This window comes from Eleutherodactylus coqui, chromosome 4 (assembly GCF_035609145.1).
Source record: "Eleutherodactylus coqui strain aEleCoq1 chromosome 4, aEleCoq1.hap1, whole genome shotgun sequence".
Lineage (NCBI taxonomy): Eukaryota > Metazoa > Chordata > Amphibia > Anura > Eleutherodactylidae > Eleutherodactylus > Eleutherodactylus coqui.
In genome coordinates, this window is record NC_089840.1 from 55641903 (window position 1) to 55786081 (window position 144179).

General features: G+C 44.8%; 2 protein-coding genes across 2 annotated transcripts in view; one reads left to right on the forward strand and one right to left on the reverse strand.

Annotated features, from left to right (window-relative positions):
- The window catches only part of CTPS2 (CTP synthase 2), a 181704-nt gene extending 156973 nt beyond the window's left edge, over positions 1-24731 (reverse strand). The window contains exons 1-7 of the mRNA XM_066599475.1: positions 24673-24731; positions 23726-23809; positions 22481-22543; positions 19280-19485; positions 18377-18547; positions 14981-15081; positions 2222-2338 (exon numbers count right to left, since the gene is read on the reverse strand). Coding sequence (XP_066455572.1) covers positions 2222-2338; positions 14981-15081; positions 18377-18547; positions 19280-19485; positions 22481-22524 — 639 coding nt within the window. The 5' untranslated portion in view covers positions 22525-22543; positions 23726-23809; positions 24673-24731. The remainder of the gene's footprint in view (positions 1-2221; positions 2339-14980; positions 15082-18376; positions 18548-19279; positions 19486-22480; positions 22544-23725; positions 23810-24672) is intronic.
- A 33152-nt stretch (positions 24732-57883) lies between these two features.
- AKAP10 (A-kinase anchoring protein 10) lies at positions 57884-108145 on the forward strand. Its single transcript, XM_066599474.1, has 15 exons — positions 57884-58103; positions 73537-73581; positions 73974-74162; positions 76406-76957; positions 82133-82231; positions 83701-83785; positions 86392-86515; positions 87722-87858; positions 89677-89821; positions 91439-91615; positions 98629-98738; positions 100851-100933; positions 101053-101105; positions 101603-101698; positions 105208-108145. Exons 1-15 carry the CDS (start codon positions 58082-58084, stop codon positions 105211-105213), a joined length of 1923 nt encoding a protein of 640 aa, XP_066455571.1. The 5' UTR covers positions 57884-58081; the 3' UTR covers positions 105214-108145.
- The last annotated feature ends 36034 nt before the right edge of the window (positions 108146-144179 follow it).

Consider the following 144179-nt stretch of genomic DNA (forward strand, 5'->3'; position numbering starts at 1 on the left):
CAATTACTGCGATACCAAATTAATATGCTTTTTTTTTCCGCTGTACTACTTTTAAAAAATAAAATATCTTTGAAAAAACAAAATTATTTTCTGTCGCCATATTCTGACAGCCGTAACTCTATCTTTCCATCAATTTATTTGTAGAAGAGCAGCCAAAAAGTGTGTGGCGACACCTAGGGGGTGAGTGGGTCGGGGGATGGCATCATCTCTCCCCAATGAGAGCACCCAGAAGGGGTGTGAGAAGACACCTGAAAAGTGATCGAGGAGATTTATAAGGCCATGCACGCTCCACTGGGTAATTTATGCAAATAAGGAAGATGGAACAATACCTCTGCAGCGCCACCTATTGGATGGCAGCATTCCTTCAAATCAATGTACGACTTTTTTGGTTTCCTATTCCCTATCTGTGTTTCACAGACTGTTAAAAAGTTGTACATTGATTTGAAGGAATGGTGTCATCCAATAGGTGGTGAGTTTGAAAAGAAAAAGATGCAGCCTTCCCTATCTTTCCCACACGTAGTATTAAAGCGCGAGAATCCCGATAGTAAAAACGAAACCAATGAAATTAATGCTTTAGAGTCTCATGTGGTGCAGAGTGTTAAGGCAGCAGAAATTCAGTCCTAAGCTCTCGCTCACGACATGAAGGTTTTGAGTTCCATATCTGCTTGGTTCAGGTGGCCGGCTCAAGGTTGACTCAGCCTTCAATCCTTCCGAGGTTGGTAAAATGAGTACCCAGCATGGTGGGGGTAATAAATAAATTACATGAAAGCGCTGCAGAATAAGTTGGCGCTATACAAATAACATTTATATATTTATGGTTTTGTCTGGTTATGCGGCAGTGATTTTCAAGACTAAAACACGCCCATCTGTTTACGCCCTAACACAGTACCAGCACAGTAAATAGGATGCTAACAAATCTCATGTACACACTGCAGATATTTCCTGCTCACTATTTGACCCACAGGGTGGATATTGAAATCCGCAGCAAGTGAATTCTTTTTAAGAATTTTAACTGTGACTTTCACCCTTTGCAATGCATCGGGTAAAGGTGACAGCTAGAGATGAGCGAGCATACTTGCTAAGGACAATTGCTCGATCGAGCCTTGTCCTTAGCGAGTACCTGCCCGCTCGGCAGAGAAGGTTCGGCTGCCGGCGCGGGTGACAGGTGAGTTGCGGCCATGAGCAGGGGGTAGCTGGGGGGGGGGGGGGGAGAGGGATCTACCCTCCATTCCTCCCTGCTCTTTCCCGCCGCTCCCCACCCATCGCCAGAAGCCGAATCTTTGCTCCCGAGCGGGCAGGTACTCGCTAAGGGCAATGCTCAATCGAGCAATTGCCCTTAGCGAGTATGCTCGCTCATCTCTAGTGACAGCAAATCTGCAACAACAATTCCAATTTGGCTGTAGATACACCCCATGTGCAGGTACCCAAAAAGGAGCGGTCATCTTTCCTGACATGTCTATTTTAGCGAATGCATGCTGTGACAGAGCCAGTATGGCAGTGCAGCGCAGACTGCATGTGTGCGGAGATATCCTCCCCTAGAGGTAAAGCTCCGATCTGTATTGTGGACGGAGATCCTTTACAGATTCTATAGGAATACATGCCTCCACCATTGACGCTCAGTTGGCGGTTTCTCTACAGTGACTAATGTTATCCAACTTTGTCTTTTAAGTAAAAGCATAGGGCCTCATTCACATAGACATAAATATGCTCGGTATTTCAATAGGTTTAATCACATAAGCGTATTTTTTACGCAATTTTCAGTCACGTAAAAAAAAAAGCTGCATGTCCTATTTTGGTCTGAAATAGGCCATAGAAGTCAAAGCGACTTCAAAAATACACAGTGCAAAAAGAAAGAAAAATTCAAGAAGGGCTGAAATCTGTCCAGAATAGGCAAGTTTTGGCCTGTGAAAAGTAGCGTATTAACCCTTTCCAATCCACTGTCTGATGTCTGAAGACATTATGATTTAAGGCTGTTCAGCTCAGATGTTGGAAGACATCCATCGGGGTTCTCTTACTGTATATTGCCAGCCTCTCTGCTGTCGGAGCCTATCCAACGTGTCACCTCATGCAGTACTGGCTTTAGCCAGCAGATAGCGCCGTTGTATAACAGCAGAAAAAGAGTAAGCCACCTAGGAAAACCAGGATACAAATTGGATTGGAAAGGGTTAATGGACCAATATGCGGTTAATGGATGAATATGCGGGTGTGAATGTTCCCTTACCTGAGGCACGAGGCTGACATGTATGTTGCAGAAGTTCTCCCTCTTGGCTTTGAACTGGAACTGCCTGAAAGCTTCTATGAAAGCCATTCCCTCAATGTCTCCAATGGTTCCGCCAAGCTGAAGAGACAACAAAGGCATATTAATATATCATCTGTATGTTATTTGTGTGCATTAGGGTGGTTTCACACGGGCGACAAAATTGCGCGATTTTCTCATGATGCGACAGTGCTACAAATCGCATGTATGTAAAGTCCATGCTTTCCAACGGGTTCCTTCGCATTAGCGATGTTTTGTAGCCTGCTACACTGCGAGAAAAAAAAATTTAGATTTTGCTAAATATTGCCGCGATTTGTGAGGTTTTGGATGTTTCCTTATGGAGCCTTCCTATTCATTGAATGGCTGTGATCAGTTCATCGGGGGAAAGAAGTGCGGCAGAGCTGACAGCACTTCCTAAATACAAAGAGACAAGGGCTGACACACAACCAGAACAAAGGTAACATATGAGAAGATCCTAATATTAATAAATTAATAGGCATCTCTCAGTACGAAAACGAGTACAGAACAACAGCTGCTGGCAGGTCAGGTAGACAGAATGTGACAGATGGTATTCTGTAGTGTAAATAGAATGGATTAGAAGCAAACATCTCTATAATAAAAGTCTTAGAATACTACAGTGAATTACGATGCCCACATGTTGTCCCTTAAGGGGGTTCTGACATGAATAATTTTTTTATGCTTTAGCAGCCATTGTTCCCTGGTGTGCCTAATGGACCCAGGGAACCCATGGGTTAATGGCTGCTAAAGCATAAAAAGATAACACTTACCTGTTCTCCTGTTGTTGTTGACATCCGGGGTCATCTCCCGGCAGCATATTAGCACTTTCTGCTTAGGTTAAGCAGCCTGACTAGAGCCACCTGATTGGTGCACGCTGTGCAGTCACGTGGTGCCGAAGAGCCAATCAGGTGGCTCTAATCAGCAGCGCTGCTTAACCTAAGCAGAAAGTGCTAGTATGCCTCCCGGCAGGCAGTCTTCTTTCTCCAGCAGCCGCGCCGCTCCGGGATCGCGCGCATGCGCAGTGGAGAGGTGCCCTCTGACAGAAGTCAGGACGGGCCGCCCACAGCAAGCACTGCTTGTGACGTGCTTGCTGTGGCGGTCCGTCCGTTGACCTCGGAAGTGCCTGACGGACGGACCAGAGCAGGAAGCGGTCTTTTTGACCGCTCCTGCTCTGCTTTAAAGGCACAGAAGATGATGCCGGCTGGAGGGGACATGCCTGGCGATCGGGCCAGGCCAGGCAAGGTGAGTACAATTTTTTTTTTTTCATGTCAGAACCCCTTTAAGGTATCAGACCGAAAAAGGGGAACTGTCGCGTTAATAAGTAACTCAGTACTGTCCTAAAAAGCACTGGGCAGATTTACACAAGGCACATCACCTAGTGTCCTAAAGATAGCGGCTGGAGTATGACGATATCATATATAGCGCAATTCTTTACAGGGCAGCTTACTCTTAGAACTCTTAGGCTGGGTTCACACGGAACGCTTTCCCAGGTTTTCCGCAGCAAAAAAATGTGAAATGTTTTTCCATTGCGGCCGGCTCTCCAATCAAGAGGAGCGAGGCCGCAATGGGAAAAAAAAAAGAATTGACATGCTGCATCCCTGGAATCCGCGCCGCAGCGCCGGCTAATACTGGCTTTGCCACGATGGATTGGCCACCCCGTGTGGACGAGATTTTTGACATGGATTTGCCGCAGCGAACTTCCGCAGCAAATCCGCCCGGTGTGAACCCAGCCTAAGAACGGATCAACGCGTTTCCCTGCTCAGTTCCGAACAGTTCATCAGGAACCAGTGTTCTATTTTATTTACTTGAGGACAGCATCTACATCAGCTTGAGAGAACTCTGAGCCAATAGGTTTATATTGTGGAACGGCATCGGTATTCTTGTGTTTACATATAGATTTATAACAGAGAACTGAAAGTTTACTCGGTCCATCTATATATACAATAGTGGGAGCTTAGGACTAAGGTGTAGCCAGAAATCACCACGAGACAGCTAATCAGGCTGTTAGTCAATTAACCTTTTCCAATCCACTGTCTGACGTTTTCCAACATTCTGATGGAAGCTTGTACAGCTCCAATGTCGGAAGACGTCCGGCAAGGTATTCTTACTGTATATTACTGGCCACTCTGTAGCCGGGGGCCTCTCCAGCATGTCCCATACTGTAGTACTGGCTCTAGCCAGCAGAGGGCGCCATTGTAAAATGGCAGAAAAAGAAAGCCCCTTAGAAAACCCTTAATCCAAAATTAGATTGCAAAGAGTTAATATGCGACTGACTCTAGATAATACTAGGTTACTGGGTAAGAAAAAAGTCATCTACCTAGGAGATTCTACTAGATAGTTCTAAGTCTCTTATTGTTAAATACTGGGCTAAGTACGCTTTCTCACTAATTGCTCTGATGTCAAAATAAATAAATGGCTTCTCCGATAGAGCCTGCGGCCCTGGTAGTGAGCGACAGGTGTACGAGCTCTGTGCAGTCAGTACGGCTTGATATAGCTACCCAAGGTCCTTCCACCAGGTGGAACCTGGATATCCTGACCAATGACAGACGGGAGGAGTGTACTCCATTGAAGGGGATATCCCCCTTAATACCGAATATTACCTGATGGAGATCTACCGTAGTTCTCAATTTAAAATCTGCACAGACCTGGTGTCATGCGGATGAGTGTATAAACCACAGCGCCCGATTGTCGTCAGAGATCACGGATCTCACACGGTTAGCCGTAGTATTCGAGAGCGCAGAGGACCCAAGATGGTCCATCCTCCCTCTGTGACGTCTAGCGCATATCAGATCCCGGACCTACATCACGTGCCGCGTCATTCATAAATCCCAGATTGTAGGCCGGCTCAAATCCATGTGTTGAAAGGGGTGTATACTAAATACATTACACCGTGCCGTCTTTGAAGCCATGTGATCAATGTCACATGATCGGGACAATGACAGCACTTCTTAGGTGATGCATTTGGGGTTTTTTTGTCTTATTTGCATATTTTTAAAAGGTACGGCTTATATTTTAAGTTCCCCGAAAATCACAGCAAAAGAGCACTACAAAGCCGCTCAACTTTGTAGCGACGCAAAATCATGACATCGCTGTGAGAAAACGTAGCGATATCGCACAGCACACCGATGCGGTATCGCTGTGATTTTGATTTTTATAAAGCCTTTGCAATTGCCTGGATTTCTGCAAGGATTATTAACCCTTTCCAAACCACTGTCTAATGTCTGAAGACATTCTGATTGAAGGCTGTACAGCTTCGATGTTGGAAGATGTCCAGCAGGGTATTCTTACTGAATATTACTGGCCGCTCTGTTGTCGGGGGCCTCTCCAGCATGTCCCATACCGCAGTACTAGCTCTAGCCAGCAGATGGCACCATCATATGACAGAAAGAGAAAGCCCCCTAGGAAACCCTGAATCCAAAATTGGATTGCAAAGGGTTAATAAAAGTTTGGTCTGTTTGCTATTTAAAGGGGTTGTCCCGCGCCGAAACGTTTTTGTTTTTTTTCAATAGCCCCCCCGTTCGGCGCGAGACAAACCCGATGCAGGGGTTAAAAATAAAAACCGGACAGTGCTTACCTGAATCCCCGCGCTCCGGTGACTTCTTACTTACCTGGTGAAGATGGCCGCCGGGATCTTCTCCCTCGGTGGACCGCAGCTCTTCTGTGCGGTCCATTGCCGATTCCAGCCTCCTGATTGGCTGGAATCGGCACGTGACGAGGCGGAGCTACGAGGAGCCGCTCTCCGGCACGAGCGGCCCCATTGAGAAAAGATGAAGACCGGACTGCGCAAGCGCGTCTAATCGGGCGATTAGACGCTGAAAATTAGACGGCACCATGGAGACGGGGACGCTAGCAACGGAACAGGTAAGTGAATAACTTCTGTATGGCTCATATTTAATGCACGATGTACATTACAAAGTGCATTAATATGGCCATACAGAAGTGTATAGACCCACTTGCTTTCGCGGGACAACCCCTTTAAGAGTTTCAAACACTTTAGCCTGGAATTATATTTTTTTCTATAAATCAGTGTATTCTTGGATATAAAACATTTTTCTAATTGGTTTTCATTAAAAATTTTCTTTGCTATCATTTGACATACTGTAAACTGTAGGACCAAGATTCTTCTGAAGTCTCTCAGCACTGAATGTAATGACAGGAGGGGGGCTGGAGGAGAAGTGAAGGACCCAGTTTAATATAGAGGGGGAAGCGAGGGGAACATAACAGTTTATTTTACAGCTGGGTGAAGGAGGAAATGAATGATTACTTTATTGCCGGGGAAGAGGTTCAGGCTGCAGACATCTGCAGTGTGGTGTGTCAATCATACATTATATGGGCGGATTGACAAGGAAAGCTCTCTATACTGTCAATCTGTCCTGCATAATTGAGACTTTTCATGCCAAAATGCGCCTAAATTTTATAATTTGAACAAGCAAATGATGTCACAGTTAGCTCGTTCGCTTGCGCAGCCTGTTTAGACAGGCAGATACATTGTGGGCTCGTCCCAGCGAGAAATCGTTCAGTCCTTCATATTCGCTGTATAAGTTCATCAGAAGGACTGAACGATCGCTGTGTAAACTGAACAATAAGTGAATGAGCCGATGATGGTTTTTATGCCGGCATAAAATGAACGACGAATGAAAAGTGAACGATTATTGTTCGTCGTTTGGTCGGTGGCTCGCTTTTAGACTGGACGATTATCGTACACTTTCGCTCGCTTGAACGATTTTTTGAATGATAATCCGTGATCCATTCCGTCTCAGAGCACCCTTACGGATAACTCTGTGAATGTCCTTGAGTGGCCCAGCCAGAACCCTTACTTGAACCCAATCAAATATCTGGAAAGATCTGATAACGGCCGTCCACAGGCGGCCCCCATCCAACCTGACAGAACTTGAGACAGAGAATCTGCAGAGAAGAATGGCAGAAAAAAATCACCAAATCCAGATGTGTAAACCTTGTGGCATCATTCCCAAGAAGGCTGGAGGCTGAAATCGCTGCCAAAGGTGCTTCACCTAAGTACTGAGTACAGGGTATAAATATCAATGCAAATATTTGTTCTTCTTTTTTTTTTTTTAAACTTACAATGACTTCTAACATTCTGTTATCACTTCGTCATTAGGGAGTATTGAGTGCAGAATGATGGGGGAAAATGTGATTGTTCTCAGTAGGAGAAGTCAAGTAATCTTGTAGATATGATACCTTTTAATGGCTGACAAAAATACATGATGTTATAGCGAGCTTTCAGACCTCTCAGGACCCTTCCACAGGCATAATGAAACAGATCTGTACAAATGTACACACATGAAAAGGCAAAGACATAGCGAGATTAATTTGCACTTAAAACAATACCAGATAAGATGAGCAGAGAAGTAAATACTTAATCAGTCCACTGGTAAGGAATGTTACATTTTCATGATCTCTATATTAGTGTTAGGGGGTCACAGGCCTGTGTGTTATCTCTCCTTCAGACCTGCAAACAAGAAAGATGGAACAATACCTCTGCAGCGCCACCTACTGGATGGCAGCATTCCTTCAAATCAATGTAGGACTTTTTAACAGTCTGTAAAACAATGATTCGGAATAGTACACCTTCTGGGTGCTCTCCTTGAGGAGAGACGATGTCATCCCTCAACTCACTCACCCCCCAGGTGTCTCCACACCCCCCCCCTGGGTGCTCTCCTTAAGGCCCAATGTCCACGGGCAGATTTGATTTGCAGATGATCCACAAATCAGGGTTCCCATAGGGATGCATGGGCGTCCGCAGATGGAGTTAAAACATGCGAATTTAATTTACAGACCATCCCGTACGAGACCTGCATGGAAATAGAACGTGCTGCGATTTTTCCATCTTACATTATCGCTGCGAGAGAAAAATCGCCCGCGTGAATACACCCATTGCAAATAATGGTTTACATTTTCATGCAACTTTTATGCATCTCACAAAGCACAAAACCCGCACAATTCTCTCACCTGTTTGAATGCACCCTAAGGGGGCTTTTGCTGTCCTTATTAAAGCCACCTTCAGATTTTTGCGTTGTGAGATGGACAAATCTCATGCAAATATGAACCCATTCTTCTAAGTGGAGTCATACACACGAGCGATGAGGTACAGGCAAAATCGTGGCGTGCTCTATCTTTGCGCATTCCTCGGAACGTATCGCCCATTGATTTCAATGGGATCTTGAAAGCATCACATGGCTGAAAAACGTCTTGCATCCGCGGGCATATCGCAGGGTCACGGGCACGATATTGGGTCGACTTTCATGACCTGATATCACGCTCACCAGTGTGTAGGTAGGCTAAGGGAGAGAACTCTGCTAACACTACTTGGGGGGGGCACTCTGCACACATTATTGATACCCTCCCCATTCACTGATGGCACCATTGACTCTCTTTATTTCTTTTTCTTTTTCACCCAGATGTAAAATACCTTCATTTGGTTATGAATTTAAACTTGAAACCTTCAAAATCTCCTTGCATGGAAGAACATCCTGAGCGAGCTGCACTATATGTATGGGATTGATGGACAGATATAGAACGTTCTTCATTATCACTAAATCTATGATATTTAAACTCAAGATCAAACAATATGTATCAGAAGGGTAAACAAAAGAAACAAAATTGTTATTCATTGCCAAACCCATGTCTTATTACAATACTGAAGCGACTAGAAGTTAGTATGATAATGTTTTCTACGCTGCGCGGTGGGTAATGATCCAGAAAAAGTGATAGCTAAATTGCTGGGATCTATGATAAGCCAATTCACTCCTGAGAGAATTATTGAGATATATACTGTATTTAGGCAGCGAGAGCCGAAAAATCTATAAAACAAAGTATACTAAGTCTGCATGTCCCACATTATAAAGACATCTAGTGCCATCTAGTGGCTCCTGTAGGCACATCATGCAGAATAGCAACACCTGCCTCTAGCCGTCTCATAATGCGCTGTATAGTATTGATATAAAAACACTGAATGCCCGCATAATTAGCGACACTGGACCTTCCACGATTGGGGAAATGTTTTCTTGACACCCCCTGGTCCTTTGATAACTGTGGATAAAGGCCACAATGAATTGCTGTTGTTGGGAAGACCAAAGGAGGTGCAACGTGCTACTATGTCGTAGATGGGAGTCTCTAATAAAGAGGCTATCCGGTATATTTTTATTCATTTTCCTCATTCATATAGTGTATGCATAGTCTGCATTATCATTATATATATATATATAATATATATATATATATAATATATATATATATATATATATATAGTAGATTGTGTGCCTTTAGATGTGCACTGAGCTTGTAAAGATGCACACAGCTATATGGAGCTGTAGACCCTCTGTGTGCTGTCTCTATATGGCGCTTATTACAGCATTACAGAGAAGACTGGAGACGAGCGAGCACGCTCGGATAAGTCAGTTACTCGAGCGAGCCTCGCTCTTCTCGAGTAACTGCATTCTTGTCCGAGTGTGCTCGGGGGCGGCGGGGGTAAGCGGGGGGAGAGAGATCTCTCTCACTCTCTCCCCCGAGCACGCTCGGACAATAATGCAGTTACTCGAGAAGAGCGAGGCTCACTTGAGTAACTGACTTATCCGAGCGTGCTCGCTCACCTCTAGAGAAGACGTCTATGATATGGTGTCCAATGGAGTGCCACAATGCATTTCCTAGAAGATTCTTTATGAACTCAGAGGTATATGAAGAAACAGAAGAACCCTAAAAAACTTTTATGGGTATCATAGCTAGATGGAACTCAGAGGTTCAAGGTATATCTTTCCTGTTTGGAGTTCCAGCCTAATATAGAAAAGGCAATGAATGACCATGACACCCGGTAAAATATGTATAAAGCGGACTCTTAGGACTCCATATGACTATGAATTTTTCTCATGTTTATTTATGATTATGTATAAAGGTTTTTTTTAACGTTATTAAGTGGTAAATGGCTAGCTAGGTTCCCGTAACACATTTTTAAAACACAGACTGGGTGGGGGAATTTGGTCCAGCCCAGCGAACATTGCCCTTAGCGAGTTTCTGCCCGCTCAAGACAAAAGCTTAGGGTGCGGGCGCAGGGGAGCGGTGAGTAGCGGCAGTCAGCAGGAGGGAGCGGGGGGAAATCGGGAGAGAGATATCTCCCCCCCCCCCTCCCCCACACGCAGCTCCCTGCCGGCATTTGAACCTTTTGTCTCGCGTGGGCAGGTACTCGCTAAGGGCACTGCTCGCTCGAGCAATTGCACCTAGCGAGTATACTCGCTCATCTCTAGATATTCTAGAAGAGTTCAAAGTTTATTATCCCAAACTTTACAATATAGAGGGCGATGTTCGGACTAGACCCCAGAGTGTGGTGGGTGAAACAGAGGAGGATCTCTCAAAACAATGCCCAAAAAAAATTATATCCGTGGAGTCGGAGGAGTTGGAGCTGGACTTCTCCTTCCGAACTATCGGAGCTTATTAAAAATTTAAAGCTAGGCAAGAGCCCGGGACCTGACGGTTTCATGGCCAGGTTCTATAAACTGTTTAAAGAGGAGATTGCACCTCTGGTGTTGGGGTCCTTTAAAGGAGTTGTCTCGCGAAAGCAAGTGGGGTTATACACTTCTGTATGGCCATATTAATGCACTTTGTAATATACATCGTGCATTAAATATGAGCCATACAGAAGTTATTCACTTACCTGCTCCGTTGCTGGCGTCCCCGTCGCCATGGTGCCGTCTAACTTCGGTGTCTTCTTGCTTTTTTAGACGCGCTTGCGCAGATGGATCTTCTCCCTTCGGCTGGTCTCGGAAGCATCGGCGGTTTGGCTCCGCCCCCTTGTACGCGTCATCGCGTAGCTCCGCCCCATGACGGTGCCGGTTCCAGCCTCCTGATTGGCTGGAATCGGCACGTGACAGGGGCGGAGCTACGCGATGATGCGTACAAGGGGGCGGAGCCAAACCGCCGATGCTTCCGAGACCAGCCGAAGGGAGAAGATCCATCTGCGCAAGCGCGTCTAAAAAAGCAAGAAGACACCGAAGTTAGACGGCACCATGGCGACGGGGACGCCAGCAACGGAGCAGGTAAGTGAATAACTTCTGTATGGCTCATATTTAATGCACGATGTATATTACAAAGTGCATTAATATGGCCATACAGAAGTGTATAACCCCACTTGCTGCCGCGAGACAACCCCTTTAATGCGGTTGGCCACGAATGTCCATTCCCGGCCCAGGCTTTGCTGGCGTATATTACGGTCATTCCCAAGCCGGGCAAAGACGCTTTGGCGTGCGGCAACTATAGGCCAATTTCTCTTCGTAACATAGATACCAAACTTTTCGCGAAGCTGATAGCTATGCAACTCCAAGGCATCATCCCACGTTTGATTAAAAGGGAACAGATGGGTTTTGTCCTGGGCGGAGAGGCAAGGGTTAACACCATCAAATCCTTGTCCTTGATTGCTCGTGCCAGACAGTCGAATAGCCCTCTGTGTCTCCTGGCGGTTGACGCAGAGAAGGCATTTGATAGGGTTAGTTAGAACTTCCTCTGTGCTACCCTGGGCAAAATTGGTGTTGGACCGCGCATGCGGGACTGGATTTTGGCTCTTTATCATAATCCTTCTGCCAGGATTAGGGTCAATGGTGCCTTGTCAGACCCCTTCCAGATACGGAATGGGATCAGGCAAGGGTGTCCTCTGTCCCCATTCCTCTTATGTCTTGACCATGGAGGCTCTGGCCAACGCTATTCAACAGAATAAGTCAATCTCGGGCTTCCGTATGGGGGACATGGCACTCTTTGCAGACGACCTTCTGCTTTATCTATCTAATCCACATATAGGTTTACAGGTGCTTCTACAAGAATTTATATGGTTCAGCAGAGCTAGTAATTATAAAGTAAATGCTCAAAAGTCGGAGATCCTAAATGTGTCGTTGCCACAGACCGGGGCGTCACTTCTAGAGAGCCAGTTTCCCTTTCGTTGGAGACATTCTGCCATAAAATATCTAGGGATACAACTACCAGCGGATGTCTCCCGTGCGTTTAAATAAAATTGTTCCCCATTTGTCTCGGACCTAGAGAAGGATCTTAATAATTGTAAATCACTGTTCCTCTCTTGGAGTGGAAGAGTCAATGTTCTCAAAATGGATTCCCTGCCCAGGTTTCTCTATCTTTGCCAAACAGTCCTGGTGAGGCTCCCGAACTCCTATTTAAAGAGGTTGGGTACCCTGGTCACTGTGATTGTGTGGAGAGGGAGGAAGCCTCGTATGCGCTTCTCCCTCCTCACGAAGGTCAAAGAGAGGGGAGGCCTGGGCCTGCCCGACTTTGCCCTCTATTACATAGCTGGCATCGCCAATTGTATACTGGACTTGCTCAAGAACGAAAGCTCCAAAGTATGGGTGGAGGAAGAGCACGCTTTGGTCCCGGGGTCCCTACGAGGCGCCTTCTGGATACCTCCTAGGCATGCAGGTTCAGTGCCTAACATTTAGTCCTTCCTTGGCCAATTAGTTGAGACCTGGATGAGATTTGCGCCCTCTAATGGCCTGGTCTTGATCCCTGGGCCTCTTACCCCCCCCGGTCTCCAGCTCACAGTTGGAGGGGTCCATGCGGGGCCCCCCTATTCTGGGGCTTACTGCCACTCCGACACCTCGTTTACGAGATGTAATATCACAGGCAGGCTTAAGACCTCAGGGGGAGATCCCTCACACTGTTTGAGTAAATCTGTGAGTCCAACAACAGAGGCAATATGTCTCATATTTGGTGGGGGTGCCCTCCCATGACCGCCCTATGAAATGAATTAATTCATTAATTAATATGTGTCTCAGGAGTGAAGTTGAGCCTTGAGATAGCCCTGCTCTTAATCTTCCCAAGCTCTATTAGAAAGGCCAAGAGGGGCTTGCTGAGATTCCTTATTATGGCGACCAGAAGGATCATTCGCAGGTTGTGGCGGTCATCAAGGTCTCCGTCAAGGGTGATGTGAGTGGAGAAGCTAAATGTTCTTATGCGATTTGAAGAAATGAGGGCTGATGGAAGGGACGCCCATAAAGAGTTTTGCAGAACCTGGCAGGTCTGGATTTTTTTCCGTTCGTCAGATAGGTTCAAGGCCTGGATCATTTCCGGGCAGATCTAAGAGGAGAACCCATTGGGAGCTCTACCTGGGCGTCATTTGATCACGAGTCACAATCGGTACCCACTATATCCCTCGCTCCCCTTTTGTGTTCTTGTCTTGTGCAACTTCTATCTGTCTTAGTCTTTGTCTCCTATGCAGCTTTACTATTACTTTACTAGTTAATCCCGCGTGGCAGTTGCCAGTAAAGCTTCTTACTGATAGCGACAAGTATACCGCCACGCGCGTGGATTGTTATTAGTGTTATGTCTATACATTGCTTAATTGTAATGCCTTATAATAAAAATGCGAATAAAACCTTTTGAACCATAAATATGGTGGCCTTTATCCAAAATTCACGTCTGGTGTGTGTATTTACTTAAACTTGGCAACTGTGACTCCATGTGGCAATAAGAAAGCACAGAGGGCAAAATGAAGCGAGGGCATGCGATATGTCGGGTATAAAGACTGAATACAGAGCCTGAAGACATCTCAGTAAAAGAATAGAGAGCAAAACACCATCCTGGCACAGTGGCATGACGCTGGCAATACAACAGGCAGGATCCTATTTTTTCAGGGCATCAAACTGCAGAGATGTAGTCAATAATACGGGTATATATATATATATGACAAAAAGAAAAAGATATAGAAGTTAGGGTAGTTTTACATGGGCAGATTGCTGGCGTGCTGCAACTCCCTTCAGTGCGTGATTATCACTCTTGCGTAAACGCACAGAGGCAATGATCATTGGGACTGCTGTCGGGCGTTTAAGTACCCTAAGAGAGAGAGGACCACAAGGCTAAACGGATAATGTTTGGGCAGTGTTTCTCAACTCCAGTCCTCAGGGTCCCCCAACAGGTCATGTTTTTAGGATAACTTATAGTAAGAACACCTGTGGCAATATCTGAGGCGCCAACAATCATTATATCACCTGTGCAACAATGAGGAAATCCTGAAAACATGACCTGTGGGGGTCCCTGAGGACTGGAGTTAGAACACTGTGTTAGGGGGACATGGATGCAATAAAAGGGTGTCTAATACTAAACATGCAACAACTTTTCTTTTTTTTTTGTCCAAAATCCAAAAAAAATACCAAATTTTTTTACCTCCGGTAGAAATCAGACATGTGTAGGTAAAGTAAGGCTCCATGCAGCTCTACGGGTGCCCTATTATAGCTTCGTACAACTCGGAGCCGTAATACAGCCATGTGCATGAAGCCTGATGCTGTGATAGGGAGATCAGACTGCAACCTGCACTGGGACTGAAACCAATGTATTGTATAGAGTCCTAGCTCAGCGTTCCATCAGCTGGGGCAAATGTTCAGTTTGCCCCCTTGCCTGCTGGGCTTCCCCCTGGCACGCAGCAACCACAAACGCCTTCCCTCCCGTCCCAACTCCGGCCACGATTATATACCTAATACACATAAAGACTAATATTCATCTACAGAACTCTTATGGGTTTGTCCAGAGAATATGATCTGTCCCAGCAGTAAACTGACCAAAGCTGAAGATATAAAATGACTGAAGTGTCTAATAAGCAGTCAGTGAGGTGTCCAATTAGTAGTCAGTGGGGTGTCAGAATACAACTGCTGCCGGCGGGTGGTGATGGACCAGGTAAGATTAGATGGTGTCTGCACTTGCCTCAATGACACATATCTGAGGCTCCTGATGGTCCCTGTCCACTGGGACGGTCGCCTGATTCATCACCCATTCCTGAATGGCATCGGTAATATGCGGGACCACTAATAACAAAAAAGACAACATATATTAAAAGGGATATACTGCTTATGCAAATGAATGCTAATAAAAAGTTATTTAAGTTTTGCAATGTGCTTCTGCTTTGGATTTTGTTTCTGTAGCTCTAAACCATCACCTTCTTCTGGCACTTCAGAGGTATTTATTCTAAGGTTGCCCTGGATACGTCCTGTAGACATTCTATCGCTACCGGTCGGGCATGCTCAGTAGGAATGACCAGGGATGGCTTTTTTTTATATTTAGCTCTCGGGATCAGTTTGCTGACCAATAGCAGGGCAGCGCTAAGTGAGGAACAGCATAGAAAGGAAGAACAGAACAGCGGGAAATTGTGTGAAATGTAGTTCCAAGCTGCATATCAGCAGGTAAGGAGCAGCCCTCTTACAAAATAGTGAAGTGGGGAAACATCGAAAATGGTTAAGACGGTAATTGCTGCACAATTTATACCCGTATCAAGGTGCTACCAAATACAAGGCTATATATATACCTGGACTTGCAGGTTCAGTTTGCTAATTATCAGCAAAAATTATCATTATTCCCACAGAGAACAAGCTAATTTCTGATTTGGGACCCTATTACATGAGAACTAGGAGCTGCGGCAAGTGCTCACATATTTGCTGATAAGTAGCAAACTGAACCAGCAAGTCCAGGTATATATATATATATATAGAATAGAACATAGAGGGCTCAGGATTTCAGTGATATATAAAGGGGTCCTTGCTGGCAGACCCTTATATACAAGGGTCGTATCGAAAGTAATGCAAAAGTCGTCATAACTTCTTTATTAACTGATGTAGATCGTTCAAATTGCACATGTAGTCGGAGGGATTCTTCCTCTATACGGGCGTTTTAGAATCTTTTTCTTCCTTGCTGGTGAATAATGGATTCCAGGGGTGGAAGTCTGCTCGGATCTGCTTGAAGCATTCGAAGCCAATGAAGACACGTTTTTTTCCGATCTGGTGACAGGGGATGAAACATCGGCGTATCTTTATGATTCGGAAACAAAGAATCAGTCCATGAGTAGAGATGAGCGAGTATACTCGCTAAGGCACATTACTCGAGCGAGTAGTGCCTTAGCCGAGTATCTCCCCGCTCGTCTCTAAAGATTCGGGGGACGGCGGGGAGCGGCAAGGGAGCGCGGGGAGGAATGGAGGATAGATCTCTCTCTCCCTCTCTCCCCCCTGCTCCCTCCGCTCCCCGCCGCAACTCACCTGTCACCCGCGCCAGCCCCCGAATCTTTAGAGACGAGCGGGGAGATACTCGGCTAAGGCACTACTTGCTCGAGTAATGTGCCTTAGCGAGTATACTCGCTCATCTCTATCCATGAGTTCAAGAGCCAGCGACCAGCACAGAAAGTCATGGTGACTGTTTTTTTGGGACAACAAAGTCATCATTCTCCTTGATTTTCGGGAACAAAGCCGCACCATCAACAGCGAGCGGTACGTGGCGCAAATGCATCGCTTTTAATGGAGACTATATTGAGAAGCAAATTTGTATAGAGGAAGAGTCACTCCAACTACATGTGTTTGAATGATCTACATTAGTTAAAAAGAAGTTATGAGCACTTTTGCATTACTTTCTGTACGACTCTCATATATATAAGCATCTGGATTGTAGTGGTCAGTGGACTGTCGCAACTATAAAGACCGGCGACTTGACGCTCCTGCTGTTCTGTATTCTCAAATCTCATTAATAACATTTATATATTTGTTCTTGGTCTAGATGAAGACGAATCCAACAGCCCACAGGATTGGAGCAGGACTGGCATTTATTCTGAATGCCATTTACAACTTTTGCCAATCTATATGCCTGTACAAGAGGTCCTACAGCAGTCAGCAAATGTGCCGTATTAGACTGGCAACATCTATAGTGACTATTGTGGTATTGCTGATCTGTATCCTTTATAGTAGACTAGTAAAATAACATAAAAAAAATGACAACCCACACAAATATATATATCCCACAGTCCTCAGCCGCTCGTACATTACTTCCTGGTTACGGGATTCATAAATACCACCTCCAGGAAGCGATGGCTGTGATTGATTCTTCCACCACTGCTCGGCCAATCAATGCAGTGCTGGATAAACCAATCACAGCCATCGAATTGGTTAATCCATTGCTGCATTGTTTGTTTGAGCAGCGGTCGAGCCTGCTAGGTAAGTACAGACCTCCCCTGAAAATAAGCCAATCACAGCCGGCACTTGATAAACCAATCACAGCCATTCAGTTATGTCATTGACTGAATGGCTGTGAATAATCCAGCGCTGACTGTGATTGGCTGGTGCTAGATCCAATCACAGCGCTTACTTACACAGCACTGATGGCGGGGGATATCAAAGCCAAGCAGGGAGATAACAGCGGGGAGAAGTCTCAAGCAGCTTGCCGCACCACCGGAGAGACCATCGCGCCGGGGACACAGATGCCAGCTGAGTGGTGAGTAGTGCGGGGTTTTTTTGTTTATCTTTTTTTACCTCACTCGAGTATAAGCAGAGTGGGGATTTTTCAGCACAGAAAAATGTGCTGAAAAACTCGGCTTATACTCGAGTATAAACGGTATATAAATTTTGTATTGTCGTAATTGTACTGACCCAAAGATGAAAGTTATTATGTGATTTTTGCTGCAGTGGGTACAACGTAGAAACAAGACCCCCCCCCCCCCACTCCACAAAGAATTATTCAATGCTTTTCAGTCCATTATATGGTAAATTAAATAGTACCATTAAAAAATACAACTCGTCCTGCAAAGATCAAACCCACAGACATTTAAATTGATTAACAAATAAAGAGTTATGATTTTATAAAAGTAGGGAGGAAAAACCAAAAATGAAAAAAAACAAGGGGGCCATGTGCTTAAGGGTTTAAAGGGAACCTGTCACCTCCCTATAAGCATCATAAACTATGTTACAGTGCTGTTAAGGGGAGGTGACAGGGAGCCTGTTGACGTATTTTTTATCACCCACTTTGGGATTCCCGCCCTGTCACCCGCTGGAGATTGTACGCCGCATGAAAATCTGACTGTTTTCAGATTGCCATGCCTGTGCTCCACTATGCAAGTCAATGGGACAGCGGGTGCACAGCAATCTGAAAAGAGTCAGATTGTCATGCAGCGTGTGACCTTCAGTAGGTGGGCATGGGAATGCCAAAGCGGATGTGTATAAAAAATATTTATTTTCCTCAATCAGGAACAGTTTACAAGCAGTAATCCAAGAATAGGGATTAGAGTCAGAAATCCAGCGCTCGTCTCTGCTCCATTATAGAAGAAACCCCCGTGGTGGACTGACTAACCTTGTACGGTTTTCCCCAGGTAGTCTCCTCGTCGCTCCTTGTTAATCACATGCTGATAAATCTTGCCAGTGGTGATATTATTGTCTTTATACAGACTGATATCCAGGAATCTCTCATAATTCCCCAAATCCAGGTCTACCTCCCCTCCGTCATCCAACACAAACACTTCACCTGCGGATGAGAAGTAAATTATCAGAGAACACAGAAGAAGATTTAGTGACAGGTCAGGTGACACGTCATGGGTGTACGGGACCCCCAATTGGTCAAGGGATTTAAATGCTGCTGTTAGAATTGAGGGTGGCATTTAAAGGGTTAACAGCTCAGGTGACCCGCGCAGCTTATCGAAGCTGTTGCGAGTGGGTGCCGGCATCTGTGCTGTATGTAGGGAGATCACCCTGCGATCTCCCTCCATACATACCCCCAACTTGCAGGTTGTAACTGTACGTTCTGCAGCGTTAAGGGGTTAAAGGTGTTGTCTAGTTTAGAAAACCCATTTCATATAGGCTATTAGGTAATTGCCAATTAAAGGAGTGGGTCAGAATGGAGAGCGTTACAAAGACCATCTTTTACTCTGGAGGACCAGTCCCATCCTGCAATATACAAACAACCAGAGAATACCGAGCACCCAAATGCTCAGTTCCTCGTTATCCGAGTCGAGCTTTTCGTAATATTCGAGAGCTCTATTCAAGTAACGAAGCCCATTGACTTCAATGGGAGACTCGATCATTTTTGTATGGAACCTGCCGGGTGCCAAGCTTTTTTTTTTTCTTCTCTCTCTCTCTCTCCTCCGCCCAGCCAGCCACAAACTGACACGTGACAGCGAGGAGGGGCCAAAAGTGGGGCGGGGTCGAACACGGCATGGTGCTCGCTTGAATATAAAGAAACCCCTAAGTTATACCGTACCATGCTCATAAGGTGAAAACGTCCCAGCATCAATATTAATGTATGGGTCGATTTTGATAGCGGTCACTCGAAGCCCACATGACTTCAGGATGGTACCAATGCTGCTGGCAATGATTCCTTTCCCAATGCCAGAGATGACGCCACCCGTCACCAGTATGTACTTCATTGGTTCTCGACGTCCAGTACTCAGCTGCTGAGAGACACTTCTAGAATAGAAGAAATGGTATTATTATAACTGAATCCACAAAGAGGAACATGAACAGATAAACTGGTTTCTAAAATTAAAGGACTCTTCCATTTCTTTGTCCCCACCGATGCTCTAAAAAAATGGTTCCTGGCATTCGATAAATGGCAAAGCCCTTCAGAAGCGAATGCTGCTTTCGGGTGCAGCAAATGGTGCTGTAGCTAAGCCGCAGATTTCAATGGCTTACCTCAATATATACACAGGCATCCCACCACTGAAAGAAATGACATTTGTACGTGAAACAAGCAGATGAGGGTTGCAATTTCAGAGAAGGGACGCAACGCAATTTTGAATCAAAGAACGTTTCTGCCATGGAAAACGCATTTGGCAAGCTTGGCCCGATATGGCACTCACCCATGTGAACGTAGCCTTACAGTAAACGTTTTTTACCTGCGCGGCCGAGTTCACACTTCGCTTTGAGCAGCGTCTGACTAGCTGATGGTACAGAGCTGATGCGCTGTGAGCTATAAAGGGTTTTTTTTATAGACCATTCTCATTACAGTGTGGTTTTGGCCTACTTTTCCGTGGCCGAGCCTCTACACGTAGAGATAAAGAACTGTACAACATGGCTGCTGCCGATCTACTTTGCTTTTTCTTAGTGGTCAATTTAAGCTCCTAAATATAAGATCTGTAACAAGGCCTCCAATTCTGACGTGTCATACGTTCTAGTACTGGTCTCATCTTTTAGGCATCTTTGGGGCCCCCTCAAGCTCCAGGGCCAGGTGCAATAGCAAACTCTGCCTTCCCTACAGTTAGGCCCCTGGCTCTATGTATGAGGGCTTAAACAGACAGGTGCATGCACTAATACATTCGCTGCTACGGAGCGTATTACGGCCTGAACCAGTGTTCATTTTTTGTGTTTTGACAATTCAAATTCCACGCTACTGTGACGAGTTTTGTTTTGTTTTTTTAAAGCGAAAGGATGGCTCCTGCCGTGTCTTTCTCGCATGTAGGAAAACCATATTCTAGGATAGGGCAAGTCCTATCTTTTCTGGCATGTAACATTAATGCGCAAGAATTCCACTAGTGAAAATGAAGCCATTGAGAATCATGCCGCAAAACAGGACCAAATCATTGTCGTCTGAAGAAGCCCTTCTACCTGTTTCTTAGCGCTTATTTACAGGGGCCGATTGTGCACTGCGCCAAAGAAAAGTGAAAACAGATGACACAGGACATGCGGCAAGTATTTTCGTTTTAAATCATGGCTATGTGAATAGCCCAAATATACGTAAGTGTGAATAAGCCCTACCTGCCATATGGATCAGATATAACAACACAAGGACTTATCTCCCGCTGTTACTTGTATCATATCAGTAAACACCCTTCCAATAAGTGGCACTGTGGGGGTATTGTTCCATCTCCCTTATTTGTATATTACCCAGATGAGCATCAATGGCCCTTTAAAGGGGTTGTCTCACGAAATCAAGTGGGGTCATACACTTCTGTATGGCCATATTAATGCACTTTGTAATATACATCGTGCATTAAATATGAGCCATACAGAAGTTATTCACTTACCTGCTCCGTTGCTAGCGTCCCCGTTGCCATGGTTCCGTCTAATTTCGGTGTCTTCTTGCTTTTGTAGACGCGCTTGCGCTGTGCGGTCTTCTCCCTTCGGCTCCGCTCGGCAGCATCGGCGTTTTGGCTCCGCCCCTTGTACGCGTCATCGCGTAGTTCCGCCCCATGACGTGTGCCGGTTCCAGCCTCCTGATTGGCTGGAATCGGCACGTGACGGGGGCGGAGCTACGCGATGACGCGTACAAGGGGGCGGAGCCAAAACGCCGATGCTGCCGAGCGGAGCCGAAGGGAGAAGACCGCACAGCGCAAGCGCGTCTACAAAAGCAAGAAGACACCGAAATTAGACGGAACCATGGCAACGGGGACGCTAGCAACGGAGCAGGTAAGTGAATAACTTCTGTATGGCTCATATTTAATGCACGATGTATATTACAAAGTGCATTAATATGGCCATACAGAAGTGTATAACCCCACTTGCTGCTGCGAGACAACCCCTTTAAGTCTCCTCACTCACTGCTCTCCCTAAGAAGAATAGATAGTGTTTCTGACCCAGTAAACACCCATTAATTGGTTATTCATGGCTGTTTCCCTCAAAAAACAGCGCCACCCAGTTCACATATATAGAACTTCAACCCTATTCACTTCAATGGAGCCGATTGCCAATACCAGACACAACCAATGGTGAGGAGCCACCTTTTTGTAATCCTGTATGAGGCCGCTTTCATATCTGCGTCGGGGATTCCATTTTCCTGCTCCATTTGAGAAGCAGGAAAGGGGAATCACCTGGCGGAACAAAGCTGAATGGATCATATTGACTATAATGATTCCGTTCGGTTTCCGCTCAGCTGCCTGGCACTTTACCGGAAGAAAAAGCGCTATTTCTTCCAGTATTTTGTGCCGGATCTGCAAAGGAACCTCCAATACGGAGGTTCCAGCACAGATTAGAACCCGGCCTTACCCCTTTTAACCCCTTCCTGTTCCAGGACGTAAGGGTACGTCCTACAGCATCGGGGTATATATGAAGAGAGGTCGCAGGGCGACCTCTCTTCATACAGCGCGAGCGTCAGCTGTTTATTACAGCTGACACCTGCAGGCAATAGCCGCTATGGGCTGTTCGCGGCTATTAACCCTTTAAATGCCGCTGTCAGTTCTGACAGCGGCATTTAAATCCCGTACGACCCCCCCCCCGTGCGCGCGCGCGGTGAGAAGCCATGCAGGTATCATGGCAGCCGGGGGCTTTTAAAGGCTGCCTTAGCAGACTGCCTATCAAGCCATCCCCGTGGGGTGGCTTGATAGACTGCCTGTCAAATGGCAGTATGACGTAATGCTATAGCATTACGTCATACTGCACGAGCGATCAAAGCATCGCTGGTTGTAGTACCCCAGGGGGGCTTAAAAGTAAAGAAAAAAAAATCAAAGTGAAAAGTGCGTGATATTACCTTCCTCCACATGTAATGTATCGCACAGCGTTTCTCCAGATCATTACACAGATGCTCTCCACACTGAAAAACAATAAAGGCATGATTTCCAAAGAATGATTTCTACAGAATTTCAATGAAATTAATTTTGATGTAATTTTCATTTAGAACACACCCGAACAATGTCTGAAGTTTGCCCTCGGCACAGCCTCAGGGGGGCGCCAGGTCCGAGGACAGCATGTGGCCCATATCTACTCACTTCAAGTAGCTGGCGGAGAGCGGGGATTACCCCGTCTGTCACCTCTCTTCCATCTACCGTGAGTGGCTCTGGTTGGCCTTCAGTAGGGTGGCGGGCAGGGAATATACAGCACACAACACTCACCCCCTTGAGGGCAGCCAAGTTGTTAAAAGGCTGAGATCGGCGTTATACAGGTGCGTATCTGCTGTATAACAGAGACCACACCATTGCGTGCGGAGCGGGCTCAGCTCCTGGGCTCCAACCATATCGTCCTTGCGCACATCAGTCATACATGTACGGTAGACGTTGCTGAGGGGTTACAATGGCAGACGTGACACCTGGGACCTGACGAGGACCAAAGTTCCAAAGGAGGAAGATACCAGTATTACGAATGGCTCAGGGTATGTGGGGCTCTGACAGATTCTGCATTGGGCTCTTATACAGCGGATTCCTCCACCGCTCCCAAATTTTAAATACTCTTCAACTTTGGCCAGTAAGAGGGTTGTGCGTCCAAAGATCAACCAGGTTAGATTTTCTGCAATCATGACATCGCAGAAACCAGTGACTTGTACTGCGACTCCATTGTGTTCAATGGCAGCATGAGGTCACAGTGCTAGAAAGCGATCTTGGTATTATAACACAACCCCGTCATGGCCAAAGTCATCATGAAGGAATCAGGAGGCTTTCTTTCTGACAGTGAGGGTGATCAATGAGTGGAACAGGTTGCCATGGGAGGTGGCGAGTTCTCCTTCAATGGAAGTGTTCAAACAAAGGCTGGACAAATATCTGTCTGGGATGATTTAGTGAATCCTGCACTGAGCAGGGGGTTGGACCCGATGACCCTGGAGGTCCCTTCCAACTCTACCAGTCTATGAGGAGGGGAGATGAGGGGTACGGCCTGCTTTAAAGAGTTATTCCAGAGACTGGGCAAAATTTAAAGAAGTTCCTAATGCTTCCAGCTATTGCCATCATTCCAAACCCCCAAGTAAATCATCAAACTGAACTCTTGGGCCTGTTTTTTTGCTGACCTGCGCCACCTCTGCTTCCAGGCAGTTTCACATTACTGTCCGTATTTACGCAGGCACTGCCAGTTCACAGGCGCTGGAATCACCCTACGCAAAAAAAAAAAGAAAGGAAATGAACCCAATGAAATCAATGGGTACTGTTCTCCATGTTTTGCATGCAACATTTTCCCGTGCACAAGAATTCGTGCGCTAAAACACGGTCGTCTGAAGGGGCCCTCATGTGAAGGAGTTGAATCCATGGTGAAAATCCGCAGTTTGAATTGACATTTTGCGAATTTAACATGCATACAAAAGGTCATATGTCACCCCTAACGGCGCCACTAAAAACTACAGTCCGCACCACAAAAAACAAGCCGTCACATCGCTCCGCTGATAGACAAGTAAAAAAAGTCATGGAGGTCACAATGTGACGACTAGGAGCATTATGTTTAAACTTTCACATTTAAAAGAAAAAAATAGTAAAGCATAATTTAAAAAACTATATAAATTTTGTCTCGCCGCCAACGGACGGACCGCAGAATAAAGTGACGCGTCATTGTTACCGCACCGTAAAGCCACATTTCACCCCACTTTTACGGCACATTCATCACATAATATATTAAACAACTCATCCCAAAAAAACAACATGCCCCCGTATGGCGCGGTCCGCAGGGAGGGTAAAAAAGTAAGTTCCAACTCTTGGGACGCGGGGATGAGAAAATAAAAAGTGTCTGGTCATTGAGGAGTTAAACTGGGGTCTCTGAGAGTTTGGGGGGATGTCAGCTGGACCATTAGACCCTGATCACCCTGCTAGCTGCTCCCGAGGGGAAACAACACTCAGGAGAGTTACTATAAGGTGATGTAGTGCAGAGAGATGACTTAGAAGCCCCGCCTCCGGCCACTTAACCCTTCCTACGCCAGACATAAGGGAGAACTACAGACTCATTTCAGCCAAGTATTTCCTCATTTACATGTTAAGGAGCTCCAACTCAGCTGCTCTCCGCCGAAGTCCTCATTCCTTCACTGCGCGTGCGCGGAATCACGTCTCGCGATACTACGGCTCTGTCATCTCGCCCTGTCAGAAATCACCCTGGCAACGAGAGAAGCCGCGTCCTACGTCTAGCCCTATGTAAACACTCGTGTTACACTGAGCACATCACGTGACTATCTCTAGCATTCCCCCTGCATGCATTCACCATAAGCGCTGTCAGAGGGTCTGCACTCAGCCTACATCCGGCTGCTTGGACTATTGTTTCTATTAACCCTATCAGTACTCTCATTCACTTTAACCCCTGAAGGACATGGCCCTTTTTTTCTCTCAATTTTTGTTTGTTCCTGCCCCCTTTTAAAAAACTGTAACTCCTTTATAATCGACGTCGCTGCATGAAGGCGTGATCTTTGCGGGCTGAGTTGTATTTTTCAATGGGACTATTTAAAGTACTGAAAAACGTTTACAAAATTCTAAGTGCAGTAAAATGAAAAAATGACATTCCGCCATCTTTCGGTGCGTTTTGTTTCCACGGCGCACACACTGCAACAATAATGACATAACTTTGTTCTAGGGGTCAGTGCGATTACTACGATACCAAACTTAAAGGGGTTGTCCCGCGGCAGCAAGAGGGTCTATACACTTCTGTATGGCCATATTAATGCACTTTGTAATATACATCGTGCATTAATTATGAGCCATACAGAAGTTATTCACTTACCTGCTCCGTTGCTAGCGTCCCCGTCGCCATGGATCCGTCTAAATTCGCTGTCTTCTGGCGTTTTTAGACGCGCTTGCGCAGTCCGGTCATCTGCCTGGTGAATGGGGCCGCTCGTGCCGGAGAGCTGGTCCCGCGTCGTCATCGTAGCTCCGCCCCGTCACGTGTGCCGATTCCAGCCAATCAGGAGGCTGGAATCGGCAATGGACCGCACAGAGCCCACGGTGCACCATGGGAGAAGACCCGCGGTGCATCGTGGGTGAAGATCCCGGCGGCCATCTTGGAGAAGGAAGAAAGAAGACGTCGCAGAGCGGGGATTCGGGTAAGTAATATATATATATTTTTTTTTTAACCCATCCTTTGGGTTTGTCTCGCGCGGAACGGGGGGCCTATTGAAAAAAAAAAAAAAAACGTTTCGGCGCGGGACAACCCCTTTAAGTCGTTTTTCTTTTGCTGTACTACTTGTATATTTTTTTTAAAGATATTTTTATTTTTATTTTCTGCTGCCATCTTCTGCATGCAATAACTTTTTTATTTTTCCATCGACATAGTTGTGCAAGGGCTCATTTTTTGCAGGACGTCCCGTAGTTTGCGTTGGTACCATTTTGGTGTACATACAACTTTTTGACGACAGGGTGTACAGTACCTCTGAACATCATTCGGGTTAACCGGTTGCCAGGAGTGTCTGCTGTAAGAAACAACTGGCGCCCGCGTTGCAAGGAGAGAGATCGCTGGACGATCTCTCTTCATACATACCCTGACACTGCAGGATGTAAATGTACATCCTATAGCAGGAAGGGGTTAACAGTTGGAAGTTTCTCTCAAGCATGTCATCCCAGAATAAAACTGATCACCAACAGATCCCATCGCATAAATCTTATCATGATTAGGCCGCCTGCAGACGACCAGGTCGGATCCCGCTGTGAGAATTCTCGCAGCAGGACCCGACCAGAGCCCCTGCAGGGACCAGCATGGCACTTACCTGCTCCCCCCACCCCTGCTCTGTGATGTGCCAGCTGCCACCCAGCTGGCGCATGCACAGAGCAGAGCTGTCGGCCGGGGAGTGACATTTCTGTGCAGCCCTCTGCGAGCCCCGCACACAAATAGAACATGCCGCGATTTGTTTTCCGCGCGTGATTTCGTCTGCATAGGATTGCGTTTTCTAACGCAATCCTATGGCAGCTTCCACGGGCAGAAATTCTGCAGGAAATCCTGCCGCGGAATTTCCGCCCGTGTGCAGGGGGCCTTATATTTAAGATCCTCCAACTCTCCTAAGAATCAGATGTAGTAATATCCACTACAAGCCAAAAATTCCAAATAAAAGCGTCATTTTATTAATTCCAGTAAAACTTGACCAAACCTGGCCAAAAAATTGTAGCAGATTAACATAATTCGGAAAGAGGGGGGGGGGGGGCATATATAACAGCATATGCAGGAGAGGCCTGACTATATTTATAAAAGGATCTCCAGGGAATAGTTCCTGTATAGGTAGCTATTGGAGAACAACATAACATTAATTTATGTAGATGGCTGTGGCTTCATAGTCATCGTTAACGAAAGGCTGCAGTAAGATGTGGGTGGATCGCGAACATGAAGCATCTCTAAAAACCATAACAAATGGGAAGTAATATCATGTCCACACATAAGAACAGTATACGGTATATACAGATGCAGATCAAACCAACAGATAGACGGCTAGATATGTGCCGAGACTAAGGTGACCAGATGTCTTGATATAGTCGGGACAGTCCCACTTTGGGATCCTGTGTCTTGCTTTCCGCCGGAACCCCAGCGGGACAGCCATCTGTTTCACTATCAGAACAGCGGGTCACCATTACAGTGATTACTGTCCGGGATGCCGCAGCTGGCCAGTAATCACTCTGCAGCGCCGCGGGCAGTGTGTGCATACGGGATCTTCGTCCTCTCCTCCCCTCACCTCTCCTCTTTGGTTCCGCAAGAAAGGAGAGGAGAGGGGAGGAGGCACTGCTGTGGGCAGTCCACCAGTTGTTGATATATATATATATATATATATATATATATATATATATATATATATATATATATATATTTACATACTGTTTTATTTAATGCATAAAATTGGGATGCCTTATGCTTATTAGTTGAGGTGGTGCGCTTTTTATCTCCCACTTAACAACACCGCTTCTATTTGTTCTGTTGTGCACAGTTTTACCAATAGTTTTTTTTACACACCGTTCTCTTTTATGATGTTCGGTCACTGATATTATCTATAGGCCAGGGTAGCAGCCTATACACGGTTGCTGCATTAAACATGAGACCTTTGGAGTCCTTCTTATTTTTACATGTATATCTGTTTTTGATTCAATATGTTTCCCCCGTCAACGAATGATTAAATCACCCATGAGGAGGTTCCCACAACACAAGCAGCCAAGGCATGGGAAGTTGCCAATTCTTCTCGGAAGTAATGTTGTTTGCCTCGATCTATCACCTACTCCACAGTCAGAGCGTACCAAACTATCTTTCAGGTTGGAGCCCCTTCTATACGACATCAGAGGGGAAGATGTAAACTCTGCTATGTTTCCACAGCCTTTATTCAATAATGGCCAGTATCTCCTGATGACATTCGCTATTTCACCACTCATTGGATCGTATGTAGAAACAAATAGTATAATTCAGGTCTATCTTTCCTGGCCCTAGGTGTAAAGTGATCCTCACGTACAACCTGCTTAGCTTTCATAGATGACTCATAAATACACGCTTTCTATAATATGTGATTTCTATGCTTGTATTGTTTTCCAAGGCGCTGCAAACTGGAGGACTGAAAGCATAGAAAATTCTGCCAGCCAAAGTAAAAAAACAGCTCTGCCACTAGTCTTCTCCCCTTTTCTGAACCTACATTCACTGCCTCTCCATTGAGCTATTAGATGGCTGTAGTACAGTTTGGGGGAATGGTGGAGAAGATCAGGAGGACAGAGAGCTGAGAAAATTAATATTACAGAGGACTGGAATTCACTCCCGGTGAATTTTATGACCTTACCATCAGGTAGGGGGAACGGTACCAGCAGCTGCTCAGAGAGAGGTTGATGTAGCTGTGTAGTATTAATTGAATGTGGTTATGCTACTCAGCTTCTGAAAGAGGAGAGGGGAGGAGGGGCTGAGCTTGTGTGTATTCCTAAAAGAGACCAGATAATTAGTGCTTGGAATGTCCCCCAGCCAGAAAATTGAATGTAGAAGATCCTGCAAACTAAGTATGATACTTTCTAAATACATGAGAAGGAAAACTCAATACAAAAAAAAACAGATACAGTAAGGCCTCTCTTACACATACGCTTTTTACAGCGATTACCGCGGCATTTTGAACGGCGCGGTTAAATGCTCCCATTGAATTTCAATGGGGCCTCGCACACATAGACTTAATTTTGCCACGATTTTCAAGTGCTGTCTGGTCTATTTTGCCGCGTTTAGTGCACTGCATCACCCATCACAATGATGGGGTGTGATGAAATCTGCTGTCAGAGGCAGGAACCCTTCCAAAAAATAAGGTAAAATCTCAGCACTCTTTTACACGTGCGATCAAAATTGTTGTGTTTTGCTGAGCACATGTGTGCGAGTGGCCTTAGTGCATCATTTATTTAGTGGCCTTAGTGCATCAAGGATTTAGTAAGACATATGTGTATTTATTTTTCATGCACAAAGGGTTCCATAGCCTTTAAGGGTGCATTCACACGTTGCTGGTTTGCTGTAGGAGCAGATTTCACCCCTCCAATTTGAATTCATCTGAAACAGTGAAATTTTCTACAGATCTGCACTAAAATCTGCAACAAAATTCACAGCAAATCAACTATGTGTGAACACACCCTTAGGGCCTAAACGGATGGGTGTGTTGTAGCACCATTATGTGACAGTGAAAATCATGGACACATAATAGAACAAAACCATTTATTTCAAGCGTTTCGTTTCACTATCAGGATTGTAATAATGTGCGAAAAAAATAGGACTCGTGCCTATCTTCCTTAATACTACTGTGGTACCCGCAGCGTCCCATAGGGAGACCCCAGACACCTGAGATACGTGGGGAGCTGGGAGGGTAACTTGTTGACTTGCCACGGTGACACTTACCATGCTCCATCCTGAAGGAACACACGTAGCCAAGGCCAGAGTAGCACTGCAGCCCACCTCAGACACCCCTAGGATGGGGAATGCCCACCAAACTGGATAACAGGGGGGTAATTGTCACTCGTGACGCCACCGTTCCTGCATATGCCGTTATGACCCTCTGCAGATAAGAAATGCAGCCACAGACAGTTCTTTAGTACCATGGGTCTCTGGGAATGGTCAGAGCCCAGTAAAACTTGAATCAAGAGTAACAAAATACAAGGCAGTTCAATCAAAGACTTCACAGTGCAGGTAAATAAACAGACTTCAGAGATTATTAACTTGTAGTACGGCTCTTCCAGACTTAAAGACACACGTGTGTGAACAGAGAATAATGACTCGTAGTACCTTCACCCAGCCTTAGAGAGACATGGGTTTGACAGATAAAAAGGTTGTACCTTTACGCGGTGATCGAGACTTCAGACGTCCACGTAAGAAAATAATAAACCGGATAGTACCTCTGCACTGGGCCTTGTAGAAACAAGTTAGACTTACTGATGATCCCTCTCTTTCTTGGGGCTCACTTCATTAACATCTAATCACATGCAGAATGGGAAATCTTTCCTCCTCCTCCATGCTTAAGCACATAAGGGCTGAAGGTGCCCCCATGTACAAAGACCTCCTGTCCCACCAAACTCCTGAAGGCATGTACTTTCTAGCTAGCTGGCCATTTTCCCACTCTCCAACACTCACCTTTATAACCTCCTCTCATACCACATGACATGACACACTTGATACATTTACATGCAGACATTGGATTTTAATAGAAATTAACCTCTCAAGCACTGCAGCTGTGCAACACACATACTGGAAATGACAAGACAGCTTTGCACAGTGCATCAAAACAAGACATACATGTTTGACATTTACGGAGGGGACCAGGATGAAGTGCTGGGTCACTACACTACGTGTGAGAAAGATATGCGAGGACCTATCTTCCCGCTTCTTTTTTCAAACCCATGCACAATAGTGTGGATTTTAGAATACTTAGGTACAAGAAGGTCATGGAAGAGGTACATAGTACCAAAAACACTATACACAGACTTCTTTTATATATTACCAGACAGTGATGATGATTATTATCCGTTCAGTCACATCTGACCTTCGGTCACTCCATGGATCAACGTTCTCCATGCATTCCTGTCCTTCACCACTTCTTTCATTTCGGCGATTGACATGTTGGTGGTGGCCTTGATTGTATCCAGCCATCTTGTTCTTTGTCGTCCTGAACTTCTCTTTCCTCTGACCTTGCCAAGCATCAGTACTGTTTCCAGTGAGTTAGTACGCATCACGTGGCCAAAGAAAGAGAGCCGCTGTTTGATGATTTTGCCCTCTAGTGATATTTTTGGTTTGGCGCGATCTAACACTACCTTGTTCATTGTCATGGCAGTCAAAGGTAACCGTAGCATTTTCCTCCAGCACCAGAGTTCAAACGCATCAATTTTTTTTCCGTCTGTTTGCCTGAGCGCCCAACTTTCGCTACCATACGTCGTTATGGGAAAAACAATTGCATTGGTCTGGTTTTTGTTGCAATGCTAATATCCTTGCTTTTCCAAATCATTTCCATTCTTTGCATTGCATTCCTACCAAGTGTAATCCGTCTCTTAATCTCTGATCCAGTTTGCCCGTTGCGAGCAATTTTGGTTCCAAGGAAAATGAAATCTTGGACCGACTCATCTTCTTCGTTGTTAATCTTTATGTTCATTGTACCGTTGCCTACTGTGGTCATGATGACTTTCGTTTTCTTCCTGTTTAGATACAGTTCCATGCGTTCGCTTTCCTTTTGCACTCGTTGGATAAGGTATTCCCGGTCCCTTTCACTTTTGTGAAGGCTATGGGCCTAAACATATGCATATATTTTTCATCCTGTTTCCTATGAACATCTCTGATATACACTTATACATTCATATGTTGTTTGCACAGCAAGATTGCATTGTTACAGAAATAGAAATAAAGAATAGTACTCAGCAAAAGTATATATAACTTACATTATTTCCTTATCTTCTGTTACACAGTTCAAAGGTCAGTGTGCAACAGTGTCCAGTAAAGACAATGCTTTAATGATTAACTACTATCTATGTAAAAGCATATGACTGACTGAAATGTACACATATTGACAATAGACCACTCTCCTTCAAAATACTATATAAAGGAAGATGTTTTGTAATAAAGGGAGATTGCTTTTAGACACAGTCCTAAATCTCTGTGTCCATTGCTTTCTCACGGCGGCCACCATAACCACCTCTGATTTGGAGCCTCACAGCATATTGACGGAACAATTGAATTTCCCTAACACTTTACGCAAGCAGGGTGGTGTCATCTGCACATCGGAGGTTGTTGATATTTCTGCCACTGATTCTGGCATTGTGGGTTTTTTTTCTTATGACAGATGGGATAAATTTTGCGATATTTTAATAGCTCGGGCTTTAAAGAGGTTTTCCAGAGAAATAAAAAAGATAACCTATCTTCGGGATAAGCCAAAAATAGTTGATCGGCTGGGGTCAGCTGCTCGAGACCCTGGCTAATCAGCTGATCAGGAGCCTAAGGATAGGTCAACAAAAGTAATTCCCTGGAAAATTCCTTTAAGAATCGGCAATGCCGATTTTGTTTATTTATTTAATATCTAAGATGGGAAAAGCAGGGTTTTGACTTTTTTAAGTGTTATTAAAAATGCATTTTTTACTTTTTTCTTAACTTTCAACAGGGGATTCAAACTTACAATCACTTGATCACTTATACAATATAGAATAAAATTTAATATATTTCTGTATTGTGTAGGGGTGCGCTACAGAAGATGGCCTGTAGGGGGCAACAGACAATCAGTCTGATGCCTGAAGCGAGAGGGAAAACACCCACAGGTGGGGTCAGTGGTATAAAAAGGGTGGTTCCTGCTGAAGTGAGAGAGAGTGTCTAGCTGAGAAGGCCAGGAAGATAGCTCAGTGGAGCTGCAGGGCTGTTAGCCCAGAGTGTGTGGCTGAGAAGGCCAGAGGTGGACAGGGAGACGCCCCTCACCTCAACACCTAGGAGAGGTGTGTGTCTGGGAGGACCAGACTTCAGCTAAGGCTGTGTTGCGACCAGACTGGGAGCTACGTGGTTCTAGCAGGACCCCTGGAGTACGCTTGCCTTGGACTAGGGTCTGAAGAGACTGAAGGCTTAAAGACCAGCTGTGCCCTGGACACCCACAGGTCTGTGCGAACCTATGGACTTGTATTGCTGCCTCAGCTGAGGATGTACTTGCTTTGCCTACGGACTGTGAAGGGTTAAAGCTATCAGAGACTTTGTTGTTTCAAGTATTGATTATTGCCCTGGAGACCCAGTCATCTTTGTTTCGGTTAAAGATGGTGTGTGAATAAAGTGAACAAGAAGGAAAGTGACCGTTTGGTGTGATATTTAACCCCCGTGTTGTCACAATTGCTGTATGCTTAGTTGTTATAATCAGCATTGCACAATATACTGCAATTCTCTATTATTGTACCTTTTAAATGTTAGAAGACTACAATACATGGTTGCCCTAAGAGCTTTCACTAGGCTCTGGGCTGCCAAGTGAACACCCCATGATCATTGGGGAGGAATGGCAATAGGGTGCTGGAGAGCCTCCTCCAACTCTAGTTAGCTGCTTAGTTGCCACAATCAGCACACTATAGTATCCAAGTAAATGGTCAAGATTGGAGTTAGGTGGTATCAGCTGTTTCCGAGCCCACTCCATACTCCCACCATACATTTAAACCAGGCAGTCCCTAGCAGGTTGAAGGGTTTTTTCATCTCACATTTCCATATTTTTCAAAATATATATATTTATTTATTTATTTTTAATTTGGCAATGCCCCCCTCTGCTGCCCATAGCCCCTTTGTATACTCACCTGTCCAACAACAACCTGATTCTTCGTTACTGTGGAGCGTCTCATGATCTGTGACAACACTGCCAGTTCCTGGCGCACTGATGCCCTATATACAGGGCTAGGATCAGACTCATAGCCCCGTTTACAGGACATCATTGATGACATTCTGTGCTGGAAGGCCGCTGGTTGCAGCAGTCACATGTATAAACAGTCTTTGTCAAAAAAAACAAAACTGAAGCACATAAAAAAAGTTGTTTTGCTCCAAACCTCGACATGCAGTTACATCTCAGGCAAAGTGTGATTGTTTTCAGTAGGAGAAACCAAGTAATCTTGTAGATATGATACCTTTTAATGGCTAACAAAAATACATGATGTTAATGCGAGCTTTCGAACCTCTCAGGGTCCTTCATCAAGGTATAATGGAACAAATCTAAAGACCTATTTATATTAAAACATATACACATGATCACATGGGAGGGTACAGACATGGTAAACTTAATTTGCACTAGATAAATACCAGAGACAGGATAAGAAGCCACAGACATTGTGATTAATAGCACTTAGATAAATATTAGGGAGGGATGAGCATAACAGTAAATACCTAGTCAAGTGACAAGGATTGTAAAAGTTTATAGTCTCTACATTGCTGCAATGGGTCAACATCAGGCAAACCTGTTACCTCTACTCTAGGTTTGTCATATCTCATAATGCCCACTGGTGTAAAAAAGAAACCTCAAAGATGATTATAAACTTATATTCCAAAGTTCTTCTGTGACATTGAAGTAAAATGAAAAAAAAAAATTGCACTTTCCTTCAGCACTGTGGGAATTAATCCTTCCCAGTGCTCCTAACCCAGATGCAAACTACTGAGCCATGGCGCTCCTATTTCACTTGGCCAGAGATGCTGCGCCTTGCCTGAGCTTTGATGTTCATTTGTGTCTTGCTCCCAGTGAAGGTATCCTGTGCTAGATTCCCCTGCACCAACCCTTGGATTTGTTATTTGGATTTGCCTGAACTCTGCCTGCCCCGACTCTCAGACTTGTGACCTGGACTCCAGCCCCGACATTGGATCATATCCTGACTGTGCGCTTGGGCCTATCTCATTGCACCAGCATCGCTGACCCCCGTGGATCAGCCGCCAACTACACCAGGACTATTCCAGGTGGTAGCGGCCTATTCAGTTACCAGCAGCGAAAGCCAGGTCCCTGTACAGGGGTTAAAGGGTGCATACTGGGTAACCATCAAGATAACGCCCTCAGGTTTAGCCCAAAGTCAAACCGATTAGTTAGCACAGTGGGCCCACACACAGAAAAACAGCGAGATTTCCGAGGGATACTTAAAAACCTGTGGCCTTTCGCCGTGGGTTTTGGAGCGGTTCCGCTGTGGCTATTTCTCACCATAGAGAGGAAAAAGGCCACTGCGGAAACAAGGAAAGAATTGACATACCGCGGCTTTGAACTCCGCGCCGCATATCATTTTTCGTGTGGCTTGGCCACAACGTGTGGATGAGATTTTTGCAAATCTCATTCACTTTGCTGGCTTATCCCGGGTTAAAAAGCCAAGGGCGGAATTGCCATGCAGAAAGTCTGCACGAAAATCCCGGGCAATTCCGCCGCATGTGAACCCAGCCTTAATGTTTTGCGGGCAGGAAAGTCATTGGTTATATCTGCTTTTGTGCCGTTAATTTTTCTTTCCGATACCGCTGTGAGTTGGATATTTTATATGTTTTGACTATAGTGATAATAAATATTAATATATGTTTGAGGATAGTATAGGACTCTTTGACTCCATGTTTTTCTATATTTTATTAATACTGGGAGCTGGGTTGGCTTTACACAAGAATATTCCAAAATACGCTCTCGCTCATGCGCAACTTTTTTGCGCAGAGACCAAGGTGTTTTTGCACGCATGCCTGTGTAAATGTTGTGCGTATTTGCGCAGGCACTGCTAGTTCACATGGGCAGGGGAATCACCTCACTCTGATTGAAATGGCTACCAAGGGCTCCTTCACACGGATGATTTTCACGTGCACGAAATCACTCATGCAAACTGTCGACAATAGAACTCATTGATGTCAACATTCAGCATTCTTGCGCTTGCATTTCCGTCAAGCGAAAAAATACACAACATGCTCCATTTTTCTGTGCATTTGGCACGATAGGAGTCTACTCCCTATGTTTGGAACGCTGAGCCAAACGCTGTAAAACACCTTCATTTTAATGGGGCTTCTCAGATGAGTGCTAAAGCGCAGAGTTTCTAATCTTACATTTTTTGAGCGCTGTCTGTTCAATTTTTGGGTGTTTCAGCGTGTTTAAACGTGATGCTTCGCCCATTAGAATGAATGGGGAGCGTTTTTAACACTGTTAAAACATGGTAGAACGTTGTGTACAGTGAAAGCTGTACAAATCCACAGCTAGATGTTCTAAGGAAAACCACAAAGAAACTCCATCATACCCTACACAAGGATGACTGTCTGACCACCATATTCCCAGACCCTCCCTTTCTGTGTTACAGACAACCTCCAAATTTGAGGACCCTTATAATCAGGAGTGCATTACCCTCTGACACACAAAAAGGAACTTATCCCTGTAATGTAAGGAGCTGTAAGGCCTGCTCACATGTACTGACCGCGGACAGGATACAAATCCCCAACACACAGCAGGACTATAAGATCCCGGGGACAGTCACATGTTCCACCTCCAATGTTGTGCACCCGATCATGTGCAGTAAATGTCCTGTTGGGGGCCTTTATGTTGGAGAAACAGGGCAAAAACTGGAAGCAAGGATGAGATCTCATCGCCACACGATTAGAGAGAAAGTCGGAATTATCTGTGGCGGACCATTTGTCTAGCCACAGACACAATATAGAACATATGAAAGTTACTATATTAAAAAGCAACTTCAAGTCTCGGCATCATAGAAGAAGTTGGGAGTACAAAATTTGCCACTTTTAACAGAGGCCTAAATATTTCAAGATATTTCATACGTGACTATAGATGATGAGAAATCTATAGCACAGATAACACACAGTCCTGGTTAGAGGCGAAACTTGAAGCTCCTGGGCCCTAATGGAAAACCTATAACAGGGCCCCCAACTATAATGCTTTATTCATGGTACCAGGCTCCCTATATGGAGAGCAGAGGCCTTATGGGCCCCCTAAGGCTCCTGGGCCCAGGTGCAACGGCATCCCCTACATCCCCTATAGTTAGGCCAGTGGCCAATTTAGGGACCATAAAATATTCACATCCCTTATAAGTGGACTAATTAAGTATTTACTCCTCTGCTCATCTTGTTCTGGTATTGTTTTAATTGCAAATTAATCACACCCATGTCTGTGCCTTTTCATATGTATGCCGCGTCAGATCCATTCCCAATAAAGACCCGAGCACAGGGTCAATTCGTAGCTGCTTGCTTCCTCATGTTATTCTAATAAAGAAGAGGGTTTTTAATGAATGCTGACTGGTTCTTCTCCTTTTCTGCATTGATGACCAACGGTGGACCCGGGGAGTCGGGACCCTAACTAGGCTACTGCATAGTACCTTGCACCCACGGTGTGACTGAACTTTTGGAGTGCTGCTGTAACTCTTTTTCTTGTGGATCTATTCCAGAAGCCTGAGGAAGAACCCTGAGTAGGTTTGAAAGCTCGTTATAACATCATGTATTTTTGTTAGCCATTAAAAGGTATCATATCTACAAGATTTCTTGGTTTCTTTTGCTGAGAACAATCACATTTTAACATTCTAAAGACAACAGTTCCATCTAGTGGTTCTTATAGGCACATCATGCAGAATAGTAACACCTTCTTATGCCTATAGCTGTCTCATACTCTGTATAGTATTGATATGACTACACAGAACGGCTACTAAATTGACTGTATTGCATCGGCCCAGTGTGGTACTGCTGACACAGCTTCCATGGTATTCAATGAGAGCTGCGCCTGCAATACCAACCCAGTTAATAAAGGGCTTTAGTAATTTCCTAAAGTGATAGCATGTAGCTCAGCTCTGCCACCACTTCCTATGTGTTGGGGGTCTGCCACAACCACTGCCAATCCAGGAAATGAAGGGGCTGTATCGTGGCTTAGGACCACTAAAATCCAAGGTTGTGCCGGAGCCGAGTTCATCAGCTTGTTTTGCCTGTGTTGTTACTGTACAAAATATAAAAACGCAAGTAAACGCTCACTAAAACGCTGTTCTCCATGCTGTAAAACGTTGCGTTGACAAAATGCATTGTTTTTATAAAAGCTTTTTCAGGGTGGCCTCAGAGCTCCTTCACACGGGCATATGCCATTCTGGTCTGTGAAAACCGCACCATTTTCTGTGTGTGTGTATGCGCATTTTTGGTGTATTCGTGCTATGTCCGTGCGTCCTAAACAAGAAAAAAAAGATTGTTTGACTATTATATACCCCAAGATGTCAATTTGTTACCACCTACCGAAAGTTCAAAAGAGTCAAGAATCCTCCTGGTGGCCCGATAATTTCAGGCATTAATTGTTTGACGAGTAATTTGTCTGCATATGTTGATCATTATTTTCAAAAGTGTGTCATGAAGCTTCCTACTTCGTTACATGACTTTGGTGATTTGATTATTCATCTTAAAGGGGTTTTAATATTACAAGAAAAAAATTCCAAACACCCAGGCCTAGTGGAAAATAAAAAAATAAAGCATACCCACTAGAGATGATTGAGCACTAGAGATGAGCGAACGTACTCGTTTAGGGCTGTTTCTCACTCGAGCACCGCTTTTTTCGAGTAACTGACGACTTGGGCGAAAAGATTCGGGGGCGCTGGGCATGAGAGGGGGGTTGCAGAGGGGAGTGGGGAGGGAGAGAGAGCTCCCCCCTGTTCCCCACTGCTAGCCCCCGCTCCACCACGCCGCCCCCGCCCCCCGGCGCCACCGAATCTTTTCGCCCGAGTAGTCAGTTACTCGAAAAAAGCGGTGCTTGAGTGCGAAATCGCCCTAAACGAGTACGTTCGCTCATCTCTAGTGAGCACGCTTGGTTAAGGCAATTACTCGAGCGAGCATTGGTCTTTTCGAGTAACTGCATGCTCGTCCAAGAAAATTCGGGGGGCGACGGGGGGGAGCGGAGGGGAGGGTGAGAGAGAGAGAAAACGCTGCCCATCCATTTCAATGGGAGACACACAGCTGAAAACGGCCAAGAATAGAACATGCAGCCCCATTGAAATGAAAGGGAGCCTTGTACAGCGTTTAGCACAGCGCTGAAAACGCAGCGCTAAATGCTGTACAAAAACGCCTGTGTGAAGGAGGTTTAACTCTGCGGTCTCTAATTGCCCGCAGCTATACTTGACTTCTACTGAGCTGTCTGAACCAAGAAGCTGGCACCAGAGCCATGAAGATGTTCACCTACGTACCGGGGGGTCTGCAGAGGTGAGTATACTTTACTTTTTTCATTTGCCGCCAGGCCCAGGTGCTTGGAAATTATTTTTTTTGTAATGATTTAACCCCTTTAAGACTACAAAAGGGTCTCCATTCTATCTGTTCATTACCTAAGATGTCACATTCTTAGAGAGAGAGAATTCTATGCTTTCTTGGCAGAAGAATTTTCTACTGAACTGCATCAGCTTTACATTGACACATAATTATTTTTCAGTTGGGTGAAAAGTTTATTTACAAACTTGGGGCACCACAAAGGGCACATGGTTTGCCTCCAGTTTTGCCAATTTCTTTATGGGGCACTCTGAGGATTTTTTTTTTATTTACAGTCAGTCTCACTGGATGGAACATATTGTATTATAGATACACTTATGACCTGTTTATTATTTAGGATGGCCTCTTTGTGGATTATTTAAATTTTAGCGAGTGAGGTAAAATCGCAAGTTTTTGTTTTTTCGATTTTTGTGCGATGCGATTCTAACATTAGCAAGTCCCATTGAAAAAAGCGCAGCAATATCGTAGCGTTAAAAAAATAAAAGCTAGTGGGTAAAAGCCCTTACCTAAAAATCACATTCTGTAGGGCTAAAACTATTAGGAATTTTTTAGCCCCCAGTAGATTGCCCCATATATCAAATCTATGAAACCCCTGTATAAGGTCGCAGCTGGGTAACCTCCCTCACTGTAAATGTTGTGCCAGTATAACAAAGTTTTGGGAATAAGTAGTACTGTTACTGGTTTGAGTCATCCGATTGTTAATTTTGTAACCTGTTCCTCTCAGTATGTAGTATCTGTGCTTGAGTGGGATTGTAGACTCCAATATATAGGTCGGACCACCATGAATTTGCAAGTACAAACAAATCACAGAAAGAGGACAATCAATTCAAAAAATTCACTGCGAGCGGCCATGCTTGATGATACGTTCAAACAAAATACAAGGGCAGGTATAGAACCACATCCAGACAGCCAAATTGGAATATAGGGGAGCATTGCACAGGCGCAAAACACTGACAGACAACCACTCACACACCTACCGTATATTGAGGGGGGAGTGGTTGCTTAATATTATACTTGCCCATAGATAAGGCAAGTATAATGCCTTGCTGAGAGATGTGGCCTCTATACCTGCCCTTGTTTTAGGCTAGCCGTTACCCAAAATGGCGCCAAGATGCTGCCACAGTGTGGCAACTGAAAATCACTTTTCCTGTAAGTTGAGGATCTTACTGGACCTCAATAAATTTGCGATTGGACGATCCACTGGATTCCTTGCGGATGTCTTTACTGTATATCATGAGTGGAGCGCAATACTTGTTAACTTGTCTAAATCACAGAGGTCTAGTGACATCATAGAGTTCTGAGCCTGCTGACATCACCTCAGCCCTCTTATCTGTACATAAGGCCACGTTCAGATGAGCATGTTTTTTGCGCAGAATAGGCGCACAAAATGATCGCTTCTATAAGAACCAATGCTTTCCTGTAGAAGCGTTCACATGAACAAAATGTAGACGCGCAAAATACTTGTACTTGCCAAAGATAGGACATGCGAGTGCAACATGCACCCCTATAGGAGCTGGAAAACATGTACCACGCACCTCATGTGAACAGGCTACTTCGTGGAGCTTGAATTCACCAGTTCACGCGATCTTTAGAGCAGCATAGAAGCAATTTTTTTGTGCGCCTAATCTGGACAAAAAGAAGGCTCGTCTGAATGAGGTCTAAGGAGCACGAGTCAGAGACAGCGAGAGAGTTAGCGGACTTTCACTCAGCAAACCTTCCTACTCTGCGCCATGGAGATCTTAGGTTTGGCATTCTTGCCTATCCTATGAGTCACATGGATGCTATTGAGTCTCTGTGCCCTATTTGCCCTGGTTGTCATTCAAGGACAATACCCATACATCAGGTATGATGGAATAGGGGAATATTTCTGACTGTAGAATAGTTTTTATTGTATTAATATGTTTATTTGTTGGATCTTCTTATGACCTTATTATTATTGTTATTATTAGTGGATTATTAAAGGGGTTTTCCAGAAAAATAGTTATCAATATTTGATCAGTTGGAGCCCACCATTGGGAACCTGAGCCAATCAGCTGATCAGGCGACTACTGTCAGCTCTGTGATACACAGAGGTCAGAGTGGGCCATTCTGCTCCAACCCTTGTGTAGTGGCTGGCACTAGATGAGACAATTCCACCACTTCTGTCCTACTTACACCCAATATTTTGCTTCCTTTCACAGTGACACCGGAGTCAAGTTTTTAGAATCAGTGGTCTACACGGTCATCTTCATGGTCTCTTTCATTCTAGGTAAGTGGACGCAGGTTCCTATAGAAAGATAACATTCTGAAGAGCTCAGCGGCTTCAACACTCTGTGATCCCTATTCCTTAAGAGTCAGCTCAGACTGGCGGCCATCACTAGAGATTATCCTCATCACTAGGACCTGGAGCTCAATACGAGTGACTACAGAAATGACATATGGAAATCTCTAATATTTGTTTCTCTATTTCAGCAGCTACCATCTCTATCATCCAATACAAATTCATGATTATTTGTTCTGAACCATCTGAATAATGGTATATAATTGGCCAGAGAATTCTTGCAATTGTGTGCATAGGAACCACTGTGAATGCCATAGAGGTATTAAAGGGGTTCTGACTAGAGATGAGCGAACGTGATCGGCTCCGCCCCTTTTCGCCCGAACACCGAACTTTGCGAGCAATTCCGTGCTCGGGCGAAAAAAGTTCGGGGGTCGCCGTGGCAGCGCGGGGGGGTGCGGCGGGGAGTGGGGGGGAGAGGGAGAGAGAGAGGGCTCCCCCCTGTTCCCCGCTGCTGCCGCCCGCGCCGCCGCGCCTCTCCCCGCCCCCCGGCGCCCCCCGAAGCTTTACGCGCAGACACTGAAGTCCTCGGCAAAGCCGGTGTCCGGGAGCGTAAGTGTTCGTTAAGAACACGTTCGCTCATCTCTAGTTCTGACACAAATAATGTTTTTATGCTTTAACAGCCATTGTTCCCTGGTCTGCCTAATGGACACAGGGAACCCACGATTGTTGGCTGTTAAAGCATAAAAACATAATACTTACCTTGTGTTCTGTTGTTGTTGTCATCAGGGGGTCATCTCCCAGCAGGAAGTCTTCTTCCTCCGACGAGCCAAGGACGGGACGCCCCTCTCCGTGATTGCGCACAAGCGCAGTGGAGAGGTGCCCTCTGACAGGAGTCAGGACGGGCCGTGTCTCCACTGCGCACGCGCAGAATCTCGGACTTCAGCCAGGATGGGCGGGCCGCCCACAGCAAGCACTGTTTGTGACGTGCTTGCTTTGGGCGGCCCGTCCGTTCACCTCGGAAGTGGCTGACGGATGGAGCAGAGCAGGAAGCTGTCATTTTGACCGCTCCTGCTCTGCTTCTAGAAGCCACAGTAGAAGATGCCAGATGGAGGGGACATGCCTGGCGATCGGTCCTGGCCAGGCAAGGTGAGTAACATTTTTTTTTTTTCATGTCAGAACTCCTTTAAATATAGAATCCAATAATATGTAGAGGGCTCAGGATCTCAGGCTCAGTGATATATAGAATGGTCATTGCTGGGAGCCCGGTGACATATTAATAGTCCACGTATAAACATCTAGTATACAGTGGCCGATCGTGGATTACTGCCCCTGTATAATTATCGCCAACTTGTAGCTCCTGCTGTTAAGTAATCTCAAATCTCCAATACTGAGGAAAGGTTATTAATAGTAATGTCCCAGATGCCCAATATTTTACTTTCTTTTAAAGTTACACGGATGTAGCGTTCATGGAATCCGATGTATATCTTCATGGTCTCTTTCATTCCGGGTAAATGGATGCAGCTTGCAATAGGGAGATAACATCATGAAGAGCTCAGCGGCTCAAGCGCTCAGTGATCCCTATTCCCTAATAGTCAGCTCTGACCAGCAGCCATCATGGGAGGTTATCTTTATCACTGGAGCCTGGAGTTTAATACGAGGGTCTACAGAAATGACCTGGAAATCTCTAACTTATTTTGTACTGCCTATTCCAGGAGCTGCCATCACTTTCCTCCAGTACAAGATCATGATTCTGCAGTCTGAACCATTAGAGAAATGTTACATTATCCGCCAGAGAATTCTCCTTGCCGTAGGATGGATCGTGTGCACTGGATCACCGTGAACATCTGGTAGGCAATGGTCGATTGGTCTGTCATAATCCCCCTGTATAATTACCTGCAGCTCCTGCTGTTCTGTATTCTCAGATCTCCATTAATAATCTTTATATATCTATTCTCATTCTAGGTGAAGACCAATCTGACAGCCCACCCTATCGGTGCGGGATTGGTATTTATTCTCAATACTATTTACAACTAGATTACTCTGATTGGTTGAGTCGGCTGAGTAATTGGTGCATCCAGCGCTGGCTGTGATTGGCTGAGCCGGCCGTCACTCAGCCAGCTCAGCCAATCAGAGCAACTCTCACTGAGAGAAAATGCTAATTAAGGTCAGGACTACATCATGGCTATTCTTCACTCATGTGATTTGTAGCTGCGATCAGCCGAGTGTAAAAACGCATACGGCCGTGTGAAGGAGGCCTGATATCATATTGTGTTTTCCAGGAGCTGCCATCACTTTCCTCCAGTGCAAGATTATGATTCTGCAGTCTGAACCATCAGAGAAATGTTACATCATTGGCCAAAGAATTCTCCTTGCCGTAGGGTGGATCGTGTGCACTGGATCACCGTGAATGCTTCATTTCCAATAAATTATCAAGTTTTATATAAAGAATCCAGCAGTATATAGAGGGCTCAGGATCTGAGGCTTACTAGTATAGAGAGTGGTCATTACTGGCAGTCCACTGACATCTCAATAATATATATATAGTGTATGCAATGGTCGATTGGTCTGTCATACTGCCCCTGTATAATTACCTGCAGCTCCTGCTGTTCTGCATTCTCAGATCTCCATTAATAATATTTACATATCTGTTCTTGTTCTAGGTGAAGACCAATCTGACAGCCCACACTATCGGTGCGGGATTGGCATTTATTCTCCATGTTATTTATGATTTATATCAATGTGCATGCCTGTGTGCGAGGTCCTACAGCAGTCAGCAAATGTGCTATATTAGATTGGCAACATCCTTACGGACCATTGTGGCACTGCTGATATGTATCGTCTACAGCAGGCTGGCAAAGCAACATTCACAAAACCAACATAGGCAACCCTCACAGAAAATGTAAAAGACTTTATCAATAATCAAATTTCATGTTGCAAACATAATTATATGTATATATACACACACACCTATGAGGAGCGTTCATTAAAGATTTCCCCTGACCCACTTCTATTAAAACTACACGTGTGTAATGCTAAAAGTCTCTATAGGTTACGTGCCAATTTGCAACTCTGAACTGACAACGGTCTTTCTTTTCCAGGTGCTGAAGTTGTGCGAGGTCTGATAAGGGACCCAGTGGAACACAGGGCAGTCAAGTTCCTTTACTTGAAATGTCGTAGAATTCCTTTGCGGAATCACGGCTTACTCAATTTGGAATGTTTACAGCCCTCCATATTAATTCTGAATTGATAATGCGCATAAGAAGTTTTTCACACTGACACGAGGTTCAGCATGCATAGCTTCCTCAATTCTAACTTTAATGATCGGCGTGTAGCCTATTTTAAGAGTTTAACAAATCCGCCCATCTGGGCAGGTCAAAGATTACATGCATACAACGTATTGTTTAATTATTGGATAAGCATCTTGCAATTCTTCCATCCTCCGGTCATCTGTGATTGGCCATCAGGTGGTGGATGAAATGAGTGGGTTGTCTTGGAGCCACGTGGGGTTCCTTCGATATGATTGGATGTTACATCATGAACTATAAATTGCACAAACCTCCCATGTTATTTGCATACGTTTCCAGTAAAGTCGCTGGGGAAATTTTCGCGGTAACTTGAAAGCGGAAGCTTGTCTCAGATTCGGTTCATTGTCTACTTCCTAGTTCCTTTAATCACCCATGCAACCGGACAAACAGATATATTTATATCTTGGTTGCGTGCTAAATCCCATCCAGCAGAGTTTATAAAACAGATATTTCATATAAGCGGAAGTACCTATTGCATAACTTGTAGCAAGACATTATATTTGTAGCAAGACAGAAATATGTATACAGAATGTTAAATTGACAACTGTCTACTGCCAAAGCCCACCGATCCAAAATATAGAAATACTGGACTTCCACCACAGACCCCCCTTGAAACTATCTGTTTCACTAAACTCGCCCTGCTCCGTCCCACCCCAATTCCCCACCGCTGACCCTAGACTCGCATTGTGTTGTACACTGGAGCTATTGCTGTCATGCGGGTATAGGATGGTTCGACATCATCACATTCTGGATCCATGATGACGACGGTTGCGCTGACAGTGGGCTTTTTGTTGGACGTCGTAGTGGGACAGGTGGACCAGGCAGTCATCAGGGTCGGAATACACTGTATGCAACAACAAACAGAAATTAGGATGACTATAAAGGTGACAAATATAATCAGGTTAGGAGAGGTGCGACTTTCACTATTTCAGGTAAACACTGCATAACTTGTATAGAACCCCGCCTTCTTGACGTTACCTCGATTCATCAACAAGAGTGCAAAATCAGGACTATCTAATAACTGATCAACATGACTGAACCCCTGTCTTATTAGTAAGTGCATTATCATATATATTAGTCTGGAAGGAAAGAGCTACAAGCTGATTATTCCCACTTCCCTTTTCCAGAGGCGGCAAGGTAACAGGACCAGGGGCATTGTAACACCGGCATGTTGCGTGGACATAAGCAGAGTGCACTGCAGATAAAATAAAGCAAAATCTTAGCGAAAACCTATCACAGTGTTCTAAATACACAATGTTTCAAAACTTATTTTTCTATATTTTTCCCTTCTCCTGTTAGGTACCTAACTGAGGAAAACAGACTAAGGTTAGCTCTTTTTATTTAGTGCGGTCAGCTTCTTAATGACAACTGCGTTTTTACCTGTGGGTCACGTTTTGTCTGGAATGTAGGTACAAGTTTCCCCTATATCATCTTACAGACACTCCCTTTTTTGGCTAAAATCGTACCTAGTGCCATTCTATTTTGAAAAGTCATAGTCGAGGTAGGTCCTATTGGTCGACTAGTCCCTATAAGGCGTCTCTAGTATAATTTATAAACCGCTGTTAATTGTAATAAACATAATTAATCCAGTCAACATTTATTTACCCTAATGATCGGGAAAATGGACTCGAATGTAGCTTTAACTTGGTCTCTAATTTTTAAAACTTGTCAGGTACCCCCCTTGGCTATCCTATGATGTCAATGTATACGTGTAGATCAAAACTACCACCAGGGGTCTCTCTTCTCACTCTAATGTGTTGTACTAGAAGTACATACTAGTAGTGTGCACAGGTACGCACAGCGTGGGACTCCCTAATCTTCACCCACACCATTGTCCCTCCTGGAGATAGTCCTAATGGTGAACACGTCCAGGTCGCCTCACCCTTGCGTCAGGGTTTTCCCACTGCCCGTAAGTCCCTACTCCTAAAAGGGGAGGGATCCCTACCTCACCTCAGAAGGAGGCCATGGATTCCCTGGGCTTATTTCCGGGCATCCATACCCTCTATCTGTACAAGTTAACACCCCACAGGGTGTGCCCTCGCCGGAACCTAAGGTCTTCTGCACTTTCCCTCGGCAAATGGGAAGTCCACTGACAGTCCATCTTATGAGACTGAGGCAGGCGCAGTACTGGTACATTTCTCCATTCTTCTGGTAACGTACCTGGTTGGCATTATCGGAACTGGCTCTTCATCTTTTTCAAACAAGGGAAACATTGGTCACATTAAAGGGAGAATACACGTACAGGGAATTACATACCCCACCTCTTTCTGCGGAAATCATATCCACGGCCACTCTATTTTGGAACGCCATGGATGCAGTGGGCCCTAACTGGTTAGCTAACCCTTGCAAAGCATCTCTGGTGTAGTTTACAAACCTCTGCTCATTGTAAGAGATATAATTCATCCAATCTACATTATTATTAACAGTGACAATAGCAAATAAGGACTCAAAACCTGCTTTAACCTGATCTCTAGGATTAAATTAATCTCGCTCCCCCCTTGGCACTCCTATTACATCTATGTGTACATGTGGATCAAAGTTACCACCTGGAGCGTCAACGTCTCTCTTAGCACGATGCGGTGTTGGATTCTCACCCTCAGTGTAGGCTTCATATTGCACATTTGATTGTATTAATTTGTTCTGAAACAGGGGCCTAGTGTACAGTAGTCAAAGGTGTGTGTTAGAGGAATTGTACCACATTATAGCATGTAAAGGATATGCAGGATCATTAGTTTTTTTCAGTGCGAAGTGTGGATCCAAGTGGGTCCAAGTGGGTTTTCCTTTGAGCTTGACTGCAGTTGGGGTGGTGAACAACATCTGGTAGGGACATTCAAACAGGGTTTCTCTCGGGCAGAAACACCACTCTTAAACTTTTCCACATAGACCCTGTCACCTGGTTTTAGATTGTGACACTCATCTGTAGGACCTGGGGAAAAGCAGAGACTGCAGAATGCATTACTAACAATTCCTTGGAGAGACCTATGACAAAATTAACAAGAAAATCATTCCCCAAATTCAGCTACTGTGGCATGTACCCTCCTGGGAGAAAGAAAAACTAATGAAAGACACTCAATTCAAAATTTACCCATTTTCTCTATTGCCTTTTGTATCTACTTTCCCCCTACTCCGTGGATGGTAGGGTGTGTGAAAAGCCTGAAATATACCCAAAACAGACATGATGTGTTGCATTATTTCACCTGTGAAGTGTGTACCTTCGTTTACCTCAATCACTTCTGGTACCCCATATCTGCAGATTACCTCATTCATGAATTTCTGTGTGGTTATCTGCTCATTTACCTTAGTATCCGGGTGGGCCTCCAACCTGAAAAAGACTCGAGCAACAACAAGCACATGTTCATACTCCCCAACAGGTGTGAGCTGAATGTGGTCAAATTGGCAATCTCTGAAATGGGTAGAGTGGTCAAGGCAAGTGTTATATGGCCACCTTACTTCTGTCCGGACTCGCATATGGCAAAGATCATGCTAACTGGACAAATGATGCAGCAGCTACAGAGAACCCAGGTGTCACCCATTCTTGTTCAGTGTCACCGTCATCGCTGCTTTCGATTCTGTATACCAGCTGGGCCATCATGGGGAACAGGGACCTCTGTAGGCAAGTTCTGTTGATTGTTCGCCATACGCCGTCCTGTGCTGTCGCTCCCGTATTTTAGCCCATCTGCTTTCCTCGTTGACTTGTAACTGTAAAGTCCTTGACATATCAAAGTCCAAAGGTTTTATCAAAGTCCAAAGGTTTTATCAAAGTCCAAAGGTTTTATCAAAGTCCAAAGTCTTATCACTGACTCATGCTGTCAGTATCTATTCTTCTTTCTTCCACGGCCCTCAAGCCGCTGCCTTTGCTGTGTTGTCGGCGAGGGTGTCATCTCTCGCTTCTCCGTTGTAGAAATCGGTGTGGATTCTCCACTGCCAGGTAGTAGTAGTAGGGTTTCCATGAGACTCTGCACCGCTGCACCATTCTTAATTGGCTGTCCTACTGAGATAACAAGCTGTCTGGCCTTCCATATTGGGCCATAATCATGAGCTATGCCAAATGCATTCCAGGAGTCAGTGTAAAAAGTTGCCGACTTACCTTCTACCACTCCACACGCCTCAGTGAGGGCCTCCGGTTCCGCTTCTTGCCCTGAGACATGCGGAGGCAGAGCTTCTGCGTTTAGGACATCTTGTTGTGTGACCTCTGCATATCTGGTTCGGAATCATCAATCCTCACCCTGATACCATCTACAAAAGAAAACTCAAAATATGCATCATTAACAGTGTGTACATCACTACAATAATGCTATTTAAAAAATAGCTGATCTGCCATACTCAAATCACCTATGCCTCCCCTCCCCCCAGGAATACCTGATTAAAAGAAGAGTAGCCGGATTCAAGGTATTACAACATTGGGAAGCTCAGAGCAATATTGGGGGAGGCATGGAAAGAGCACATTGTAGCCGGATCTAATAGGCCAGAGATAAGTGCTTGGGTTGCACTTGCATGAGTATGTTCTGGGTGTCATTTGGGGTGTGGACCACTAGGGGGTAGTCCAATACCATCTTAGAAGATTTGTCAACCATTGCCTGTACTGCTGCCACCGCAAAAGCAGATGAGGGAGCTCCTCAAGTCACTGGATCCACCCTCATGGCTGTGGTTGTCCTTCGTGCTTTTGTGTCAATACTGTCATATAGGCGGCAGTATGAAACAAGGCCCAGAAAGGTGCGGAATTTGGCAACGGGTGTAAGTACAGGTATGGCCTGCAGAACTTGGTTAGTCTTTGGAGGCCTCCAGGCCTTACAGCCTTCTGCAAGAGAAATTAACAGTGAAATTGTGGCCGGTTGGCAGTTTTTTTTTTTTTTTCTTTCCAAAGCATCAGCACACAGCACCTAACATGTGTGGCTGACCCTTCACCCCTTTTTTTTTTTTTTTTTTTTTAACTAGGGGGATACTGTTTGACCCAGGGGTGTGTATCTGGGTCTCGTATATATTATCATGGTCGATACATTCAATTTTCCTATGTCTGTCTTGTGGGTGTCCCATAATTTGTCAGGAACCGTGGAAAGCTGAGTTTGAGACAGGAGGAAAAAAACAAAAACTTTTTCTTCTGGCTATCTATGATTCTTACCCCCTCCTTGGATAAGAGACGTGTTCTTGCATCATCTAGCTCCACCCCTCTGAGTGTGGCTAATCACTTACTTCCTTATTCCCTCATTCAATGTTTGGCAGTCCTTGGGTACACATCACAACTCAATAAAGATAAAGTCTTATGCACCACACAATTTACATTTTACAAATTACGGGTCAATCTGCCCCGTTCCTCCTGTGGATACCTGGCCTTATCCTTACCTCCTTGTTTCCTATTCCTTGGCTTCTCTACTGTAGTTTATTTATCTATTTTATATTGTCTGTGAATATACGTTACTTGTGCTGGGACTACAGGGCAAGTAACTTCCTCTTTTTAGGTCTCTTACTCATGTGACAGCCCAGCGACAGGATTATAAGGGAGATAACGGGAGTACGTGGCTAATTTTTACTTTTACAACAATTTTTGTCAGACTTCCGGCGACCGGGCAGATGCAGTCTTAGATGCTGGGCATCTCCATCTGATTGGTAATGTACTGCAATTCTCTCTATTCACTAAAATGGTGTCTTTGTGTATTAATACAGACGCCATTGCAGCCCACCTTCACTTCCTCTTTTTAAGTCTCTTAGGAAAATTCTAACGTCTAATGCATAAATCACATATATTATGTTGTAACTACTGTCATAGCGGTGACCACCTAACATTGTATGTGGTTACAATTGAATTGGGGACTGCTAACATAGATGTATTTTCTTGTGGGCATGGTGGGGCTACGCAGTCTGTATTCTTAAGAGCCCCCTCAGGATGTGAGTGGCATATAACTTTTTACATTTATGACGGGCGTATGACAAAGATTAGGTTACATAACAAGACATACTAGTAGTTTTAACATCCAATATTAGTTAAATAACTAACAAATGTTACAGCACAAGAATTGCTCCGCTTCTATTAAGAGTTCCACTTCCTCTTTTTAAATGAAGTTTGCAGCTTTTTTTTTTTTTCTCTAAACAATTACGGGCACAGTTGAGCAGGACTGATACTACTTCTATATGACAGACAAACAAACTATTCCTATATAACAACATGATTATAAAAGTCTCCTCAGACGCCGGACATAATATGCCCCGCCCTAGAGTCTCTAGCATTTCTGTCGCTACACAGTTTATCAATCTACCCTCAGACGGAGGGATCTACTCGTGGACATTTAAACCATAAACAAATATTTGTGGACCACCATCCTCAAACAGTGGACCGTAACCACAGCGGTGGGCAGGGTAGGAATTATTCTGACCCATCCGAGGGTACTTTTCGTCAATAACAATCCTTTTTTGCAATTTGGGCAAGACATGTGTGGTATTCTCATACCACAGACAAACAGACAAATAGACAGAGCGCCAGTACGGCTGGCTTAGTCTAAACTGCCCCTCGGGATACTGTCTGGCAGGCCCTCCTCCTAGGTCTATTACCAGACTCTAACGGAGCAGCGTTGCCTGTCCAGACGTTTGACCGTTTCCTGTCTCTAAGGCTTTAGACTCCAAACCTGACCAGAGCAGGACCACCTAGTCAAACTACTCCGTCAGGCCCCCCTGACTCTAAGGTTTTAGACTCCAAACCTGACCCGAGCAGGGGGCCCCTGCGGGGACTTCCTCTCCCTTAAAGCAATTCACTGACCTTGCCAACCGACCAGTACTCTCAAAACGACAGGCATGTAAACATTCCTTTATATCTTATGACAGGTTCTTATCATGTGATCGAGACTTAAAGAAGTACCTGTCGATCGGGTCCAAATCATTCGGCCTGGCACGGCACATGGGCGAGCCTGAACTTAGCCACACAGGTATAGATAATTAATTTATCTCACCGTGTTCTGATGATATTTTGGGCCCACCAAGTCCAAGGTCGCATATGTCCGTGTCTTCTGTCCGAATTCTATGGAACCTGTCGATCACAGTCCCATCTGGGGTGCCACTGTCGTAGAATTCCTTTGCGGAATCACGGCTTACTCAATTTGGAATGTTTACAGCCCTCCATATTAATTCTGAATTGATAATGCGCATAAGAAGTTTTTCACACTGACACGAGGTTCAGCATGCATAGCTTCCTCAATTCTAACTTTAATGATCGGCGTGTAGCCTATTTTAAGAGTTTAACAAATCCGCCCATCTGGGCAGGTCAAAGATTACATGCATACAACGTATTGTTTAATTATTGGATAAGCATCTTGCAATTCTTCCATCCTCCGGTCATCTGTGATTGGCCATCAGGTGGTGGATGAAATGAGTGGGTTGTCTTGGAGCCACGTGGGGTTCCTTCGATATGATTGGATGTTACATCATGAACTATAAATTGCACAAACCTCCCATGTTATTTGCATACGTTTCCAGTAAAGTCGCTGGGGAAATTTTCGCGGTAACTTGAAAGCGGAAGCTTGTCTCAGATTCGGTTCATTGTCTACTTCCTAGTTCCTTTAATCACCCATGCAACCGGACAAACAGATATATTTATATCTTGGTTGCGTGCTAAATCCCATCCAGCAGAGTTTATAAAACAGATATTTCATATAAGCGGAAGTACCTATTGCATAACTTGTAGCAAGACATTATATTTGTAGCAAGACAGAAATATGTATACAGAATGTTAAATTGACAACTGTCTACTGCCAAAGCCCACCGATCCAAAATATAGAAATACTGGACTTCCACCACAGAAAGACCACACAGCAATGGAGACATTTTATGAGATCAAAGAGGGAGGATTTCCCATCATATCATGTAGTCAAGAACTGGCATCGTCCATTCAAATGTGGTCAAACTTCGGTGGAAATGGCTCCAATTCCAGGGCGACCCCACTCTGCTATCAATGAACACACCATCCAGCAAGTGGAGGCAGCCATTTTTGGAAAATCCTTGTGTAACCTAGGCCAAATTTCAAGATTAGTGTGGGGTTCATGGAAACAATCATCCAAGACCATATTCATATAAGGTATCTACTCGCTGGGTTGCACGGCTGCTCACCTCTTTCCAAAAGCAGGACTGAGTCTAATGCTTCCAGGCTCTTTTGACAACATGCCATGAAAACCAGGAGGACTTTTTCATCAGACTGATCACACAGGATGAAAGCTGGTCCATCACTATGATCCGGAGACTTAGGTCCAGTCGATGCACTGGAAGCATCCGGACTCACCACCTCCAAAGGCGGCACGTGCCAAACCCTTGGCAGGCAAGGTCATGCTCACAGTCTTTTGGGACCAGCAAGGAGTAGTCTTGATGGATTTCTTAGACAAGGGTACCACGATTACTGGGGCATACTGTGCTTCACTGCTGCGGAAACCAAGAGATGTGGCATGCTCACCAAAGGTGTCCGCCTTCTCCCAGACAATGCCCCAGTTCACAACTCACATGTTTTATATTTTTCACACGTGTTTATTATATCGTGATATTTGTCTATTGTTACATCGATTCCTAAACAATATACACGTCTTTTATATTTAAATATCATTTTACTAGATTGGTGCAGATATAAATCCTTGTGGCATATAATCCCTTTATATTTATCGTGTGGGAGATTAGCTCGGTAGCGTGCGGGTTTAGCGATAGTCATAGACGGAACACCAGCGGATGCAGTCCAAAGCAGGCGTGTCCTGTGTTTATTTTTATAACAGTAACATAAAAAGGCCAGCCTTAGTTTCAGGCAAACAAATAATAGTTCACAATCCAGCGATCAGGCAAACAAATAATAGTTCACAATCCAGCGATCAGGCCGTCCCGGCCTAATCAGGTCGCACTTAGCCGTTGCGGCGCACAGCAGGGCTTCTATGTCCAGCCTGTCACACAGGCTGCCAGGGCCCAGCAGCCATCTTAGCCTCCCCTGTGTCCGTGCACCTTCTATTTATGTGCACACTAGCACTGGCTCAGCCTCAGCACCTGTGCTGATTGAGCTCGCCCACACCCTGGAGTGGAGGAGGTGGAATGGACAGCCCCACTACCAACCTGCCATCTATTCCAAAAAAATCAGGCCCGGATATTTTTAAAAGAGCAGATCTCCAGTCCCTTTATGCATAGTACCGATTCCTAGGGGCGACGTAGCGACCATCCACCACTACGCCCCACAGCACCTCACTATATATATATATATATATATATATATATATATATATATATATATATAAAGGCCTCACATCCACTGCACACGCGGATTCCACATTTCTGCAGCAGAAGACCTGCGAGTTAGTGCGGAAATGACTTTTAAATGCTTGCTTGCGATCACGGATGCGCTTTTTTTTCTGTGTGGATGCACTGCGGTCGTCCTTGCGTAAAAAAACAATCGCAAGCCCAGAGTGATTGCCTTCCTCCTCCTCCCCACCACGTCTGCCGTTGCGGTGGAGCGCACGATGCTCGGTGACGTTATGCCCTCGTACAGTCGTCCCTCTGGGGCGCGTGCCTCTGCTTCTGGTCAGTGGAGCACAAGCGCGTGTTTGGAGCGCAGTGCTGAACTTCTGGCTTTTTTCGCTTAGGCGCACGTTTTGACAATTGAATTCACTATTCCGATGTACACTATAAAAGATCGCTGACATGTTCTTTGTATGCTCGAGAAAGGTGTGTCACACCGAAACACGTTGCATCACTGTTTGTTTGTCTAATGTATATTATGGGCTAAATAAACTACCTCTGATTATATACCTTTGGAACCTTATCTACTATTGGATACACCTGCTACCTGGGCTCCTATCCAAAAAAGAGTCTATCATTATACATTAAGCCCCTTCCTTCTCAAGTAAGTGCCCTTATTTTATTTTAATCTATGCACTTCTAATGAGCACTTCTTGCTTTCTTTGTTTTGAAATTCCGTATTGGTCTTTTAGATACTCTGTGACGCTCTACTGGTTGTGGATGCCGCATTGGCATAGGAAGTGGTATATCTGAGTGGTCTATGGGGACTACAGGTGTGGCGGATGACCCGTGGTTGAGGTACAGGGTATTATTGTATCTTATCACCACCAGGAAGTACTGGTGGAGGCAAGAGTGACAGGCAGGTGATGCCCCCTTGTAGCTGATTGGCTGCACAGTTGCCTGGTGTTCAGGTCCTGCAAGGGCACTAAAGTTCTCCCACAGCTGCAGAATTGGGAGTGCTGGCGGGGCCAGGACATGCACAGCATCCAGAAGCAGCGTTGGCAGGGGAGGACAGCGGCTAACGTTGGAGTGGGGAGGACAGCGGCTAACCTGTCAGTGGTGGAGCGCTGGCGTTGGGAGCACATGAAGATGATGCAGAGCCAGCGTTGGCAGTGGAGGACATGGGGAAACCTCCGAGCGGTGGCACAGGATGCAGAGCCTACTCTCGCAGGAGAGAACAGCGGCAAGCTTGTGCATGTGGACGGCGGGACATGGATAGTCAGCGGCGGAAGGAGCAGTGGCAGGACATGGACAGTGACAGTCACCAGGAGAGGCACAGGCGTCTAATATTCCCAAAGTGCTGCTGTGCCGCCAACAGACACACAATGCCAGTGCCGCTAGAACACCCGGATCAGTGAGGCCGCGGAGGCTGTGTCGCCTAGCGGTTGCCATGGGGAGATGGTAGGGACAAGGCTGCAGCGGGCACACTCCTAGCAGATGCGTGTGTATAGATTGTTGCATGGGCTGGATGGTTTGGGTTAGGGGGTTCGTGTTTATGTTAGCAGCAGATTATTAACACTAAGGCCCCCTGCACGCGGGCGGAAATTCCGCGGCAGAATTTCTGCCCGTGGAAGTTGCCATAGGATTGCGTTAGTAAACGCAATCCTAGGCAGACGGCCGCGATTTGTGCCCATCAGATTTGTCAAGTATGGCATGGCTTTTCAACAGCAATAGGGCTTAAAGGGGTTTTCTGGTTAAAAATACTATTGATGAACTATCATCAGGATAGCTCATCAATAGTTGATCGGCCGGGGTCCGCTGCTCGGGACCCCGACCGATCAGCTGTGCGGGCGCAAGCTGTCAGCACCGCAATAAAAGAGGTCGGAGAGGAAGCCTCCACGCCGACCTCCCATGTAGTGGCCGACGCTGGTAACTGCAGGCAAGTCTCTCATTGAAATCAATGGGAGCCCTGCCTGCAGTTACCAGCGCTGGCCACTACATGGGAAGTTGGCGCAGAGACTTCCGTTCCAAATACACAGAGGTCGTAGCGGAAGCCCCTGCGCTGACCTCCCATGTAGTGGCTGATGCTGGTAACTGCAGGCATGGCTCTCATGTAGTGGTTGTCGCTGGTAACTGCAGGCATGGCTCTGATGTAGTGGCTGGTACTGGTAATTGCAGGCACAGCTCTGATGTAGTGGCCGATCCTGGTAACTGCAGGCATGGCTCTAATGTAGTGTCCGATCCTGGTAACTGCAGGCACGACTCTAATGTAGTGGCCAACGCTGTTAACTGCAGGCACGGCTCTAATGTAGTGTCCGACGCTGGCAACTGCAGGCATGGCTCTAATGTAGTGTCCGATCCTGGTAACTGCAGGCACGACTCTAATGTAGTGGCCAACGCTGTTAACTGCAGGCACGGCTCTGATGTAGTGGCCGGCGCTGGTAACTGCAGGCATGGCTCTGATGTAGTGGCCGGCGCTGGTAACTGCAGGCACGGCTCTGATGTAGTGGCCGGCGCTGGTAACTGCAGGCACGGCTCTGATGTAGTGGTCGTCGCTGGTAACTGCAGGCACGGCTCTGATGTAGTGGCCGTCGCTGGTAATTGCAGGCACAGCTCTGATGTAGTGGCCGATCCTGGTAACTGCAGGCACGGCTCTAATGTAGTGTTCGACGCTGGCAACTGCAGGCACGGCTCTGATGTAGTGGCCGATCCTGGTAACTGCAGGCACAGCTCTGATGTAGTGGCCGGCGCTGGTAACTGCAGGCATGGCTCTGATGTAGTGGCCGGCGCTGGTAACTGCAGGCACGGCTCTGATGTAGTGGCCGGCGCTGGTAACTGCAGGCACGGCTCTGATGTAGTGGCCGTCGCTGGTAACTGCAGGCACGGCTCTGATGTAGTGGCCGTCGCTGGTAATTGCAGGCACAGCTCTGATGTAGTGGCCGTCGCTGGTAATTGCAGGCACAGCTCTGATGTAGTGGCCGATCCTGGTAACTGCAGGCACGGCTCTAATGTAGTGTTCGACGCTGGCAACTGCAGGCATGGCTCTGATGTAGTGGCCGATCCTGGTAACTGCAGGCACAGCTCTGATGTAGTGGCTAGTACTGGTAATTGCAGGCACGGCTCTAATGTAGTGTCCGACGCTGGCAACTGCAGGCACGGCTCTGATGTAGTGGCCGATCCTGGTAACTGCAGGCACGGCTCTAATGTAGTGTCTGACGCTGGTAACTGCAGCCACGGCTCAGATGTAGTGGCCGATCCTGGTAACTGCAGCCACGGCTCAGATGTAGTGGCCGATCCTGGTAACTGCAGCCACGGCTCAGGTGTAGTGGCCGATCCTGGTAACTGCAGCCACGGCTCAGATGTAGTGGCTGGCACTGGTTATTGCAGACATGGCTCTCTCTCTCAAAATTTGCCATTGGCGCGCTGCGGCGTGGAGGGGCTCAACTCTATTAGCTAACGTAAATGAATTCAAGTCTCCAGGTCCAGATGAATGATATCCTAGGATACTAATGGAAGCAGCAGAGGTAATTGTATCAACGCAAACTACAGCATATCCTGCAAAACGTGCACCTCGCACAATGATGCCGACCGAAAAATAAGCGTTATTGTGGTCAGAAGACGGCGGCAGAAAATAATTTTAAAAAATGTTATATCTTTGAAAAAATACAAGTAGTACAGCAAAAAACCCAAACATATAAATGTGGTCTCGTAGTAATCGTACGGACCCGTAGAATAACGTTATCAGGTCATTCTTGTAGCAGCGTATACGCCGTAGAAACAAGACGCACTCAAAGATGGCAGAATTTGGGTTTTTTTTTCCATTTTACTCCACTTAGAATTTTTTTTAGGTTTTTCAGTACATTATATGGTACACTTAATAGCACCATTAAAAATACAACTCGTCCCGCATAAAACAAGCCCTCAGGCAGCTACGCCGATGGATAAATAAAAGACGTATTATCTTTTAAAAGGCGGGAGGAAAAGCCGAAAACGTGAGGCCGGGGGGGGGGGGGGGGCAATAAGGGGTTAAAAGTGATACAAAAATGGGGAAAGAAAAAGTGTTTTTTTAATTGGATTTTACACATTGAGTGTTATCAGGGTAAAAAAGACTTATTTGACTACAATTAAAAGACGAGACGATACAGAAACCAGGTCTGCGCGTCTGACTGAAAAGTGGCAACTGTTTGAAAAGGACAGCAGCCGCCCTCCCGCCTCAGCAGGACGCGCTACTGCGCATGCGTGCCCTTAGTCAGTATGGCCGCCCCGGTGTCAGCATTTACCCAGCACACCCCGCGCTCCCCGGAAAACTGTGCTGTTGACAATATGGCCGGGGCTGGAGCTGCGGCCGGAGGAAGGAGGAGGAAGTGTCATTCATGCTAGGAGGGGAGCTCCCTGTAAGCGCAGAGCTCAGGCGGCGGCGTCCCCGGCGTCGGGTGAGGGCAGCCGGGGCGCCCCAGTATGTGCTGAGTGAGCCGCTCACCTCCAGGGAGCCGGCGGCGCCATGTCCTTCTTCCGCAGGAAAGGTAAGAGCGGCGGTCAGGTGTTGGGGATACACCAGGGGCTCTTAAAGGGATCCTCTGTCTCATCCTCTGCTGCAGCCCTCAGGGTGGTCCCAGCAGGGGACATGATGTGCTGCAGTGTTTTCTCATACGGGGTGCCGTTAATTGGGGCTTTAGGTTAAAGTGGTGCTCCGACCCCGTAAAGTCAGTGTATGATCACTGGGGGGCGCTGTGCAGCGCCTCCAACCCCATACATGTGGATGGAGCTGTGCTGCCATTGGGGGCGCCGTGGAGGCAGCGAGCCTTCAGGCCTCTTTCACACCGGTGACAGCGATATCGCAGCCGTGTTCTGGGCGCTATCTTGCACTGATATCGCGATTTTGTGGTGCTACAAAATTACGCAACTTTGTAGTGCTTTTTGCTGGGATTTTCTGGGGGCTTTAAATCTAAGCCCTACCCCAAAAATAAGCCCTAGCTACATAAAAAAAATCACCTAATAGGCGCTGTCTGCTCCGCCACACTTCTCTGAAGCTTCGGCACTTGTCTGCAGTCTTCTGACGGCGCTTCCTGGTCAGAGGGTTCAGAAATCATGTCTCTAGGAAGCGCTGACTCTGATTGGCTGAGCCACGCCACTTGAGAACCAATCACATCTATTCAATTTGATGGCTGTGATTGGTTCTCTAGTGCCTCGGCTCAGCCAAACAGAGCCAGAAGTTCCTGGAGGTGGGATTTATGAACCCCCTGACCAGGAAGCGCTGGCTGAAGACTACGGCGGAGCGACAGTGCCTGTTAGGTGATGTGGTGGTTTTTTTTGGGGTGGGGGGGGGTGTTAATGCAGCTAGCGGTTATTTTAGGGGAAACTGTAGGACCTACTGTAGAAGTTGCATCGCACGAAAACTGTGATTTCATGTGATGCAACACAAAGGGAAGCTACATAATTACCTATTGAGCACACAGTCCTGTGGAAAGGAGCGCCGGGCCCAGTGCTGCCGCATAGTGGCCGTGCCAGGAATTGGTGCGTTCACACCTTGTGGATCTGTGCTGGAATCATCAGCAAGGTGTGACTGCGCCTTTAAAGGGAAGCGATAAGCCGCGTTACGGTGCTTATAGTTTAGGTGATGGGAGCTGTCATACTCGGCGGAGTCAGCGTGCGCACGCATTTCCATTCATCTCCATGGGAGGGCGCACAACCTCCTGTAAGGAGGGAAGCTTCCTGTTCCTGCGCAGGTTGTTAATGCGTGTGGCCGCTGCAGCCAATGGGAAGCCGATAGGTTTACGGGATGTCATAGATGACATCCCTATCCCAGGGCTTCTACATCAGGAGCCCATATTGCCTGTCGGACGCCGTGACAGCGCCGCGGTGAGTATAGTACTGCTCTATAGTTTGGGGCGTCCAAAGTTATGGAAAAGTAATAACTCAGAATACCGCTTTAATCCATCTTCAATTCTAAATCACAATCTGCATCTTAGATGTGCGGAGAGTTCCGCGGCTAATTCCGTGTTGTGTAAAAAGTTCCTTTGAGGCCTCGTGTCCACCGGGCAGATCGGATTCCACATGTGGGACCCCGCAACGGAAACCAACCCTGCCCGCGGCCGGCCACCCTGTCTCGGTCTGTACTGCTTTCCCGTGAAATATGCGGCCCGTCTGCAATGTCAGTTGACTTCACTGGAAGCCGTCCGTGCAGGAACCGCGGGAATGGAACGTGCTCCGATTTGTGTTCTGCATGCGGAATCCGGAAAACAACTTCACATGTCAAAATTCAGATGCGGACGCCCATGGTTCAAATCCGCTCGTGGACATGAGCCCTAACCCCTTAACGCTGCAGGGCGTACAGCTATGTCCTACAGCTTCGGGTATATCTGAAGGGAGATCGCTGGGTGATCTCGCTCTATACAGCACAAAGTGCCAGCTGTTTCTTACAGCCGACACCAGCCCGCAGCAGCTCTGACAAGCTGCGCCGCATATTGGAGCTGTTAACACTTTAAATGTCACCATCAATTCTGACATCGGCATTTAAATGCCCCAGCTGTTGATCGGGGGTTCCGTACAGCCTCCGCAATGAGATCGCAGGTTGCCGTGCGGTTGTGATGGCAGCCACAGGACTGCCATTGCAGGGTGCCTATCAAGCCATGCATGTGGCATGGCTTGATTGCCTGTCAGATCATGGTATGATGTCATGCTATGGTGTGACATCATACTGCAGGAGCGATCAAACCATCACAAGTTCTGGTTCCCTCTGGGGACCAAAACAAATAAGTTTTTAAAAAAGTTTTACAAATTATAAAAAAAAAAAAATACAAGGTAGTAAAAAAAAACAACCTTTTGCCGTATTTATAATAAAAGAATCTAAATAGAACAAGAATAAATATTTGGTATCGCCGCATCCGTAAAAATCCGATCCATCAAAGTAACGCATTACATACCCCGCACGGTAAACGTCGTCAGAAAAAAAGAAAGAACGCCAGAATTGAGCCACATTTGCGCCCCATCTGAACGTTCTCTCGCTCTCTATTATATCCACTATGTTGGCCAGTATTGGGGGACACAGGGATGACATTAGATTCTAGTCACATTTTTCAGTATGGTGTTGGGCCGCCTTCGGCTTCGGCTGCAGTAACGCTTCTACCATGCTTTCCACCAAATGTGTGAAGGGATTGTCCTCCATTCCTTAAGGAGAGGATCAGCTAGTAATGCGGAGGATGGAGGGCATGTTGGGCGGGCACAGGTACAGCGTTCTAGTTTATCCCAAAGATGCTCGATTGAATTGAGATCCGGACTTTGGGTAGGCCAATGGCGTTCGCTCCTCAAACCAAGAATCAACATTGCATGCTGTATGACATGGCGCTCGGTCATGTTGGTAGAAACATGAAGCTGTGACAAAGTATGGCCACTGGGTAGGTAATGCCTCGTTGTCTAGAATGTCCCTGTACCAAATAACGTTGAGGGTGGACCTCACTATAACCAATGGCCCCAGTCCTTCCACCATAACCGACCCCTTCCCTAACCGCACTGTTGGAACGATGAGCCTGCGCTTCCATGTCCAAATAACATTGCCAATATAGGACTTTGGAAGGTGCCAAAATGTGATTTGTTCTCAGTAAGGCCGCCTGCAGACGGGCGGGTCGGATCTGGCGGCGAGACCCGCCCCGAGCGCCTGCAGGGACCAGTGCGTACTCACCCACGCCCGCCGTCTCCGGCTGTTTGATGTGGCGGTTTGCCGGGCAGGCGGCGCATGCGCAGACCGGAGCCGGAGGGCGGTGAGTGACATTTCTGTGCGGGGCTCTGCCGCACAGAAATAGGACATGCCGCGGTTTGTTTGCCGCGAGATATTTTGCGCGGCCAAATCGCGTCCGTCTGCATAGGATTGCGTTTGTTAACGCAATCCTATGCAGGCTTCCAGCAGCGGAAATTCCGCGGGAGTGCAGGCGGCCTAAGAGAAACCAAGTAATCTTGTAGATATGATACCTTTTAATGGCTAACAAAAATACATGATGTTATAGTGAGCTTGCGAACCTCTCGGGTTCTTCTTCAGGCTTAAATGGAATAGATCCGAAGAGGCATGACTATTTATACACACTTATGACCTACATACTTATGACAAGGCACAGACACGGATGGGATTGGTTTGCACTTAAAAAGAAAACTACAGCAACAGAAAACAAACTTTTTTTTGTCTAGGCACTGATAAGGGAGTGAAAGTTTTATGGTCCCTGAATTACTGAGCACAGAGCAGGGATAGCCTGACGCCTCCCAGATTCACAGTGAACTCTCAGTGCACAGAGATGGCATGAATGAACATACAAGTATTTAGGGTGATATATGCCAGCATGTGGTCCTCGAGTCCCATTCAAGTTCAAAAACAAACATTTATTACAACATCTGGCTAAAAACATAACATTGCTGTCCAAAGAGAAAATCCATGTGAATGTTTCATCACGGCCGTAGAACTGTAGGGCTCGTTCAGACAGACGTTCTGTTGTGTGCCTCCCATCTCCTTTATTATTGCATATTATAGGACCATAGTAACTCTACAACACCAAAAAACTGACATTACTCTGGGCATGTTAGGAATCTAGGGGGAAAAAAACCATTTTTGTTTTGTCTAAAGCCTGGGCGCATCCTCTAATCATATGTGTCTTATAGTCTGAAAAATACTGTGTGATATTACATAAATGTATAATTATAATCTATTCCGATCTATCGCAAGTCTGTGCAGGTAATTATCGGAATGTTAAGGCCCATTTAGACGCAACGATTATCACTCAAAAGCCGTCTTTTGAGTGATGATCGTTGTGTGTAACTCACTGACCTCGTGCAGCTTTCGTTACCCCGTCGCTCAATGTTGTCTTTCAGCGTGCTGAGGACAACGATGAGCCTTATCAGGGATTCACAGCGGGATGCAGCTGATACTATTGTTTCAGCTGTATCCCATCCCCGATAACAGGCTCGGTATGAAGAACAGAGCAGTCCTGCTCTGTTCTCCATACCCAGCACAGAGCACTCGGCTGTATAACGCCTAGGCGCTCCATGCAGAAAACATCTGGATGCAGAAGACAAGCAGGGACATCCGGCTTGTCTTCTGCATCTTCCCCTCCGAGCGCTCAGCTGTATAACAGCCGGGTGCTCGGAGCGAGGAACAGCTGGATGCAGAAGACAATCGGGCATACCCTGCTTGTCTTCTGCATCCTCCTTTCTGAGCGCTCGGCTGTATAACAGCCGGGCGCTTGGAGCGGGCAACGTATAGATGAAGAAGGCAAGCGGGGACACCCTGCTTGTCTCCTGCATCATCCTCTGAGCGCTCGGCTGTATAACAGCCAACATCTGGATGCAGAAGACAAGCGGGTACATCCCGCTTGTCTTCTGCATCTTCCGCTCCGAGCGCTCAGCTGTATAACAGCCGGACGCTTGGAGCGGGCAACATATGGATGAAGAAGACAAGCGGGGACACCCCGCTTGTCGTCTTCATCCTTCGCTCCAAGCACTCGACTGTAGAACAGCCAGGCACTTAGAGCGGATGACAAGCGGGCATATCCTACTTGTCTTCTGCATCTTCCGCTCCGAGCGCTTGGCTGTATAACAGCCGGAAACATCTGGATGCAGAAGACAAGCGGGACACACTGCTTGTCTTCTGCATCCTCCGATCTGAGCGCTTGGCTGTATAACAGCCAGGTGCTCGGAGCGGAGAACAGCTGTATGCAGAAGACAAGCGGGCATACCCTGCTTGTTTTCTGCATCCTCCGCTGGCAGCGCAGGGTGATTGCTCATCTTGAGCGATTATCTTACGCTGTAAATGACAACGATGATCGCTCAAAAGTCGCTTGAGCGACATCTTTTGAGCGATTATCGTTGTGTCTAAATGGGGCATTACATGGATTCCCCAGATTGATCGATTTAACTGAAAGTCCATAGAAGGATTTCTCATCCAATTCATGATGCCAAGTGTATTCAGATGTATTTGATCATATTTGATACCACTAAAATGGTTAAATGGCTGTCGGTATAGGGCGGGTCAACATCAGCATTCTTTTTTTTTTTTTTTTCTCTCAAACTTCCTGAAGTTTTGTGGTAGCAAACCTCAAATATATATTATAACTTTTTTCAGCTTTCTTCAGAGTGGCTCTGTCTGTTCAGGGGGAAAAATGCTGTTCCTCCTTTACTCTAACTTGTATTGGAGTCAGTGTTTGTAATTTTATGTAGATTTATGACTAGAGATGAGCGAGCGTACTCGGATAAGCACTACTCGCTTGAGTAATTTGCTTTATCCGAGTATCGCTGTGCTCGTCCCTGAAGATTCGGGTGCCGCTGCGGTTGACAGGTGAGTCGCAGCGGGGAGCAGAGGAGAGCGGGCGGGAGAGAGGGAGAGAAAGATCTCCCCTCCGTTCCTCCCCGCTCTCCCCTACAGCTCCCCGCTCCGTGCCGGCACCCGAATCTTCAGACCCGAGCACAGCGATACTCGGATAAAGCAAATTACTCGAGCGAGTAGTGCTTATCCGAGTACGCTCGCTCATCTCTAGTTATGACCTTTTCGTAATGGAATGCCATCTTGCACCTCTTCCTACGACCAGTAGTTTCCGAAATATGAATTATCAAAAGTTCTCAATGACCTTCGGAAAACTGGCCCTCCTGTATTTCTTGACCCGATGGGTCTGAAAATTAAGGTTTTTGTGTAGATTCTAGTAACAAAGAAATGTGTGAAGTTTTGTAAGAATCTGGGATGGTTGGGTGATTTGACCTGGAATGACCCATACCCCCTTCACATGACTGCACAGGATTGGTGGGTGTCCCAATGACTAATCTTACACAAGGCCGGTTCCACACGGGCGTATTATTGCGGCATTTATTTGTCTCGTAATAAGGGCGAGTGTCCCGCCCGACCACAAGTATCCGAACCTGAACTCCAAGTATCCTAAATTCCTAAGCTGCCCAGAGGTCGGGCCCGGGTACTTGTGGTCGGGGCGGGACACTCGTCCTTATTAGAGATAAGAATAAATGATGCCATAATACGCCCGTGTGAAACCCGTATAAAGCAGGTCGTGTATGCGCACTTATTAATGGAGGGGAGCAATTTGTCGTTGGCACAAGCGGACAGTGACGGGCTCATACACGGCTTTGTTGTCCACGTTCTGTCAGTTTGCGAGGTTTCCCTAAACATGGCTGCGCCCCACACACCCGATGGTTTCCAGCTCTCAATAACATTGGCAATATAGGACTTGAAAAGGTCCAAAAGCCTGCAATGTCCCGTACTGATTGGATGCTCAGGTGACTTCTTTTTCTCCCCCTCTCCGTTGGAAGTCTGTCACCTCTACACCCAGTGGCATCCTGACGGTTTCTGTACTTGGATACACCGATGTGATAGTCTCCTTTATACCTTATGCTCACACTTCCAATTTGCATATCCCCTTTGTCTGACAGCACAGGGTTGGCGATAATGGGTACTTCTAAACATACCGTGTTTCCCCGAGAATAAGACAGTGTCTTATATTAATTTTTGTTCAAAAAGGTTTAACTTTTTTTACATGTATAGCTGCCTGGACACTATTTAAATTGACTTTTTTAATTAACTGTTAGCAGGGCTTAATTTTGGAGTAGGGCTTATATTTCAAGCATCCTCAAAAAGCCTGAAAAATCATTTTGCATCCTCAAAAATTCTGCAAAATCATCCTATGTCTTATTTTCAGGGAAACAGGGTAGTGACAATCGTTCCCCCAAGCAAATTATGTCCGTTTAAACGCACCAACTTTTTCAATTTTTTTACATGATCATTCATCGTTTTGTTCCCTGAACCCATGAATGGGAATGACTGAACGATCGGTGTTTAAACTAAACGATTAGCAAACGAGTCAACAAATATTTTCATGAGATGAACAATAAGCGAACGCCTCATCATAAAATCATTGTCTTTTCACTGAACGATCCAGCGTTTCTCATCTTTTGGACAACGGTTCTGTATAAAGCCCCTTATCCCGATCCTTCTGTAACATGGTGTATAATTCCGCTCGGACGTCGTCTTCTCAGTCGTTCCAGTTTGACGGGATACATTCCACCTTCCACATCATTACTTCTGTATTGGAGGCGTTGAAGAGTTGGCTGTGGTTGCTTCATGACCTCACGCTAGAGCTATGTGAGCTTCTGTGTTACCGTGTTACATTGTAGCGAGTGATAAATATTTAATAGGGCTTCTACAGGGACAGTGTATCTTGTATAGGGCTTCTACAGGGACTTGTATCGTAGGACATTATCTGGTAGACTAGCAGGGTGTCTGCCTATGGCGGCATTGCCATCCAGAAAGATGCCACACAAGCTGCCGGCTGCCTTATCTCACCCACGACATGAAAGGCTATTGATTTTTGTTCATGGATTAGTATTGTTTAACCCTTTGCAATCCAAATTCGGATTCAGGGTTTCCTAGAGGCCTTTCTCTTTCTGCCATTATATAATGGCGCTATCTGCTGGCTAGAGCCAGTACTGCGGTATGGGACATGCTGGAGAAGCCTCCGACAGAGCGGCTAGTAATATACAGTAAGAATACCCTGCTGGACGTCTTCTGATATCACAGCTGTACAGCCTTCAATCAGAAATATAAGCCCTACTCCAAAAATAAGCCGTAGCTATGCTACATGAAAAAGAAGAAAGGGAAAAAAAAACCATAAACAATACTTACCTAGAAGGTGCCGTCCGGGTCCCTCCAGCTGGGCTGGTCTCTACAGTTTCTGCAGGCTTCATTGCAGTTCTCAGACGCCGACAGAACATCGCTTGCTGCTACCGAGGTTTGTAAACCCACCTCCAGCAAACGATTGCTCTGATTGGCTGAGCTGCAGCCCTCGAACAAATCACAGCCATTCAATGCTATGGTTGTGATTGGTCCATCGAGCGCTGCAGTGATTGGTGGACCCACAGCGCTTGAGAAGCAATCAGAGCAATCGCTTATTGTAGGCGGAATTTACAAACCCCGTTACCAGCAAGTGATTTTCTATCGGCGTCTGAGAACTGCAAGGAAGCCTACCGGGACTGCGGAGGCCAGCGGGAGGGACCCGGTCGGTGCCTGCTAGGTAAGTATAATACATCCCTTGAAAATAAGAACCTGTGCCTCTTTTGAGGCAAAAATTAATATAAGACAGAGTCTTATTTTTGGGGATACCGTGGTAGTAGTAGGATGTCCCATAGTACTAGCAGCATATCCTGGAACTGATTCTTCTAGAATAGCTGGAGGATTCATGGTGGTTGTTACTCAGTACTGGATTTCCTATTTGCAATTCTTTCTTTCTGGCAAGCTTTCAGAGATAAGCAATCACACGGCGGTGAGCTCGGCTCCGAGCCGCCAGTAGTTTATTCTGCAGATTTCTTGTCACGACTTACTAATTTTACCAAAGTTAGATGAAGTATAAATACATTATTTGCTTTCACTTTTACCATCTGCTCCATTATCTAGCAGATTGTGTGCAGATTTGTTTTAACCCATGAGACTCTGTAAGCGCGGGTTCACATCACAGCGGGAGTTTCCGTTTTCTTACCCATTTGGAGAGCATGGATAAATGCGATATCGGGACGTGAAACTCGGCCCGCTACCGCACTCACCGACATGTCATGGCGTATTTGTTTGAAACCACTTTGCATCACTTCAGGGAAATAGCAAGCCGCTGCTGCGGCGGAGGGTAGCAGAGTGTTTTTCCATTGTTTTCAATGGGTAAACATCGTACCCTCGAGCACCTTGCATGCTGTGTGATGCTGTGTCGGCTCTATTGAAAACAATGGGCGATGCAAGGCGTTCTGGAAGAACCCCCAAAGATGGGACATGCCGCAGTTTTTTGTTTTTTTTTTGCCTGCACCGCAGGAATAAAATCGCTAGTGTATGACCCCATTCAAAAGAATGGGGTTCATATTCATGTAAGTGTTTGTCCCGCAACGCACAAAGCTTGCAGGATTTTCTCAGTCGTGTGAAAACAGCCTCACACAGACATGCTGCAGCAGCTTCTGATAAGTGTTTTATCTCACTTCAGTGCCGGATTCACAGCTACACTGTTCAGTACTGCTATATAATCATCGTGCTGCTGTTCCTATATGTATGTGTGTGTTACAGAGAAGCATAGGCTGCTGTACAGTGTCCTCCGTGATGGTGTTTATTTCTTTGTGAGTGCTACAGAGAATTGGGGAGCAGTTAGTGTTTATCCTCTTCCCATGGTGGCTGCTCTCAGCTGGACCTACCCGTGCTGTGACAGGGTCTCAGTGCATTGGGTGTGCTACCCCCAACTGGATGCACGAAGACCCTTTCACAGCGCACCGAGAGCAGCCCTCATGTGAAGAGGAGCTGTCTATAGCACAGGGGGACAGAGGAGGCAGAAGCGCTGCAGAGATGGGAGCATTATACAATTTGAGGAGAAATCTGTATATAAATGTCTTCCATGTAAGCTGCTGCACTAGAGATGACCGTGAAGATGGGACCTCCGTATTCAGCTATTTAGCTAGCTGAAGACAGATTTCTCTAGAAACTGCTTCTGTGAGCTGCATATATTAGCTGAATAAAGGGTTTCTAGTAAAAATGTACGGAATAGGCTGATTAAATATATTTTTAAAAATGCTGTTCGTCTATTCTGTACATTATCGACAGGAAGTGCTTAACCCATTAGTGACAGCTTTTAAAAAAATCTTTCTTTCAGTCCCCAGGTGGAACCACAACATGCGATGCTTTGATCGCTCCTGCAGTATGACGTAATGCCACAGCATTACGTCATACTGCGATTTGACAGGCAGACTATCAAACCACCCAACGGGGATGGCTTTATGAGCATTCTGCCATGACAACCCTTTCAGAAGGCCCCCGGCTGCGATAACACCCACATATCTCATCGCGGGGAGCTGTACGGGACCTCCCGAACATCGGTTGGGGGATTTAAATGCTGCTGTCAGAATTGACAGTGGCATTTAAAGGGTTAACCGCCCCATGGAGCTCGTCACAGCTGTTACCCGCTAGTGTCGGCTGTAATAAACAGCTGATACCTGCGATGTATGGAGAGAGATGGCAGCGCGATCTCCCTCCATACACTTCCTGCAACGACTGGACATAAAAAATACTATAGGGCGGTCTTTAAGGGGTTAATAGTCTGCTATCGTTGGCTGTGGAGTCAGTAAGGGAGATCTCAATTTTCCCAGACTCCCAACTCCACAGTCCTGGAGGAAACATAAAGTGGACTATTGATTTATGCAAAGTTTATTGAAAGTTTAGGTCTGCTTCTACTTGCCGTAATCCTGTCTTCTGTAGGAGTACTGAGAGGAGTGCAGGGATGCTTCATACGCTCCCGTAGACTGACGTACGTGTCATTGGTTGTTACAGACATCTGTGCCGCCTTCCTCGGGTCTGTAGAGGAGGAGCTTCACTACTGAGCATGTGCAAAAAGTGCAGCAGAGACTCATCTCAACTAAAGTCTTGAAGAAGTAGCATAAAGATACTTAGTCTAAAGGCCCATTTACATTGGACTAGTGTCGGGCAAATGATGCCCGGCACTCGTCCCTGTATCCTTATGCTCCTGCACGGGAGCTAGCACAGCTGGCTCGCACACGGAGTGGCCAGCAGGGGGCCGTGGCAGTGCAGGAGATTTCTCTCTTCTCGCTCCCCCGCCCCTCTGCATTGAGATATTCACAGGCGCCGTTCGGTATTCAACAACGGCTGTTTATTCTGCACGATGAGCGATGATCGTCATCGCTCATCTTTTAGCAGCACACGGTGCCTGTGTACCTCAATAGAGAGGGGTGGGAGAGCTAGAGGAGAGAGATCTCCTGCACTGCCCCGCCTCCCCCTGCCGGCCGCTCCGTGTGCGGGCCAGCTCTGCTAGCTCCCGTGCAGGAGCGCAGGATACAGGGACGAGTGGCGGGCATCGTTTGCCCGACACTCGTCCAATGTAAATGGGCCTTAACAGAGAGGAAAGGCAATAACTAACTTTTTGTTGCCACTTCCACATCCTAGTTATCAATGTTTTTGATAAGGAAGGCCTTAAATGAATAGAACAAATATTTATGGAAAATTACAAGACTTTTCTAAATTTTATAAACACAATTATGCAACAAATTCTGCAGTGATTTGATTATACTATGTTTATATGTATGTAATTCTAAAATATGTATATATTTTATGAGCCGGAGTACATTTCTACCTAAACCAAAATGGTACTCTGACTCCAAAACTCTGATTCCAACTCCCTGGCCTGAATGGCTGGCCTAGAGGGTCTTGCCAATCTTCTCAACACCCAAGCAACCCATCAGCTACACCACAGGAGGGCCGATGAGGTGCCAGAGCTCCGTCTAGCTTATTCACTGCAGTCGGTGCCTATGGCGCCAGTAGTTAAACGGCTGCAATTAGAGCTAGCTCTTCCCGCTTCATTTGCATCCTGTAGACTAATGACCTACATGTTGGTCGTTACAAGTATCCTCTGTGCCTGGAACTGCTTGTAGCTGACGGTGCGAGTGCTTTACTTGCTGGTATGTAAAAATACAAAGTGTTTATAGACGGCGCCTCGAGGTGCAAAAAAGATTAAATGTAAATGCAATAAAAGATTGACTCACCTGGCATAGGCTTAACCCATAAGAGGGCTGGCCGCCACGCCTAAGGTCCAGGAGAGCAACACAACAGGGGAGAAGTTGGGGACACTCTGTCCAAAGGACATCCGAAGAGGAGGGCCGATGCAGAGAAGATCCCCAGGAATCATGAAGGTCTCGGAGAAATATCAAAAGAACCAACATGAAGTTTAAAACTCTTCTGCGCTCAGGGGTCTAGCCCACTGGAGGAGGTGAAGGAAGTGTCTCGAATTGATGGGGTACAGAACTGTCTGAGGGCATGACAGACTGTGGAAAAACTGTTGGATTGGAAACCACTGGTATGGTGGTGGATGACTAGGGTGTGTGGGTACGGGAGGAAGCTGGGGGGGTCACTGATGGACAAAGGCGGTGGTGGGCCCACCGATGCATCACTAATGGGAGGACAGAATGAGGCACGCATCGCGATTTGTCTATACATATGGACGAATATTGGGAGGCTGAACAGAAGAGAAAAAGGTTGATTTGAGAAGTGCCAGTACACTATTGTGGATTGTCTTGGTCTGACCGGACGAGACTGTAGTCAGCTTTTTGGTGTTTTTTTTTTATTTGTTTTTTTTATTTTCTGGGAATAACAGAGCCTTTGATTCGGTTTTAATGAGAAGAAACTTAGAATACACCGCCATTGAAGGCGGAACGCATAAGCGTTACACCTCAATGTGAGCCACCCTAGTCTCGCAAGATCTTGGCCATATTGTGGCTTCTCTGGATGTGGAGGCGTATCATGGGCTCCTCCATGACGGCGCTGTAGAACAGCTTGGTGTCACCCCTAACTACCCAGCTTTTACTAGTTATGAGACTCCGGTGGGTGGGATTCACCCCCCACCAATTGCATTGTTTCCACCTTTATACAGCATTAAAGGGGTTGTCCTGCGAAACAAAGTGGGTCTATACACTTCTGTATGGCCATATTAATGCACTTTGTAATGTACATTGTGCATTAATTATGAGCCATACAGAAGTTATTCACTTACCTGTTCCGTTGCTGGCGTCCCCGTCTCCATGGTGCCGTCTAATCTTCAGCGTCTAATCGCCCGATTAGACGCGCTTGCGCAGTCCGGTCTTCTCCCTTCTGAATGGGGCCGCTCGTGCCGGAGAGCGGCTCCTCGTAGCTCCGCCCCGTCACGTGTGCCGATTCCAGCCAATCAGGAGGCTGGAATCGGCAATGGACCGCACAGAAGACCTGCGGTCCACCGAGGGTGAAGATCCCGGCGGCCATCTTCACAAGGTAAGTAAGAAGTCACCGGAGCGCGGGGATTCGGGTAAGTACTATCCGTTTTTTTTTTTAAACCCCTGCATCGGGTTTGTCTCGCGCCAAACAGGGGGGCTATTGAAAAAAAAAAACCCCGTTTCGGCGCGGGACAACCCCTTTAAGGAACTTGGTAACCAATGAGACACTCAGCAGCACCCACTCATTTAATATAAGTTTGTGGTTATTTCCCCTCACCTCATTGGGGTTGATAAAGCAGCGGATAGCTCAGAAGCGCGTTGCTCCCCACCTTCATTTGCACTTTTTTTGTTTTCTTTGTGTTTTGTTTTTTTTTGTTTTGCATGTTTTTAGTTGGTGGGGGTGGGTAATAAAGTACCTGAAAGCGCTGTGGAATAAGTTGGATACAATTTTAAAAGCTTTATTTTATCTTTATTTACAATCTTGGCCCAGCTCCGTGTCCTATGACCTCTCATTGGAAAGAAGAGCGTACAGTAATGGGCTAAACACAGACGCCTTTGTTCTCGCCTCTACTAATCTCTTCGTAAGAAGAGGGCGCGCATCATGTGAGGTTATCCAGCCGTAAGGCTAGGAGCGCCCGCTGTAACTGATGCAGTCTGTTCTTCACCGGCCTCTGTATAATGGGTTACTGATGCCCTCTATACGGGGTTCCCTAGAAGATGGCAGCAGAAGATGGCACTTACACTAGGGATGGCAAACTGATTTGAACACCATAGATTGTTGGCATGGGCCAGGTAACACATCCCAGCCAGAACATAGAGGCGGGTAAACCCTTCTGTAATTCTAACATAAAGCTGCTTTGATGGATGAGAGCAGAGGTTCACTAAAACCGTTACCATTATGTGGGCAAGAATTATATTCCAAAGTACCTCCCCACAGATCCCCCTCATCTTCGTGCAGCTGATCTGCAGAGCCGTTTTGAGTAAAAGATCATGTAGATCAGATCAGTAGGGGGTCCAACCCCCCACGTACCTGCTTGTAAGCTGCCTCTTCATTGTATACCAGGCACCTACATTCGTTAGCGCCCTTGTCTGGCGTTGCAGCACAGTCTTATTCACTTTAATGGGATCTGCAATACTAGGCTCAGCCACTGCAAAATGTATGGAGCTAAACCTGGTAGGCAATGGAGGGAAAACGTGGCGATTTTACTAGCTTGTTGGTAGGGATGCTGGGAGTCAAACCCCCCCCCCCCTCCTTCTTACTAATCTGCCATTGATGACTTATCCTAACGATAGGCAATCAATATTGTAGTCCTAGAAAACCACGCTCTATTAAACACTATATTAACTATTGTACCCCCTCACACCCCAGGGCATACATTTATGTCCCGGGTGGGTGGCGTTTTATATGGATTGGGAGCTGAATTCGCTCGATACATGATGAGTGCCAGCTAGCTTTGACAGCTGACAACCATTAGCAGCATTTTAGTGTCTCCGTTAGCGTTGGGGAGGGGGTGGCGGGTGTTATTTGACTGCCATGATGTTATTCATTGAATGGCTGTGATTGGCTCATCAAGCGCCGGCTGTGATTTGGCTGAGGCCACTGTCCTGAGCCAATTGCTGCAATCTCTTGCTGGAGGTGGGGTATTCAACCCACGTTAGCAGGAAGAGAATGCTTGCTCAGCGCTGAGGACGACACGGAAGACTGCCGGAGTGCCTAGAGAGCAGCGAGAGAGACCGGGACAGCGCCTGCTAGGTAAGTATTAATGATCCCCCAAAAATAAGACACTGTCTTTTTTGGGGCAAAAATTAATATAAGACAGTGTCTTATTTGGGAATAAACACGGTATATGTGTATATAATAATATGTATTTAACAGTGGGGAGGAAAAATGGGGGAAAAAAAAATGGGGAGAAAAAAAAGGGGGGGGGGGTGGGGGTGCATCTTTAAGGGTTTTTTCCGCTTTGGCCAATCTTGCAGTAGGGTTTCCTGGTGATCAGCTGTAATGTAAGCAGGAACCTTATCTGCGACTGCTGGAGTATTGGAGCATTGCACCCTTCCTGTTAGTTAGTAGGCGCTGTGTGTAATGCACGGGTGTGCTGGGTCCTCCAGAGGGATCCTGGCCGGGGAAGCTCTAACAAGTCTGAATTCACTACTGGAGTATTAAAAGTGACAACCATTAACAATTGTTTTCCTCTCTCACAGTGAAAGGAAAAGATCAAGACAAACCAGATGTGAAATTGTTTAAAGGTAATGCTGTTAAATGACTTCATTTTCTTACGTTTTTAAAGAGTTAATTTTTTTGGTTTTTTTTGAAAAAAAAAATCGTCTAACAGCCGCTGTCCGCTTCGCCGCACATCTTCTCCGCAGGTCCCAGACACTTGTCTTCTGGCAACGCTTCCTGATCAGTGGTTTGAAAACCCCACCTCCATGAAGCACTGCCTCTGATTGGCTGGCTGAGCCACAGCACTCGAGAACCAATCAGAAGCAGCGCTTCGTGGAGGTGGGGTTTTTCAAACCCCTGACTAGGAAGCGTTTCCTGCAGACAAGTGACGGGGACCTGTAGAGAAGACGTGCGGCGGAGCGGACAGCAGCTGTTAATAAGACTGATTTTAAAATTAGTTAGCTTTTTTTTCTTTTAGAAATTGCGCCTACACCAGTACATTCCCCATCAAGAAGTCCAAAAAACAATGCCTTGCTGGAGGCTGCTGGACCAAGCCATGTGGCTATCAATGCCATATCGGCCAATATGGACTCTTACTCAAGCAGTAGGACTGCTGCACTCAAGAAGCAGCCGACTCACATGGAAGCTACACATTTTGGAGACCTTGGTAAGAAACCGCTTCTAACTTGGCTATATTGCACACTTACCCATATGTGTTCTCGTAGTCTCTCTCCGCCTATACACCGATGTTCCAAGCAGCGTAATGTTCACCATGGTGTCTCCAGGCGCACTATGTCAAGACAACAGGGTACCAATAGCGGACCTGCCAGTTCTGGTAGTCTCTGGCGAATACCAATTGAGCAGCCCAGTACTGGGCGGTGGGCACAGCTCCTACTGCAGGATGTCCGGCCCTCATGGAGCCTGTTTCTGACAGTTTGGTCAGAGACCTACAAACCCATAGTCTGCTGGAGGTCATTTTGTAGGACTCTGGTAGTGCTCCTCCTGCTCCTCCAGGCCTCATACTGAGTTGATGCCGTTCTACGGCGCTGTCCAGCACTCCTCATGTAACAGCCTGTTTCCTGATATCCGCTTCATACTCTGGAGATGGTGCTGGAGGCAAAGGCAAACCTTCTTCCGACATCATGTAAGGATGTGCCATCCTGGAGGAGCAGGACTACTTTTACAACCTTATTGAGCTACAGCTACTGCCTCATGTACCAGTAGTGACTAGTTATTATTAGGAAATTATAGTATCAGTACTTCTGGTGGTACAATACGCCACACAGCTCTGCTACATACACGTCACACACATACAGCACTGCTACATACATTGGTCATCCCATACAACAGGGATCAGAAGCAGCACAGCACTGGAGATGAAGGACCTGTGATGACGTCACTGTCATGCTCCGTCCCTGATCACATGACTGTGACGTCATCAAAGGTCCTGCATTTTTGTGCAGATTACGGGCGGACGTAGTATTACTTGCGGCCTCAGTTGCTATGTAATACTTACAAACGCCTAGCCGGACAGCAGCCGTGTGCATACAAGACCTGTGGTGATGTCCCAGTCATGTGATCAGGGCCGGAGCATGTAAAGCCCTCACTGGGAATGAAGGACCTTTTGATGACATCACTGTCATGTGATCAGGGTCAGAGCATGTAAGTCACTCACGGACAGACAGGTCATCAGTAGTTTGACAAGGACACCAGCTAAAAGCAGAACTTAAGAACCAAGTAGGATAAGGACAGAGGAATTGTTGGTATCCGCTACCTACAAAACAATTTTGGAAGATTGTCTTGCAGTTCCTCTCCTTTGGACCCGTTGTCACTTTCATTTGCACCAAAGCTGGGGAAATAGTTTCACAATCCCTTACACTTCCTAAGGCTACAGGCTATTGTGATAACCGCAAAGCAGCCAAAACCCTTGCGCCCCCAGGGCAGCCAATGGCCACACGGTCTCGTTGGCCAGATTGTGTCATGTGCCTGTTGGCCTCTGTGGGTAGGCAGGGTTGTTGCTGCATTGTGGCCACCGCAACTAAGTGCCGTACCCTAACTCGACAGATTGATCCCCCTGAAGCTTACGTGATTTGGAGTTATGACTCCTTCACACTGCGGAACGTATGCCTCATATTACACATGACTTGTATTGGGGCATTCAGATGCATGTTTTTTAAATGTCCTATTTGGTCCTCATCACAGAACAAAATGGGCCTATTGCTTTTTATTTCCTGGAAATATGGAATGCATAAGGGCTCAGAAAAAGCAACACACCGGTAACGTGCAGCGTATTCACGGACCCAAACAAAATATGCCATGTGAGTGAGCCCTCATACTGTGGGCAGAGCTGCTTTGTACAGCGTTTCTGTGAGCGCTAGCCTGCGTTTTTAGCACAGTAACCATGCAGGCGAAGCAAGCCGAGGACGTCCCCACTTACGGTTTCCTTCCCCGGTGGCATAGAACACAGCATTTTACGGTGTTTTCCTAACCCCATTCATTTCAATGACTGTTTGATTTAGCGTGTGTTAGAAATGCCGCGCTAAAACGCTCGTTTGAGATTGCAATGAATGGAGGCTCAGTTCTACGTTTTTTGGCGGGCACTGCAAACACGTTCTAAACGCCGTAATTAAACGCCTGTGTGAGATTGGCCTAAATGGTCACTTTCTTTCTTTCTTTCTTTCTTTCTTTCTTTCTTTCTTTCTTTCTTTCTTTCTTTCTTTCTTTCTTTCTTTCTTTCTTTCTTTCTTTTTTTATGCAGAGTAGTTGGGTTGCTTTTTTTTTTTTTATCTACTTGTCCATCTCATAACAATTGAAGTGGACTAATTAGTGTTTTTTTTTTTTTGTTTGTTTTTTTCCTAGAAGCAGCTGCAAATCTAGTTTTAACTTTTTTTGCTTTGTCTCCTCTTGCAGGCCGATCGTGTCTGAACTACGAGTCCCAGGATGCAAAGTCAAGTCTTTCAAAAACTCTTGGCCAAGTTCTACAAGACAATGTGGCTCTCCCTTATTTTATTCAGTTTATGGAGCTCCGCAGGATGGAACATTTAGTGAAGTTCTGGCTGGAAGCTAAAAGTTTTAACTCCACTACCTGGTCCCGGATTAGAGCCTACAGTTTAAATACAGTCAAGCACAGCACTTTGGCAGAACCCGTGTCGCCGTCTCCGAGGCGGCCAGATCAGTCGGCGACGTCTCCTCCTACTTCAGTTAATCAGCAGGCCCAAGATTGCTCTAAAGTTCCACAACATACGTCCAGATTGAAAGCGTTGGGTTCCGTGGCCAGTCCACGCAGTGCTTCACGTCACTCACAGACTAGACAGAAGGTGGGGAGCACAGCGGCCATTCAGCTAGAACTGTCTCCGGATGAGACCGCACTCCCCTGCGAGCAGTCTTCCATGCTTAATGCATCAAACAGGAACAGCCCGACTCATGAAGGCCTAGCTGACATGTCCCACAAGTTAATGAAGAGTAAGTCCATTATGTCCAAATGTGCAAATTGTTCTTGATGCACTTAGTATATATTGTGCCGTTTACAGGCATTCTGAATGAAGGTGGGTTGCAATACCAGATCTGCTTTCAGTAAATTCTTCGCATGTTTTCCGGTTGTTGGTTTAATGGAATGAAAGGAACTATATTCTGGGATAACGAGATGACAGAAGTCGTCTTACCAAAGTGCACTTCTTCCATTTCCTTCTCTGTCCTGCAGAAACGCCCTTGTATTTTGTTAGGACGGCTTTTGTGCATAAGGAACTAATGTTCATGTACTGCAGCTACTTCCTCAATTCCTTCACACCCCGGGACATTTATGTCCTGAACGTGCGAGGTCTGTATAGAGCAGGATCGGCAGCCCACCCTGTTCCATACAAGGCAGGTGTCGGTTGTCTTTGACAGCTAGCACCCACCCTCGACAGCTGCGGTCAGCGCTCACGCTGAGCTCTGCTGTTAACCATTTAAGTGGGGGTCACTGTCCGTTTTAACAGTAGCAATCAAATGCTTCGATCGATGCTCAGGGGTGCCGAATGGCCTCCCCCTTCTGACAGGCCTGAGGGCTGCCATGACTACTTACCTGTCAGAATGCACATTACACTGTATGAGCAATCAAACAATTGTATCAAAGTAACGCATTATTTATTGTGCATGGCGAACATGGGGGGGGGGGGGTGAAGATACAACGGAGATTAAAGGTACGGCTGTCAGAAGATGGCGGCAGCCAATAATTCTATTTTTTTTTTTTTTTTACTTTTTAAAAGTAGTATAGCAAAAATAAAATTATATAGATTTCGCATTGCTGTAATTGTACTGACCCATTGACTAAACTTTTTGCTGCAGTCTGTATGCTGTAAAAACAAGACCACCACCCCTCTAGACGAAAAGAAAAGTGAGCCGAATTGTGGTGTTTCCCCTTCCCCGTTTCACTCCAGTTTAGGGCTCATGCCCACAAAGTATCAGTAATACACTGTGGGTCTACCTCATTACCGGCAGAGACTATGTATGGCTGCGAAGGCGGTGCTCATGCCCATTTATCAGATGGATATGCACAATGGGGCTTTTTTTTTTTTTAATTCCCTGCTATGTTTTAGGCCTCATGTCCACGGGGAAAATCAGATCCGCTGCTGATTTGGAACGCGGATTTGGGCTGCGGATGCACTGTAATTGTCTTTTATTTTTCATGCGGGAGATCAATTGAGCTATGTGCTCTATGAGCTCCTGTACACGTGATCCGCACCTAAATGGAGCTTGTCCATTTTTTTTTCATGCTCCAGAAATTTTTTAATTCACTTTTATTGACCATCCGCGGGTATTTATCTACCCGCGGGTTGTCAATGCATTCCTATCGGGCGCGGATCCGCGTGCGGGAAAAACGCTGCGGATTTTATTTGCCCGTGGACATGAGGCCTTAGAGCTGTCCATACACAATGTATTGCATATGGACTAATGTATAGGGCTCCCGCTGCGTGGTGCACAGAGAATAGAGCATGCTGTGATCTATTTCTCACGCATTTCGATGCATATTTTGCTATTGTACTTGCTGAAGATAAGGATATACAGTAGTTGTGTTATAAGGGGAGAGCTGTAGTAAAGGGCAGATCCTACTCATTAATGCGAGATATTTGCATGATAACGAAGTTGTAATTATAATTGTCCTATGCAAATGAAAAATCTGCACATTAATGGCCAACAAGCGGTTGTCCGCTATAAAGCCTTCCTCCGGTCCATTAAATGTCTGCGCCCCTCATAAGTAACTGCATGGCTAAGTGAAGGGGGCAGCCTCCTAGCCACCCTTGCCTATCTGGGGGCACCTGCTGTGTCGGTAAGGCTTCCCTGCTCAACAGAAGCCTTGCAGTTCCCATACACAGCCAATAGTTGGCCGAACCTGACATTTTTGGTGGGGCTGGCTGACTGATGTCTATGGGGGCCTCCTACTTCTCTGACAGGAAGGAGGCAGGGACTTGTAATAGGAGGTACCCTTTAAGGGGCTTTCCAGGCAAAAACTATTGATGACCGATCCTCCACTGCATGGAATCCCTGGTGATCACCTGATCGCCCGGCCTAGTTAGTGCATCATAATAGACAGCACTGGAAGTGGCCTAGCTGCTGCCTTCCCTCACATTGAACTCCTACTACACTTCCGCAGCCGACCCCGGTGTCGAAGGTGTAATAGCTGCTTCAGCTGCCATTGATTCCAGTGGAAGTGAAGGCTAATTCTGGTACAGTCTACTATGCCAGTTGGACCATCAGGCGATCACCAGGGATGCCATGTAGCGGGTTCCTGGCAATTAACTATTGATGACCTATTCTCACGATTCTCAATTTTTGCCTGGAAAGCCCCTCTCTAAGTTGTGTATCCAGAAATGAGTTGATATTGCCTCAATGTATATCGCTCTGACAGTAGTCATATTGCAGGTTGGCAAGGGGTATATGTAAATGGGCACGGACTCTTGTATGCTGACAAAGAACCATACATAGTGTGAGATTGTGTAAGAAGACACCCATGGGCCGGCAGCCATAAGGCTCATTCACGTGGCTTTATGCGTATAACACTGCCTGTATTGCACAGTGTTCTACCGCGCTGTGAGCAGGGTATCCGGAGAGTATGGCTGTACGCGCGAAATATCGGGTAAAATAGAACATACTGCATTCTTTTTCATGCGTCTACTATATGAAATAAAAAATGTAAAAACTATGTATTTGAATTGCTGCGATGTACGGCGTATTATATGCATGTAATACGCAGTTCAAGTACGTTTTGTGAATGAGCCCTTACTGATCGGATTGGCTGGATCTGGCTTTGTATACGAAATAAGTAAATGGTACCTACGTAAGATACCTTTATCGGTGGTGGTCCAACCTCTGAGACCCCCATTGATTATGAGAATGGGGTCCAGTCGGTTGCTGAGTGAATGCAGCGGAGTTTGCCCGGGCGCACCGTTGCTTGATTCGCTTCAGTGACCGGGTCGGAGCTTGCAGAGTTCAAGTGCTTTGTTAATCTCCGGTGCCGTCATTGAAGTGAATGGAGCGGCGGCGCACCTGCGAGACCTTGGCTGCATTCACTTGGGGAACGATCGGACCCCCTTTCTTTGGGATTGGTGGTTGTCTCAGTGGTCATACTCCCACCAATCGTAAAGTTATCCTCTATCCCGTGGATAGGGAATAACTTTATAACTTAGCCCGACCCGCTATAATGCAATTGGGAGAGGAAGCTTGAAAGAAAAATTAAGAAGAAATTTTTGAAGACTTTTCTATGTAAAGTTGTTTACAATTCCAGGAACAGGCAGTCTCACATCTCGGCTTTTCCCCCTTGTGACATCTGGAGGCTTTTTATATCCATGGTCTGTTTTTGCTCCTAAAATAACTCACAAGTCTCCAAAATGTGTGATTGTTTATTTTTTTATCTTCTCTTTCTCCGGAGAACTTAAAGGCGCTGCTCTTGAATTTGACATCCCCATTGTAAATAGAAGCTGACCCGACTTCTCTAACTTATCACCGGTAGAAGACACAACTGCCTGTTCATTTTTCCAGCATGTAATATTACATGGCCACTATTCACATGAATGCCCGACCGTGGGGTTAACGGTGTGCTGGATCCTAAATGGTACCTGTAAATGCTATAACTCGTCCTGCAGCCTCCCCGCTGTGAGACAGCAATACTAGCTCACTTGCAGGTGCACGGGAGCTAGTATGTGCGGGGACGAGTGTCGGGCATCATTTGCCCGACACTTGTCCTGTCTAAATTGGCCTTTAAGGCCCTTTTACACAGCACGAGTGTTGGGTAAACTATGCCAGAAACTTGTCCCCGTGTATACTCTCCCGTGCTGTTAAACAGGAGCGAGGGTCGTTCAGTTTCTGCATGCTTTTACACGAGATGATTATCGTTCAAAACCCTGCGGGAGCGTGGAGTTTTGAACAACCAGAACGATAATCGTCCCGTATAAAAAGGCCTTTATGTTCTGTATTTTTTTTTTCCCCCTGTACAGGCTGTATACCTGATTCTTCGTCCTCTTTGTACTGCTGGGAGGAGCGGCTGCTGTGACGTAGTCTATAGACTCTACACAGAGAACTGAAGAGATCCTGCTTTATAACTGTTACATACACAGCAGATATCTCGGCATTAGCTCCAGAATTCAGGGTCTGTCCCCCCTCCAACCACCCCCTTTCTACAAACAGTTCAATAGACTCTATTGGGTATTCTGGGCACAGAATAACATTTTAACCCTTTCCAATCCACTGTCTGACCTCTGAAGACATTATGATTTAAGGCTGTACAGCTTCGATGTTGGAAGGCATCCGTCGGGGTTCTCTTACTGTATATTGCCAGCCTCTCTGCTGTTGGAGCCTATCCAACGTGTCACCTCATGCAGTACTGGCTTTAGCCAGCAGATAGCGCTGTTGTATAACAGCAGAAAAAGAGTAAGCCCCCCTAGGAAAACCAGAATACAAATTGGATTGGAAAGGGTTAAAATCTAGTGTACTTCACCACAAGAAGTCATTTTATAATTGGTTCGCTGTACCTGGTCTAGCTGCTTTCTTCATCTTCTATCTGTGACATGACCTTCCTCTGACGTCTTGTCCACATGTCCTACACTCTCCCCTGCCCACAGCCTCCAACATCCTGTGAGCAGTGCATGATGGGAGGACAGAACTAGAAGCTCGTGTGCAGATCAGAGTGCTGGAAGCTCCTGTCTGTCTGCTTCAGCAGCACTAAGTGGGAGGGAGGTTGGTGCTAGTAAGTTGCAGGACCCGTGAGCTGTGGGCGGAGCTACAGCGCTGCCCGGGAGATAAGCTCTATGCATGCTGGAAGTTATAGGCAACAGTCTGTGGCAGTGATGCATGTAAGCACAGTGGCGGATACGAAGAAGGGGTCCAGAGCGGCAGATAAAATGTCCAGTTTACCGCTACTCGGCCATACCTCCTAGATTTCAGCGTTTTCAGAATTTTCATTTTGGGCCCGCTTTAACCACTTTAATGATTTATCCCTTGCCCTGTTGTCCCTTGTATTCCCTGTCAGTCATGTGAGGGCAGACAATGGGGTGAGGTTGACTGTTCTTGAGTGCCCGTATAAGGGGATACATTGTATGTAATGGCGTCGTTGAAGCTACATATCATCACTTTACGGCACGGTTGGTTGACTCTCTCTTATTGCAGGTATAGAACGGGACGCTGTAAACACTTTCACCAAATACATTTCTCCGGATGCTGCTAAACCTATACCCATCAGTGAGGAGATCAGGAGTGATATTGTAGGTAAGTCGCTTTCCATTTTATTCAATATTTTAGAAAAACCCATTGTACTACAATCTCAGCAAATTTCCCGCAAATTGATACTGCCCAGATATATATAAGGGAATAACTTCCATGGAATCTCCCCAAAAGGGTAGGCCTACACATAATATGCCATAGATGTCTGATACAAGTCCCACCTCTGGGACCCATACCTATGGCTAAAATAGAGATCACCCAACCTCATCCCGGGTCTCCTCCATGGCCAGGGTTACAAAAATAGCCAACCTTACTGTGCTACAGTTTCTTTAGCTCCCATTAAACTAAATAGACATTACGAAAATAGCATAGAACAGCAATTCAGCTGTTTACTTACAGGGGTCTTACACTGAAAATACTATTGATGATCTATGCTCAGGATAGGCAATCAATAGTTGATCACCCAGAATCCACCACTCAGTACCCCAGTTGATCGGATGCCCGCTAACACTGCCGGTATATACTGGGGTCTGAGCGGAAGCCATTGTTCCCATCCCTGTATGGTGGACTGTGCTTGTAGCTGCAGTGTATCCCAGTGTCCAATCAGCTGATCAGCCTGGGTCCCGAGCGGTAGGTCCTGGCCAATCCACTATTGATGACCTATCCCAGGGGTAGGTCATCAATAGTATTTTCATGGAAAACCCCTTTTAATCCCAGTTGCGGCATTGGGTTGGTTATTCCCATATCAGCCATGATTGACCGGTATGGGAATACCCTTTTGAAGCGATTGTACCAAAAACTACTTATCACGTATCCCATGGATAGGCGATAAGTCTGATCGATGGTGTTCTCACCGCTGAGCCCCCCCCCCCCCCCCCCCAACCGATCCCAAGAACAAAGGGGATTTCTCCCCCTCTCCTCACTGTGGGCCTGCTGAAGCTCCCCTGCAGTGAGGAAGAGATTGGAGTGGCAGATGCACAGCGCTGGCCATTCGTTTTCTATGGGACTGCTGGAGATGGCGGGACAGTTGCACATAGCGGTTTCCCTGAGACCCTTTGAAATGAATTGAATAGCACCAAACATGCACGACCATCGCTCCATTCAATCTGACATCGCTGTGGGTGAGTGCAGTGACCCCGCCGGGCCGAGAAGAGGGGGAATGGGACTCCTGTTCTTGGGATTGGTGGAGGGGCTTAAGTAGTTTTTGGTACAGCCCCTTTAATGTTTGTGGAAACGGTCCCATTAGCTGCAGCGGCGTCGCAGTAAATCCCTGCAGCATCTTTTGAAGGTGACAATCTTTTGTGAATAAACTACGTCTGTCCGTCCGTCTGCTAAAAGGCCATAAAAAAAAATGGTGTTGCTGTTGTAAAGCAACAGACTTTAAGACTGCAGTGTGACAATCATGTGTTGGCCAGCTTTAAGGACGGGCCTGGAAGATTGTCTAAAATGCTAAATCCCAACTGGACGGCCTGTAATCTGTCATTCTATAACTGGTTGCATGTTGTTGTTTGCAGCAAAGATCTGCGGCGAGGACGGCCAGGTGGACCCCAACTGCTTCGTTAATGCACAGTCCATAGTATTTGATGCCATGGAACAAGAGTAAGTTACTGAGGGCTGGTATTAATAATGAAAAACTAGTAAAACGTCTGCTCTCTGGGTGATTTTCAGCTTGTGCAAAGCTGCTTAGCATCAAGTGGGTAAATCATTCATGCGTGAGCCATTCAGTTCCCTCTCTGTATTCGGTCACGTTTCACTGATCGTGCCCAAATAACCCCAGCGCACACTGGAGCAAATTGACTAATGGTCTACGGGAAAATAACGGGGAGGGGGGTCTGAGACCTGCGTACAGCGACCATGCAACGTGTTTCCAGTCTGATAGGAGTTACCCATGTCCTTTTGGATGCAAAAACCTTTTTCAGGGGGTTCTCTCATGGTAAAAAGGTTGGCAATCGATGGCTTAGGGGGTTTTTACATGGGTGTCATGGAGTCTGTTAAACCAATTTTAAATTGTAACAATCCTATTGGGTCTCGTTCAGATCAGCGTTGGAGGCTCAGTTATGGTTTCTACTAAACAAAAAAAAAAAATACGAATGAAGGCTGCTCGCAGTGCTATTTCATCCTGTAAAACGCTGGACGAAGGGTGGGAAACCAAACAGATCCTATTGTAGACATTGGTGTCCATTCAACGTTTGTTTCTGTCCTAAGATGGATTCATTCGGCCAGGGGGTGCGCACAGACGAAACCATAGCGTATATGTGAGCAAGCACGGATTCTGAGTGTGGAATTCCGCACAGAATCCACCCATGCCCGCAGCCATGGGACATTTTCTCACTTCTCCAGATCCAGCGCGGAAAATGGAACGTGCTGCAATCTTTGGGGGGTTTTTTTTGTTTTTTTTTTTAACTCTCCCACATTGGGAGGGGGAATCACGTCCTCATGCTTTAACCCCTTAAGGACCAAGCTGTTTTGTACCTTAAGGACCAGACACTTTTTAGGGATTTTACCCATGTGGCAGTTTTACTGCTCTATTTTTTTTAAAGCTTTTTCTTTAGCTACCAAAATGATTTTTGCTGTATTTTTTTTTGTGACATATAGGACTATTTTTTTTTTTTATATCTTTTACACTGACTTTTTTTCCCGCTTTTTTTTTTAGTTTTATTTTGGGCAAGAAGCTAAAAAACTTTTTTTTTTTAATTTATAATTTTTTTTTAAATTACTTTATTTTAGTGTAAATATAAAAGTATGGGAATGGGTTCCTCTTTATTTCGAACATTTTGATATATAGTATGTATGGTTTTGGTTTACAGGGCGCATACGGCGACGTTTTTTGTTGGCGTCTGCTTTGTGTTATTCTCTTTCTTATGTATGTATTGTTGTTTTATTCTGTTGTTTTGTTTTACTTATTTATGTAATTGTGTTTTTTACTATCTATGTCCCCCATGATGTCATACAAGACCTCTGGGGGACATTCGCATATTTTTCTTTATTTGACACTTTCCCACTGTAGCTGGGGCGTCCATAGGAGCCCTAGTTACCGGGGAAAGCAACCCCTGTGGTGACATTAGTCACCTGCAGAGCTGCCAGGGTCTAGTCTGACCCTCCAGCTCTGCAGTAGCAGGGAATCCCAGGAGGTCACATGACCCTCGAGGCTCCCGTAGTGAAAGTACATGTTACTTTCACTTTGCCCATACAGTGCTCATTGAGCACTGTATATCAAGGAAGCAGAAGGCAGGAAGGGTTAAAAACCCCTCCTGCCTTCTGCTCCGGGTTATCAGCTGTCACTAACAGCTGATAACCCATACCTGCCTCTGACTGATTGCAGAGCAGGAGACTTAAAGCACCGCCGTAATTTTACTATCGGTGGTGCTCTAAGCCCAGGACCAGCCGCCGTAAATTTACTGGGGCTGGTCCTAAACGGGTTAAATTGTTTTGCAAATGCTAATGCGTGCCTATGGGCGGTTTGATTTGCGAGTTCTGCAATTGAAATCCGCCCCTGGACATTGGGCCTAAGCAGTTAATTTTGTTGTGACACGCATGTTCCTACAATACAAACGTAGCCGAGCTGAATTTGTCCTGTGCAGTGCTTCGTCAGCGCATTTTTAGAACTATTTAAATAAGGGTGTATTATTATACCTGAAGATGCTATGTAGCGCCATAGGAAATGCATTTCATACACTTCAGGTGACTGCTGAATTCTCATTCTCCTGATACCGTGTTTTCCCAAAAATAAGACCAAAAGAGGCACCAGGTCTTCTTTTCGGGAGATGTCTTATTATACTTGCCTAGCTGGCTTAGTCCAGGTCGCTCCCGCTGCTTTCCAGAGCTCTAGTACGATTCCTGCAGTCATCGGCCGCCCACAGAAGATGACTTCTTGGTTACAAGCCTCATGAATCCCGCCTCCAGGAAGCGATCAGCTCTGATTGGTTCATCAATACAGCGCTTAATGAACCAATCACAGCTGTTGCATTGGTTCATCAAGCGCTGCATTGATTGGCTGAACGGCGCTCAAAGAACCAATCAAAGCAGCGCTTGATGAACCAAATCCTCCCAACGTATACTGCAGACGAAACGCTCCGGCGCAGTGTGCATATAATGTTAATAGCCTCATTGGCTATGACTGACGACTAGCCCTGCCTCATTTGTGTAAACTGTAGCAAGGGATAGTCTGGATTGTTAAGACTTCTTGTTTTGTTGCCATCTTACAGGCACTTTTCTGAATTCTTGCGGAGTCAGCATTTCTGTAAATACCAGATTGAGGTGCTGACCAGCGGAACAGTTTACCTGTCGGATATTTTGTTCTGTGAATCGGCCCTCTTTTATTTCTCAGAGGTAAGGTCACGGAAATCGTTACTTTTCATCCCAAGATTTGAAATTCTATTATGTATGAGAAAGAATTGTATCATCCCTGGACTCTGACTGCAGGTCCTCACATCTGCATGTACACTATTACATCTTTTATTACATTATTCTTCTCTTTCCTGTTATTACACATACTTCTCTAAAAGTGGTAAATAGGATAATACGCACAGCAAGTGACAAACCACTTTCTGTAAAATCTTTAGCACTTATTTAAAGGCCTACTACAGTTTTCACAAACAAATGTAGAACTTCTCCATATACATAGTGACCATTTTCAGTATCTTTGCAGTACAAAACGGCCATAGAAACATTTTTTGCATAAAAAAAGCAATACAAAAAGCTTAGTAAGTCCCTGGAGAAAAAGTGAGGCACTTAGCGATTTTCTGCATTGAGTTTTCCATTTCATGTATTTATAAAGCCTTATACTTGGTTTACAAGATCTCCTACATTCAAATTTCTGGTGGGAGGGTTCCCAGCTCTAATCAGTTGGGGTCTCTTATGACATTGCACAGGCTCCCCTTCCTCTCTGTTTCAGAGACTATGTTAGCATAACCATAACCACTCAGTGATCTAGATATCGCTCCTTTTATTTCATCCTCTGAGTAGCTGCTTGTGATTTCCACCTCCTTACTATTAGCACCTGGAATGAATTACAGCTCTCTGTAATAGTAGCTTTCTGTGCTCGCTGTCCACCTGATCTCCTCCACCATCCCCCAAGCACTGACATGCATCCCTCTGTAATAGATTTATTTGCTCTTATCTCCTCCTTCCGCCGACAGTCATACAGCCCTCAGCGGAAAGGTGGTAAATGCACATTCACAACAGGTGAGCAGGCTAGGGGAGGAGTCCGTTTTTGGTTTGTTTGTTTTTTTACAGGATTTGCAGGGCTTCCAATCTGCAACACCTTGGGAAACTATACAAGTTATAGAAACCAAAGCATCAGAAATTTTTAATGATAAACAATAACGAAAAGTCTTCATTTCCAAAAATACATTGAGTGCAACAGTGTACATAGCCTTTAAGAAATCTCAGGATCTCTGCTTGCTGTCATCTGACAGGAATCTACGTTTAGAAAAGGAAGAACATTTCCTGTTGCTAGCTATGTCTTAATATGTTTGCTAGAGTTACATGCAAACTATTTCAATGTTTTTCCTTTTATCTCCCTACTCTTAACAGTACATGGAGAAGGAAGATGCGGTGAATATATTACAGTTCTGGTTGGCTGCTGACAACTTCCAGTCTCAACTTGCAGCCAAGAATGGACAGTATGATGGACAGGAGGCACAGAACGATGCAATGATCCTCTATGATAAGTAAGAAGATCGCTCCCTGGAATCTTTAAGTCAGTTTAATTTTGGGTAGGGGAATAAAAAAAGTCAACGTTTGCATTTATGACTGGGGTTTTCCATCTATGCCGTAAGCAACTCATCAATGCAGGTGCAGCTCTCTTCATTCAAGTTAATGGGATTTTCTGGAATGGAGAGAGCCGTGCACGTTCCACCTCTGCACTCATGAAGTATCTGTCTCATTTTGCAAAGAAAGACTGCCCCCCCTCTTTTTTTTTTTTTGCAGATACAGCATTTTTTCAAAAATAAGCAAATAAGCCCTAGCTACACTACATGAAGAAAAAACAGCAATACTCACCTAGTGCTGGACTCCGCCGCCGCGGCAGGCTGCCTTGTCCTCTGTTGGCACGGCACTCTTTCACGATCATTCACAGCAATTCAGTGAATGACATCGCTGAATGGCTGTGATTGGTTCATTGAGCGCCGGCTCTGATCGGCTGAGTCAGCTGTGCTCGTGATCCAATCACAGTACACGTTTCCTGGAGGCAGGGTATTCAAAGCCCCGTCACCAGAAAGAGAGTGCTGTGTCAACGCTAAGGACACTGCAGCCTGCCACAGCGCCAGAGACCAATGCGAGGGACCCAGACGTCGCTGGCCAGGTGAATATAAGACACCGCCCTCCCCGAAAATAAGACACTGTGCCTCTTTTGGGGTGAACATTTATATAAGACAGTGTCTTATTTTCGGGGAAACTATGGTAGTTGGTGGTCCCAGCTCGAGGACGTTCACCTATAAGGGCATTTATGCCATCTTCCGTAGATAAGCTCAAAGTTAGTAAAACCTCAACACACTTTTGGATGCCATCATTGCATATCAACTTCTCTCTGCAGCTGAAGATGGACTCATGGACTTCTACAGACGTCAATGTCTCAGTCTTCAGCTGACCAGCCACAATGACTGCCAAAGGGGCACAGGGCTCAGGTGATCGCTAAAGCTCCTTTGTAAAGCACATCGACACAAAGGGACTAACCCAATTCTTAATTGATAGCCAGCACACATAACTTGTTTCGGGGGCACTGCCCCTTCTCCCACTATGTCTTCTTTTCTTGGCGTACAGGACATGATTATCCAATACCATCCCTGTACTCTATTGGCCATTTCTTAAGAAGGGGCTGTGTCCCTAAAACGCGTTATACGTGCTGGCTATCAATTAATGAAGAAGAATTGGGTTAATCTCTTCGCCTTTACATTACGGGGGTTACACCTGTAGTCCATTATTTTCTCCTTTGCATGAGGAAGTATTTCTTTGCCCCGTTAGTTATAGTGACGGTAATTGGGCTATTCTAGGAAAATGACTTGCTATCTGGATCACATTTTGAACCGGAGTCGCTCCACCCTTCTCTTCTCTTGGATGTCCCACGGATCCAAACTTTTGACTTGTTGCTCTTCTATGACAAAAATTATTTGAAAGTTCAGTTTTTCTTGGTTCCAAGCCGTTTGTAAGATTTTATTGATGCGGAGGGGTTTGGTTTTGATTTTAGTCCGTCAGAATTCTAAGTATCAAAATCTGCATAAAATGGAATTTATTGAGCTCAAACAAAAGTAAAACTGATTGTAAGAAAGAGCCTGTGTGCCCTGGTCATCAGATCTCTGGTTTAGCCGACACGCTCCTTGCCTCCTTAGCAGAATTTAGACATCGGATCACAAACTTCCATATTCTAGTTATTTATTTCTGCAGTTCTCTGAGCGTGGATTAGCTGGGCTTACCTTGTACAGCGCGGCTGACTGAACACTGCTATGTAGTAATGCATCGCTCACCACAATATCTATATCTGATGTTTTTAGGTATTTCTCCCTACAAGCAACACACCCGTTAGGCTTCGATGACTTCGTGCGGCTGGAAATTGAGTCCAACATTTGCCGGGAAGGGGGCCCACTCCCAAACTGCTTCACCACTCCATTACGGCAGGCTTGGACCACCATGGAGAAGGTGAGATCGTGGCATAGACAAGTATTCTGGTTTTGCTGACTGACGACATCAACAAAAAACTAGATTAAAAAATATATATATTTTTTTTAAATCATTTTGTTTTTTTATCACTTTTTTTCCTTGGTTATAGCCTGTACTCTAGTCCCTGTACGCCATAAGATGTTGTGGCTATATTACATCCTACTAATATACTACCCTGTTTCCCCCAAAATAAGCCCTAGCCTAACTTTCTGGGAGGCTTGAAATATAAGCCCAACCCTGAAAATGAGCCCTAGTTACATTACATTAGAAAAAAATGCATTATCTAGCAGGCTGAGTCTAGGTCCCTCCTGCTGTTCTGTAGAATTTCAGCCAGGTTCCTGCAGTCTTCAGCCGCTCGTACATCACTTCCTGGTTACGGGATTCATAAATCCCACCTCCAGGAAGTGATGGTTGTGATTCGTTCTTCGACCGAAGCTTAGCCAAATAATGCAGCACTGGATGAACTATTGCAATGACTGTGATTGGCCGCGGCTCAGCCAATTCATAAATCCTGCCTCTGCAATGCAATGGTTATTGATTAGCTGAGCAGCGGTCGAGGAATTAATCATAACCATCGCTACCTGGAGGCACAAGTTATGAATTTTCAGGGAAGATGTAAAGGTATAATCACACAGGTGGTAATGGCGCAGTAGTGAGTTCTCTCCTCATGAGTGTACCTACATTCAGTTCCTTGCCTGTGAACGTCAACTAAGCATGACTAGGACCAAAAGAACCGCGTTCTCATACAAGTGTGGGTCACAGAGATGTGACCCAATCAAATATTTGTGGTATTTCCTGTGGATAGATTAAAAAATGTACAAGTTGAGAATATCCCTTTAATGAGCCACTTTGGTGTCTTTCTTTTTCCCCTTCCATTCATTATATAGTTATTCTTTTTCTAAACTATGTAATACTAGCGGAGTTATATATATCTGAAACTTCCTGAAGTCCTTCTCCTCGGGTGGGCCATGTGATCTCATACTGACCAGCTGAGATTTGCTTGGCTTTCTGTTCTTTTGAAAAGCAGTTATTCAGTCAGCATAATTCTTGTGCGATGGACTCTACCAAACAAGCTCTTTTAGAGGGGGACACAAACTCCTATCACAATTACTGCTGATGATTAGAGGCTCCTGTCACACAGTTCTGAGGGAAATGACCGTTTATTCTCCTGACTGTATAATTTATGGTCTGTATCTTATTTAGGAGAATATAAAATCCAGATGGTAATGGCACTGTCCTCACAGCAGGCACAGATGGTACTAGCTCTAACTGATTATGTGATGTGCTGATGCGTTATGGGATGGATAGCACAGAATAGTGAAAGAGAAGGTGGAGAAATTTAATTATCAAAATGGTGCCTAGTAAGTATCAGACAGGAGGCTGCCCTTCATGAAAGTGACTGCAATATACATAGGAGACATTTAACGTGTGATAGACAATCAGATGAGGGGGGCATGGATGGAAAAATGTGTTTTCGCTTGAGAGGCCCTTTAAGTAGTTTTTATAAATCCCAGTACAGCACTGACAATTACTCAACTGTTAGTTAAATTATGAAGGTTCCTCCCATTAATTATGATGTATTGAATGTTATTTCAGGTATTCTTGCCCGGCTTCCTCTCCAGCAATCTGTATTACAAGTACTTGAATGACCTGATTCACTCAGTTAAAGGTGATGACTACAGTTGGACTGGAGCGGGGAATCCCAATCAAGGAAACCAAGGCACTCCCAACCATGAGCCCTACGCTGGGGCATCGGACATCTCTATATCTCAGGTAAAGCTATACTTTGGCTGGGTTCACATTTGTGTTCATTTTCGTTGGTTGGCTCGGTGATGGGAGTTGAACGAAAATATTGAAAGCACTGGATCTGGCACTCCACTGACACAGTTGGCACCTGATGGACTCCATTGACTATAATGGGGTCCGTCATGCTACCTGGTGTTTTCCTGTACAAAATGGCACAGCATGTTGCTTTCTCGTTTAGGAATTTGTGACGGTACTGAAGGGTCCGATGGAAGTGTGAACAGTATAGAATTATAACTTTTACTGCAAAACAGCACTTTTCTGTACAGGCTCCAAAAATCGCCACCCAATGACACTTTTGGGGTCCTAATATCACATTGGCAGCAAAAAATATGGCTGCCAATATGACTACAGCAGTTGTCATACGTCTTTTCCAGATTCATGGACACAGACTGCCCAGCTTCACAGAGATACATTCCTCTTGTTTAACTTTAATAAACTTTTAAAGACCAGAGTGTTTCAGTCTTTAAGGACCGAACTGTTTAGCGCTTTTTTGTTTGTTTTTTTAACCCATGTGGTGTTATGGCCCCTTTTTTTGTTATTTCCTGCGAAAACTATTTTTGCTGTGTTTTTTTTTTTTGTTTTGTTTTTTTTTGTCACATTTAAGGCTACTGATATCGTATTTTCATATTTCACTGACGTTTTCCCTTTTTCTCTTTTTCTTTTTTTTTTATTATGGGTAATGTGTGCATTTGGCCGTGGGGGTTGAAAAATTAATAAATGTCATATTTTTCGTACTATAAGACCCTTTTTGGCGACAAAAAAATCTTGCCAAAACGTCCCTGTGTCTTATACCCTGAAGTCAGAGCGGCTGTGAAGTGCTAGCCCTCTCTGATCACTTCCTTAACCCCTTCCCGCTCCAGGACGTACATTTACGTCCTGGAACGTCGGGGTATGTATGCAGAGAGGTCGCGGGGCGGTTTACTACAGCTGACACCCGCGGGCAATAGCCGCGTTCGGCCAATCGCGGCTATTAACCCTTTAAATGCCGCTGTCAATTCTGACAGCGGCATTTAAAGCCCCCGAACGATGTTCAGGGGTCCCCAACAGACCCCATCATCCCCTCCCGGGAAAAGATCGGGTGGGGAAGCCCTGCAAGTGTCATGGCAGCCGGGGACCTACTAAAAGGCCCCAGGGCTGCCTTGAGAAAGTACCTATCAAGCCATCCCCGTAGGGTGGCTTGATAGGCTGCCTGTCAGAATGCAGTATGACGTAATGCTATAGCTATAGCATTACGTCATACTGCAGGAGCGATCAAAGTATCGCATATTGTAGTCCCCCAGTGGGACTTAAAAGTAAAGTAAAAAAACGAGCAATACATTTTTTTTTTTTTTTTTTAATTTATTTTTTTTACAATTAAAAAAAAAAGTAGTACAAGTTTAAATCACCCTCTTTTGCCATATCTATAATTAAAAAGTCTAAACAATAAAATAAAAATACATATTTTGTATCGCCGCGTCCATAGAAGTCCAATCTATCTAAGTAGCGCATTATTTACCCCGCACGGTGAACGTTGTCCGAAAAAAATAAAGAACACCTGAAAGGCACTTTTTCAGTCACCCTGTCTCCCAGAAAAAAACACAGTAAAAAGCGAGCAAAAAGTCATGCGCATTCCGAATTAGTACTAACGGAAACTACAGGACATTCCGCAAAAAATGAGCCATCGCTTAACTACGTCGACGGAAAAATAATGTTCTTGCGCGCACAAGATGACCGCAGAAAATAATTTAAAAAAATTAAATGTCTTTGAAAAAAAAAAAGTAGTATAGTAAAAAAAAAACAAAAAACTAAGTTTAGTATCATAGTAGTCGTACCGACCCATAGAATAAAGTTATGTCGTTTTTGTTGCAGTTTGTGCGCCGTAGAAAAAAGACAGCGGAATGTCGCGATTTTTTTTTTTTCCATTTTACGCCACTTAGAATTTTTTAAGAAGTTTTTCAGTACATTATATGGTACATTAAATAGCACCATTGAAAAATACAACTCGTCCAGCAAAAAACAAGCCCTCATACAGCGACGTAGATGGATAAATAAAGGAGTTATGATTTTTTTTAAGTGGGGGGAGGAAAAAACAAAAATGGGGTGGGGGGGGGGACGCGTCATGATGGGGTTAAAGTGACCCTCCGGGACTGGACAAAGTAAAATGGCCACACCAGATTCTCCGACTACCTGATATCCACTGCACAGTAGCATGTATCATTACTCTACTCTAAAACACTACACCTGCTTTGATTGAGCAGTACAGGCCAGTCAGCGCAGCATGCAGTGTCTTAGACCCCCAATACACAGTGTGCATCAGGTAGTTGAAGTGGTTCCGCCATCTTTGTTTGTTAAGGCTTGAGTGTTTGCATTAGTGATCTGGCAGGGCGCACATAATCTGCCTGCCAGAAACCTTGCCTGACTACGCGAGCTGCTGTAGTAATGTGGACACATGCCCTGTTGGCTGCCTCCTGCCCTTCCGTCTGTCCTTGAGTGATCGCCCAGCCCGGGGATCCTCTGTGAGCTTCAGCCAGCTTCCTCTGCCGTCCCGGCTGACTGATGAATATTGTGCCGTGAGAGCCGCCCAGGGTTTATGAATTAGGCTATCATCTAGGTAGGGCAAACGGCGCGGAAATATTCGCTACCCCATGCGTGCAGACTCTCCAAAAAATGTACCTGCCCCCAGTGAGATGTTCTCCCCATCAGCCGCTCCTGAGATCTGCCCTCCACAAGCAGACCAGAGGTAGACAGTCGAATGTGCCGAATGTACATGAATGTAATATTTAGTGTGTGTTTAGTACCATCACCTCCTCAAATAAGGACGAAGCCCATTGTCTAACCCGCATACTACGGCCCCCCGTGACCCCTCTTTGTGCACCTCCTTGTTTTATTCTTCTCATATGGTCTAGTTGCCCTTTTGTATGGAGTGTGCCTGCTGCTCACGTGTAGAACGGAGCGGTAGCGGAGCAATATAGGTCTTGTTACACGAGCTAATGAGAAGTTTTAACAGGAACAACTATTTCTTACTTATGTTTTATTGTGTAAACCTGGGGTGCAACCTGTAGTCAGGTGCGTCTTAGGGCTCCGGCACACTTGCGGTTTTCTTGCGCACTTTTTTCACGAGATATCGCAGCGTTTTTTTAATGCGATTGTCAATGGGACTTTCTAATGTTAAAAACGCATCGCGCAAAAATTGCAAAGCACCAACTTGCGATGCGTTTTTAATAGAGATGAGCGAGTATACTCGCTAAGGCACATTACTTGAGCGAGTAGTACCTTAGCCGAGTATCTCCCCGCTGGTCTCTAAAGATTCGGGGGCCGGCGCGGGTGACAGGTGAGTTGCGGGGGGGAGAGAGGGAGAGAGAGATCTCCCCTCCGTTCCTCCCCGCCGGCCCCTGAATCTTTAGAGACGAGCAGGGAGATACTCGGCTAAGGCACTACTCGCTTGAGTAATGTGCCTTAGCGAGTATACTCGCTCATCTCTAGTTTTTAACCTTAGAAAGTCCGATTTTTGACAATTGCGTCAAAAAAATGCAGCTATATTGCGCGAAAAAAACGCGCAAGAAAAGCGCAAGTGTGCCGGAGCCCTTATAGTGCGAAATATTCGGTAGGCTGATTTTAACTGAGAACGTTAACCATGGGGGGGGGGGGGGGGGGGGGATGTCTGCAACTTTGCAGTTATGCTTTATTAGTCGGCTTTCCAGGGCCAAGGCTGGTTTGACTCTGTTTTTCAAACCTCTGACTGATCCTCCTGAGTTAGCTGGCACTAAACGGGCACCTATAGAAGGGCGAGCAAGGAAGAACTGCAGTGTTAGTTGACTCAGATTACGCTGGCTTTTATTGAACCACCCCCTTACTGTTTACTATACCGGCCCTTTATGGTTCCTCTTTGTTGCATCGCTTTTCAATTCAGTTTCAGGCATATAATAAAGGGCCGCCTGTCCTCTGTTTAGCCCTTGCAGCTGCTTAAAAAGTGTTTGCCTGGAAAACAACCACCTCACGTGCCAGGAATGTGTAAGGAGAGGTCAGTTCTTATCGGCATATTAAAACGTGTATTAACCCCTTAGAAGGGGTTGTCTAGTTATGTTACAACATAGGGAACAGTGTTTTGCATTAAGAAAAACTCAACCAGCTTACACCAACATGTTTACGGGACAACCTGTAAGCGGGTTGGAGCAGCTCTGTCATTGGCTGCAGCAGCCTGTGATGTCCTAGGCAGCCAATGACGGAGCAGGCAGCCCGTAAACAAACAATGAGAACAGATGACTGAGCGATGCCATGGAGGGAGCTTGTGGAGGGGAGTATATACCAGTTAGCTGTGTTACTGTACGGGGAAACTTTTTTTTTTTTTTTCTTTTTTTTTATGTTTATGACCTCCTTTTAGAATGGGGATCACAGGAAGCAGAAAAAAATCCTAATTGCCTCTAAAAATTTCTCCCAAAGGCCGCTTTACTAGATTTTTCTAGATTCTTGGTGGCTACCTATGGTGGGTAATCCAGCTGCTAGTCAGACTGGGTAATGACTTGGCATAACCCACCCCGTAGAGTACCACCATATATCTAAGGACCCTCTCCTATCCTCCGTGGAGACGCAAAGTAAGTGCCAGCCCAATGGATACTAACTAGACTCACAAATGGGTTCCAACATTGTGTCAAAGTCTCTGCCTATAGTGGGTGATCTGATTACTAGCCAGACTTTGTACTGACTTAGCATAGCCCATCTATAGAATACCTAGTGTCTATGGATTTACTCTGAGTCCTTCAGTGGAAAACCAAATTGAGTGCCAGCCAAAGATGGATACTGACAGTGCGTAACACTCGCAAATGGGTTTCCAGCGCATTAAATAAAACTCTATGCATTTGTTACATATGGATAAATCTTTCATCAGGAGTCTAAAGGCCCTTTTACATGCGAAGAATCTTCATTTGCAGAGCGCATGTGTTTAAACACACGCCCAGCTGTTCAAACAGCTTCCCGACACATTCCATTGTTCTCCTTGCGGATACTGTAAACATGTCGTGGAAAGGGCATCATGCAGTCTTTTGAAAAATGAGCGAAATACATTCAAATGGAATGTAGTTGCTCTTGTCTTTCAGAGGTGAGAATGATGGATTTTAAGTGAACCAAAATCTATCGGTCAGATGAAAACTGCACGATGCCCGCGTTTACCTGTAACGATTATCACTCATTTTCGGCCATTTGGATGAATTCTGAACGATAATCGTTGCGTGTAAAAAGGCCTTAAAGCTAGGTAGAGAAGATAGTACAGATAGCACTATTAGCTGGTAGGATATACTAAAGCTTAGTAAAGGCCCATTTAGACACAACGATTATCACTCAAAAAATGTCTTTTTAGCGATAATCGTTGTCATTTACAGCGCAAGATGGTCGCTCAAGTGTTGAGCCTGTCATCAGGGAGCGGGATACAGCTGAAACAATAGTATCAGCTGTATCCTGCTGTGAATCCCTGAAGAGGCTCATCGTTGTCTTTCAGCACGCTGAAAGACAATGATGAGCGATGGCTTAACGAAAACTGCACGAGGTCAGCGCAGTTACACGCAACGATTATCGCTCAAAAGACGGCTTTTGAGCAGTAATCGCTGTGTCTAAATAGGCCTTAAGTCAATCCTCAGGCTCTGATATCTGGCCGAATAGGCTAGAGTTTGGTAGATAATGCTAATTGTCCAGATAACTAGCAGCAGCTTGCACCAAACCCCAATATATCATTCTTCATGGCCGGATATCTGGCTGAGTGAACAAAAGCTTAGTAGGTTCTTCTGACTGCCCTGATTACTAGCCGCACAGAATCTGTGTGTCCTGCCTATTGGTAGCAGGTAATTCTGATACTTTGGGCTTATGCCCAGGGCCAGATTTTTGCCACGTTTTACGCAACGGAAATCCACAGCGTTGCCCTGCAGCTATTAGGTTCTATTGAATTCCGCAGCGTGAAATAAACCACGGCATGTTCTAAATGCCGCTGTAATATACGGAAGTGTCACGTGAATGTGCATCCCCACCGGCTGCGTCATGCGTTGTACTGCGCATGCTCACCGGCCCTCGATGCGGGAAGCGTGTGGCAGATCTGGGGTTGTAAGTATAGTGGTTTTGGAGGGCGCCGGGGCGGACTCCGTCTTGGCCGTAGGCATGAGGCCTTTAGAATAGGCCATTAATATCAGGTTGCAGAGGGTCTGATTTCTGGCATCTGGTTAAACAATGAAGAGAACCTAGTGCTCACTGTTGCACCTTGACCTCTCCAGTTAACTGTTCGCGAGGGTGCATGGAGTTGGACTCCCACCAAACTAATATTCATGGCCTATCCACAGGATAGCTCATCAGTACGAAGGCCCCTTTAACTTTACTGTCAAGATAAAATGCTTTTCTGATATGTCATAGATACTTGTGAGAAGATCACGTTGCTGAAGGGTGAGCTTAAAGGGATCATCTAAAGAGGAGATATATATATTTTTTTTTTTTTTTTTAATTAACTGGTGGTAAAAAAATATTTTAAAAAGCAATACTTTTCCCTCCACTCCTGTTCCACCAGTGCCCACTCCCCAGTTGGTCTTCAATTCCACCTGCAGGAAGACATTGGTGACATCATGAAACGAGGGTCATATGACCACTGCAGCCAATCGCCTGCTCACTTCAGCCAGGGATTAGCTGCTGGGTCACATGTCCTGTTTTCTGGATGTCCTCACTCTCCAACCAGAAGACCAGCTAAAGAGCCAGTTTGGGAAAAGTTTTCCTCCCAGAATAATTCCCTGTAGACCCCTTTGGCACTGCGCAGTGATTGCTGGCACTGGAAATAGGATATCGCATTCTAAGCAAATGACCATTGAAGATAGAATGCTTAGAATGTTTCACTTTAGAAATCGGTGATGGTCCAAGATCAAGGACTTCACTAATGTCATCTCATATGTTTCAACGATGCATAATTTTTCACTAGCCTTCCCCCTGATTTTCTATGAACATTTAGTATTAATTACACTTTCTCCTTCTTTCAGTCTAACGTCAAAAAGAGCAATGTAAAAATTCTGAAAAACTTTGATGAAGCAATAATTGTTGATGCTGCAAGCCTGGATCCGGAGTCGCTCTACCAACGAACATATGCTGGGTAATAACACTGCAGCCTAATGTACCTATGTGGGGAATGCATCTGTAAGGGTCTATTCCTATCTCATAAATTGATGGCAGGGGAGTAGCTGCATCCTAGTGAATGGGCTGATGCTGTAGTTCCCTGCACAGTGGGTCGGCAGGAGTGCCTCTATGAAGGCAAAGACTGAATGGACTGCAGTACTGAGTTAATGGTGCAGCCCCTTCATTCTCGGGACTAGAGGGGCTCCAAGGTCAAATCCCCATTGGATCATATTATAGCCATATGCGATCTCTTTAGGATACAGGAATATGCCTTACTCTGTTTCTGCTGTTATACAATGGCGATATATGCTGGCTAAAGCCAGTACTGCATGAGGTGACACGTGGGATAGGCTCCGACAGTAGAGAGGCTGGCAATATACAGTAAGAGAACCCCGATGGATGTCTTCCAATATCGGAGCTGTACAGCCTTAAATCATAATGTCTTAAGACGTCAGACAGTGGATTGGAAAGGGTTGAAGGCTATGGAAACTTGTACATGAAGAATCAATATATACATAACTTACCAAGTCCTTGCAGAAAAAAAATGATGCACTTAACTGATTTTTTTTTTCTCATGCATTTAGAAAGCCTAATACAGGCTCTCCAGCATTCAAGTTTCCAGCTTGGGGGTGTTCCCAGGATCCATCAGCTAGTATCTCATGAATACATACAAGTTCAGCTCACCCTCCCCTATTTTTTTTTTCAGAGGCTCTGTAGTATAACCATTCCCACTCAATAATATACGGTTATTATATATTTAATCCTCTTTCCAAGTAGCTGCTGTTTCACCGCCTTACTAAGAACCGAGAATTCACCGGGAGTGAATTCCAGCTCTCTGTCCTCCTGATCTCCTCCTCCATCCCCCAACACTGTTATATAGCCCTCTGTAATAGCTCTATGGAAGGGCAGTGAGAGCATGTTCGCAGGCTAAGGGAGGAGCTGTCCGTTTACTATGACAGATTTTGTTAAGCTTTCAGTCCTCCACTCTGTAGCGCCCTGGAAGACAATACAAGCGTAAAAAAAACAAATCATCAGACATTTTTAATGGAAACCAATTACAAACTGTTTTCATTTTCAAAAACGCATTGATGAAAAAAGTGCAAAGGTGTCTGTAGCCTTTATACAATAGATGCGATCAAAAAAAGTTTAGTTGTAAAATGTAAAGTTTATAAATGTTCCAGATGCCTGTTTGCTGCGAGTATAAACGCTCTTTTTTTAGATCCATAGACTTGGGCCTCATGTCCACAGCTGCTCTGGTAAAACGCTGCATGTCTCCACATGTGCGTGTAGACACTGCATGTCCATATGCATAGATCAATGAAATCCATTAACTCCATTCACCACGTACCACACAGCCGTGCAACGCACGCGTAATACGTGGTGAAGACACGCCCGTGGTTATGAGTAGTGATCAGCGAGTATACTCGCTAAGGGCAATTGCTCGAGCGAGCATTGCCCTTAGCAAGTACCTGCCCGCTCGAGACAAAAGGTTCGGGTGCCGGCGGCGGGCAAGGAAGCTGCGGGGAGGAACGAAGGGGAGATCTCTCTCCCCCCCCCCCCCCTCCCCCCTGACTGACTCACCGCTCCCCCGCGCCGGCACCCGAACCTTTTGTCTCGAGCAGGCAGGTACTCGCTAAGGGCAATGCTCGCTCGAGCAATTGCCCTTAGCGAGCATACTCGCTCATCTCTAATCACGAGCCCTTAAGAAAAGATCTTGAAAACCGAGTGGGATTTATAAACAAACAAAATATTTTAGAAAGTTCAATTAATTTTAATCTGAGGTTGCGGATTCTGACACTTTCAGCCATGTCTATATTTTTAACCCTTTGCAATCCAATTTGGGATTCAGGGTTTCCTAGGGGGCTTTCTCTTTCTGCATTTTACAGCGGCATCATCTGTTGGCTAGAGCCAGTACTGCTGTATGGGACATGCTGGAGAGGCCTCCGACAACAGAGCGGCCAGTAATCTACAGGAAGAATACCCTGCTGGACGTCTTGCGACATCGGAGCTGTACAGCCTTCAATCAGAATGTCTTTAGACGTCAGGCAGTGGATTGGAAAGGGTTAACAGTTTCTTTTTTTGCCGGCAGGAAAATGACATTCGGGACAGTGAGCGATCTCGGTCAGTTTATCAGAGAGTCGGAGCCTGAGCCAGATGTGAAGAAATCAAGAGGTGAATGTCTCCCATTGTATGAAGCCTTGTACAGATGTGGGGAGGAAAAATGATTACAGGTGTTCTGCTAATATTTTGATTCAATCACATGAAAAATCATAAGCTTAATTTGCATTTAGGATCAATGTTCTCACAAGCTATGAAGAAATGGGTCCAGGGTAGCACCGATGAGGTAAGTCATCACCATACATAATTATCATGCTCCATACAGAATGACAACCACAGCACGACAATTTAAGGAAGTATCAATAGACAGATTCCAGTAAGGATGAGCATTTCTGAACGCATTAGAAGATGATGCTGCAAACTTTGTTGTGGAGTAGGAACATAAGGACCATGTCCTAAGTAAAGTTAGCATGGGTCTCGGCCAGTTGGGTCACTCCATAGTCGCAGCCACTAACTTTATTATCTAAATAGAGCGTGTTGATGTGATTCAGAAAAAGTTTTAAGAAAGCTACGTTCTTTAGTGGCATCTGTTTATTGGCAAAATCCTTTTAATTTGCATGCAGTGATCATAGAGAAGGTTAATAAATATGGAGGGTATTCTTTTCATTCACTTCCTCTTCGTACTGGCTAGACCCACTCTGGTAGATTTTGGTTAGTATGCTGGCCAGTCTTCATGTTACAATGTTTGATGACGTCAGTGTCACAAGCTCTTGTTTGTTGTAGGCTCAAGAAGAAATGGCTTGGAAGATAGCAAAGATGATCGTTAATGATGTGATGCAACAGGCACAGTGGGACCCTCCACTGGAGAAATCTACTAAGGTCAGTGGGCTTCACTAGCAAATATGCTCTTAGAATGTCACATCTTACATAGGACCTTAAATTCTACTGCTGTGACGGAAGTCATTAAAATATGTCCTTATCGTACCACTGCTAACGCGTAGTTCATCCATTGCAAACCCAGCCGTGTAGAAGTCCTCCATATACGCCGGATAAATGGGGAGGGTTAGGGAAAGACCTGGCGACCTACCCTGTAAAAATTTCACCTTTAGAAACCCTATGAAAGAGCTCTCAAATTATTTAGATGTGGTATCCAATGGCAGGCCCCCAGGCCAAAGGATTCTCTAAATGCAACTGGGGATGAGCAAGGTCCTGGTACAAGTAGTCAGGGTTTTCAGTAAGCCCAGCTGCTGCTGATCATGAGGAAAGGAAAGGACTGTGCTGTACCAACGCTCACATACTAGCAACATGGAATGTGCGTGGCATGAGTCTGGGGAAATTGGACATTGTGAAACACGAAATGACAAGACTTAACATTGATATTCTTGGAATTAGTGAATTGCACTGGACAGATAATGGATATTTTCAGTCCGATGACTTCACATTGCACTATGCCTGTGTACTTGACACACTCCATTATGGAGTCACAAGTGGTTATGGCAATGAAACAACTAGCCAAAAATAAAGCACCGGGCATAGGTAACATACCGGAAGAGGTATTGCTGCCAGTACCAGTGAAAACCATCACAGCGCTGTGCCAGGCAGTATGGGTATCCACACAATGGCCACAGGACTGGAAAAGATCTGTCTTCATCCCTGTAACAAAGAAAGGCGGCTCCCAGAATTGCTCCAACTACCGAACAATTTCCGTCATTCTGCATGCAAGCAAGATCCTTCTCAAAATTATATAGGGAAGACTGAGATCAGTAGTTGCAGCGGCACTCCTTAATGTGCAGGCAGGATTCCGGCAAGGATGCTACACCCGCGACCATATTGTAGACCTACGATGGACCATGGAAAAAGCTCAAGAATAGAATCATAGAATAATAGTTGGACGGACCCTCCAGGATCATTGGGTCCAACCCCCTGCTCTGCAGGATTCACTAAATCATCCCAAACAAAATACCAAAAGAATATCTACATGTGCTTCATCGACTACATCATGGCCTTTGATTCCGTCGACCATAACAAGCTATGGCAGGCCCTGCAAGAACTGGGCGTATCGGTACATCTAGTTACGCTGATAGAATCTCTTTATACCAATCGAGAAGCCGCTGTGAATAGACAGTATGGGGACATAGATTTATTTGGGATCGGCAAAGGCGTCCACCAGGGCTGCATCCTCTCACCCTTCTTGTTTAACCCACATGTGGAAAATGGACCTAGACAGATTGAGAATGGGTGGCAGAAACAACAACCTCCGTTCTGTGGATGACACAACTCTGCTTGCAGAAACAGAAGCGGTCTGAAGGAGCTGATATGGAAGATTAAAACGAACAGTGAAAAAATGGGCCTCTACCTGAATTTAAAGAAGACTAGAATTATGACAACTGCAAAACCTGGCCAAATTCAAATCCAAATCAACAACGAGGCTGTAGAATGCGTGCGAGACTTCATCTTTCTTGGTTCAAAAATTGACCAGGCTGGAGAACCTATGGCAGAGATAAAACGTAGGATAGCATTGGGGCGAAGAGCGATGCTAAACATGGACAAAATCTAGGAAAGTAGGGATATCGGCATCGCAACTAAATGCAGGATAGTGCAAACCACCGCTTTTCCCCAGAGCCATGTATGGATGTGAAAGCTGGACTGCGAAAAAAGCTGATAGGAGCATTGATGCGTTGAGCTGCAGTGCTGGTGAAAGCTGCTGTGTATAACCTGGAGGGCGAAAGTAACAGAAGTCCTGAATTGTATAAGACCCGATATATCACTAGAGGACAAGATCACCCGGCTCAGGCTCACGGATTTTAGCCATGCAATGCAAGCAGAGGAGCTAGAAAAATCTATAATGCTTGGACAGATCAGCGGCTAAAGAAGACCCTGACCGCCAAAGAACACGAGGGCCGATACTGTCAGAGCTGATACTGGCATGGATATCACACAACTGAAAGAAGCCGTGAAAAACATGGAAAAAAGGAAAAAACCTTTATCCAGCTGCGCTCTGTCGCAGGACCTCAAGAAAATATAGGGAATAAGCTTCCACAACGGCCGTTAATAATAAGCCAAGTTTAATCCCATAAAAATAAAACAGAATAATAACAGGTTTAAAGTACCTCTACTATCGGGTAAGCAACGCGTATCTGCGTCATCTGACGCCTTTATCAAGCATATAATCCTTATACCCAATCCTATATATACACATACATACACAAAACATACCTTAATCAAAGATCCATGTGTTTTGTGTATATATGTGTGTGTATATATATGTATATATATATGTATGTGTGTATATATGTATGTGTGTGTGTATATGTATGTATGTATATATATATATATATATATATATATATATATATATATATATATATATATATATACATATATACACATATATATATATACATATATACACATATATATATATACATATATACACATATATATATATATATATATATATATATATATATACATACACACACATATATACACAAAACACATGGATCTTTGATTAAGGTATGTTTTGTGTATGTATGTGTATATATAGGATTGGGTATAAGGATTATATGCTTGATAAAGGCGTCAGATGACGCAGATACGCGTTGCTTACCCGATAGTAGAGGTACTTTAAACCTGTTGTTGTTCTGTTTTATTTTTATGGGATTAAACTTGGCTTATTGACAGCCGTTGGGGAAGCTTATTCCCTACACGTCCTTGAGGTCCTGCGATAAGAGCGCTGCTGGATAAAGGTTTTTTCCTTTTTTCTATACTTTACCATCCCCATTTTTCCTGCCAGAGAATTGGGGTTTTCTTTAGAGCTGCTGCTCTCCAAAAAAGTTTATATTGTGTAGGATATCAGACACACATATATTAAAGATACCTATTGAAGGCTTACTTGGATTCCAGGTGTACGCGGGACACACAAATTCTTTTGCTGTTCCGCCAAACACCGGGTAAGTGGAGTGGATTCACTATCTATTATTTTACCCATGTGCAAGGCGCTCTCCCTAATTTGTGTTTCTCGTGAAAAACATGGAGGGAGCTCGCCTGTTGGGTCGCCGAGGGTTGCAGACGACTAAACTGCTAACAACAACAATCCATTACAAAACTTGCATGTGTTTTTATATATATGGATTTTTAAGCAGGTTTTTGCCATTGAAAGTGGTAAAAGCCACAGTGAAAATCCCCAAGAAAATAAATTTAAAAATCCAAAAGCTGCTTCAGTCTAAAACTGCCCCTTCCAACAGAACAGGATGAAAGAGATTTTCCAAATAGGTTTACACCTTGTTGGCAGTGGGAAGGAAGTAATTAGCTGTTGCAGTGTCACTGACTACATTTACACTGCGGTGTACCTAATTGTGCATTTTTTTTTCTTCTCTTTACCCTAGATGTAAGATCGCCGACTCCTGGCCTCGTCCTGCTGTCTGACATGACATTGATTAGTCTCTTGCACTTGCGGATGCTGTGTTCAAGCAACTGTGCTGAACGCTACGAAGCTATTGATGTCCTGGCGGCAGAGTGGAAGCCTTTCAGAACTAGAAGAAATCAAGAATTTTTTTAAAAATAATTCTGTCCCATATAATATCTATGAAGATGAGCGCAGGGCACTTGTTAAGGTGACGATGAAGGTGAAACATGAAGTGTGGACAGACTGCCTGGTTCAGAGATGCTGCACGTGATAGTTTTATCAGTCTACAAATTCCAATGGCTAACCATTCGGGTCACTTTTTGTTCCTTCCACACTGGAAATAGTGATGATGTGCAACTTCATTGCAAATTTATGAGTGTTCCTGTAGACGACCGATGACCTTAGCCGATCAAGGAACATTCAGAATAACTTTTATACATTTTTTTTTTCTTGGCTTTGATACCTGCCTATATCAGTTGTCTACCCGCCACGACTATATCTCAGAAGTAGGTCCGGCCGTAGAACTTGTTTGTGCATGCATACACCTTTCCATGTACCCGACACACCACGATATATTACCACAGAACCGGTTTCTCTTCCACTGCATTTTTATGTGGAGTTATCTTTTATTTTTCGAGGTGGTTAGTAGGCCGTCTCACTCAAGATATTAGAGAGATGTTTTACAACTACTTAATATATTAAATAAGACATTCCCATGAATCAAGGTTCACACTAACAACTGTATCGCGGCTGACAAAGCATAGCCATGGCCTAACCCAGTGTTTCGCAACTCTAGTTTTCAGCGTCCACCCAACAGGTCATGTTTTCAGGATATCCTATAGAGAGAATGTGGCAATGTCCGAGGCTATGACAATAGTTACATCACCTGTGCAATACTGAAGAAATCCTTTAAAACAAGGCCTGTTGGGGGTCCCTAAGGACTGGAGTTGAGAAAGACTGGCCTAACCTGTGTATTGTGCTTCGAGTTCCATAGCCATAAACCATGCATGATGCAGGGGCTCAAAGCTTCAGATCCCTGACTGTTATGTTATCACCCATCTTTCTAAAAAAATATCCACCAGACTTTAAGATTGAGAAAGAAAAAACCCTCCTGCCATATTACTAGTTTACGCTTAGTGAGACGAGCTTGTGTCCTTATGACAACACTTCTCCCCTTGTATCTCAGAAGTTTTTAGTTGATATCGGTGAGGGAGGCTGATGTAGTAATAAATTTGCATCAGAAGAATGCATATAAAACATTCTGATGTTGCAGAATGTCCCCACGTCTTACAGAACTTCAGGGGGATTAAAGGAGTTGTACTATAACTACAAGTTATCCCCTATCCAAAGGATAAGAATTACTCGCTGATCAGTGGGGGTCTCATCCCTGAGACAGTCACTGATTCCAAGAATGGGGCTCCGGTGTTGCTTGTCCTCCTTGAGAGCTTACTGTAGCCCCCTGCAGCGAGGAGGGGAATGGGTGGAGCAACAGTCACACAAGTACACTACCGCTCCATTCATTATCATTGGGATTGCAAAGAAAAGCCAAGCCGAAAGTACTCGGGTATTTCCATCGTCCCCTGTTGAAACGAATGGATCGCCAACCCCATGTGCATGGCGCACTCCATTGGGTTTGACGTAGCTGTGAGCGGGAGAAGCTTTCCCGCAGTGACAGGATCATGTCGTTCTCATGATCCGTAGGGGTCTCAGCGGTGAGACCCCCAATGATCAGCAAGTTATCCCGTGGATGAGGATAACTTGTAATTCTGGTACAACTCCTTTTAAGATAATGAAACGAACCAAAAGGCACAAATCTACAACAAATCGGCACTGAAATTATAGCTAATGTGTTCTGCGTATCACAGCTTTCCATTTAGAGTATCATCACGTAAGGCTACGTAAAGATGTGGAATATCCCACCATTTATAGCTATAAGCAGTCATTCCCTAGTCTTCATTGTATATTAAAGAGATTTCCAGGATTAGACAGACGAGGCCACTTTCTTTCAATAGCAGTAGCACACTTGTCCACGGGTTGTGTGTAGTATTGCAGTTCAGCCACATCAATGGAGATGAGCTGCTATACCGGACACAACTCATGGGCAGGTGTGGTGCTGTTTCTAGAAGAAGGCGGCCATCTTTCTCTAATCCTGAAGAATTCTTGTTATGTCTTGATGTAGACTACTACCGGCCACTCTAAACCTTTTAAAAAAAAATCCGGTCTCCTTTTTAGTAATAGTTGCATGTATCAATGAATTCCATTTGAAGGCGCAAAAAGTTTATGCTGCAATTTCATTTTGGGACACAAGTACAAGTCGGTTGTCTTGAAGAATCCATGGATCTTATGCTGGTGCCGCATCTTTACATAGGATTGCTGCAGGACAATGATCATTTGGTTCCAGCTTTCGAGACTCTTAGACGTAAAGGTATTGCCAATGGATCCTTGCCTAGCTCTGGGAGGACACAGCACTGCATTGGACTCCATTACGTTTTGGGGCATAACCAATGCTCCTGATGCAACACTCCGTTACACTGCTGTGGTTGTAGTAGAGAGGATATTCCCATCATACAGCAATTTGGGGAGTTTGATTCTTGTTTGTATGTTTTTATATGTTTTTTCTGTTTTGTTTTTTTTCCCATTATCCAAAAAAAAAAAATCGAAATTACTTTGTTGTATTTCCGGCCATGGGAACAGCATTGATTCTCTAGGTTATATATTTCAGCTACAGTTGTTGAGATTACCCCGTGTATTGTCTGGTAATATATAAAAGAAGGCTGTGTATAGCGTTTTTGGTACTATGTACCTCTTCCATGACCTTCTCATACCCAAGTATTCCTGTACTTAATCACTCATCTATTTAAATGTGTTAAATTGAGAATATATCAGAGAAATATTAAAAGTGTTGTCTATCCTTTTCATTATGTGTGATCTCTGACGGATTCCCAAACTGCTGATTAAAAAAAAAATGATATACAGATTACTGGATAGAAGTATCCTGATTACAGAAGGGGCTAGATACCGGAAAGCCAGTTATAGCATATTCACTAATGTCCAAGAGTGGCTTCCACCTTGGAGGCTCCTACCTATTGGGCGAACTGGGGTCCCATTAAGCCCCCCTTTTGGAAGTTGTGGTGGCCACCACCAGGTGATGCAGGCTATTAGATGAGCATATGTTGTGTCAAGGAGTGTTTGTTTTTGAGCTGGTCAAAAAATTTCTCTAGGAAGAAAAATGTGATAAAAGAACTAGAGTATCCTATCAGTAGAATAAATAGTGTCTTCGTATGTCAGGTGTCCTAAACCAGGCTACATAAGAAGCGAAGCCTTAAAGGGTTAAACCATAGTGCACACTGTTGGATATATGGATTATGCCTCTGCACACAAGCCGTCCATCAGGAAGCCCAATGCATCAGCCCATCTGCGATGGTTCAAAGAGTGTTATCGGAAGTTGAAAACTTTCTGCGGAGTGATGAATCTCGCTACTTCATCTTCACATCAGATGGACATACCTGGGTATGGAGGAGCCTAGGGAAGTCTTTTGTCTGAGTATGCTGTGCCAGTAGTTGAGTACGGTGGTGTTTCCGTTATGGTCTGGGGATGGTTTACATGGCCTGGTCTCTGTCTGTTGGGTGTAATGACAAGAACCATGAACACGGAGGTGTACTGTGACATACTGGACAATAATGTGCTGCCGGCAATGTGGTAATACTCTGGGATGGTCAACGATATTTCTAACAAGACAACGCGCCTCGTCACAAATTCAACACTTTTTGGACATTGATTTGAGGATATTGCTGTTCCGGAATTCAACTGGCCTGCACAGAGTCCCGACCTGAACCCTACTGAACAGCCTTTTTTTTAACATAATTGTTAAACAAAGTACACAGTGATGGAACACTGAAGTTGCTTACAAAACCAGAGGATTGTTTTCCCAATTATTGTAACTGACAATAGTATAGTATCAAAAATATACTGTCTGTTATACAGTTTCAATACATCCGTAGACTAAAAAACATTCAAACCTGAACTCAAACTTAGTTACTGGCATATAAAAGACAAGAAGAAAACTCTCTCCCAAGGTGGAAGTTAACCGTTAGTTGGTGTGGAATGTGCATCCAACCAAGAACCCCATATTTTTTGGAACTTGTTAGGACAGCCCCTATGTTGGTATATGACTTTTTCATAAGGGATAATTGTGTTGACCAGCCTTTTCCAACTTGACAAGGAGAGTGATTCCACCGCCATCCACTTCATGGCAATGCTTTTCCGAGCTACAAATAGTATCTCTTTAGGAAATATTCACGTATAATTTGACCAATGTTCCTCATCAAATAGATATATATTCAAGGGTGGAGGTAAGAGTGGGGATATAAAATTAATAACCTCAGACCAAAAACTTGTTATATATATATATATATATATATATATATATATATATATATATATATATATATATATATATATATATATATATATATATATATATATATATATATATATACACGGGCAGTCCTATATCAAATGCCAGAAATCGGCATTGAGTTGATGGCATCTGTGACAGGCTGATGTTTGAGGTTTACCCGTTTTGTGGGGATGCACTGGGCTCAGATAAGACTGCTGAATAATATAGAGTTGGGTTAATTTATTAACAGCGGGGGATACCATCAGATGGGATTCTACTATATCTGACCATTCTTCATTCCATAATGAAGCCTACTGAAGCATTCCAGAACTATGTTTTGGGCTCGACGTAAAAACACCTAGCGCTATATTGGACGGCCGGGCATTTTTACATCTCGCAAATACGCCCATGTACTCTAATGCATTGGAATCCAATGCATCAGATCACAGCGCATATAGGCCGGCCGTGAAATGGCCGTCCGATATGCGCTTGTGTGAACAAGCAGACCCTGCAGAATCCTCTGAGCATGACTATAAAAAATTCTTATTTAACCCCAAGGATCTTGCGGTGTTAATTAAGGCTATTAGGGCTACATTAAATATGGAGGAGCCCAGAAAGAAACTCACGATACAGGATGAAGTCTTTGGTGGCCTGGGGGAGAGGCACAGGCATACTTTTCCTGTTAATATCAACGTGCAAAAAATGATTTTAAAAAATGGAACCAGCCCGACAAAGGCACTTTTACTTCAAGGGGTATCAAGAGGCACTACCCCTTTGCAAAAGAGGTCTGTGCAGACTGGGAAGAAATCCCTAGGGTGGACGTCTCAGTGGCTAAGGTGGCCAATCGTACAACTCTACCCTTTTGAGGACACCACCCAGTTGAGAGACCCAATGGATAGGAAAGCAGAGAGTCTCCTTAAAAAGACCTGGGAGGCAGCCTCCAATATACTGAGGCCAGGAGTAGCAGCCACTTCTGTCGCCAGAACACTAAACGTGTGGCTAAACTAGTTAGGGGTGCACCTACTAAACAAGACCCTGAGAGATCAGATACTAGAGTCCCTCCCAGTCTTAAAGATGGCAACCACCTTCTTGGCCGATGCATCAACAGAGACAGGTTTTCCGCACGCACAGCGGTGCTCGCAAATTCAACTAGGTCAGTGTTATGGTTAAAGTCGTGGTCAGGGGAACTGGCATTCAAGAACAAGCTATGTCCCCTACCCTTGCACAGCCAATTCCTCTTCGGACCTGACTTGGACAAGATACAGGAGAAGGCCGTCGATAAAAAGAAGGGGTTTCCTGAAGAAAAACCGCCAAGGAAAAAAAAACCCTTTTTGCACGTCAGTTTAGCAGACAGAGTCCTATAGAGGTAAAGGGAAGATGGGCCGTTGGAGCTACCACAAAGGGGGTAAGGGAAGAGTCTTCCTCTTTGACCCTCACCAGGGGGAGGCCTCTAAGCCCAGGCCCTGACGCCATCTCTGTGGGAGTGACACAGGGCCTTTGCGAGTCGGTAAAGAAGGAAGCGTTCATGGTGTCAATAGACCTAAAAGACGCATATTTTCATGTGCCGATCCACGAGGACTCCCAAAGGTATCTAAGGTTCGCATTATGCATGAAGTAAAAGATAAGACAGGAAAACTGCAAGTGGCTTATCTGGTCCATCACCACCCGCCTGCCGCAGTTGTATTCTGACACCCCACTGACTACTTATTAGACACTTCAGTCATTTTATGTCTTCAGCTTTGGTCCGTTTACTGCTGGGGCAGATCATATTCTCTGGACAAACCCATAAGAGTTCTGTAGATGAATATTAGTCTATATGTGTATAAGGCCCAATGTCGACGGGCAGATTTGAATTGTGGAATCTGCGTGGGACACCCCGGCGGACAAGCCACAGTTCAATCCGCCCATAGGGAAGCATGGGGCATCCGCACTTCAATTAATACCTGCGGATTTGATTTGCAGATGCCATTCGTGGAAAAGAAATTGCAGCATGCTCCATGTTAGTGCGGATTCCACATAGATGGGCTCCATAGATCTCTATCGAAGCAAGCGATTTAGGAATGCATCCGCAATTCAATTGCGGATTTGTAGGCAGAGGCTTCTGTGGTTGCTTGGAGACCAAGCGGGTAGGAGGTGGAAGGCAGTCACTTTGGGCTTGTGATTTTTTTATTTTTTTTTCCGCGCAGGAAAAAAAATCGCATCCACGATCGCCGGCAAGCATTTAAAAATGTACATACTGACACGCAGGTCTTCCACTGTGGAAATCTGTGTGTGCTGTGGACATGAGACCTTAAGCGCCTAATCATGGTCAGAGTTGGGGGGGGGGGGGGTTGCTGCAAGCCAGGGGGAAGCCAAACAGGCAACCTTAGGCGCCTAATCATGGTCAGGGTTGAGGGGGAGGCGTTTATGGTTGCTGCAAACCAGGGGGAAGCCAAACAGACAATTGAACTTTTTCCCCAGGTGAAGAAACTCTGAGCTGGGGCTCTACATATAATACAATACATTGATTTCAGTCCCAGTGCAGGTTGCAGTCTGATCTCCCTATCACAGCATAAGCCTTCATGCACATGGCTGTATTACGGCTCTGAGTTGTACATAGCTATAATAGGGCACCCATAGAGATGCATGGAGCCTTAGGCGGGGCTCACATGAGCGTGTTGGTATAGTCAATTCCTCACGCTGTACCAGTCTCCCATGGCCGGCCATGTTGCCGCTTACAAGACTCGTATTATGCATGCATACACACCTAGATAGTACATGGCTATGAGTGGCACGCAGTCATTGCGTACGGCTGCGTGCTACGCTCATATCTTGCAGGCTACACCCTGCAATAATACACTCAAGTGAGCCCGGCCTTACTGTATGTGTATATTACACATGTCTGGTTTTTTTCCGGAGGTAAAAATTAATATTTTCTTTGGATTTCGGACAAATAAAAATAAAAGTTGTTGCCTGTTCAGGATAAGACACCCATTTCTTGCATCTGTCATTTCTGACAGCTGCCGTCCCCCCTTAACACTATCAATTTACTATTGCAGTCCTCTCTCTCTTTTAGGGCACCTTCACACGGGGTGACTGACGGGCGCTTAAACTGCTACACTGGAGTAATAATCGCTCACTGAATGGAGGTGAAATGTGCTGGGTTTGGGAGAGCTAAAAACTAAGCAACTCCAAAAAGTGAGGGATTCTCATTTACTTAGGGTGGTTTCACACGGGCAATAAAAATGCGCAATGTGTGAGTGAGTAAAAAAAAGCAGATTTATGAAACCAATGATTTTCAACGGTTTCTTTCCCATTAGCGCTGTTTACACTGATGCGATGCAGCAAAAAAAAAAAATCGTGGCATGCTCTTCTATCTTTCAACGATGTGAGATTTTATTTGTCCCTTGTCTCCTTATGGAGCCTCCTTTTTATCGCAACGCACAAACTTGCGTTGCGATTTTAACATTAGAAAGTCCTATAGACTATCACGCTTTTATCGCGGGTGGCAGCAATGCGAGATTAGTTTTTAAAAAAAGCATCACTGACGCTCAAAAATTGTGCGAACAAAGATGCAATTTTGTTGCGATTTTCTCGCAGCAAAATTGCGATCGCCCTTTGTGGAACTAGCCTTACTTCGTCAGGTCCCATGATTACACAGGACGACAGTCTTCTATACACAGTCTTTTGAACGATGACTTGGGCGACTATCCGCCCATGTAAAACTATTGTAACTTCTCTGCCCTTTAATTTTTGTACTTTTTGTAGTTTATATTACCGTGTTTCCCCGAAAATAAGGCACCCCCGAAAATAAGACACATTAAGAAATTTGCAGAAATCGCTAATATAAGGCACACCCCGATAATAAGGCATACTAAAGTGTGCAGGCAAGTTGAGAGGCCTGTCCCCTGCTGCCATCCCCGTTGTCTCCTACCTCCTCCTGTGCTGTACGAGTGTGCTGTTGTAAGCTCCCCTTGCTGGCTGGAAAACTCCATATTGTCGCTCTGTTGCTGCTGCACACGTCTGCTGTAATGAGCTCCCCCTGGTGGCCGGAAGCTGCAATACTATCCCTGCTTACAAGTGGTACAGGAACTTCTGTCTGCAGGTACGTTACTTTTTTTTATGGCTCTGTGTGTGTCAGGCAACCATATGTGTGATTCTTAAGGCTGGGTTCTCACAGAATGTATTTCCAGCCTTAGGGGGTGAGCATTACAGTCTCCAGACAGTGTGTGGGAGCCAGGTAATTTACAGCTCTTATTTTTTGTGGCCCTGTATGTGAATCAGGTAAACAGTGTGTCATTTTGATTCAATAGGGGGTGTCTGCTTTTTTGCTGAAGAGTCTAAAGTACAAGAAATAAACAATGTTGCTACCGTATATTTTTACCCCTAGACATGAGCGCAAAAAGAAAGAGCTATTCCGTTGAGTACAAGAAAGGAATCGTGGAAGATTCTTGGGGCAAAAACCTTCCTGCTTTGGCCCAAAGATTTTACAAGAAATGGAGTGTCAAGAAATTCAGCAGGAGATTCCGGGTTCAGATGTTTATGATGATGTGCCAGAAAATGATGACATGACTGTCATTGAGTAATTTTTGCTTTGTTTTCACAGTTTGTCTAGCTATATTGGTTTGTGGTGACAACTACGGTTCTGTGCAGTATATCCGGTAATAAATGTTCATTTTTTTTTGTTAAACAATAAATGGGAATTCTTCTTCGTTGAAAAATAAGACACCCCCTGAAAATAAGACGTAGCGCATATTTGGGAGCAAAAATTAATATAAGACGCGTCTTATTTTCGGGGAAACAGGGTAGTAGCTGATTTAGCAATTACATTTCTGCAGTGCGATGCCCTGAAATAGGATCCTGCCTGTTGTATTTCCAGTCTGATGCCACTGTGCCAGGATGGTGTTTTTGCCCTCTATTCTTTTATTGAGATGTCTTCACACACCAGACCTGAATTTTGTATACAGGCCACCATATTTATTCCTACTGTACAGTGCATTATGAGATGGCCAAAGACAGCCATTGCCATTCTGCATGATGTGCCTACATTGACCACTAGATGGCACAGTTGTCTTTATTATGTGGCACATGTAAACTTTGTAAATGCCTCTGATTCCATAATCTACTACTGTAGCTTCACACAAGTGTATTTTTTTTTCTCAAATGAAATGTGCATGCGCAATACGTAGTGAATTGATTTCAATTAGTTCATTCATATTTCCATATTTTGCGTACGCATTTTAGTTGAATAAAGTAAAACATTCTCTATTTTTCTGTTTATTTGCGCTCTAAAGGTCCCAATAAAAGTCAATGCGGTGAGTGCAAAAGAGCATCGCAATACGCAAGGAGATGCGTGAAAAACACTCCAATTCTGCTGAAAAAAGAACACATTAGCCATTTCAAACAATGGGTTTTTGTCTGCCGCACACAAATAAACATGCCCAGCAGGCGCAAAAAATGCTGTAAAATATGCCGATGCTCTTGCAAAAAAGCACAGTTCATTCTGTAAATACGCAGAGCTCAGGCACAAATACCCTTACGCCCGTGTGAAGCCAGCTTAAAACGCATTGTAAAACGCACTCGATAGGACATTGTATCCTTTTCTGTAACATTGTAATAATACATGGAATGCCCACTTTAGAGACCCCCTCATCGGGTAGGGTGTTGGACCTCCTCTGGTCTTCAGAACCTCAGCAATTCATTTTGGCCTCCATTCACAGATAGAGAAATCAGAATGTGCCAAGAAAACATTCCCCACACCGTTACTCCAGCCTGACCTGGTGACAGCTGACAAAAAGGGTTCATCGATTCATGCTGCTTGTGCCAAATTCTAACTTCCCATCAGCATGGGATTAATTCTAACCTCCCACCAGAAATCTGGATTTATCTGATCAGGTGATGCTTTTCCACTGCTCAGTGATCTAATGTTTGCCCTTTTTTGCCCACTGAAGTCTTGTCTTTCTGTTTGTCTTAGCAACGATGCTGAAACTGGTCGTCGGCTGTTATAGTCCATCTGTCCGAAGGGATGATGAGTTGTGCATTCGGATATGTAGTTTTATCACCAGCATTATATCTGCCTGTAATTTTCTTGACTGTGCAGCTACTGCTCATCAGAATGATTCTTGACATGCCCCTCTGACCCCTTTCACCGACGAGTTATATATGTCCACTGGATACCGTTTCGCTGGCAATCTTTACTCAAATCACACCATTCTCTGTATATTGTCCACACTGCTGTATGAGAAAATCCTGCCAGGCTGGCAGTGAAATATGAGCCCAGCTAATGTAGCACTGATGATCAGGTCTCGTTAAAAGTCGCTCAGATCACTGAATTTTCACACTTAAAGGGGTTGTCCCGCGAAACAAAGTGGGGTTATACACTTCTGTATGGCTATATTAATGCACTTTGTAATATACATCGTGCATTAATTATGAGCCATACAGAAGTTATTCACTTACCTGCTCCGTTGCTGGCGTCCCCGTCTCCATGGTGCCGTCTAATCTTCAGCGTCTAATCGCCAGATTAGACGCGCTTGCGCAGTCCGGTCTTCTCCCTTCTGAATGGGGCCGCTCGTGCCGGAGAGCGGCTCCTCGTAGCTCCACCCCGTCACGTGTGCCGATTCCAGCCAATCAGGAGGCTGAAGATCCCGGCGGCCATCTTCACAAGGTAAGTAAGAAGTCACCGGAGCGCGGGGATTCGGGTAAGTACTACCCGTTTTTTGTTTTTTTTATCCCTGCATCGGGTTTGTCTCGCGCAGAACGGGGGGGCTATTGAAAAAAAAAAAAAAACGTTTCGGCGCGGGACAACCCCTTTAAGGGTTTGTTCACACGTAGGGGAAATGGTGCAGATTTTCGGCAGCGGAAAATCCGCATCAGAAATTGTGTCAGACTCTACAAATTTTGTATATACAGTAAACCCATGAGTAGCATTGCTCTTAAGTAAAGCTGTTTTCAACTTAAGTCCATGTGTCAGGACAGCGGCGGCCCCTCAAATAAAGTTGCATTCCTCAGATAAGGGCGTCGACCGCTCCATGACCCCGGGGGCGCCTCTCAGTGAGCTGGCGTGCAGCTGAAGCCGGTCACTTCCTGCTTCTCCTGCATCAGTGCGCGCCTACTCCTCTCCCTCCCATCTCCACAGTGCACAGTGCCGGCTGAACGTTGCTGTGTCTGCCTGCCTTCTGACACAGTACAGCAGCTGAATCCCCAAAGTGTCGGCTGAACGTTGCCTGTCTCTTGAATTCCCACTGTACTGCAAAATGTAAGTACTGTACAGATGAGTACAGTACAGTAAAGAAACGTTTGCAAATAAATACTGCATTCCTATGTCAAAGCACAGATAACACAATGATATATACTGCTAATGATGTTCCTGCAGTCCTATGTCAAAGGACAGCTAACACGGTGATACATACTGCTAATGATGTGCCTGCAATCCTATGTCAAACCACAGATAACACAGTGATACGTACTACTATAATCATGTCCCTGCAATGTTAATTTATTATTTACAGTTGTGTTTTATATTCATTTAGTATTGTTATTGTTTATGTTATTAAAGAGCAGAGTTATTCTCTATTAAATGGGATTTGGTGTGTTTTTTTGGAACGTCTAGAACCAATTAATTGGATTTACATTAATTCCTATGGAGATAATGTCCTCAACTAACATTGATTTCTACTAACGTCCATTACTTCCCGATGGATTAATGAAATTAGTTGAGGTTCTACTGTATATGTATGATATGCATCTTCTATTACAATAAAGGACCAAAAATAGAAGTTCTTAACATCCGATCTTCATAAATGTAATGTGTTTTTATTCAATCGACCCCTGGTTTAATTGTTTCATTTGTAGGTGGTCTGAGGAACATAAAACACTGGTAATGTAGAGATTATTTTCTTAGTGCGGGAATGTAATTGTGGTATAAAGTACATATGAGTAGAAGTATTGTGATCAAGGCCTTATCATGAGGTTAGTGGTCTGCCAGGACCAACAATCAGTGCCGACCTCCCCGTCTACTTCTGCTATAGAATCCCACCAATGACCTCATGTTTAGAAAGCGCTACCGGTTTTATAGTATAATGTTCCAGAGTACCAGTAAGAACTGCCCAAAGCTAGCACTGTAATTACAGGTCTAAAACATAACCAAGTTACCATAATCACCCGCCATGATTGCTTTATTAAACTTCATTTCCTCAAATGCTGAAAAGAAATATCTTAAGTAAATACAAGTCCAAAAATGCAATCCATTATTTTTATACTACTTTTTTTCTTCCCTCTCTGCTTTCCAAAACGGTCAGGCTCGAAAAGGCTACTGAAATGTCTTGTGTATGTGTCATCAACAAGCTTTCCTTAATTTTAGGGCTATAGGGCAGGGGACTTATTATCCCATAACTAAGTAGATCGCTAGAGTTTGGGAAAGACTGGTGACAACCCCAATGGGAGCCGTTGGCGTAGGAAAAAAAACTTATAATTAGAGAGGTTATCCCAAGAAAGATTCATCACCTCTCTCTATGCTGAGATCCCCACCAATGTTTTACGGGGCATGGTCTCGGTCCATTAGTTGTAGTTACTAGAACCATGAACAACACGAAGGTGAACCTTAACATTCTAGATAATAATATGCTGCCAAAAATGTGGTAATCTGGGAATAGTCCACAATCCTTCCAACAAGACAACGCACCTTGTCACAAATCCAACGCTGTTTTAGTTTGGTTTGAGGATAAGGATGTCCTATGATTGAACTGCCCTGCACAAAGTCCCAACCCGAACCCTACTGAACAACTAGAACGTCGGGTCAGGAAATATGAACAGTATCCATCTTCTCTGAGAGAACTCACCTGACATTTGCAGGATGAATGAAGGGAAATACTAGATGAAGTGTACTAGACGTTAGTATAAAGTATGCCACAGGGAGTAACTGATGTCATTAGGGCCAAAAGAGGCCCCACTAAGTATTAACAGATCTAAATAAATACTATATTTGATTCCTACTCAGGTGTCCCAATTACCTTTGGATTTTTCTTACTTGGCTTATCCCAGTGATTTCTGTGCCTGTTTACACAATTGACACAACTTCATTACTCAACCATTCTAGGAAATTCTTCTATTATTCAGAACTTGTCATGGCTAAAATAGTAAAAGTTTATTTTTTCATAATTCCCTATCTCTAACATAGTTAGATGAAACAAAAACGACACTTTTCAATAAAGTATGAAACATACAACAACAAATCCTCAAACAACCCTTCCCACTCATGTCAACTCCATGCAGGAAGGTTATACAGAAAGCAGTTTAAAATCTCAATAGTAAAATGACAATAGAGAAAATAACACTTCAGCAATGTAAGAGAGACAAGAAAAGAAGCCTATCTTACAGTAAAATAGTCATTCAACACCAAAACAAAGGAAATAACCACTATACAACATGTCAATAAACTAGCTGAATGCAGACAAAGGAGTTCCTGATAAAAGTTTGTATCGCTCCACCCTATTCCATTGACCAAGTAAGAGTAGATATCCCATATTTACAATCACAGTAAACTACTACAAGACAAATCTGGAGCATCCAGCCAAGAGGGCCTTAGGTTTTCAAATTTAGGTATGGTCTCCTACTTTAGTCTAAGTAATAAATTGACATTACCCTCAAGCCTCTTCCATGTCATCACTTCCCCCACCCGGCTTTCAAGGTTGTTGGCATCCCAAGCCTCTTCCATGTAGCAGATGCCACAGCACTCCTATCATCAGTGCCCTTCTTGGGGTGTATGCACTAAGCCAGCTCACCTCTTAAAGGGCCAGTACAAGTACCCAATTGTCCTGCTCCAGGGCAATCCTGATCTCTTGGTGTATTTAAAGTACACTCCTGCTATGGAGAGTGCCTGAGTCATAGAATCCATAAGATTCTTCATAGGTGCTATAATTTTGGGATTGTCCCATGCCTTTTCACCCAGCTTTCCCACCTTCTCTTGTCCTGATCTCGGCTAATACCTTCACCACGATTTATCTGATTACCATCTGCTCTAATTCTCTGCCTGTCTCTACATTCACGCAAAAGCTCTGTCGATCTTGAATTCGGCCTGTGTATCCACTATGTATCTACCTGTCCCTCTAGTATCATACTATGGTGCCTCCAACCTCTCCACATTAGCTGCCACTGCACCTAGAATACTCTTGGGGTAACAGCATGGGGTCTGAAGCGAAGACCAGATCCCACTCGGAGGGGTTAAAGGGTGAAAACCAGGGGAGCCATTGGTGCCGTGCTCTGATGAAGCCCTAGGGGACCTTTCACACAGGATGGAATTGTTTCATAACACACAATGTAATTTGCTGCTGCAGAAGTCCGCACCAAAATCTGCATGTCTAAATATGGATTTTAATGTGAAACTGCTCGTAGAATGAAACCATTTTCAATTCCACATCAAAATCTGCACATTAGAATTAGGGTGTGGAATTTTCTGCACAATGGCATCCAATCCGCTTCTGTATAATAGCGCAGGAGCAAGCATCACTGGGACTAGCTGCCAGGGTTCGCTTGCCCAAAAGTTTGTCCGATGTAAATGGGGCATCTACTTTAACTTGTTTGATTAATGTAATGTTACTATGAAAGGAAACTTCACTGGACTCAAATAAGCATGGCTGAAGGGTTAAATAGTCTATGAAATTTGTAAAACTCCATCTTCATTACGTCTCTCTCCGGCTCTCTGTCAGCACACTGTGTATAGATATATTTTGCCATTGATTCTTTGCTATCTGTGCCATTGTTTTTAACCTTTGCATCTTTGCTTTTGTTATGCAGGTTAATGGAGTGAATGTTTTGTATCAGGCTGAGTAACGGTAGTCCTGGATACAGGTTATATTGACTTACATCTAGTCTCTGTGGGGTATGAATGTTGTTGGAGGCTGACCCTAGAATATAAATCTATTGTGACTATTTAATAGACATGACGCACAGCAAAGAGTAGCTTAACCAGTAAATGAAGAGGTATTCGAGGACAAATGGTGAACCGATTATATTGAAGGATGCCGTACTGTTATATATTTTACATGTGCATTCCAGATACATTTTTCTATAGTATATCACCAGTCTGTATTTTACCTCTGGGAAGGCAGACTCAAACTTTGAACAATCTGTGTCTCTTAAAGGGCCGCACGAAGTTCGCATTCTTGCTCCTGCTGCAGTACTTATACCCTATTGTAGCTCCTTGTTCCATGGCGCCTGGGACAGACTTCGATGGATCATTCAGGATTAGAAAAACATAACTGCTTCCTCTTAGAACAGTACTACACCTGTCCTCAGGGTGTGCCTAGTATTGCAACTCCGCTCCATTGAAGTGAATAGGGATAAACTGCAATACCCTATACATACTGCAATACTGCATGCAGTTTCCAGTTGTCTAATCCTGGACAACTCATTTTACATGCTTTTCAAAGGCTACCACTCATCTACATTTAGAAATGGAGTGAGGGAGAAGGATGGCCCTGGATGTTTTCTTAGACCAGCCAACAAATAAGCAGAGTGGCCTAGATATTGGATCTTCAGAATGTAGACACCTAGCTAGATAACACTTAAGAGGTGGAAGAAGTGACTTGAATCTGCGCAAAATGTACATTATGGATGTTTTTTGGATGTATCAACCTGAACCAAAGGCTTGGGGTAGCTATAGATATTCGATGTATATCATGTAATCCTGTCGATCTCAGCAGGTCCAGCTGATTGTCTAATGTATAGTATGATGGGTATGTAGTCGGAAGTCATGAAAACAGACAAATGGGCTGTTTCTGTGACTGCAATAAAATGGAAACAGCATATCACAGCAAGGTACACTATTTCTGCAACTCCAGTCCTATAGAAACAGTGTAGCTTGCTGTGCTATGCTATATTTATAACCTCCATTCACTTCTATGGGAGTTACGGAAACAGTGTAAAATTCAAGCAGGCAAGTTGATGAAAAAATAAAGATAGTGTTTTTACGTACTCCCGAAGTGGGCTTTATTCTCTGAGGACGTAACAACACGTGTCCTGCAGAGAATAAAGCCCCTCGGGCTATGGACGTGACAGCTCCATGCTGTCAGTGTCCACAGGTAGCTGACAGCATGGAGCTGTCATCTCGGGCTGCAGGCAGTCCCCCCCTGGCATTGCGATCGGCGCTATCCAATGGATAGCGCCGATCGCAAAAAAGTAAACAAAAGTTGAAAAAAAGTTATATATTCAGCTGCCCTGATGGATCAGATCCATCGGAGCAGCTGAAATTACTCACCCGGGTCCAGCACGCTGCTCCCCACTTTCCCGATGCTCCGGGCCCCGTAGCCGTCCTTCTGCGCATGCGCGCCAGGCGGCATTACGTCAGCCGCATGCGCAGAAGGCCCGGCGGCGCGGGAAATTTAAAATCTCCTGGCTCCTGTAGGTAGCCGGGAGGCAGGAGATGTCAGCCCGGTCCCCGGTACCGCGATTGCCGTTATACAATGGATAATGGCGATCGCGGAAAAGTGAAGAAAAGTTAAAAAAAAGAAAAGTTTCACCTCCCCTCATGGATCGGATCCATGAGGGAAGGTGAAAATACTCACCCCGCTTCCTCCATGTCCTCCGGCCAGTCTCCGGACCTTCCGCTGGCTTCTGTGATGTGCCGATGTGGCGCGCATGCGCAGAAGGCCGGCGAGCCCAGCAAATTCAAAATCTCCCTGCACCCGGCTGTCACAGTTAGCCGAGTGCAGGGAGATATGACTGGGGACCGCTCTATGCGGTTTCCAGTCATATGATCACCGTTATCCATCGGATAATGGTGATCATATAAAGTTAAAATGTTAAAAAAAAAAAAAAAAAAAGTTAAAAGTTTATAAAGTTAAAGTTTCATCTCCCCTTACGGATCATATCCGTAAGGGGGGATGAAATTACGTACCCAAGGTCCCCGGATTTGTTCCCTGATGGAATGTTGATCCGCGGACCTTACCCCAGCTTCTGCGCATGCGCCCGTCAGCATGATGGCAGACGCATGCGCAAAAGTGAAATATTGCCCAAGAAATGTAAAATCTTCCTGCTGCTGGCTACCAAAGGTAGCCAAGAGCCTGGAGATGTCACGGGGGGCCGCAGTATGCGGTTACTGGTCACGTGATTGCCGTTATCCAATGCATAATGGCGATCACATAAAAGTTCTTTAAAAAGTGGAAGTTTCATCTCCCCTCACTGATGCGATCGGTGGGGGGAGATGAAACATCTTCTCGGAGGCTTCCGCATTTGAATCCAGATGCGATTATCCTCCATGGACCCTTCCGGCTGCTGCGCATGCGCCCGCCGGCAAAATGCCGGACACATTCGAAGGAGCCGGGGAGCCCAGGAAATTTTAAATCTCCTTGCTCCCAGCGACCAACGGTCGCTGAGTGCTTGGAGCAGTAACCGGCGGCCTCGTTGAGCGGTCCCCGGTCACGTGATAAAGTAGCGATCTAACATTAGGCTTGTCACACATGACCAGAGAGGAATTACGGGTTCTGCATGCGCTTGATCAGCGGTAATCCACGGATCAATCGCATGCATTGAATTACACAATTCCCCCCAATTAGTGGGTCAGAATTACGTAATCCACTCGCAGAAACAGAACACGGCATGCTATATTTTACCGCGGATATCCGCGACCTAGAGCCCATTGTGCTCTATGACCGCGGATATACCCACAGCCCATATGCAAACACATTGTGTACGGGCTGCGCGTACCTGGGTCATCTCTAAGCGACGGCGCGGGAAATAAAAACAAATAACGGTGTACTGCGCATGACCGCCTGTGTGAGTAGGCAGTTATGCGCAGTACATTACGCGGCCGTACGCAGGGTCACGGCCGGCTCACAGATGGGATCCGCTGCGGGCCTCCGCAAGCGGATTCCACCTACGGCCGTGTGAGCCCGGCGTTATTCAGACCGCTACCTGTAATCCGTAATTTACAGGAAGCCCTGGGAACGCTCGTCTTCATGCAGTTCCAGAAGCAGCTTGTTGAGCACCTTCTGTGTGAGACCGCTGCACCTCAGCAAGATTACAAAGCCTCACAGAGCGCCACCTTTTACACCCCATCCCCGCCGCTGAGGTTACGAAATACCCCCCAAAAAGCATGAGCGGAGGGGGGATACACGGTTTTCTTGCCCCATGTGCCCAACCCAACCAGCCTCCGTAATTAACCCTGTCTTCGGACATAAAACGCAGTTTATATTATTACCTTTATCTAATATTTAGGGAATGCCAAAAAATGGGGATGACGGGGGGATTATTTTTAGGAAGTCAATTTTTTTTCCGTATAAGTGGGCAATGGGGCCTGGAATTTATTCAGTTTTGCCCTGAAATCCAGCAGGGCATTCCCTCCATTATGGGCCTAGCCATGTGTCTTGTAAGTAGATTAGGGCCACAATGGATATGTTTCTGAACACGGGACAAACGAGGGGATCCATTGTGGGGTGAACGTCTTCATTCCTATGTACACTGTACAAAAAAAACTGTTTTTAAATTGACAAAATTGCCAAAAAAATGAAAATCGTAATTTTTTCCTTCTGCTTTGCTTAGATTCATTCAAATACTGTGGGGTCAAAATACGCAGTACACCCCTAGATGAATTTTTTAAGGGGTCTAGTTCTCAAAATGGGGTCATTTGTGGGGGTTCTCTATTGTTTTGGCCGCTCAATGGCTCTACAAGTGGGCAATAGGGCCTGGAATTTATTCCGTTGTACCCTGAAATCCAACGGGTGCTCCTTCCATTATAGGCCTAGCCATGTTTTCTTTAAGTAGATTAGGGCCACAATGGGTATGTTTCTGAACACAGGACAAACGGGGGTATCCATTTTGGGGTGAACGTCTTCATTCCTATGTACACTGGACAAAAAAAACTGTTTAAATTGACACAATTGCCAAAAAAATGAAAATCATAATTTTTTCCTTCTGCTTGGCTTAGATTCATTCAAAAACTGTGAAGTTAAAAAAGTCATCGTACCCCTAGATAAATTCGTTAAGGGGTCTACTTTTCAAAATGGGGTCACTTGTGGGGGTTCTCCATCGTTTTGGTCACTAAATGGCTCTACAAGTGAGCAATGGAGGCTAAATCTCCTTCAAGCAAAATTTCTGCTCCGATAGCCACCGGTTGCTCCTTTCATTTTGGGCCCCATTGTGCATACAGGCGTAATACTGGGGCCACAATGGGTATGTTTCTAAGCACGGGACAAACAGGGGTACCCATTTTGGAGTGCAAGTTTTCATTCGTATATGTGCTGTACAAGAAAAACTGTTTTTAAAATGACAGAATTACCAGAAAAATGAAAATCGTAATTTTTTTCCTTCGGCTTGGCTTAGATTCATTTAAAAACTGTGAAGTCAAAAAAGTCATGGTACCTCTAGATAAATTTGTTAAGGGGTCTACTTTTCAAAATGGGGTCACTTGTTGGCGTTCTCCATCGTTTTATACACTCAATGGCTCTACAAGTGTGCAATAGGGCCTAAATCTCCTTCAAGCAAAATTTCTGTTCCGAAAGCCCCCGGTTGCTCCTTTCATTTTGGGCCCCATTGTGCATACAGACGTAATACTAGGGCCACAATGGGTATGTTTCTGAGCACGGGACAAACAGGCTTATCCATTCTGGGGTGCAAATCCTCATTTTCATGTGTACTATAGAAAAAAGTCCTGTCTTTAAAATGACATATTTGCAAAAATATGAAATTTTAGTTTTTCTCTTCTAAATTGTATTGACTCCTAAAAAAAACCTGTGGGGTTAAAACACTCATGACACCCCTCAGTGAATACGTTAAGGGGTGTAGTTTTTAAAATGGGGTCATTTGTGGGGGTATCTATCATTTTGACTCCTATGAGCCTTTCCAATCTTGGCTTGGTGTTGGAAAACAAAGTGTTCCTCAAAATGCTGAAAAGTAATGTTAAATTTGTACGTCTCCTAAATGGTTAAAAAAAACCGAAAGTTTTTCCAATGTGCGCCCAAAATAAAGTAAACGGATGGAAATATATATCTTAGCAAAAATTTCTATATTATGTTTGCACATATTTGAGATATTGCAGTTGGAAATGTGAAAAAATGACGATTTTTTCAAAAATTTCCCAATTTTGGCGCTTTTAATAAATAAACACAAATTCTATTGGTCTTTTTTTTCACCTAAATGAAGTACAACATGTGTTTAGGTGTTCGTCTAGGTACGCAATATATGTTTTTTTAATAATTTATTAATAAAAATTAGTTTTTCTGAAGGGCCTATCCTCAGGATAGGTCATTATTATGTGATCAGTGTAGGTCCAATTCACTTCAATGGGAGAAGCCTTATAGAAGTGCCATGACCCCTTCAATCAGCTGATCGTTGGTGATCCCGAGCAGCAGACTCCACTGATCAGACACAACTGAACAAGCCTTATACAAGTGCCATGACCCCTTCAATCAGCTGATCGTTGGTGATTCCCAGCAGTAGACTCCACTGATTAGACCCAACTGAACAAGCCTTATACAAGTGCCATGACCCCCTTTAATCAGCTGATCGTTGGTGATCCCGAGCAGCAGACTCCACTGATCAGACCCAACTGAACAAGCCTTATACAAGTGCCATGACCCCCTTCAATCAGCTGATCGTTGGTGATCCCGAGCAGCAGACTCCACTGATCAGACCCAACTGAACAAGCCTTATACAAGTGCCATGACCCCCTTCAATCAGCTGATCGTTGGTGATCCCGAGCAGCAGACTCCACTGATCAGACCCAACTGAACAAGCCTTATACAAGTGCCATGACCCCTTCAATCAGCTGATCGTTGGTGATTCCCAGCAGGAGACTCCACTGATTAGACCCAACTGAACAAGCCTTCTACAAGTGCCATGACCCCTTCAATCAGCTGATCGTTGGTGATCCCGAGCAGCAGACTCCACTGATCAGACCCAACTGAATAAGCCTTATACAAGTGCCATGCTCCCTTCAATCAGCTGATCGTTGGTGATCCCGAGCAGCAGACTCCACTGATCAGACCCAAATGAACAAGCCTTATACAAGTGCCATGCTCCCTTCAATCAGCTGATCGTTGGTGATGCCGAGCAGGAGACTCCACTGATCAGACCCAACTAACCAACAAGCCTTATACAAGTGCCATGACCCCTTCAATCAGCTGATCGTTGGTGATCCCGAGCAGCAGACTCCACTGATCAGAAATTGATGGCCTATCCTGAGGTTAAGCCATCAATTTTACAAGGTTGGATAACCTACTTTATATTATTCTCTAGTTCAATGTATAAAACCCAAAAAAATATTCAACAGAAAAGTGGATTTCCAGGTTGTCTCTCGCTTATAAAGCTCCCTATTTTCTGCGAAATAGTTCTTCAACCTAATTTTCCTTTAAAAGTGAGACTTAGACATTAACATGATTTTGCAGCTACTTCAAGGTCATCTTGGATGGATTGTACAGCAAGTTCAGTTAGTGTATCTTCTCCACAGTATTCTTCGTTTTTATCACTCCTTGGTAGCTTTGTTATTGGGAAGAGAACGGCTATTATTCCCCGCGCAGGTAAGAAACTGCACCGTTTTATTCCTCTTTTCAGAGATTGAATCTATCTAAGCGTGTATCTTGGGAGCCCTCTGTCACACAATCGAAAGACAAAAGTTGTTGTGTACAGCAGATGAATGTTTACTAAAATTGAGGTTTTGGGGGGGGAAAAAAACTAGATGTCATGAAATGCGGCTTTGCAGTTTCATCTGGTATGATCGGTGCTACAAGGCGCTGACTGAGAATGTCTAACCGTGGTGGGATGAATGAATCAAAACTGTAACAAGACTGCTGTGATTACTTTGTTCTCTCTTGTGAGACCGGCGGTATGAAAATCTCTCTGATGCTGCTCACTGCTTCTATTCAGTAAGTGACGTGACAAGTTTCTGAGGAATGCTCACCTTCGTTCAAGTACAAAAAGATATAAAAGACACATAAAAATTGAATAAAAAAAGGGAATTATGTTATTTCTTACCAATCCTGATTGTCATTATAGTAGGTAGATAGTACCATAAGGGTACAAAAGCCAGTTTAACACATTAAAGGGGCTGTCCGAGTACAAAAAATTGCTTTTAAATTACCAGGTATGTAATAAAGTAACAAAAGTAACAACAGCAGAGAAGCTCTATTGAAGATCCTGGAAGTCAGGTGACTCCTGCAGCCAATTAGAGGCTGCAGCGTCACCGACTGTTCTCCTAGCGTCAGCTCTCATATCTTGGGTGCCATGACATAGCAAAAGTCAAGCTAGGGGGCCTACCTAACCATCCACCTAACTAACAACCACAAATTACACATGACAACATCAATTTCCATTGGAGGTGAATGGTCACAGCTTTATTCTTTTAAGTATTTGATGCTACAATTCTGAACAGAACAATAACTAACCGGAAGATTACAAAGAGAAATCCATATTTAATCCTGAGCACACTCCGTGACAGCATGTAAATCAAAATAATTTAAACTTTTTAAACATACTATTCCCAATTAGCCATTAGCTGCAAACCAGCCAAGCTACAGTGGCGCAAACCAAGAAGTAATACCATGAACATAGCATTACTGCTCCAAACCAGCTTCCCAGGGTCCGCCCCTTAGAGAAGTTTAACATATTAAATATCATATAGATTATATATCATTTAATCTTAAATTATCAGCTGACAGAGACCTGCAACAGGCCGCAGACTTCAGACCTTAAGTCTGTGAGCCTGCCCACACCTTAAAACCAAACTCTAGCACTTCATAAAAACTGTAATTAGAAATATCTAAGCCAAGATTGGTCAACCGTACCCCGTCCGGACCCAGATAGGTGCCCCCAGTCTCGAGCAAAGTGTGACATATCACCAATCCACCATTAAGTATGACAGTTTGATAATCTCTGACCATATTATTAACAATTTAGAATACATGTCCGGAAAGCTCAGACAATCCCTTTTTATGCTTTTATGAGATTGCACATAGGGTAACTGCCCAAATCTTTTTCCCCGCATGAAAAACTAAAATATTAGGGGATCCACATCTCCTCACATTATCTTGAAACAAGTCAAGATAATCAACCTAGTCCCAAGTAAGGCCTCGTACTACCAACCAGCGCACCTTTGTCCTGTTTTTATCCAGCCCAAGATACCTACTTTTCAGTCAGATATGGGCCCTCCCCTCTGCCCAATGAATATAGGAGTGGCTGAGGATCCATACAACCCACTTTGACAACTGGCCAGCCACAAAAATTTTTGAACTTTGTTAATTCGTTCTGAGATTTGCACTAAATTTGGCCTGACAGAGTTTGAAACAGTTGGGTTCCCATCTCCCAATCCTTTTAACCAAATTATCATCTAATCCATACCTCACTGCCTCCTATCCGCAATAATCAGACGGAGACAAACCAAGCTTGCCAATGCATCTCCTCAGTGTGATAACGCTGAACTATTTTCATGTACGAAAAGTACCGTTCCTGAGTTTGGCCTACAAAGCATAAATGTTTCATAACATCTCACCAGGAACGTAATGCCATCAAACAAACTTGCTAGTCGAATGACAAAACCTTTTTTGAAAATGATCTGTTTTTGAATTAAATGAGTTTATCTGTAGTACCCCATCGTATAGGAACATGTCTTTCACTAAGATTCCTCCATGTTTCACCTTACTAGAGCCCACCAACTTGCTAACCTGAAAAGCTCCACAGAGCTAACTTAAACAATGTTCCTTTATATGCTTAGCTGCAAAATATTTCAAGCATAGAAAATACTTTTACTGCCTGTCGAATTATAAACATCTGCGTAACGTCTACTCTGCCCTGTAATTTAAATAAAAATGTACTTGCAGCTAGTGACCTATGTACAACTGAAGCAGAAACCTGATCTTCAAACAAGGTCGATAGAAAGCAAAAAATACCGTTGACCAGACCCCAAATTCCCACCATTGCTAACCACGATCTTCTAGCTAAAACCCGTGCTTCCACACCCGCACATAAGTCTCCCAAGTCGATCTTGCTAAGGAACGGCGCACCCATGTAAACCAAACCACTGTATCACTTTCCACAGATGCTCCGGGTACTTCGTCAGTTCCTGTTCTGCTCCTGGTGCCAATTTCCTGAAACGAGTGAACTGTTGACAAGACAATGTATCAGCAATATGATTCTTTATACCTGGAATGTCAACTGCTTTCAACAAAATATTCCACCCCAAGCAGGCTAAAACCAGTTTACGTAGCAATATTACAGTAGGTGAGCTGGCTGCTTGATTATTAACTGCACCCACCATCGCCATATTATTGCAATGAAAATTCACCGCCTTGTTTTCCAATTGACTGCCCCAAATTTCCATTGCCACCCAGATTGGAAGCAACTCCAAAAAAAAAAGTTCCTTGTCAAACCAGACTCCCGCCACCCTGACGGCCTTGAGCCAAAAGTCCAAGACCCTTAGGCCTCATGTCCACGGGCAAAATATGATTGAAAATCCGCAGCGGATCACCCGCATGCGGATACGCATTCCATAGGGATGCATTGACCACCTGCGGGTAGATAAATACCCGCTGGTCAATAAAAGGGAATTTAAAAAAAAAATGGAGCATGAAAAAAAATGGACATGCTCCATTTAGGTGCGGGTCTCCCGCGCGGACAGCTCCCGCAGGCTTCTATTGGAGCCTATGGAAGCCATCCGGATCCACAGGAGACCTAAAATCAGAATATACTCACCTGCTCCGGATCTTCTCTTCTTCACGGCTTCATCTTCACTCCATCGCGGCCGGATCTTTTTTCTTTGGGCTGGCGCATGCGCGCGGCACGCGACCGGCGTGCCGTGCACATCCGCTGGGTCGAAGAAAGAAGATCCAGCCGCGACGGAGAGAAGAGCAAGCCACGAAGAAGGGAAGATCCGGAGCATGCGGAGAGGTGAGTAATTGCTATTTTCAGCGCTCATGTCCGAGGGGCAGGAGGGACCCGCTACGAATTCTCCATGGAGAATCCGTGGCGGGCCTGAATTTCCCCGTGGACATGAGGCCTTAAAAAAGGCCCCAAAACCAATGGACCAGGATGCTTCTGTAATTAGGTGAGAAAGCAGATGCGAAACGCGCCTTGGGGCTCAGGATACGGGTCTTGACTGGCATGTGGTAACAGCTTTGCATTTATATTTTGTGTGATCTGACAGTCTTAATATTGTATTTATTGCTATCCTATTTATACCATGAATATATTTTTATTCTATTGTTCAAGTCCTGTTCCTGCAATCCAGATACTCATTTTCTCCCACTATATATGTTTTTAACTAACATTTTGTACTATTTTAATTACTCTAAGCTCTATGCGTGGATCCATTTTTGTGTTTACACATGTATAATGCAGTTATTATAAAGGCGTTGTCTGATGAAGATTGTCCCCCTCCATATAACCTATTAGTACTCTTGCCCTGCCAGATCTGGTTCATTCATGAATTACACGGTTAGGCATTTATTTCTATGGACTAATCATCTCTGGCAATTACTACTAATCACTTGGTGTTTGAGAAGCTAATCTCTGGGCCAGCTGCTTTTTCCCAAGGGTTTCTTGCCATTAAACAATCCTTTTTAATGGAACTTTTCATGTTCTACATGCAGTCCTATCTACGTGCAGCATGTTATAAAGCAGAAAGAGAAGTATATTCTATATAGATTTCTATATAGTTTTGTGGTAAGATTCAAAACAATAACACTAGTCAACAAATTGAAACTTTTTTTCTGTATCTGGTTTGCAAATAGGTTGATTTGCCTAATTTTGGGGTACTGAATTCAGTGGAAGAATCAGATTCTGTCACGTCACATTTCCGAGGATACACACCACTAATACAGAGGCAATAATACAGTATTGGCAAATATTGACTGGTTTTAAATACAAAAAAAGTTACACTCAGAACTCACTTAAGTTTTTCTAGTAATGTATTTGTGACCGTGAGACCAACAAAAGCACTAAGATTTACAAATTTCAACATTCAAATTGATTTGGTTTAGCAAAATGGGATGATAAAGCTTTTCTCTTTCTTCACTGAAGGCACCCAAATTTTCTGGAAAGAAATCAAGGTGCAAAAGTAAAAAATTAATTTTTTGAGACATTCTACACCCCGTGTTCTTGTAGCTGTCCTATAGATCACTCACTATGGATACCAGGGGCGTAACTAAAGGCTCAGGGGCCCTGATGCTAAAGGTGAGCTGGGGCCCCCCTCTATCTGTATTTGTACCCGTACCCATACCTAAACTATGCTGCACAGAGGCATAACTTGAAGCTTCTGGGCCCCAATGCAAAACCTGTAACAGGGCCCCCAACTATAATGCTTTATTCATAGTACTGCGCTCCCTATATGGAGAAGAAAGGCCTTATGGGCCCCCTAAGGCTCCTGGGCCCGGGTGCAACCGCATCCCCTGCACCCTCTATAGTTACGCCCCTGATGGATACATAGTTCTTGTCTTTTCTGTTGCGCAAAAAGCCATGCACAGTTGCTTTGAAAGAGGACCAAGCAGCTAATTCAAGATTTGAGAATTAAGTATCAAAAATTAGATCTTTCAGTAATTTTCTGATTTGTGGCCCAACAAATATGCCCTCTTCTAGCTTTCCATCGCTCCATTTGGGAAACCTTTCTTTCAAATGATTGAATGCCTGACCTTCTTTATCAAGAGTTTTTATGAAGTTCTTCATTAGGCCCAACTTGATATGAAGCAGAGGCAAAATGACTTTACTCGGCTCAATCAATGGAGTATTCTTCACATTTTCTTTTCCAGGTATATATGATCTCCCCACAGACCATTCCTTTACTTTGTAGTGGTTGTTTTTGTCTCGGTTCTCCCATAAGCATAAAAAACAGTAGTATTTTGTGAACCCACCCGATAATCCTGTAAGCACTAAAGCTACAACTTTTAAATCACAGCACATCTGCCACTCATGATCTTTATATTTAATTGCCTCCCGTATCAAAACCATGCTTTCATATGTTTTTGTCATGTCCACTGCATAGGCCAAGGGCAGTGACTGGAGTTTGTTGCCATTATGCAGTAGCACTGCTTTTAAGCTGATTGCACTGGAATAAAAAATAGTGGCCACTCCTGTGGGTTATGCTGAACACCCAGCTTCATCATCAAACCAGTCACAAGTATACACACACACACATTGATTTCTGCACTTCACAATAATCAGACAAAGGGCTACTTCTTGATCTAAAGGTTGAAAATGTTGTCCCTTCAGCTAGAAGGTTCCATTGCTTCAATCTAGAACCCAAAAATTCCGCTCCCTGTTTAGAAAGTTGTAAATCATGGACCAAATCATTTAGGTCCTTCTTTTCTATGAGGTAAGGCGATCTGTCATGAGATTCAGGGTTGTACTCTTCTACAGGTCGTGCATCTTCTGATTCGCTTTTCCCCGATAGGTCCGGTGCAGCGGCTTGCCAGTTACAGACAGGAACAGCAAGCCTTCCCCATGAGGCCCAGGTTTATGGACTGAAGACGCAGCTGAATATTTTATTTTATGTCTGGTTTTACTGGAATGTCCTGCAATATTTGTGAGGCACAAATAACAATCTGCATGATTAGTCGGCTCACAGCAAACCATTGGAACAGCAAACGGCATGGCTCGGCGTTTTCCTTTCATCCATCCTGCTAGAGTAGTTGTGCAGGGTATGCAAGCAATATGAGGTGCAAAGCTTTTATCCTGATCCTGAGAGCACAATCAAAATACAGTTTATAAGTCTTCTTAACTAAATCAGTGATTGGCTTTCTTTGGGTTTCTGGAGTGAACTTTACCAGTTACCATAGTACTAACTATAACTCTGATATGTCCAAATGTTTCACTAGCTCACACAGGAAAAACAAAAAACACAGATAAACACTAACCGAGGTAACAGAAACTAAAAAAAATACTGATATGCTGAGGTAACAATTAAAAAAAGTGTTTCATGCAGGTTACAACATGCAGCACTAAACAACAGTACCTCTCTATAGGCTAATGCTGGGACCCTTCCCGCACAACTACATTGTTTTACCATCTAGTGACCTTTTTTAGAACTTCATCCACTGTATTACTACCAAATAAAGAGTTTAGCATATTCACCGATTCAATTATATATATATAATTTACAAGAAAAGGAGATCACAAACACAAAAACCTTAAAAAAAAAAAATAGAACAAATCTGAATTACATAAAAACGTACGTGATGTATCATTTCTAAAGGCATATGAATTGATGTATCACATACCAGATTCACGAAGGCCAGTGACTAGTGTTACTTTATTCTTTTAAATCCCGGCTCTTTCAATGCTTAGGAGTCTAGTGATCAGAGCGGTAAGTGATTAATAGCTATCTCTGTTTGCACACTCACATAGAGAAGGCTGTCAATTACTAAATATGACTGCCCACTGAATTCTTCGTGTGAAGCCACCCTTAGACTTCACACATTCATAGAGAACAGGAAATAATTTTGCCTTCCATTTGTCAGAATCCTAAAAATGCTAAAAAGGAATGTTTTCATAAACTAGATCCTCCAGAGGGTCTTAAATCTCATTCTTCGAAGGCTCTTTTGTCATCTTGGGCTGAGCATGCGGAGGCTTCAATGGAACAGATATGCAAAGTGGCTGACTGGTATAATATTCACACGTTTACAAAACATTACGGATTGTATTTATTTCCTAATAAAGAATTAGCTTTTGGACGTAAAGTCCTCCAGGCTATAGCCCCACCTAGAGATTGTAATCTGGTATTGCTAGAGTTATGCTGTCATGCCTGGACAATGTGGAATATAGGTATTATGTTCTAGTGTTAATTTAGTTTCCACGGATCCATCATGACAGCACCTGTAGTTACCCACCCTTAAGTTGTTGGAATATTAATACACGTGATGCAACACTGTATAGAATCATTTATTTTGATAATGAATGGTGAAGTCTATGGCCTAATTCCCACAGGTTGCATTGCCCCGCAGCTATTAGGTTCTATTGAACCTAATAGGGCAATGCTCACGGTGCGGAATTCCACCATGGAATTCCGCCCCCTGAATTCACCCATAATCACCCGCGGCATGTTCTATTTACCGGTGGGCGTACACGTGGACAGCTTCCATTGCAGACAATGGAAGCCGTCCATCACGCTATCTTCTGCTGTAGCACAGTGGTAGATAGCATGAAAACGCTTCCTCGCCCACCGACGCCCACGTCATATGACGTGGACGGTGCATCGTGACGCTGTGGGTGTGTCACATGACGCTGCTGGCATGTCACATCACACTGCTGGCGCGTTATGCACTGTACTGCACATGCACGCCGACACGGGATGCGGGACGTTGGGGAGCGGATCCAGAGGTGAGTATGGGGTCCTTGGGGGGGCGCCTTGATGGACTCCAAGCGGTATCCTGCTTGCGGAGCCTGTCACGGCCGTGGGCACTAGGCCTATGTTACTCCCTAATGGCAATCAGACTAATCCCTGGATCAACCCCTAATAGTTCTTAACTGCCTGTAAACCCGGATTAACAATTAACCTAAGATTTATATCCTGTAATATTCTTCCCCTCCAGAAAGACATCAAGTCCCCTTTTAAACTCCTCTATGGATTTTGCCATCACCACATCCTCAGGCAGAGAGTTCCACAGTCTCACTGCTCTTACAGTAAATAACCCTTTTCTGTGTTTTGGCGATGAAACCTGCTTTCTTCTAGACGTAGCGGATGCCCTCTCGTTACCCTCGCAGTCCTGGGTATTAACAGATCATGGGGGAGATCCTTGTATTGTCCCCTCATGTATTTATACATAGTTATTTGATCACCCCTTAGCCGTCTTTTTTCCAGGGTAAATAATCCCAATTTGGATAGCCTCTCTGGGTATTCCAGTCCCCTCATTCCATGTATTAGTTTAGTTGCCCTTCTTTGAACCCCCTCCAGTACTGTAACATCTTTCCTGAGCATCAGTGACCAGAACTGTACACAGTATTCCATGTGAGGCCTGACAAGTGCCTTATATAGTGGGAGGATCATGTTTTCGGCCCTCGCCCCTATACCTCTTTTAATGCACTCCAAGTCTCTATTAGCTTTTGCAGCAGCTGACTGGCATTGGTTACTCGAGTTTAATCTACAATGCACTAGTACCCCCAGGTCTTTTTCCATATCACTTTTCCCTAGCAGTACCCCATTTAGTGTATATTGGTGACATCCGTTTCTCCTGCCCATGTGCATAACCTTACATTTATCAACATTGAACTTCATTTGCCATTTTTCTGCCCAAGGCCCCAGCTTATCTAGGTCCTTTTGTAGCCACACATTGTCCTCCGTTGCATTGATTATATTGTATAATTTTGTGTCATCTGCAAATATTGCTATTTTACTGTGCAGTCCCTCTATCAGGTCTTTGATAAATATATTGAACAGAATGGGGCCCAATACAGAACCCTGTGGCACCCCACTAGCGACTGTGGCCCAATCAGAGTACGAACCATTTATTACCACCCTCTGCTTTCTATCTCTGAGCCAATTCATAACCCAGATACTAACGTTTTCTCCCAATCCGAGCTGTCTCATTTTATATATCAGCCTATTATGCGGCACGGTATCAAATGCTTTAGAGAAGTCCAGATATATGAGATCAATAGACTCTCCCAGGTCCAGCCTAGAGCTTACTTCATTGTAAAAGCTGATCAGATTGGTCTGACATGATCGACCCTTCATGAACCCATGCTGGTGAGGAGTTATTTCGTTGTTCTCCTTGAGGTATTCTTCAATGGCGTCTCTCAGAAACCCCTCGAATATTTTTCCAGTTACTGAAGTGAGACTTACCGGCCTGTAGTTACCAGGCTCACTTTTGTACAACCCCGGTCTTGATAGTATCCACAAATATTAGATATAGCGGCATAGCTATCACATCACTTAGTTTCCTTAGTACCCTTACATCTGGGCCTATCGATTTATTGATTTTAATCTTCTTTAACCGGTTCCGCACCTCCTCCTGCGTTAGGCATGAGATATTTTGTGCGGGGTTCATTTTATTCCACTACATCTCGTGTGGCATTTCCTTTTCGTTTGTGAATACGCTTGAAAAGAAACTATTTAATAGGTTTGCCCTCCCTCCGTCACCTTCAATGATTTCTCCTGCATTATTTGTTAAAGGGCCAGTGCTCTCAGTGCAAATCCTTTTACTGTTAATATAGTTGAAAAATAGTTTTGGGTTGTTTTTGCTTTGTTTGGCGATTATTCTTTTTGCCTCCTCCTTAGCAATTTTGATCTTATCTTTGCATATTTTGTTTTTTTCCCCTGTACGATTTTAGCGCTTCTTCGCTGCCTTCTTGCTTTAGTAGTTTGAACGCTTTCTTTTTTTCATTTATTGCCTCTCTTACCGTCCTGTCGAGCCACAATGGTTTCCTTTTACTTGAAGTTCTTTTATTTTTAAAGGGAATGAACTGCTCACATGAGGTAATTAGGATCTTTTTGAACTTTTCCCATTTGTCCTCTGTACTGTTATTTTTGAGGACGTTGTCCCAATTAATGTTACTGATAGGAGTTCTGAGCTGATCAAATTTTGCTTTGCTAAAGTTTAGTTTATTTGTCGCCCCCTGATAAGGCTTCCTATTGAATGACAGCTGGAAGTTGATTATATTGTGGTCACTGTTCCCCAAGTGCCCCTCAACCTGTACCCCCTTTATTCGGTCCGGTTTGTTAGTTAGTACTAAATCCAGAGTAGCCCTCCCTCTTGTTGGTTCCTGCACAAGTTGTGTAAGGTAGTTATCTTTAATTGTTCTCAAGAACTTATCACCCATATGAGATTTGCAGGTTTCATTTTCCCATATTATATCCGGATAATTAAAGTCCCCCATGATAATTACTTCATTGTGGTTTGACACCTCTTCTATCTGCCTTAGTAGTAAGGTTTCAGTTTCTTCTGTTGCTTTTGGTGGTCTGTAGAAAACCCCTATCAGGATTTTGTTATTTTTTTTCTCCCTGTATTTCTACCCACAGAGATTCCACGTGTTCATCTCCTGCACCTATATCTTCCCGTAGCCTCGGCATTAACCCTTTGCAATCCAATTTTGGATTCAGAGTTTCCTAGGGGGCTTTCTTTTTCTGCCGTTATACAATGGCGCCATCTGCTGGCTAGAGCCAGTACTGTGGTATGGGACATGCTGGAGAGGCCCACCGACAACAGAGCGGCCAGTAATCTACAGTAAGAAAACCCTGCCGGACATCTTCCGACATCGGAGCTGTACAGCTTTCAATTAGAATGTCTTTAGACGTCAGATAGTGGATTGGAAAGGGTTAAGTACGATTTAACGTACAGACATACCCCTCCCCCTTTCTGGTTTCCACGGTCTCTTCTGAAGAGGTTGTAACCCTGTAAATTCACCGCCCAAAATCGCACTTATCATCAAGCCATGTTTCCGTTATCCCTACTATATCATAATTTTCATCAGTCATTCTTGCTTCAAGCTCACCCACTTTACCAATCAGACTTTTTGCATTAGTGGTCATACAATTTATACAGTTTTTTTTGTTCTTTTAATTCATTTTGTTACTAATGGTACTATCGGCTGATCTGTCAGTTCTAACTGTACTAGCCGCATCCCCTGCTCGACCCCTATTCCCATTGCTTAGACCCAGGTTGCTAGCTACGCTGACTACCCCCTTATTTCTCTTTTTGCCTTCCCCCCCAGTCCTAGTTTAAACACTCCTCCAGCCTTCTAGCCATCCTCTCCCCCAGCACAGCTGCACCCTCCCCATTAAGATGCAGCCCACCCCTACGGTAGAGCCTGTAGCCGACAGCAAAGTCAGCCCAGTTCTCAAGGAACCCAAATCCCTCCTTCTTACACCAACCCCAGAGCCACTTGTTTACCCTCCCTAAGATCCTGCTGCCTTTCTAGTGTGCCCTTAGGTGCAGGTAGTATTTCCAAGAAAACTACACTAGAGATCCTCTCCCTAAGTTTGGACTTTAAGTCCCTGAAATCATTTTTGAGGGCCCTCCATTGACCTCTAATTTGTTCATTGGTGCCAACGTGCACCATGACCGCTGGATCCTCACCAGGCCCTCCCAGTAATCTGTCAATCTGATCCGCGATGTGTTGAGCCCGAGCACCAGGAAGACAACACACCGTTCGACGATCCCGGTCTTTACGGCAGATTGCCCTATCTGTCCCTCTTATAATTGAGTCCCCTACCACTAGGACCTGTCTAGCCTGCCCTGCGCTCCCCGTCCCCATCTCACTGGAGCAGTCATCCCCCTGGCGTTCAGAGGCCATGTCATGCTGCAGCGTTGCTGGGTCTGTAATGGCATCCCCCTCATCTGCCAACGTTGCAGACTTGTTGGGTTGTGCGAGTTCAGGACTAGCCTTCCTGGCTCTCTTTTCTCTACCCCTCCTTCTATCTGTCACCCAGCTTCTTGCCTGCTCCCCCTGCTCTTCCGTACTACCATCCGCCCCAGCCTCTACCCCAGCGAGTGTCTGCTCAGTGAGCACCAAACTCCTTTCCATGATGTCAATGACTTTCAGTGCTGCAAGTTGCCCATTTAGATCCAGGATTTGGGCTTCTAAATTTGTGACGTGCACGCATCTTGCGCAACAGTATGCACCCTCGATCGGCTGATCAAGGACCGCATAAATTGCACAAGTAGCACACTGGATGACATTGCCAGGTATGGAGCTCATCCTAATGGGGATCTACAATTTACTTGTGGAAGTAGTGAAGATAGACTTGTTCAAACTCCGCTCACACGCTACCGCCTATGCCCAACCGCTCACACACTTTTTTACTTATTTATTTAATCTAACTCTCGCACTCTCACTCAACCTCTAATCCTGCTGCACTTACACCTTGCACACAGACACTTATACACTCACACTCTAATACCCCCTCCCTTAGTTACAGACACACACTAAGATGCACACCTAGACACACACACACACACTAAGACACACAGAGTACACTTATCTGCTCTGTCGGCAGCTCCTCCGCAGCTCCTGTGACGTCACCTGCAGTCTCACCGGCAGGACCTCTCTCCACTTCTGCCTCACAGGTAAGCACATGGAAACCAAATTAACGGTAGGACATAATTCCTGTATTTTCTACAAATACCATTCTTTCCAGATTCCAAAACATATCAATAGTAAATGAGCTTGACAGAATGTCAGCTGTTAACAAAAGTGTATTATTGATCCAAGCTTAAATTGGAAATCCAATTATAATCATCTTCTGATATGTCATAGATAAATGTGTGAAGATCACATTGGTGAAATCTGTCATCTTAGGCTGCCACTGCTTTTAAGACCTTACATTTATTTGGCTCGGATCAGAGAGTATTGTTACTGAAAAATCTGATACCATATTCCAAGCAAACGGTCACTGATTTTTATGGAGCACTGACTGGACTTCCTTTCAACCATTTAATATATTCCCTGTATCAATGATGACCCTTAATCAAAACCATGAGGACTGTATATAGTGATGTATATTTGCTAATGTGGTCATATGCATACAGAGATTGTGGGCGGGTTGTATACTTAGAGAGCCTTATGTGGCAGCGGAAATGCAGTCTTGCTCATGACCTGAAGGTTGTGGGTTCAATCCCCGTGTGGTTCAGGTAGCTAGCTCAAGCCTTCCATCCTTCCGAGGTCGGTAAAATAAGTATCCAGCTTGCTGGGAGGGGTAAAAAGATGACTGGGGAAGGCAATGGCAACAAACCACCCCACAAAAACAGTCTGACAAGAAAACATCATGATGTGCCGTTCCCCGAGGAGTCAGTCATGACTCGATGCTTGCACCAGGGGGCTTTACCTTTACCTGTATACATACAATACACCAGTGATTTCCAAACGTATTACTATAGAGTAACCCTGAAAGATGTTTTCCATCCTGGGGAACACCTAATGTCATTCCTCTAGTAATAATCTTTATTTATACAGCATATTTTGCAGCACTTTACAAATCATAGGGTATATATACAGACAAAATCAGACATTACATAAGGTATAGAGATGAGCGAGCATACTCGCGAAGGGCAATTACTCGATCGAGCATTGCCCTTAGCGAGTACCTGCCCGCTCGGAAGAAACGATTCGGCTGCCGGCGGCGGGGGAGAGCAGGGGGGAATGGAGGGGAGATCTCTCTCTCCCTCTCTCCCCCCCCCCCCCCGCTCCCCCCTGCTCACTGCCGCAACTCACCTCTCACCTGCACCGGCAGCCGAACCTTTTCTTCCGAGCCAGGTACTTGCTAAGGACAATGCTCGATCAAGTAATTGTTCTTAGCAAGTATGCTCGCTCATCTCTAATAAGGCATTAGTATTCATTCACACAGGCGTAAATATGCCACAAATAAAATGGGTTCCTTCATATCTGTGCATTTTTCTCGTAAATTTCGGTCACATGAAAAAATAGCCTATTTTGGTACGCATTATGCACTGAAATAGGCCTTAGAAGGTAATGGGCTAGCGCAAATACGCATATTTGCACATCAAAACAATGAGCCTTTCTGCATATTTTTTCTTATGCGTGCAAATACGCTGCATATTTACGCGCGTCTGAAGTAGAGCATTTCAGAGAACTTGTGCTGCTCGGGACAAATCTTGGAGTCATAAGTGAGATTTTTGAATGATGGAAGATTTTTAGTTTGTCTAAGTGCCTATTCACACCGATGTATGCAATTTCAGTCCATTAAGAATGCATCCTTATGTCTGCATGCGTATGTTTGTGCTGCATGCATTTTTTATCTATGTGCACGTTCTTTATCTCTGTATTGGATCCATATTCATACGTGTAAAAAAAAAAAACGCAAGAAGGCCCAATTGATGTCCATTTTTTTCCCCACTGTCTCCTGGCAACATGCGTAGAAACTGCACTAAATATATAATAATAATGCAAGTGCGTACCAGCTGCATTTTTACCTAATCCTATTGATTCTAAGGGGTGATTTAGATCCATAAATATGGATGAAATGCAGTGTTTATAGGCGCTTAACACCAGATACACCAGACGTGTATCTGAATAGAGATGGTGTTATTTACTGCACATCTGTAAAAAAAATATGAGCGTAATAGGGACAGAAAATACGCCTGTGTGAATAGCCCCTAAAAGAAGCTCAGTATCAGGATAGGTGTCCATTTATTCCATCAGGCTTGGTCAATGCTGTTAAACTGTTGGGATAACAAAAACTTTCCCTATGATTGGTCACTACAATCCTCCTTGCAGAACACCCTCCCTGACAGGGGCAATCCTGTACAAATCTATGCCCTAACAAAACCATAATTGAAACACTAAATTTGAAATACAGGCGCATTTCAAGCAGCGATTACCCCTACTTTGATCATCAATGGGAAGAAAACAGAGGTCACTAAAAAGGTAAACAACATAGTCCCCTCCATGTGACTCCAGGTGACAACAAACATACAAAAAAAGCAGTCCTTTTTTCTAATCTTTGACAACCCCTTTAAAAAGTTATAGAATTTTCCCTTATTGTTAATGTGGAGCATAATTGTTGTTTACAGTAATTTTCTCCTTGCTTTTTAGATGAACTCGTTAATAAATCACAGCTCTCTGAGTGAGGCGATACATTCCAGGGGACACATATCTACATACCAGCTTGTTTGACTTAGATAAACAAGGTCCATCGTTTGACGCATTTCCTGATGCATTGTTCTCAAATCTCCATCGATCGTTTCGACCACGTGATTAGTGATACGGTAAACAATACAAACAGTAGAAGAAGGACAAATGCCATTATCACACACTGGATGCCAACATTGAACCTGCCATGTACTTAATGCACTGACCTGTTCCCAACCTGCCAGGAGCTAAATAATCGGTGCATTAGTCATGTAAATAGCCCAGTCAGTGACGGCTGTTATGCACAAACATGACAAAAGCAACTATACAGATTCCGACAGTCTCATTTTTTACCATAAATTTTATGCACTTCAATTGCTTTGTCCTTGAGCGTACATTCATTTCCCAGCCTCTTTACCACTGATTAACTTTTTTCCTGTTACGCTGACTTCTTTTGGGATAATTCATTACAGGATTACAGACATCCATCATTGCGCTATATTTGATAGGTGCAAAGCAGCTGATAACATTCTGCAAAACCAAATAACTGCTGTGTGAAGACAATATGGTCCTAGTGTCCTCTATATAAACTGCGTAATATCTCATTGTTTAGACCAAAGCTGAAGAAATAGAAAGGTTTATAGACATCATTTTCCCAATGTAAAAAAAAATCCTTGAGTTGCCCTCTAAAAAAAAAATATTGCCAAAAACTTTTTAAAAACATTCTCCCATTGGTATAGGAACCCACGGTCTTATCCCAAGAGATATGCTGAAAGTATAGGGAGGAGGCCGACAATTTTACCTACTTCTAGTGGAACTGTCGGCACAGTGTGCAATCTTAGTTGGCAATCCATGATCTGTGCAACCAGGTGAACCGATCCCCGAACATGGCTCCTATTTCCATACTCCCTGGAGACGGGCTTCATCCATTTTTCTTTTACTTCAAACTGGTTGTCTGGTTTTGTTAGGCATTGGAGATCTACCATTACCCCGTCCAACTCTTTACTAGAACTTAATGCGTAGAGGACTTACTAAAGCAAGATAGTGATCAGAACAGTGCTTAAAGGGGTTGTCCCGCGCCGAAACGGTTTTTTTTTTTTTTTCAACCCCCCCCCCGTTCGGCGCGAGACAACCCCGATGCAGGGACGTACAGAAAGCTTACCGGAGCGCTTACCTTAATCCCCGCGCTCCGGTGACTTCTATACTTACCTGTGAAGATGGCCGCCGGAATCCTCTTCCTCCGTGGACCGCAGCTCTTCTGTGCGGTCCATTGCCGATTCCAGCCTCCTGATTGGCTGGAATCGGCACGTGACGGGGCGGAGCTACACGGAGCCTGCATTCTGCACGAGCGGCTCCATTGAAGAGAGCAGAAGACCAGGACTGCGCAAGCGCGGCTAATTTGGCCATCGGAGGGCGAAAATTAGTCGGCACCATGGAGACGAGGACGCCAGCAACGGAGCAGGTAAGTAAAAAACTTTTTATAACTTCTGTATGGCTCATAATTAATGCACAATGTATATTACAAAGTGCATTATTATGGCCATACAGAAGTGTATAGACCCACTTGCTGCCGCGGGACAACCCCTTTAAGGTTTTGGTAACCCTGATCTGATTTAGGGATTCCCCAGTGGTTGGAAGCTAACTGGACTTTATACTCTTCTGTCTGGCAGTAGCCTGACTGACCAATCCTGGATGATGCCGCTTCCATTATAAATGTAGCATTAACCTTTAACCGTGAACATACAATCTCACAGACTCCTCCCAATTCTAGGTTTTCGAGATTCGCGCTCTTCTTTATTATGTAACATTACTAAAATATATAAATAAAAGTTGATTATTTCTACATGCTTTTTAATTATTTATAACCTAGAAATTAATTTAAAAAAACAAGTTATTGTAAACACCCAGTTCATTATGGCACAAAAAATTCAATCACAATATATAGGCTACTGTGAGAACCCATGTCAACGGAAGTGTAACAAATAAATCATGTCCACTGTTGAACCCTTTTCAGAATGCAGGGCCTAGGACAAATAGGTAATTTTGCTGGGGAAAACCATGGCCAGCCACAC

Coding starts and splice junctions, on each gene's coding strand:
- AKAP10 (XM_066599474.1), top strand. CDS start 58,082: ATGTCCTTCTTCCGCAGGAAAG. Junction 89,822..91,438: donor CTTGGACCACCATGGAGAAG/GTGAGATCGTGG, acceptor ATGTTATTTCAG/GTATTCTTGCCCGGCTTCCT. Junction 100,934..101,052: donor AGATGTGAAGAAATCAAGAG/GTGAATGTCTCC, acceptor ATTTGCATTTAG/GATCAATGTTCTCACAAGCT.